This window comes from Seriola dumerili, unplaced genomic scaffold (genome assembly GCF_002260705.1).
Source record: "Seriola dumerili isolate Sdu_G_001 unplaced genomic scaffold, Sdu_1.0 BDQW01000169.1, whole genome shotgun sequence".
NCBI lineage: Eukaryota > Metazoa > Chordata > Actinopteri > Carangiformes > Carangidae > Seriola > Seriola dumerili.
This window is the reverse complement of record NW_019174424.1, coordinates 4,899,719-5,029,739: the sequence shown is the minus strand read 5'-3', so window position 1 is coordinate 5,029,739 and position 130,021 is coordinate 4,899,719. Positions and strand designations below refer to the sequence as shown.

General features: G+C 40.7%; 13 protein-coding genes across 23 annotated transcripts; 5 read left to right on the top strand and 8 right to left on the bottom strand.

Annotated features, from left to right (window-relative positions):
- Nucleotides 1–34,215: 34,215 nt before the first annotated feature.
- Nucleotides 34,216–37,188, bottom strand: mrpl12 (mitochondrial ribosomal protein L12). The gene is made up of 5 exons (XM_022752563.1): nucleotides 37,009–37,188; nucleotides 35,858–36,056; nucleotides 35,657–35,731; nucleotides 35,312–35,449; nucleotides 34,216–34,817 (listed from the first exon to the last, which is right to left on the bottom strand). The coding sequence occupies exons 1-5, from the start codon at nucleotides 37,065–37,067 to the stop codon at nucleotides 34,701–34,703; spliced, it is 588 nt and encodes a 195-aa protein (XP_022608284.1). The 5' UTR covers nucleotides 37,068–37,188; the 3' UTR covers nucleotides 34,216–34,700.
- Nucleotides 37,189–38,127: 939 nt separating this feature from the next.
- Nucleotides 38,128–40,929, top strand: LOC111227183 (methyltransferase-like 26 B). The gene is made up of 7 exons (XM_022752608.1): nucleotides 38,128–38,166; nucleotides 38,258–38,460; nucleotides 38,687–38,849; nucleotides 39,003–39,062; nucleotides 39,178–39,245; nucleotides 39,356–39,434; nucleotides 39,517–40,929. Exons 2-7 carry the CDS (start codon nucleotides 38,261–38,263, stop codon nucleotides 39,562–39,564), a joined length of 618 nt encoding a protein of 205 aa, XP_022608329.1. The 5' UTR covers nucleotides 38,128–38,166; nucleotides 38,258–38,260; the 3' UTR covers nucleotides 39,565–40,929.
- hgs (hepatocyte growth factor-regulated tyrosine kinase substrate) lies at nucleotides 40,926–50,010 on the bottom strand. Of its 5 annotated transcripts, none has more exons than XM_022752599.1 (20): nucleotides 49,882–49,918; nucleotides 48,192–48,276; nucleotides 47,930–48,005; nucleotides 47,656–47,748; nucleotides 46,579–46,702; nucleotides 45,849–45,901; nucleotides 45,544–45,612; nucleotides 45,276–45,400; nucleotides 44,201–44,312; nucleotides 43,920–44,018; nucleotides 43,738–43,833; nucleotides 43,584–43,622; nucleotides 43,318–43,482; nucleotides 42,985–43,198; nucleotides 42,714–42,886; nucleotides 42,487–42,627; nucleotides 41,898–42,081; nucleotides 41,590–41,726; nucleotides 41,306–41,488; nucleotides 40,926–41,136 (listed from the first exon to the last, which is right to left on the bottom strand). In XM_022752599.1, exons 1-20 carry the CDS (start codon nucleotides 49,916–49,918, stop codon nucleotides 41,035–41,037), a joined length of 2,307 nt encoding a protein of 768 aa, XP_022608320.1. In that variant the 3' UTR covers nucleotides 40,926–41,034. The 5 variants fall into 5 exon arrangements, with proteins under 5 accessions (XP_022608320.1, XP_022608321.1, XP_022608323.1 ...); XM_022752600.1 differs by having other exon boundaries at nucleotides 41,035–41,136; nucleotides 42,985–43,195; nucleotides 49,882–50,010; XM_022752602.1 differs by having other exon boundaries at nucleotides 41,035–41,136; nucleotides 44,201–44,285; nucleotides 49,882–50,010.
- Nucleotides 50,011–52,089: 2,079 nt separating this feature from the next.
- LOC111227182 (claudin-4-like) lies at nucleotides 52,090–54,827 on the bottom strand. Its single transcript, XM_022752607.1, has 2 exons — nucleotides 54,175–54,827; nucleotides 52,090–53,140 (listed from the first exon to the last, which is right to left on the bottom strand). Exon 2 carries the CDS (start codon nucleotides 52,945–52,947, stop codon nucleotides 52,300–52,302), a length of 648 nt encoding a protein of 215 aa, XP_022608328.1. The 5' UTR covers nucleotides 52,948–53,140; nucleotides 54,175–54,827; the 3' UTR covers nucleotides 52,090–52,299.
- Nucleotides 54,828–54,879: 52 nt separating this feature from the next.
- Nucleotides 54,880–58,462, bottom strand: LOC111227181 (E3 ubiquitin-protein ligase TRIM39-like). Its single transcript, XM_022752606.1, has 7 exons — nucleotides 58,397–58,462; nucleotides 56,709–56,981; nucleotides 56,530–56,607; nucleotides 56,195–56,443; nucleotides 55,964–56,111; nucleotides 55,827–55,853; nucleotides 54,880–55,470 (listed from the first exon to the last, which is right to left on the bottom strand). The coding sequence occupies exons 2-7, from the start codon at nucleotides 56,976–56,978 to the stop codon at nucleotides 54,926–54,928; spliced, it is 1,317 nt and encodes a 438-aa protein (XP_022608327.1). The 5' UTR covers nucleotides 56,979–56,981; nucleotides 58,397–58,462; the 3' UTR covers nucleotides 54,880–54,925.
- rsad1 (radical S-adenosyl methionine domain containing 1) lies at nucleotides 56,363–67,105 on the top strand. Its single transcript, XM_022752605.1, has 10 exons — nucleotides 56,363–56,434; nucleotides 62,544–62,785; nucleotides 62,983–63,116; nucleotides 63,230–63,434; nucleotides 63,523–63,888; nucleotides 64,940–65,003; nucleotides 65,092–65,239; nucleotides 65,571–65,625; nucleotides 65,791–65,894; nucleotides 66,298–67,105. Exons 2-10 carry the CDS (start codon nucleotides 62,645–62,647, stop codon nucleotides 66,440–66,442), a joined length of 1,362 nt encoding a protein of 453 aa, XP_022608326.1. The 5' UTR covers nucleotides 56,363–56,434; nucleotides 62,544–62,644; the 3' UTR covers nucleotides 66,443–67,105.
- LOC111227283 (GTPase IMAP family member 1-like) lies at nucleotides 59,053–60,784 on the bottom strand. Its single transcript, XM_022752713.1, has 2 exons — nucleotides 60,766–60,784; nucleotides 59,053–60,077 (listed from the first exon to the last, which is right to left on the bottom strand). The coding sequence occupies exons 1-2, from the start codon at nucleotides 60,782–60,784 to the stop codon at nucleotides 59,053–59,055; spliced, it is 1,044 nt and encodes a 347-aa protein (XP_022608434.1).
- Nucleotides 67,106–68,546: 1,441 nt separating the features above from the next.
- On the bottom strand, nucleotides 68,547–69,756 carry LOC111227248 (GTP-binding protein Rhes-like). Its single transcript, XM_022752683.1, has 2 exons — nucleotides 69,216–69,756; nucleotides 68,547–69,067 (listed from the first exon to the last, which is right to left on the bottom strand). The coding sequence occupies exons 1-2, from the start codon at nucleotides 69,754–69,756 to the stop codon at nucleotides 68,547–68,549; spliced, it is 1,062 nt and encodes a 353-aa protein (XP_022608404.1).
- Nucleotides 69,757–73,978: 4,222 nt separating this feature from the next.
- Nucleotides 73,979–83,871, top strand: LOC111227053 (epsin-3-like). Of its 3 annotated transcripts, none has more exons than XM_022752428.1 (11): nucleotides 73,979–74,237; nucleotides 76,378–77,124; nucleotides 79,203–79,321; nucleotides 80,009–80,086; nucleotides 80,577–80,666; nucleotides 81,277–81,360; nucleotides 81,678–81,807; nucleotides 81,989–82,156; nucleotides 82,266–82,364; nucleotides 82,480–82,716; nucleotides 83,562–83,871. In XM_022752428.1, exons 2-11 carry the CDS (start codon nucleotides 76,539–76,541, stop codon nucleotides 83,855–83,857), a joined length of 1,887 nt encoding a protein of 628 aa, XP_022608149.1. In that variant the 5' UTR covers nucleotides 73,979–74,237; nucleotides 76,378–76,538; the 3' UTR covers nucleotides 83,858–83,871. The 3 variants fall into 3 exon arrangements, with proteins under 3 accessions (XP_022608149.1, XP_022608148.1, XP_022608151.1); XM_022752427.1 differs by having other exon boundaries at nucleotides 76,375–77,124; XM_022752430.1 differs by lacking the exon at nucleotides 80,009–80,086 and having other exon boundaries at nucleotides 76,375–77,124.
- A 1,416-nt stretch (nucleotides 83,872–85,287) lies between these two features.
- Nucleotides 85,288–86,933, bottom strand: arl16 (ADP ribosylation factor like GTPase 16). Of its 2 annotated transcripts, none has more exons than XM_022752431.1 (5): nucleotides 86,784–86,933; nucleotides 86,054–86,109; nucleotides 85,833–85,949; nucleotides 85,620–85,735; nucleotides 85,288–85,472 (listed from the first exon to the last, which is right to left on the bottom strand). In XM_022752431.1, exons 1-5 carry the CDS (start codon nucleotides 86,899–86,901, stop codon nucleotides 85,307–85,309), a joined length of 573 nt encoding a protein of 190 aa, XP_022608152.1. In that variant the 5' UTR covers nucleotides 86,902–86,933; the 3' UTR covers nucleotides 85,288–85,306. The 2 variants fall into 2 exon arrangements, with proteins under 2 accessions (XP_022608152.1, XP_022608153.1); XM_022752432.1 differs by having other exon boundaries at nucleotides 86,054–86,107; nucleotides 86,730–86,798.
- A 129-nt stretch (nucleotides 86,934–87,062) lies between these two features.
- LOC111227052 (ketosamine-3-kinase-like) lies at nucleotides 87,063–89,957 on the top strand. The gene is made up of 6 exons (XM_022752426.1): nucleotides 87,063–87,350; nucleotides 87,609–87,760; nucleotides 87,917–88,008; nucleotides 88,184–88,266; nucleotides 88,421–88,543; nucleotides 88,651–89,957. The coding sequence occupies exons 1-6, from the start codon at nucleotides 87,210–87,212 to the stop codon at nucleotides 88,987–88,989; spliced, it is 930 nt and encodes a 309-aa protein (XP_022608147.1). The 5' UTR covers nucleotides 87,063–87,209; the 3' UTR covers nucleotides 88,990–89,957.
- Nucleotides 89,958–90,395: 438 nt separating this feature from the next.
- Nucleotides 90,396–116,297, top strand: tbcd (tubulin folding cofactor D). Of its 3 annotated transcripts, none has more exons than XM_022752479.1 (39): nucleotides 90,396–90,851; nucleotides 90,971–91,021; nucleotides 91,128–91,225; nucleotides 91,415–91,516; nucleotides 91,654–91,800; nucleotides 92,070–92,125; nucleotides 93,490–93,622; nucleotides 94,340–94,385; nucleotides 95,168–95,300; nucleotides 95,569–95,711; nucleotides 95,797–95,857; nucleotides 95,992–96,066; nucleotides 96,234–96,328; nucleotides 101,389–101,545; nucleotides 104,780–104,837; nucleotides 104,928–104,957; nucleotides 105,301–105,386; nucleotides 106,270–106,350; nucleotides 106,471–106,544; nucleotides 106,673–106,790; nucleotides 107,527–107,587; nucleotides 107,676–107,698; nucleotides 107,795–107,826; nucleotides 107,942–108,004; nucleotides 108,098–108,174; nucleotides 108,329–108,410; nucleotides 108,506–108,624; nucleotides 108,751–108,842; nucleotides 109,672–109,812; nucleotides 110,568–110,651; nucleotides 111,192–111,350; nucleotides 111,794–111,932; nucleotides 114,269–114,390; nucleotides 114,780–114,857; nucleotides 114,941–115,027; nucleotides 115,125–115,212; nucleotides 115,679–115,788; nucleotides 115,894–115,978; nucleotides 116,100–116,297. In XM_022752479.1, the coding sequence occupies exons 1-39, from the start codon at nucleotides 90,668–90,670 to the stop codon at nucleotides 116,118–116,120; spliced, it is 3,591 nt and encodes a 1,196-aa protein (XP_022608200.1). In that variant the 5' UTR covers nucleotides 90,396–90,667; the 3' UTR covers nucleotides 116,121–116,297. The 3 variants fall into 3 exon arrangements, with proteins under 3 accessions (XP_022608200.1, XP_022608199.1, XP_022608201.1); XM_022752478.1 differs by having other exon boundaries at nucleotides 116,097–116,297; XM_022752480.1 differs by lacking the exon at nucleotides 110,568–110,651 and having other exon boundaries at nucleotides 116,097–116,297.
- On the bottom strand, nucleotides 96,392–100,440 carry znf750 (zinc finger protein 750). Of its 2 annotated transcripts, XM_022752482.1 has the most exons (3): nucleotides 100,286–100,440; nucleotides 97,488–98,779; nucleotides 96,392–97,337 (listed from the first exon to the last, which is right to left on the bottom strand). In XM_022752482.1, the coding sequence occupies exons 2-3, from the start codon at nucleotides 98,756–98,758 to the stop codon at nucleotides 96,785–96,787; spliced, it is 1,824 nt and encodes a 607-aa protein (XP_022608203.1). In that variant the 5' UTR covers nucleotides 98,759–98,779; nucleotides 100,286–100,440; the 3' UTR covers nucleotides 96,392–96,784. The 2 variants fall into 2 exon arrangements, with proteins under 2 accessions (XP_022608203.1, XP_022608202.1); XM_022752481.1 differs by lacking the exon at nucleotides 100,286–100,440 and having other exon boundaries at nucleotides 97,488–98,960.
- Nucleotides 116,298–130,021: the final 13,724 nt, after the last annotated feature.

The window sequence follows — 130,021 nt, the reverse complement described above, 5'->3', positions numbered from 1 at the left end:
GTTGGATTGTTTTTTTGTTGGCTGTGTACACAGGGTAACTAATCAACGGAGCCCGGAAGTGTGGGCAACTGAAGCATTTGATTTGTTCTGACATTGTGGTAGTTGCAGGGACAAATATTTCTAAAACCCAGTAGCCCACTTATGCATCACCTTTTAACTGCAGTGTCTGTGCATTGTGGTTTTGGCTTTGAAATATTTGCATTTGCATCACAGATCATTGGCAGCCAGATTATCATTTTCAGAAAGCTATGACAAAAAGAAAATGTCATTCACTTGTACTGTAACAGCTTAGCCAGACTTATACTCTCTGTAAAGGAGTCCCCTTGACTGCTTCTTCAGCAATGTGCAATTAATGTAAGAAACACAGATGTCAAACTCAACAAATTTTTCTGCACATCCATGCCAAAATAAGAGTGTTGTGTGGAGCAAAGAGAGAAACATCCAATGACAGTGGACATTTTCAATACTACCCAATTTCTAATGTAACAGTGTTGGGCAGAGCTTGTATATTTATTTGCAATTAGTGACATATTGTTTGCTTTAGCAACTAATGGCCTATTTTATCAGGAAACAATTTTATGTCCCTTGGGTATAAGAAGATGGGAAGTGGTGGAAAAAGCATGCTCTCTGTGCTCCATAATGCTCGAGGAGTAAATATGGGGGGGGGCAATAGATGTGATGTTTATGTTTTCCCCCTCAGGCCTGTGAACTGGGTTTGTCTCCTGATGTGAACAAAGAGCTTGTGTGTGACCTGGCCGTAAAGCCAGTGAGTTGTTCTCCACCCTCAGCTGGCTGACAGGCTTTCAGGGCGGCTTCGTGGCTCTCGTGCTATCATCACCTCCCAGGATCCTCAGCATGGCACAGCTGGTGAGGCACAGTGCACAGACGGCATGCATTTGTGAATGAATATTTAACATCCAGCTACTGAAATTCTATATGTCTATATGAGCAGTACAGGCAAATATTACTTAATTAGTTAACACTGCGAGTGAACTGTTACATGTGCTCCAGACTATATGAAATTATTACATGACAAGGGATAACATCAGTGTTTAAAAAATAATTCTAAGGACATAAGCTATCAAGCTATATTAATGTATGTAACATCAGTGCTGCCATAAAGTTCTTAATGGATTGTAAGAGGTAATTTTCTTCATCTGAAGAGGAAATTGTGTCAAGTTTGTTCAAAGCAGCAAAGTCACTGAATATACTGAATTGTAATAGCCAAGCTTTTCAAAACAAGCCTCATTTCTGCACTTATGACATTGAAAAGAGCACAAACGTAAGAAAATAGATATTGCATCTGCTATCATGAACATGAAGTCTGCTTTTACAAAGTGTGTATTGCTACTGGCTATTCTTGTCCTATTCCTCTCTCTTGGTCGTCCTTGTCTCTCTTTTTCTGTATCTATTTGTCCAAGAGTGAAAAAAGTTATGTAGAATGACAAAGAAAGTAAAACAATGTTTCCTTACTTTTGCAGTTTGGAAACAGTCACTGAAGACTATTAAGTACATTAGCTTATCTAAACTGCTCTTTGCTAACTTGGTTTTGCTATTGATCACTGTAAATTCTACAGAGTCATCAATTACCAGCCTATTTTATTTTCGTATAAATCCCCTGACCAGGCAGCTCCCATTTATCACATCACTCCACCCACACTAAGTGAGTGAGTGAGCATGGGCACTGCTGATTTCTGGAGCAGTTCTTACAAATAAAAATAAGCAATAATCTGAAAAACTGGACTTTTTTGCGTTGACAGCATTTATGTTACCCTAAGATTATTTTAAGTCGCATTAAAAACTGATGGAACACCACTGACTTTAAACCAAAAAGATATGCTTGTCATATCATTTTTGTGTCAGCCTGTGAAAGCATGACAAATACAAAAATGTAGCTGGTCTACACAAAAACGTTTCCCTCATGTTTCAAGCGTGGCACGCTGCTCAGCTAAATTAACATTGTTTACTCAGAGAGCAAAGAGAGGCAGGATTCATGGGTTTGGTTAATGCATGAGCTTCATCATCAGTCAGGTTGTTAGAGCTCATTAGCTGTGTTTGAGAAGTCGTGTTATCGCCTCCCTCAAGCAGAGCAGAGTCCCCTGGGTACACACACTCTGGGTCGAAGCAACCCAATCTACCAAAGCTACTACATCCCCATGTAATATGAAGAAGACTCCCTCACTCACTCTCACACACACACACAGCGTCATCTGAGAGACTCCAACCCCAACCCATCCCCTCACCACAGCCTATTAGTCTGTCAACACCTCTGCACAGTCTGGTCACAAGCATGCCAAATTAAATCAACTGAATGTGCAATCAGATTATAGCCATCAAACACAGAATAAGTTGAATAAATCCAGTATCTCGGACCGTGTGGTGGTTGAAGCGGAAGCACTGAGGCAGATTGACTGATATGGTTCAAGGTAAATTCACTGGCCTGGATGTGAGTCTGATAACCAAAAGCTTCTCTTAGAAGAGGATTAAAAGAAGGGCTCTCAGTACACATTACCATTCTGTGCTCAGCAGTGTGGTTCAAAATAGCCAAGGGAATAAAAGGCCATTGCTGATATCCCACAGTAGCAATTCCAGCTCCAATTTTATTTTAAAGGAATAGTTCAACCTTTTGGGAAACTTCCTTTGAGTCTGCAAAGTGGGAATCAATCAGCTGCACACTGGCCCCCATCTCAAAACTTCCATTCTTAATTCAAGCTGTCATGTCAATTTAACAGTGAGAGACATTTTTTTTCTCATCCTCTGTTTGCTTGTCATTTCAAGAGGAGATTAGAAAGACAGCACTCACCATAATCTACTCAAATTAGGATGTAACTGCTGTAGTAATAGCCTCAAAAAAGCGCTGACAATGATAGAAAGGCAATTTTACACATGCTATAAATGGTTCCTTCAATTGCTTTCATCCTGCTATTATTTAAAAGACACTAATTCGCTTCTATTGTGTTAGAAGTACATGCACAGTTTGAACAGTCTGTTCAATCAGTCCCATAGCTGATAAATGACTTGATAACTTTGCATAACAGTTTGTGATTGTCAAACGCAATGGAGTGCATTTGAGAGCAGATGACACATGAGTAATTGGTGTGTGTTTTTTTTTTTTTTTGTTTTTTTGTTTTTTTGTTTACACTCGCTGATTCATTCACTCCAATGGACAAGATACATTAATAACAATGGTCATAAGACTGTGAGGGAAAACAATTAGACACTGACCAAACATTGCCCAATGTGGATTATGATGCAGAATGTATTCAGTATTACATTCCTCATTGCTTACTGTCATTGAGAAGCACTGTTTGGTAATGTGATGCTGTAATTGTACATTGTAGTTGATATTTTGAATGTGTCTGACAGTACCATAAGTGCATATATGTTTTAGCTATGGTGGAGCTTAGATTCTATCTGGATCAGCCTGAGGAACTCCATGTAAAACAAGGACAGTGTTGTTTTAACTTGCTGCTGAAAATTGTGTCCATGACTCAAAAGTGACAATAAAGATGATACAGTGAGGACACCACTGACTGCATGCGGTTTACTCTAACTCTGCCCCAAATGAACTTTGTCCTTGTTTCTTTGTCAGCAAACCACTTCACATCTGCCGTGTCTCATCTGGGTCAAAAAAGCAACTCAAGCAGCAACAAGGTGACAGATTTGTCCCTCCGCTGAGGGAGGATGCAAGGTGAGGTCAGAAAGAAACTTTGCCTCAGGATCAGAAAAGAGGAATGTTTTTGCCATTTCCAATTTACACATATCCACACTCAAGCAATTCTGTGGCATCTTGTCAAATGTAATGGAACAATTAAGGATGAACATATTATGTTATATTTACTCATTAGTTTTTGCCACCCAGCTATTAAGTCTGGTTGGACAATCGCGAACAAGCCACAAACCTGATGAGATTTAAAATCAGTTCACAATTTATTTCATTCAACTGAATGCATGTGGATTTCCTGCATTTTATTTGGGCAAAACACTCCATAAAGAAAAACAAATATGCCCCCAAGCTTTCATCACATTTCAATATGACAGATTTCTGGGTAGTTACTATTACGTGCTTCAGTCTGATTTACAAAACCTTACGACAAGGAAGTTAGCAATTATGGCCAATGGCAACCCTCCCAAAGAGTTTGGGGAGCCAAACTCATGATGCTGTTTTTCATGGTTTATCTGGGAACTGACAGTAACCATAATCAAATGGGCAACTGGACAGAGTTTCCTAGAGAGGCTCGCACCACCACCTAACCTCAGGCAGCAACAAATTAACTGCTGTATCTTCGAAGACTGTTGAGCTTTTTCAGAGATTTTGTTAAGCTCCCTTCGAGCTCTTCGTGTCAGCTTTTACAATTCTCACTGTAAATCTACCCTGATCACTTCTACTCATGGCATCTCCTCTGCTTTATTTTTTCCATCTATAGGTCTTTCTAGATGAATCGATACCCTGCAAAAATGCTGATTTCTGGCAAAGCTAAGTATTGGCCCACAATATCTGCAGGTGAGCTCCAGTATGGCTGGAGGCAAATAGACCAGTAATTTTCTTCCATTCACCAGCAAGGATAGTGAATCAGAGCCTGGTTGTGTGCTCAATGCCTATATTATTCCCAAGAGGGTGATAAAGGTCAGATGATCCGAGTGTGGACAGCACGAGGTGTTGGGGGTGAAAATGTTTATCTTGGTTTACAGGAGGACAAATATTCCTCTTAACTCCCAAAGGCTACTGATTTAGTTTTATGGTTTACTGTCATGTGTACTGAGAAAAAAAATCACATTATATAAGACCTAGGTCACTAGAATACAAAGAAGTTGTTACTCCTGCCCTGTCACATTAGCCTACATGTGCGAATGCAATATATGATATTTATGTGGTACTAAATGTATGTACCGGAAAAGAATGGATTTAACTGATTTTAACATAAGGCTGCAACATAAACAAAATCTGAAAAAGTGATTGTCATTGCACTGTATATCTAATTGATCTGTCAAATAGACATCTCTAAGTATTCTTTTCTAACGGGTGCTTCCTGCAAGCCCATATAATTTCTTCAAACACTGTTGTTGTTGTTGTTGTTGTTGTTGTTGTTGTTATTGTTACAGTTGTTTTCCATGTTTTCAGAATTTATCAGATATGACAAGACTTCCAGCAGCTTCACCCTGAGGCAGCAGGAAAACTTGAAAACTGGGCTGCTATTGGTGACAGAATCCTTTCGTATGCCCAGCCAGAGGGAAACTGCCCCAAGTGCTAAATGACATGACGCTAGGTAAGATATTTTTAATAGTAAAATTTCATAATCTATAAGAAAATAACAATTGAAAGTTTAGATGCATTTTTTTTCAATTAGACTGTATTTCAGACTTTACTAACATGGTATCGGTTGGTAAATATAACTTTGCTGTTTGCTCTATTACTGGATTCACAATGTCCAGTCTTTACTCCAGTACCCTCGCCTCCATCTCTGTTGCAGTTCCAAACTTACAGTATGTCCCTCAAACAGCCTATGTAAAATCAACAAAAAAAATTCAGTCCTCATGAATTACTAAATAACACAAAAATAACACACACACTGGGTCAAGGCAACCTATTTTCTTCTCACCCAATTGTGTCTGTGTGAGACATTTGTCAGCGCCAGCCTTACAGTGATTCCTGTAATAGTAGTATTAGTAGTTGGTAATAGCGATAGTAGTAGTTAGTAGTTAGGGACTCTTAAATTCAGCCTGTAAATTAGCAGCAACACACTCCTGCTTTAAAACTATACTAAAGTGATGTCATTATTATTGTTGGGTATTAAATTTAAGCTGTATCATATTTCATTACAGTTAAACTGCTTGGCTCTTTATTATCTAGATTACATCATTAAAAGTTATATATTGGATGTAGAAGTGCACATCATTATAAGATAAAACACCAAAATTGAGGGACAACGCCCTGACTGGAATGGATTTTCCTGCCTACCAAAATCAATAAGCCTCGTGACCAGAAGCGGACACCTTGACATCTGTGCGACCTTCTTAATGGGAGTCTCTGACCAGACTATGACCTTCTTATTACAGTGTCACATTCGTCGATCCACCCTTCGCCTGAAGGACCAAATGTAACTTCCTGCTTGAGGTTTCATGACCACCTTGATGGTCTTACAAAAGACTTAACGAGAACATGATATGTCATTTCCGTCTGGCCTTAAGTACAAACTGTTGAACGTTGAGCAAGAGGGTACACTAACGTCACGATGTTGTTGCTACCTGCTGCAGTTTCACAGTGAGGGAACAGGTTCGGTGAAGAGAGGCTGCCAGGAGATTAAAGCTGTCTCCCCGGCTTTCAGCAGCTCGATATGTGAATACTGATGCACAATGTAACACCGAACCCCCCTGGCAGGAGATGTTGACAAACAAGCTAATAAATTAATCTTACCTGTTGGATTTGGACTGTCCGCTCATCTACAAAGCAGGTTGTTTCAGCAGTAAGTCAGAAACCTGCATGCTTTGAATTCATGTCTGCTCATTAATCCTCACCATGTACCAGGGCCCACACTAGTGCTAAATCCCCGGCGCCAGCCCCAGTGGACTGTTGCAGACAGTGATAGCCTGACTGAGATGCTCCAAAGACTGGTCATCCACTGATGTTGTGTTTCAGTCAGAAACTTCTTTAGTGTCTGGTCAAACCGGATTTATCTTCTGCTCTCCTGAGTGGCACTCACAGATGAGGTGAGAAAAAGTTCAACTTAATACAAGACTCCTAAATCTCAACAAATAGTAAAAGATTTCAGGTTTGCACTCAGAAGGAATCTGCTTGTTTAGCCTTTACAAGTAGTATTTCTCTTCTCAAAATTTCATCCTTCATGATACAGTTTAAAATGCTTGTTCTATTGAATTGGGGAAAAAAAAGCTTGTCATCTCAAGACCCTGATTACACAACAACCTATTGCCCCTTCACCATAAAGCCACATCCTCTGACCACAGACTCCTCTCTCAGTGAACAGCCTCTCTGTGACTGATCTGTCTGCCTGTATAATCTGAGCAATAAGATGTATTAGTCCACTCATCTGAGACACTCACACTTTTATCCCTAGTCCCACCTCTAGTATCAGCCGGATAAACAAGCGCTTCACTCTCTATCAGCCGTTTGTTATCCCATAGTATCAGTGGGACTTGTGTGCTTAAGGTCTGCTCCTTAACAGTGATGTATGTCATTACTGTGACAATAACATGTCCGTGTGTCTGGCCAGTTGGAAACAATAAACAAGTGAATGTACATCTACACAGTTTCTGAACATTATCAACTTTGAGAGGGATGGATGGACTAGAACCAGGCCGGTCATGAGCCAATCTAATGGTTTTGGTTTTTGCAGTTTGTTTGTGTAATAGATGAGGGTGACGGCAATTAGCTTAGAGGCAAAACATAGGCGGTATTTGTTTTGCCTTGTTATATTCGATGAGCAGTGTACAGTATATCTTTCTTTATATCTTACAACTGAGGCATTTTGCTTACGTAGCAACAACACATTTTTAAACAAGGGTAAGAGTGTACATCCTGGGGCATGAATGTCACATCAATCCATCCAATAGTTGTTTAGACACTTCACTCAAAACCACAAATGTCAACATCATGGTGGTGCTAGAGGAAGTGTTGGGGATCAGCAAAGTCATTAGAATGTATCCCCAGGGGATCAATATCTGATCTGCACAAACTTTCACACCAATCCATACAATAGTTGTTGAGATATTGCATGCTGGATGAAACTGGTGGGCTGACAGACCCAGGCTCTATGGATGGCATTGCTGTGACACTAACATGGCTGAAAATGTGATACTCTGAATAACTTGGAAGCAACTCCTGTAGATAATAAACTAACCGATGCAGCTCTTATAACTCTAAGTAGAATAATGGATCCCAGAGTACACATAATACATAAAGGGTACTCAGAGGAAGCTAAAAATTGCCCTGTATTACTAGTCTTTAATGCTAAGAGCACTGACTGAGGATGTAACCACACTTGTAAAAGAAGTTGTCAGCATTATTTGTGTACCTTAAACAGCTCTGAACCTCCAGTCACACATCTCTTACTACATATCCCAAGCACTGCATCTCTTGTAATTGACATGCATCCATGCTAAATTAATGTCTGCCTCATCTCTGCATGTGTCCAAGTGAGAGAAGAAAAACAAGCAGGATCCTGGAGCAAAGCAAAGCCAGCATTCCTGTAGCCAGACTGCAAATAGCAGAAAGCATGTCAGATGGAAAAAAAAAAAAAATAGTTGAGCACCGTCTGTTGTTGAAGGCATGTAGTGGTTTTTGCCCCAAGAGTAAAATGGACATCAAGTCTTCTCTTATGTAAGGACCTTGTTGATTACAACATCCATTCTACCCACACATCCATTTATTTAGTTGGTGCAGCTCTCACAGTGCCGGTGGACTTTCAGAGGAGTTGTTGTGATGGCTTTAGGAGGAGTTCATCAATCGTCAACAGGCAGCAGTTAGGCACCTTGGCAATGAATGTGCAAAGCACACTACATCTCTGGTGACAGCTTCTCATTTGTTACTTCACACCATTCCATTAGACCATCATACATCAGTTAAACAGTATTTACTGGATCATGCAGCACAATAGCAAGCCCCAGTTTTTGTCATGAACATTTATGAATAGACATCATATCTCCTCATTTCAACAATGTATCAAGGTTTTCTTTCTGGACTCACCAATAAACCCAATACAGGGATAATCAATTTACTAGGATGACAAACGTCTACATGTTGCGCTCCACGTGGAGACTATATTACTTTCAAGGTCCAGTTTGACCTGCTTAAGACCAAGAAGGGGACTATTTCTTTTAATGGAAGAGTCCACTCTACAGAATATGTACTCTTATATGATGTCAGTCTTACCCTTTTGGTGTACTCACTGATCCAAACCTGCTTTAATGATTTTTTTTTGGGCCACTTGGGGGCAGAGCAATAAGCGTTGTGCGTAACATAGACATATTATCACCTTAGAAAGGTGATATGCATGTATGCTAGCAAACAATGGCTCATTTACACATTAAGCATACAAGGAGGAGTGTTTGCATTTCTCTGGAGTTCATGATAATTGTAAGTAGAGTTAAAACAATAAGTTGCTTAATCGACTAGTTGATCAACAGAAAAACAGACTGTTCTGGTAATCGATTAATCGATTTTTAAGATGATTTTAAAGACAAAGAAGTGAAGATTTGCTGCTTTTCTTTGTCATATAAAACATCTTTGGCTCTGGGAAGTTGATAGACTAGGCAATTAATTGATCAATCAAAAAAAGAAAAAAAAATGAATAATTAAAATGATCACTGGTTGTAACCCTAAGATTACGTTAGAGATGATTGACTAATAGTGACCGCGTGGCACTGCCTCGCGCACCTATGGCACATACCTGCATCTGGAGACAGTGTGTGCGCTCTCATGTCAAGAGCCTCTGTCGCTGTGTGCTCTGAGATTTACTGGATTGTTATCTTTTGTTGTTGTTTATTATCAACAGCCAGAATTTTTTTTATAATTGCTCCACCTGGAGCTGATGTAGCCTACAGACCAGTGTGGCATGTGTACTCGACTAGACGGCAGCCGGCAGCACAGTTGAGATTTATTGGGCTGAATTATAATCCTTTATTTATTATAAAAGAGGGTGATTTTAGATGTTGCTTACTATTTATATCAAAGTGACAAAGCCTACTGAACTTCGTATATTCTTCTTGTTTTTCCTCTTTCCATTTCTTTCCGTTTCTTTTCAGTTTTTGCTGGTTGGCTAAATCTGGTGTGTGGCGACTTGTCTCTCGCTCGCTTTTTCTATCTCTCTCTCTCTCTCTCTCTCTCTCTCTCACTCACTCTCTTTGGCTCTCTCTCCAGATCCTCATAAAAAAGTAGGCCTAATGTTAAATGAAAACAAACAGTGGAAAAAAATAGATGCGCGAAAACCGCAAAATGGAAACATTGTTATAATTCTTATGGCCACAGCGGTCTATATAACGGCTATGGTGGTCAGAGGAATAAATGCTCAGAAATCTTGTTTTTTATTTTAATATCGTCTAGGCTTCAGAAAACATCAAAAATATACATTGAGGAAAAGTCATGGACTGAGAGACCTGTAGTTTTTATTTTAACAAAGTTATTTACATTATAAAAACTCAAATGGTCTCAGACCGTCTTTGCAGTTCTAGTGTTAACTGATAATGTAAAGATACAGGTTATAGTAGCAACTTTTCCCACAATGCCTTTCCACCAATCCCAGAGAACAGGTATGAATATGTCGAGCTGGGTTGTATTTATTATCTAACTTATTGTACCTATTTAACAAATAAATAATGTGCAGGTCAAACCACATTAAAAGCCAGAAATAGATATAAATCTCAGCAGGTTGCATAGCTGTGTAGTGTAGAGTTTGATTGAATGTTCACTGACTACAATTTCTGTCAGCTCTAAAGAGGTCCCTGCTGTGACAGAGACGTTCATCACTCAGCAGTCTACATGGCCATGGGAACCAGGAACACTATAATGGAAAAGCTCAGATATGATGCAGTCAGGCCACTTGATTGTAGACGGAATCAGGCCACTATTTATGACTTCCCTCACTTGGTTATTGAAGGGTAACTCCAGCCCTGTATGGATGTATGGCATTAATGCTCTGCCCTGAGGTTAAGTGTTTCCAATCTGCACTGTTCAGAAGTGATGGAGCATCCCAAGAGATTCACAGACACAATAGTTGGCTCCTCTCTCTTGCTCTCTCTCTCTTATGTACAAAGCTGCACACATTATCACTTTGAGTATCAGCTAGTTGCCTCAGGAGAATGAAAACTAGTTTGCCTTGCAGATTAAATTGAAACATAATAGATGGACCTTCACATCCCAGATGCACAGCTCCTTAAACCCACTAACATAAAAAAAATATTAAAAAACAGCCATTTGCTCTGCTCACAACTTTTACTTAAATATCCTTAACATTAAATAGTTAGTAAATACAAACACTAGTGTCTGATGAAAATTGTATAAACCTTTTTATGACGACGAAGTTAAGTGCCTGGAAGGAGAGCCTTACCAGATAATGTCTGGATCACTCTCATTTCTGCTCACTCTCTGCAGTCCTTTAAGACAGAGCATCATAAAAATGGACAATTCACTAAACCCCTCTCCAAACAGTGAGTCATAGCTCAGCAACCATGTCATGCAGACGTGTCTGACATGGCTCATCAACTGGTGAGGAGGATGTTTTTAACTGTGACCTGCAGCTTTAGCCTCAGTCTTTTAACACATGATCATATGTAGCCAACAAATGTATATTTAAGACCTTTTTATCTCATCGTCAATCCTGTTTCCTAAAAATTATGTTCACAGATTAGAATGGGCAATGTTTTCCTTCAGATAATGAAACGCTACATTTATGTCCCACACCAGAGTCATAAGTAGGCGTTTTGGGTAGATGATAGATGTGTGAAGCGCATAACTTTGACACCAGAGACCAGGGGTTTGCTACTGTCTGTGGTTAGGTTTAGGCAACAAAAGCACTTTAATTAAGGCTGGAGAAAGATCCCGGTTTCAGTTAAATGTTAAACACTTTGTGTCTTGTGCGTCATTGTGAACTTTTTCTTGTATAAGAACAAAACGTACCAAGCGCTGTGAGTGCCTGAATATTATATTGCAAAATCAAATAATTTGCCCGAAAACAAATGAAATGTTTTGTTACGTACATTTTTACAATTTGGCGAATATATTAACATAATTTCAATGTAATTTCTAGGAGGCTTTTTAACAATTTCTGCTGACAGCTGTTTGAGCAGCTGAGAACTTAAAGTGGGAGCAGAGACACTGTATCATCTCGGTTATCTTAACTGATGAGGGCCATTCAGAGAAGAGTAAATGCAGTGTATCTGAGACAGAGTTCAGCTGTATTAAAGTTTGACAGAGTGACGCTAATTATTCTTTAAATGGCTTGAGGAAGTTGCTGTTGAATATGCTCAATGATCCCAAATGTACCATTAACACAGTCTAGAGTAATTAGAGTTATAGCTTATCAGTGGGTAGATACCATCATCAGTGAAAGCACATATTAATGATAAACCATTTGCAATTCTCATTTTCTAAAAAAATCATTATTGCATTTTAATATAGCAGGAAAGACTAAAGCATTAGGAACCTTAATTGCAATACAAGGAAATGATTTAATTATAAGTGAATGAGTGCTTAGAAACAGTGAGGGGGCGGATGTGTGTTTGTTTGAGTGTGTGGGTGTGGTGTCAGGCTGGATTGCATGGGGAGGAAATTTCCTTAATATTTGTGTGTGTGTGTGTGTGTGTGTGTGTGTGTGTGTGTGTGTGTGTGTGTGTGTGTGAAGAATATAGAAGATTCTCAGTTTGAACATTTTCCCTACTGAATCATCATTGTCATAAACATTTTGTTTTTTCCCTCAAGGATAAAACGATCTTGCATGTGGTAAACGTTATAATATAAGATGACAGTTGTTTGTACTGTACTAAATATGGCCTCCTCCACCTACTTGCTTAGCCCATGAGGTCTGACTTCCTGCTTTATTGGGTTATAAAAAAATTACAAAATATATCCATCAAGTGCAGCAAACAGATGGCAAATTATTCCAATTGCTATAAAGAGTGGTGCAGCTAAATATGTTTTAAATAGAGTCTGTTCCGAAATTGCTCTTTATGACGTTCAAATGTCGGAGGAACCTAGCGGCGTGTGAATAGAGTAGCATTTTCTGCACAGGACAGATAGGAGAGATTCACAGTATTACCCTAAATGTCGTTTTACTCCTCTGCAGTTGTGTTGTACTGAGATTAATCCTCAGCTTTGCAACATCAGCCCTCCCTGTTGTTCTCTCTCTGAATCTTCACTTTCAGTCACAGTGGGGTTTAGAGTGCCAGCCTCCAGTTCTGCTACAATGCTTTTTTTTTTTTTTTTTTTTTTTAAAAACCCCAAAATTCACTGTGTGTCTGCCCTGATCAGCAAAATAACTGGAGCAGAGACACAAAGATTGTACAGATGGCATTGTCTCAAGAGTCTCATTTATCAAGGAGACAGAAAATTTTAGAGTAAAAGCATAAAGTAAAAGTTTAGTTGAGTTTATTTGTTTGCAGAGGTAACAAAACACGGAAACAAAACTTTAACGAAACATACAAACAAAACTTTAACGAAACAAAAAAACAAAACTTTCAGGATTTTGCTGTGGAGGTTTTAAAAACTGGGCTTATTGAGTAAAGCCACATCACTAAAAAAAATAATAAAGAAAATTATTAATATAATTATCAAATTCATTGGAGGAGTTCAATGTAATTACTTCACTTAATAAGATTGGAATAAGAGGCAGTATATGTGAGGTTAAAGATATTTGTGACGAACCAAATTGCTCATTTTACTGATGAGACCAAATGGTTTTTGTTTATCTTACTGCAAAATGAATGAGTATAGCTATTCTTTTTTCATCAAATAAGTATATACCATGAAATTACATTTATTCATATTTAAATAAAGTTTGTTCAATTTTAGCCATAAAAACACCAAAGTATTTTTATTCTATGGTGTTGTATGAGATATAACTGTATATGTATGGTGGCATAGAAAGAATATCACATTACATAAATGGAAAACCTATTTATGAGATTGTCCAGCTTTCTACTTCTGACCAAGTCTCTGCATTTTTTCTCACTGTCACTGCTGGTCCTAATCTGTTTGACAGTGTCAGTTCCCAAGAACCTTCATCCTGACAAAACAGCCATTTCCTCAGACTCTGTGGTTTCTATATTCCACTGAACATGAAACTGACGTCAACATACTTCACAGTCGTGACAGTTTGACTCTCCAGCTTGGAGTTTGTGAGACACGTGGGAGGACTGTGGTGATGGGAAGGGATAGAAAGAAGTCAGGGAGTTATCTTTGGAAGGCAGGTTGTAATAATTCAGCGCTGGCACAGGAAACGGTGTGGTGCACACCTCACTGCCGTTTGAGTGGAATCAGGTGAGCAGTCCAAGAAGTGTGGAGTGGAAAAGGGAGAGCGGGATAATGTCCAGCAGCTGATTAAACACGTCCAGTGAGAAGAGAAGAGCACAGAGTGCAAACAGCTCCTGTACCGGTGAGGTCTGACTCTGCCAATCCGTTGCTTCAACATCTGTTGTCGACTGGCCCTCTGAGTCATCCGGACCACAAATAACATAAATAACAACTGTTACTGTGCGTTCATGTGCGTTTCTGCATGTGTAAGTACATGTATTCACATGTTCGGAATAGGTTCTTGCACTACAAGCATCAGAGACATCTATCTGTCTACACATAACTAGAGATATGGATCTCTTTTTTTCTGTGATTAATATTACAAATGATAATGGGCTCCATATCATTGCTCTCATTATCACTGTGATCATAAGTGAAGTTAGTGAAATATCATACTTTTGGTTAAGCCAGGCAGTCACTGCAGGAATATTTCTTCCAGATCAGTTGTTGTTTGATGTGCCGACGCCTGATTAATCACCTGAACAATGAACAATCTGGCTGTCGGACCATCAGTTCGGTTTCTGGTATGTTGTCTTGCAGTTTGAGCAGTTGCTCGATCTAATCCCCCACATGGCTGCTGCCAAAAGATATGTTATGAACTCCCATTGTTAGCTTGTTTTGTTGGTTTGTTGTTGTGGTATTTTTCATGCCGTGGCATCATTGTGCGGTGATATAAAACTCAACTTCACTGAAGAACAGCATCTACGGCTCTATATTTTCATTCGTGGCAGAACAGCACAACGTTCTGCTGCCTTTCTCTCTTTTTGACAGCCTTGTTGAGAATATTGTCTTCTTCTTTGAACAAAGTTTATTGGAATTGTCAGCTGTGCTGTGCTTTACATTCAGTGTGAGCACATGCGTCGTGACCGGTCAATTGATCCGCACAGTGTGAGCATTAAAGTTGCGGGTTCTGGTTGTGCAGATTTAAATTTTTGTATGACTTCCCTCAATACAAGATAAATAAAAATGCACAATGTCTTTCAAGCTTTAATTGTCAATGCAGTGCCATATAGTAATTGACACTATTTCATCATTGTGTTGATAAATAACATCATCAGGGTGGTGTAATGTTCCTCCAAAACTTATTTGAAACAAATTAGCTTTGTATAAACACAATTTCCAGGTGATGGTGTTACTTGATGTGGATAGCTAGACTAACACATAATATAAACACACGCGTAACGTGCAGAACCATGGAGCTAAACCCACAGAGTGGATGTCTCTTATGTTCAGGTCTAACATGTTAACCTTAAAGTCATGACCCCCCGTAGTCGGCTCTGAGTCAGTTTAAATTAGGCACAGTTGTAACAGAGCTCTTCCTAATTTATGTTACATCATCAGTGGGGGCAGAGACGCCCCAAGCCACAGGGCCGCCCTTCTTCACAGAGCCACACAGCCTGATCAGGACAGAAATAAGTGTTGAACAATCATAAAAGAGGTATTATTTCAGAAGATTATAGCTTGAATGTTATTCTTCCTGTGGCCTTGTTGAAGCCGTAATTTAAAAACGTAACAGAAGGTTTGTGCCTGAGCCAAGATGCAATAGATGAAAAACTCATTTGATTATAGAAATTTAAACACAGACAAAAAATACATAAATATGCATAGTAGCTATAGCATGTATTTTGAATAACCTGTAAACCAATAAACAGTGATTTTTTTAATTTAATTTAATTTTTTTCTGAAACAAGTTTGTTTGCCAACAAATGTAGCCACAGGATTGCAAGTTAACTTTGATTTTGAAGTATTTCAGTAGGAGATGAAGGACTTCTCCTGAATTATTTACATTTATAAAATGAAGTGATGAGATGATGAGTGTGCTTGTTGTTGATGGTCATGACCTCTTAGGGTAGTTACTTAGTTTCCAAGAAAAAAAAAATCCAGATCCAGATACACCCACATTGCAAAATAGGGAGAATAGAAATAAGCCTATCATTTACTGATTTTGCGTCAGACAGTTGAAAGTGGTCTTATAAATTCTATATATTTATGATATCAAACTAAATTGTAGAGCAACTGGAAATAAATTTATACTTAATCAGTTACATGTAGAAATGAGAAAATACATCATCAAACAACACAGAAATGAAAAAAATCATATTGAAAAACATTTTTCTTAATAAGTGGTAGTATTTGAAGCACAAAATGGCTGGCTTCCAGTGTCTTTCATGATTCTCTATTAAAATAATTTGTCACATGCACACTTTCACTGTTCAAATATGCTCTTTTTGTACAAAGTACATAATTAGACTGAGGCATTTACCTCAGAAATATTAAGTTGCGAACTTCAGAATAACACTGTCAAGTGACCTTTTAGTTTTTCCACCAATATCTGTAGAATAGTTCAGGCTTCCTCATCTGCATTTCATTATGCAAAGGTCAACTAGCGTATACTTTATGCAACCCTTATCCCACCCTCACTTCAGACCCTCAAAAACCCCTTCCTACTTTATGACTTAAAAGGATACTCCAGCACTATTTTCTCTGGGCTGTTTTACCCTCCATGCTCCAGTGTTAACAGCACCGGTCGTGCCGTGGCTCAGGCATTACTCCTGACGAGATGATTGCTCTGTCAGCTGAAGGCTCTGTTTGATTATGCATGTTTTCATTTTGTTTTCGTTCAACACTATGCATGTAAACTGGTTCCCTGGGAATGTGGCAGTGAGAAAGGTGTTGCTAAGATGTAATTAATCTTTTTTGCCTTTGCTGTGGTCGACAGCATGAGGTGCTCTGCCCAGTGCCCATTACTAACAACATTGCCACAGAAGAGGCACTGATGAAAACAGCAGAAGGGCAGTGAGGGTGGTAGAATGATTAATAGAGAGTTGATGGCCTTTTCCTGTTCATCCAAATGCAAGGAGCGTGGTTGAAAAGTGGCTTTCACTTAAGTGTTTTGTGAATGGGTTATTTCTCTGAGGATCATCATATGGAAGTGCACTCTTAAACACATTTAATAGCATGTGATGAAAAAAGAAAAGTTGGTTTTACTCTGCAGACTTTTGTGCAGAGTGTGAAATTGCATAATTTACATGCTTCAGTTAATCCAAGGTAAAGATATTTAGTGTAAACTGATGTAAATTAAATATCTGAAATTAATTGCAAATGCTTAGAGTGAATGATCACTCTGTATTAGTAGCTAAATGAATAATTTGACATACATTTATTCACTCTCTTACAAAGAGCAGATCAATGCCATTCAAATCTGTGTGGTGAATATGAAGCTGCTGGTTAGCGTAGCATAAAGAGTGAAAACAGGGGAAACAAAATGCGGCTGCCAGCAACTTCAGTTTAGTAATTGTAATTCTGATTAAAATTTTTCACATTCATTCCAACATGTGATCAATCAAAAACAATTCTGAAAGGAAATGACTGATTACAAAAAGGATATGAAGCGATCCTGAGCAGCACAGTTTATGTTGTCTTTGTATGATCCATTGGTGTGTTTTGCGGATGTGTGAGGGAACTGATTTCCACAGCCGTCATTCTCATACTTGCCATAATGTACATGCAGTGAAAGGTGAGAGTTCATTCCTGTGCCTCTGCTTACTATAACCGCACAAACTGTTTTGTGGTGCCTGCTGGGGATCAGCATCGAGTGCTGGCAGCTGTAAAAAAAAAGGTTGCCAAGTGTTAACAGCCTCTCATACACAATTACATACACACACAAACAAGCTCTTGTTCGTGTTTTTGACATTTTCACTCATCACTGTTTGAATGTCTTTTGTTAGAGTGAATCTCAGTGGGGATAATTAATCAATTAGAGATTTAAGAGGCTTGTTGTCCTCTGCTGAGTGGGATTAATGGGCCCATTTATGTGATGACGAGGCAGTGATTTCACTGGGGGCTATGAAGCTGTGGTAGATGCTGTAAGCAGACAGAACCATGGAGAGACCATGTCCGGGTCGCAGTGTTCATATCTCCACTTTGTTAGTCTACGATTCGGTACTAATCATGTTCTACCGGCTGTACCTGATAAACACCGGCAGTGTTCCCATTCATTCATTCATTTGTGTGGATCATTTACCCGTTTCATTGTTTCCCCCTGAGACTTTTTCATCCGAGAAACGCTGGACATAAAATGTAAATAACCCCAGTGATGAGAGTAGCTGATGTTCAGCAGCAAAGGCAATCATATCCTCCATACCAGCCGCTCCTGTATCTGAATAACTGCCATCAAGAGCCCATGGTGGGAAACATGCACACACAGAGTACGCCACATTCCATCACCTTTTTTGGCCTCATCTGGGTGCAACGTAACACAAAGTGCACCTCATTACTTAAACCATCAAAGTCAGATGTGACGCACCGTTGCTGAATAGCAAACCAAACACAGTGATAAATCAGTCCAATTATAGCATTCAAATGCATAAGACACATCTGAAGTTTATTTTACTTAAAGTTAAACACATAAGTGATGGTAGTTTACATTAGTTTAAAAGAGGATAACACAACTTGAGTGAGTGCATCAGAGGGGAATAGAGGATAAAACTGTAAAAATACTCAATTACAAGTAAAAGTTCTGCATTAAAGAATAAAAATGCAGAACTATAATCAGCATAAAGTATTCAAATAAAAGTAGGTGTTCTGCAGAGATGTGACCCCAGTGACTGATATATTCTCATATAAGACACAGTTAAATAATTGATACTGATACATCGTTGTGTAAGCAGCCTTTTATTGTTGTAGCTGCTTGAGGTGGAGATACTTTTACCTACTGTATGTACAATCAGTTAAGTTCAGTAGCTTCAAACTTAGGGATTGAGATTTGACAGTTGTTTTTTAATGATATATTTAACCTTAAACATAGACGTTTATTGGTGAATTATTGTGTATTAAGTGATTTCTTGGCATGTAAGCAAATTTTATTTAATTTTGAGCTATTTGTAAATATTCTACTTTATACTCCACTACATTTATTTGTTAAAGAACTTTTTAGTTTAAGAGTTTTACACTAGACCTAATATTAGCTTATAAGATATTATATTAGATAAAAATAGCTCTACTTTGATAATAATAATAAAAAAAAAACTTATTAACTTATTTTTGCATAAGATACATTTTGAAGTACTTTAAGAACTTGTATACCTTTACTTAAAAAATTTTGAATGCAGGAGTTTTACGTAAAATAATTGAATACATGGGAACTGCAGACAATTCATAGAGAAGGTGACCAGGTGCCCCCAGGCAATGCTTTTTTCTGTAAAGGGTCATAAGCCAAAAATATTGGGGAAAAAAAGTCTATAATCTTTAAATATATATTGTATTTAATCATCTTATTGTTTTTAATGTAAAACTTTAATCTGAAAAAGTAGCAGATCAGATAACTATATAGTGATGTTAAGAGTACAACATTCCCTTCTAAAAGCAGAGTAGAAGAGTAAATTAGCACAAAATAATCCAGTAAAGTAAAACATTGAATTTTGCTGCTGTACGAAAACAAGGTAAACTCTGTGATGGATGCAGAATAATGCTGCACTAAACTTAGCCGTCCCCTGTACATGGCCTGCTGCATCACAGTGTGTCACCCCGAATACAGAGTGCTGAGACCTATTGACCCGTCACATTTTAACCAGAACATGTGCAGTCCCCTGTCGGTGGCACACAGCCCTGCTAATGACTAACATCCGTCTCCCTCAGGATTGTTTCTTTATCAGAGGCCAAGGTGTGAGCAAAACAATATCCAACTAACTCTGTCCTTCCGCTGTTTAATAGAAGAAGCATATTAGGTTTGTAATGACAAGCTTAAAGACATCACCAACACACTGCTCCAGCTTGCTTTCAAAAGAACGTTTTATCTATAATGTCAGGTGCTATTTCCATCATCTGAAATATGCATTTAAAAGTGAATCTACTGTTTATTTTAAATCAAGCCAATTTGGCCACAGGGGCAGAACATACAGGCAAGGAAATGAAAGCAATTGTTTTATAATGTGGCCACAAAACAATATTTGACTGTTCTTGTGTGTTGATGGATAAAGAACTGTCCCCAGGCACATTCATGCAAAACATAAAGCTGAGTTAGAGGCAGGCAGAGGCTAGAAAATGTGACTTTATTTTAGAGATCTATTTGGACTAAATGTCAGGCCAGTTTACAACAAATAAGGTTTAAGTGAAGGGGAACACTGCTGTGTTTGTTTTCATTTAACTCATTGCTTGTCTCACAAAGATGCATTAGCCTCTTTAAAGAGCCAGAGACATGTTACCATGAACATAAAAGCCGTTCAAATTTAATGCTTTCTGTATTGTCTCTGTCTGAAATGTTACAGAAATATGTTTTTGTCATCTGCGGTTTCATGCTCCATTAAAACTGGCATAATGTTTCTGCAAATAAAGAGGAAAACACAGGAACGATCTCATCCATCTTGGATTCCTTAAAATGTCTTATGTCCTGTTAACACAGACAGATGAATAAACAGAAACAGTGAACTTGAGTAGAGAAGATCTGGGGCTCCTAATGAATAAATCTGTTTATAAGAAATCAATTTAATGACATGAATATACAAGTAGCCAATGTGAAATAAGTGGAAAAAAATTTCATATAGTAAATTGTAATTGCCAGTGAAATATTTTTATTTTTCTCATTTGCCCAAAGTGACCTTTGCAAAACTTTCAATTAACATTTTTGATATATATTTAATTGAATTGTATTTTGGCTTTACAATCCAACAACTGTATGCGGTGCATGTGTGACCCTGGAACAACTTTGTGCACATATAATAATGTTTGGACCCTTTTTTTTATCTTGTAAAGTTGCATGTTATATTGAATATTTGTTTGGAGGTTAACAAATTATGTTGATGATGAGCTGATAAGTAGATCTAAGTCCTACACACAAGCATTAAACCACGTGTTAGTTCTTTTACTGCAAATGATATTTTCCCAAGCACACTGTTGGTGTTAGATTGAGACAATTCAAGCCAGTGCTCCTCATGGGTAATCCATCATTTATTTATTTGTCTTTTTATTTGCTAGTCTCTATTATTGTTGTAGCTGAAATGCTGACTAAAGGGGAACTAATTTGAACAGAGTCTTTCAAGCAGAGCATTCAGATCTATTGAAAAGCTCAGACTTGTGTAGGGATTTGGTTTTCATCCATGAGCTAAACTGCCAGAAAATAAAACCCTTAACACATGCATAAGGGAATTAACACATGCATAACGGAATTTAACATTGTGGAAAATAATGTACATTTTGTCATCTTTTGCACTGTTGCTGTTCTCAAGGATACTGATGCCAGCGGTTTTCACCATTACTGGATTCACCAAGCCTGACGACTTCCCCCGACAATGTAAGTGTTTACTTCCATTGGTCTATGCAACTTTATTTTCCCGCTGGCATTGAGTGGAACACCTGCTGTCTTAAGGGGAGGAGAAACACATTCATACATCTAAAAAACTATTGCATGCGCTGGAAAATAATATAATATATAATACTAATATATAAAAACATATGCAATCAAATGGTCAGTCCTTATCACTGACATACTTAAACTGTCCAAAATGTACACTTTCTCTGGTAAAAAAAACAACATTGAGCTATGTTTGAAGAAGGAGTGCTGCAGCTTGCTATTGTAATGTACTGAATATTTGCCTATAGGAACATAATTAAGGATCCGGTAGCCACAGTTAATGTAGATGACTTTTACAGTCTTAACTTGCACTGTTAATATTTGTTAGGATAAGTTGACGTGCCAGAGAAGTGCATGCTATCCCACTTATCTTCTTTGTCATATTCAGAGAAGTGTAATGCCAACGTTTCCTGCGTCACAACACTAACATCATTTCCTGGCCAGAAGTGTTGATTGATCACACTGATTTGAGGACTTACTCATATGGGAAAATGATCTAGCATTTGGGTAGGTGGTGAAAACAATGCATCCGCTCCGACCGAGAGTGTGCCAGAGTACACAGTGATCAGAGCTGATACCTCTGTGCTCTCCAACATAACCAGCCGCTGGAAACAACTTGACAGCCTCCAACCTCAACACTTTGAGTAATGAGACCATGCCCCATCGATGATCAAAATAGCTCACAGTCAACAGTAAATTGTTTTTTAACATGCTGTGATTAAGTAGCCAAGATGAAAAGTCACTGGTCAAGTGCCCAGTATTTCCTCTTTCAGCAGCTGTCTCCATAATATTGCTATGACAATAAAAGCTGGATGCCAGTGTCACTCGTGTGTAAGAACATACATACATGTTAATTTGTGAGGGTCATTAATGAGTTCACTTTAATTATGTTTAACATTTTAATTGTGCAGTAAAAAAGCAGCTGTTTTATTCATCTTCACTGTATTCCACAGAATAAATCCAACCAAACCATAACATGATCATTTGTCTCTACATCCACATAAGAATACAGCAATGCAAACATACACTCAACAGCCAATTTATTAGGTACACCTGTTCAACTGCTCATTCACGCAAATATCTAATAGGCCAATCAAATGGCAGCAACTCAATGCATTTAGGCATGTAGATAAGGTCAAGACGATCTGCTGAAGTTCAAACCGAGCTTTGAACGTGGCTTGGTTGCTGGTGCCAGACGGGCTGGTCTGAGTATTTCAGAAACTGCTGATCTACTGGGATTTTCATGCACAGCCACCTCTAGGGTTTACAAAAGATTGGTCTGAGAAAGAGAAGATATCCAGTGAGCGGCAGTTCTCTGGGCGAAAATGCCTTGTTGATGCCAGACGTCAGAGGAGAATGGCTTGTTCGAGCTAATAGAAAGGCAACAGTAATTCAAATAACCACTCATTACAAACCGAGTAATGCAGAAGAGCATCTCTGAACGCACAACAGCAGATAGGCTACAGCAGCAGGAGGCCACACCGGGTGCCACTCCTGTCAGCTAACAACAGGAAACTGAGGCTACAATTCACCCCGTCTCACCAAAATTGGACAATAGAAGATTGGAAAAACGTTGCCTGGTCTGATGAGTCTCGATTTCTGCTGCGACATTGGTAGGGTCGGAGGGTGGGGTCAGAATTTGGTGTAAACAACATGAAAGCATGGATCCATCCTGCCTTGTATCAACGGTTCAGGTTGGTGGTGGTGGTGTAATGGTGTGGAGGATATTTTCTTGGCACACTTTGGGCCCCTTAGTACCAATTGAGCATCATTTAAATGCCACAGCCTGAGTATTGTTGCTGACATCCCTTTATGACCCCAGTGTACCCATCTTTCGATGGCTTCTTCCAGCTTGATAACGCGCCATGTCACAAAGCTCAAATCATCTCAAACTGGTTTCTTGAACGTGACAATGAGTTCATTGTTCTGAAATGGCGTCCACAGTCACCAGATCTCAATCCAACAGAGCACCTTTGGGATGTGTTGGAACGGGAGATTTCCAGCATGGATGTGCAGCCGATAAATCTGCAGCAACTGCGTGATGCTATCATGTGAATATGGACCAAAACTTCTGAGTAATTAAGGCAGTTCTGAAGGCAAAATGGGGTCCAACCCGGTACTTGCAAGGTGTACCTAATAAAGTGGCTGGTGAGTTTAGTGTATTGTGATTTTCAGGTCATTATCATGCATACTGCCTTTTCAAGACAGCTGAGGAAATTTATGTGATTTGTTGGAGCTTTAATGTGAATCTTTACATAATGGCATCCCCCGAGGAAAAAATGAGAGAATAAAAAAGTACAAGATAAACCTCCAGCAGTGACCTCCTTCAGAGGAGCTGCAGATCTGCATGAGTGAACTCAGTTGCAGATTTTCCACAAACTTCAGTGCAACCTCAAGTGAAATTTAGAGCAAAACAAGTGAATTACAACATTAGATTTGATTCTCCACCCAGCTCTTTTCACTCCCTATTGTCGCATTCGTGCCTCTATTATGGGAAAGCCAAAGGTAACAGGGTTCAGTAGTAGTGACTCAGTGTCTGGCTATATCAGGGTGATAAGCATTACGATTACCTTGGACCACTAATAGTTTCTGTATGTCCACTGATGTTATTACACATTGTGACAAATGCAAACCCACACAGTCCAGCCATTATTTTTGTTTTGTAACTTCACTTCCTGCTGCTCAGGCCAAAATGGACTGAAATTAAAGCAAAAACTAAATTGCCCTGACAGGGAAAGTGGACCTTGAACATTTGGATATGACACAACATGTCTCCATCACTGCGGCTGTTGTTATTTTGGATGTCGGAGTCATGTCTGACCTTTCTAAGGAGGCTGGATGACAGAACCACGGTGGGCTAATATCCTTTCTTAGCATATACAAAACTATTTTTCATTCCTAATGTCCCAGACTAATGGTCCAAGTGTTCCTCTCCTATGATTTGTTTAATTCAGAGTTTTCACTGAGAGCAAAACCTGCTGCATCTTGCTTTTTTTTTTTTTTTTTTTTTTTAAATCTTAATCATTATCATTAGCAGCTGTAGCAACAAGCAGCAGCCTCTTGTTTTGCTCTCTATTCAGCTGGCCACTGTCTCCACTATAATTTTGCTGTCAGTTTGAAAGAGCTTGTTACCTCTGCTCATAATTAGAGAAATTGTTATTCAAATAGACAACACAGAGATAAATGCAAAGTTTGGACCAAATCCTAAAGAATAGTATTTAAATTTACATATACAATAACTGCATAAAAAAAAAAAAAACAGCTGATGCTAAGGTCTGCCAGTCACAAGACTCACTATCATCCTTATATAATGTCTTTGTGACATCCTCCCCCTTGGCTTTAGCTCTTGTTTGTGTGAAGATCACTGTTCTAGCTGCCTGCAAAGGGCTAGAGGCCGGAGCACAGAGGGGATGAGGCATGTAGGCTTAGATCCACCGTCAAACCTCGAGGGAAAAGCCTGGCTCCCACTCTCCATCCCACAAACTTTTCCATAATGTGAAACCATCGCTCATTCCCTCAGCTATGTCTTTGGTCCAGACCAAGGAGATTGGCCCTGTTGCCACCCAGTGAGAAACAGGCAACAAAATACCTCAAGAGAGAGGAAGAGAGGCATATTGATATTGTCAAGTGAAAAACCTGGGAACTGCAAATTTGGTTATTTTCCTGTTTAAATATAATTTCATGGATTTGGCTCCTCTGTTGCACACATTTGGTCTTACAAAGCCCATTTAAAACACTTTGGGTAAATGGTATGGCAGCGCCCGCTCTGTAAAACCCTGAGAGCCTTCGGTTTTCAGCACAACCTGTCAAGATCAAGTCTGCACAAACTGGCAGAGGAGCACCTGCAGAGATGGAGATTAAAAAGGCAAACAAAGATCATCTCTAGCCACAAAGAGAGTTGATACACTTGGGTAATAAGGGAGATGGTTATGATGGGACGCTGGCCCAGTTCTTGCCTCTAGAAGTGACAATGGGAGTGCACCTCAATTGACCTTTGTTACTGTTGCTCCCCCTGACAAGCTTTGACGATTGGTTTTGTTGGCTGGTAAAACAACTGTTGCTACCAAGTTTTATCAGCTTTAACTAGCTAGCTATTAAGCTAACATTAGCCGCATGAGCTTTTTGGAAACACTGTCTCTGACAAACTGCTTCCAGCTGACTCGTCTTAAAAGGGATCTTAGCCACCTACATGACATCGTGCTAAAGGCTGAGGCTATGAAGTTTTCCGCAGTAAATTTTTTCATCAGAGGGTCGACACGAGGCTCTGTGAGGATGTCAGTGTACCCTCCACTTTGTTCTGACCATAGGTTGTGAAGGTCCAACTAAGCACACGTCCTCTAAGCAGAGTAGAAAGTAGTATAAGAATTTCAAGGGAGTATAATTGAGGCTTAATGCTAAATGCCCAAGACAAAAGGTCAGCAAGTCAAATTAGTAAGTGCAAGAGTTATAAGTCTGATAGGGAAAATATAACATCGGATGCTGTGTAAACTGACATACTTGACCAAGCAAGAGAGAGGTTAGAAATATGCTTTATTGGTTGTGGTTGCAAGTATGTTTCAATTTTAACGCTACAAGTGAAAGGGCTTTTATTTTGAGGACCACACAGTGTTTTTGGTAAATGCTATTTAGTTTTGACTGGAGTTACTGGAATGACAAAGTGCCCATATTTGAGCAGGACAGAGCCACTGACATTAACCTACACTACGCCTCTGTAACTAGCATCTGCTTTCACACATGGGGAAATGCACCATAGATGTTGTGGTTGCTTTTTACCTTAACCTGTAGTATGAAATACTGTTGGCCTTCAAAGTAACTCTATAGGTAGCCAGACATGGTATTTGCAGCTTATGTTAGAGCAGACAAACACAGAGTTTAATCAATTCCTGACATTGTTGCTTGTGTCTTTCTGGTTTTAGAGTAAAAAAAGAAACCACCATCTAAACCCTTTATATGGAGTATTGCCCTGACTACAGCCCCATAAAAGCCCCTTCAAAATGCATAGAAATCCAGTTCCTAAGCTATAATTGGACAATTGCTGTTCAGGTGGAGGGTTAAGTGAATGGTCAGATGTACGTTTTACAAGTCCATGAATTTAGAAGCATCTAAATGCAGAGAGGGAGATCGAAGCACTATCGCCTGTCCTGTGAATAAGAGGCTGCATCTTAGGTCCTAAAGGAAAACTGAAGAGGTTTCATGGTTAAGCCAGGTGCTCCAGAGATGATCAGTGAAGTGACAGCAGTGCAGATGAAAGAATAAGAGAAGAGATTTCCTTAGCTGGCTGCAGGAAGTGGCAGGTAGACGTTGCTCATGATTGCCCCACAATAAAATGATGCAGCAGAGACGCCAGCCGCAATGTTCAACCATCTTTACACCAACCTGCCTGGAAATAGCATCATTTTGTGTAGCTGAAAATGTAGTCAGGTACATTACTCCATGCAAATGTCCACTTCAGTAAATCAAATTATAGCAACATGAATCACTGGGATGTTTGTCATCCCACTGGCTCTTATCACAAACATGAGAATGTGGAAATGTATTGCAATTAAATTAATCTTTATTGCATTAAATTGTTAACAGCTGTATGCCCATGGTGTGGGATAGGGGATTTATTATGACCCAGAAGGTTTTAAACATGAGGATTAGTCTCGATATGATATTTAACAAACGTTTACAGAGGGGTGGGGAGGACAGGGTCACTGTCACAAGTAAACATTGGTTTCTCAATGTTGGAGAATGGCCATCTATATATTCCTTATATATGATACAGTATGTTCATTCACCCTGGGCTGCACACTTCTATCAAAAGCTGCTTAAGGATGCGGATTACATTACCTTACCTAAGCCTGATTCAAGGAAGAAAATGAACATCTTCAATATTTTAGCTTTGTTTCTAATTCAGTTCAGCCAGCCAAGTAACAGTAAAACCATAAAAGCCATAACAACTCGGCTCAGTTTAATGGATTAATTCTGTCACATACAATAATCAGAAGTTATTTTCGTGTTAACTTTCCATTAAGAGGCAAGTATGTTATCAGTGTTTACTATTGTAATGGTGGAACAGAAACCTTGTTAATGCTGCCGTCTCCACACCATGAAATTGAATGCTTGTCCTTTGCATGTTTTTCATCAAACAGTTATCAACACTCTCTCGTCTTGTATTTGCACAGACCATGTTTCTCTGTGAGAGGGAAATGTGCTCCACTTGATAAGACCTTCACAGAGACTGAAACGCTTTCAGATGACTTCAAGGGGATGACTGGGTTGACATAAAAAGAACCGCGAAGCCTGCTCATATACACAGTGAGCATCCCATCAGGTAAAAATCAAACATATAAATTATTTTTTCTATTTCTTAAGCTATGAAACCACAACATCTGGTGTAAGAATTATTCCTTTTTTGACATCTCAAATTCTGTTTCTGTTGTCAGGACCGTTCCAAGATATTCAGTCTGTCAGTTCTCAGCTTCAAACCAAAGTTTGAGGTTTCTTGCTCCTCTTTCCCACAAAGATAGACACAGGAATAAGAGAAAGACGGGATGTTTTTATGCCTCTGTGTGTGCGTGCGTGCGTGCATGCGAGTGCGTGTGTTCGTGCATCATTAACATCATTAACTATATCCCCAATGGATGTTTTCCAGCATAGTGGTCAGTCTGTGTTCTACCAGTGATAGAGTGCCTGATGGAGTGGAAACTACAAACACAAACCTCTGTACTTCACTACAGAGTAAAACAGGACATACACTGAAAAAGAAGGAGGCGGACGCAGAGGTATGGTTCTTATATGGTACATTATCTGTCATTACCCACCTGTGTCATCATGCTGCTCTCTCGATGAGCTCCATGACAACCGCTGGTGATAACAGGCTCGCCATTAGATGACTTTTTGCGCACGTTTAACAGGGTTATATAACCTGTCCATCAACGAAAGGCAACGTGAGAGTCCCGCGCTGTAGCCAACAAAGTCATATTATCTATCAAAACAGCTGATTTACATATATTCTTGCCCACACACATTAATCTCTAGTTGATATCTGTCATTCAACACGCTGGACTACAGTAAGAAAGTTGATCTGTCTGTTTTTCTTTACTTTTACATCACAGACAGAGCATCCAAACCCTGAAGGCAGCTCTCATCACTCAAAAGCTGACATCGATATAGACAGTAGGTAAACCGTTGGACATGGAAAAATATCAGGTGTCTTTTGAGGCTGAGAATGATGGATTGTGCATCACTGTAAAAAAAAAAAAAAAAAGTAAAATGAGGAATAAAAAAATTAAGAAAATACTTTTCCACAACAAATTCCACACTATAAAACTATATAATATTATTTTGATATCAAAAACTGTCTGGTCTGGCACAAATATGTTCAAATTCTGTATCATTACAAACAAATACACAGTACTTATAAATATACTGAACCATTTTTCAGTGTAACACTGTCCCCCAGAGGGCAAAGAAGGCCTAGTATTAAAAATCTTAATTACCTGATGCAAGACTAGCCAATTTAATTTTAAAGACAGTTTCTATTTTCACAGAACACTGGTTACAAGTTTATTAAGCTTATTTTTGGTGATATCCTGTAGGTCATATACATCGTGGCATAGCTCATGACAGGTATTGTGCCACAATGATGAATAATTAAAGTCATTTGTGTTTATAATACTGTGGGAGATGCAGAAAATACTTATATATATATATATATATATATATATATATATATCTTGGTTGCTGGTATTAGTGGTATCTAGTGGACTCTTTTTAAGTACAGCGTTGATAATGAAGCTTTCCAACATGCAGGACAACTGAAACTATCAGGACACACCTTGTCTACATCAAAAACTCACTTCCTATCACACTCAGGTTTTGGCCACTGCTCCAAAATGCTGCCTCGGCTGTTAGAGGAATATGAAGGTGGAAACTGTGTGTGTGATGAGCCTGTTAGCTGCATGGACAAGACCCTGGACAGGAGTTTAAAGATACAGCAACATTTACACAAGAAAAGTATAATGACTCAAGGATTTGACTGGAAGGAGCCGTGTGAAGCATCATGTCTTCATATTTTAACAGTGAATGTGACATCCAACAGCTTTGCTGTTTCTGTTGGACAGTGAAACACACACTGTAACAAGGAGACAAAAATAAAAACTAAAGACATGTCAAGCAGTGTAATTCTCCCCACAGTCCATGAATAAACCATACATGTCAGAGTGATGAGAAGTGAGATTCCCCAAGTTACTCCAACCTTGCTGCCCAGCAAAAGGTAGATGCAGAGTGTGCAGAGGAATTACATGACACTATGTAGTGTACATAAAAGTGGCTGGCATAGGATTGTGGCACCGGCTCATAGAAGAAAAAATGTCTTATTTTGGAAAAGTGACAGAGGTGAGTCACTTACTGCAAACACGCTGGCCAGGAGGTGAGTGAGGACATTGTCAGTCAGATAACCAGTACGCAGAACCAACTGTTTGGACTGGTCACAACAAGAAAGCTGCAGGGACAAAATGCACACAGACTACAAAACAGTACAGGAGCATTTTGTCACGTAACAAGAGGTCTTCACCTGTCCGACAGACCAATGCAACTCTAGTAGAAGCCATTGTAGCACCAGAGAACAGTTTACTCATTCACTCTACAAAACAAACAGCAGAGTAGAGAATATGTCAAGGAAGACATGGGCAAAGGTTTGTGCTGTTGAATTTAGGGTCGTCAGGTAGTAAAAGTTGTCTGCACACTGACAGAAAAACGTGTTCACTTTTCACACTTTCTCACTTTTTGTATTTGTAATAAATTGATCAAATTTTAAACCTGAAGTGCATTTTAAAGATTTTCATCATTGTGGGTGAATTTCCTATGTAATCGAATGTATGAAAGAAACCAACCTAAGCTTTAATGTGAAGCAGTCATTTATGAATCTTACCGTCCGTTTCAAGCACGTAGCAGTCCGTCTAGGACATGAGCATAAGTGGAAGGAAAAACATGTCAGTGTGGCGAGAGGATGTGTTCCCATTTTTTCAGATATACTTACTTCCTCCTAAGCTCTTGGCGTGATGAGAGATAAAAGATTGTCAGGATGAGTAATCCCCATGATGATTATCTTGCATTTGAATTCACTGAAAATTGGTCCATCAAACTTGAATGGTGTGCATAAAAATGTATATGCCTGCCGTCTTTGGCTCGTGGAGTGAAATCTAAATCTGTGACTCAATCATAAATTTTACATTGTACTATAACTTTCCAGCACGATGTGGTCTGCCAAAGAAATTAAAAAGAGAGGGAACTACTTTTTCAGCAGGGTTACAACAGTCTTATTTATTTATGATTTCAGTACCAAAAAAGCAGATTTTACATCCGTTTTTTTTTGGTAAACAAGTACAACCCTTTAGAATTCTACATTAATAATGTGAGGTACAAAAGAGTCAAGTATCATGTAAACCATTTTAATTCACCAGGTTAAAACCCTGATTTAAAAAGGACGAGCCTCTAGAAGAAAGAGATGAGTCCTTTGTTCCTCATGTTCATCTTGTTCCTGATAGTCTCATGAATGGCAAATTGTGTGTGTGTGTGTGTGTGTGTGTGTGTGTGTGTGTGTGTGTGTGTGTGTGTATACGTGTGTACGTGTGTACGTGTGTGTGTGTACGTGTGTACGTACCACGTAGTAATGTCAGCAGCCTATTTTAAACATCACCACAAACACACAGTCAGAGAGCTGAAATAAAGGAAATCAATTCAGTAGCTGGGTTATATCAGTAGGGAATACAAAATTGAACCAGTGGACCTGTGCAAAATATGGCTCTGTCATTTTATGAACTTTAAAGCATCCAAACAAGCCTATTGATTGTGCTAATGAAATGAAATTCAGGGACATCACTGCCAGGATGACTAGTCACCTTATTGAAATTTTAAGAGATAAATAATTGCCGTAAGACAGCAAGCTGTTCCGAAAGCCAGTATCATCAGGAAAAGAGAGGATGATAAAACTTCAAAGAAAATAATTTTATTAATTTTTGTCTCAATGTAATCCAGAGGCATATGCCAAAAGCACGGATCAATGGGGCCTAAGTGGATCATTTTCCTAATTTCCTAAAAGAAAAATTGTGCTCCAGTGATGGTTAAATTAAAAAATAAGTCAATAAATTAGCTTTATCTTTTACCATAATTAAATCCAGAGGGGGTGTTAAACAAGCAGCTGCACCAACAAGAAATGCACATTGTTGGTGAAACAAAGTCAGCGTGAAAAGGCAAAGTGTCGGCTCCTCAAGGGTCTCTGGGACTACTTTGTCCGCGGCTGCTCTCTTCATCCTTTTCCCTCGGTGCTGCTGGTGATGGGTGGCCACTATTCCTCTTAAATGCACAAATTGTCAAATGTGAATCTGCCTCTTTGTTTCTCATAATCAGCTGGACAGTTTGGGAGACCATATGGCCGAGCTACTCCACTCATGTAACTACAGACCCTTCATACATACTCCATGTTTCTGTGCCAAGAAAGGGGGTGCAGCTGGTTTGTGGGAGGAAGCAACCAATGGAAAAATAGTACGTCAGCTTGATGGCTGCTATAGTTGTGTGAATGTGGTATGCCAGCATCCCATTATTCAACCAACACAGATCAGAGGTCACAAAGTTCAACCAAATATTTGTCAGTAAGAACAGATGCAGTTGTCCCAATATAACTTTCAGTCTCATGGTCACAAGGTCAAAAATGTCTTCACAGTCTATACTGGTGTTTATAAGTAAATTTTTTAATGTTTTTCTTCTAGTAGCACAAGTGTCTGTTTTGGTTCCTAGTTGAGACATGATTTTAAATGAGTGGTATGAGTGGGCAGCCTGTCACTGCACCACGTGTGCTGACAGCAGCTGGACACCTGCTCCAAGTCAGAGCAGAGACATGAGCAAACTCTCTGTGCTGCAAGATGTGACACATAACAGACATGTTAACAATTTTTTTTTCCATGTCTTATACAGTTTTTTTAATATCAGAATTTGTTGCTCCTTGTAGGTAACCTTTTGACAAAGCACCTCGACGGGCTCCTCAGTGTGGTTTCCAGTGCCTCACTTAGAATTGATCTGAAACTTCTCCTGGGTTCAGCTGCCACGGTCTCTTGAGGGAGTTGACTGACTGATGTACGTACCACACATTAATTCAGCATGAGAGTTTTGCTGGGAGTCATCTCCTCCTCACTCCCATCCATCCATCATCCTACACTTTTCTCAGGCGCCTTGTGGTTTAGGCAAAACCTCCAATGTAGCCTCAGAAAGGGAACGGCAGTGTGTAGGATGCTGAGAGTGATGCTCTGCTTTTTAAAAATCTTTTAGTGATCTTCTGACATTTGCAGGCACAGAACCTCTAACAAACATTTTTGTTGCTTTAGTAAAATCCTAACCGACATCTATTCAAAGCAAAATAAATACAGCAGCCTAATGCTTACAATAGACACTGGACTTAATATGTTTCCAACCAGTCCCAATTATCTCATTGGATGGTGCTTTGCACCTTGAGCTGACCTTCTAAAGAGTACTACAGGGACCATTATGTGTCACTACAAATAAGCTGATTGCATCATTGTCACTAAACAGGTGTAATCTATGTGGGTGAATGAATGCATACGTTTTTTTTAATGCATGTAAAATGAGCCCTGGGGTTATTCTAGATCTATTCTCATATAGCCACCCATGAAATGCAACCCATAAGGTGTCTATTTAGACTTAAGTATTTAATCCTATTAGCCTACTTAATAAAATAGGAAACACAACCCCCTACTCATGCCACAGCAAACGCAAAGAGTGAAAGCATGCAGGACTTTATAAATGTCTCTCACCCCAATGAATACACCATAGGCCACAGATTTCCCCTGTGACCTCCTGAACTACTGAAACAGCATTTGAAAAAATACAAGTAATGAATTGCTTGATATGACCGGATCAGGATGAGATCCTGGTCATGACAGTGCGATTATTTTGAGGAGATGATGACTGAACACTAAGATTTTATCTGAACATTTCAATCACGCTTTTGTCTTTTTCAAGGCAAATTTAAAGCAAGTGTCGAAAAACAGCTTTAAATACAGACTACAGACACCACCTGGTGGCAGGCCACAATCAGTGGCAGCTTCAAGTCAAAAGGCAGAGTTCAAATTAAAATAAATCCGGATCTTTTATCCTGTTGACGTCAGTGACTTAAGATTTCCACCAGGCGGCGTTAACATATACACACACATATATATATAATATATATATATATATATATATATATAGTTTTAGTTAGAATAAAAACTGGAGCTTCCTGTGCAGCCACCCTGCCTTCGAAATATTAACTGACTATAATTGTATAATGTAATGGGCTTGAGATAAACAGGGATCACTTCAAATTTGTATTTCTTTACTGTATACTTCTAAAACTATTGGTTTTACATTTTAGTCTACTTATAAATGGCATGCACAAACAATAATATATATATATATATATATATATTATGCCAATTAAGATAATTGGCATAATTATCTTAAGATTTTTGATAGATGATTAAGGTATTTAAAAAAAAAAAAAAAATTATAACCTTCAAGTTTAAACAGTAAAAAAATGTGTAAACAGCCACTCTCCTTCTGTCTGAGGTGAATAAAAGATCTTGTGAACTTTAGTACTCAGCAGCAGTAGAGGATGTGATCTACTGTGGATAAGAATATTCACTTCTTCCTTAAACAGTTACAACATGCACAGTGTCTTTTAAAGCAACACAACACACACTACATGAATCTTTCAGTTTCATTCTTATCAGTTTCAAAGTTTGCATATCCATCATTTTGCATAAAATCAACCACAAGATCAATATAAGAACACATAAGAGAAGGAAAATATGGAGATCTCAACTTTAATCACATTATTAACAATGCTATGAGCAATGTAAGGACTTAGCCCTGCCATCCCCTCAACTAGATACAGTATCTGGTGTTCATCAACATAGGGAATGGTGACCATGTCCCTACAGCATAATCTTTCCTTCTGTGAAAAGTTAAACACACGCACACAGAATGATCAACTGAGTTACTTGGCACACAGGCCAGTATTTCTGTAGCTTGTTTGCTACGCAAGTATCAGACAGACACATGGACAAGCAAACAGCTGGGCGGCCGTTTGTGGAGGCTGTGTGCCTGGAAAGTTCAGTCAGAGTTGTACCGCCCACCTGACGCTGTTAAGAGACAGTATTAATGTCAGAAGGCATTTCTTTCCTTTTCTCCCAGTATCCTCTCTTCTTTATCATGTAAAAAAAATGAAATAACAGAATGAAGGACGAAGTGCATGAGCAGCAAAATGGTGGAGAACAGGTGTGCAGGAGAGATCTACTCTAACACCACGGTGCCGCCTGCTGCCTCCAGAGCCGCTTTCAGTTTCTCTGCCTCCTCTTTGGATACATTAGCCCGGATTTCCTGGGGAAGCGACTCCACTAGTTTCTTAGCCTAGAAGTACAGAGAAAAAAAACTTCATTTAGTTCCATTACAGGAGCTGGTGTACTGCCCTGAGTCAGTCTGCAACACTGCTACTGAAACAGATCAGAGACATTTTCAAAGGCACTAATATAAGTTATAGTAAGTCTGCTCATAGTTGAACCTTTTATTGTAAACCACGATGCTCCGCATACAGAATGTCAGCTGTCATTAACACCATATTACACTTGTTAGAAAACAGTGGAAACTGTTCGGAATACGCAGCGTAGTGTCTTAATTATGAAGCAGCAACAACAAATGAACTGCAACAGCATGTTTCAGTGAATATTCAAACCAGAGCATTGAGTGTATCCTAAGCTGATTCTTCAATTATTTAAAACCTGCATTCTTCACATCCATGTTTGCAAAAAAACATTGCTCATTAGCAATACTTGTTATCAAAACCACTACAGGGCACCTTTGAAATAAAACTCAGATCAGGACTGAACACTAATGATGAGACTTACCTGCACCAGATTCAAGCCTTGGATGCAGTTCTTCACTTCCTTTATAAGTTTGACTTTTTCTGCTGCCTTCAATTCTGTTAGTTTTACTGTGAAGTGAGTCTTCTCTTTCTTGACTGGTACATCCTCCTCTTCTGTGGCCTAGTTTCACATGGGGGGAAAAAATTAGCTACTATGCATTAAGTAGGCTTTGACACCTTGACATGAAAATGATGATTATCAAGCACTGATTTAACTTTAGTCTTTTTCTTTTATAAATTTGTAACTTATGGTAGTTTTGTAGAAGATGAAGTTTTATTTGTAACCTGTTCCCGCTATATTGTCCATCCTCTGTGGAATAATTCTCACCTGAGCTGCAGGTACAGCTGATGCAGCCATTGCCCCCATTGGCATCATTCCAACATCCTGAATGTTCAGAGTTTTCTATGACCAAAAAAAATAATAAAAATAAAAACTATAGTCACTCAACATGACAAAACAGGTTGATCACAAAAATCTATGACAAGGCATACTGTGGTTGAAACTCAGTGTTTCAAGTTTTGCACAAACCTTGAGGAGCTCATTCAGGTCTGACACCTCTAACAAAGTGAGGCTGGCTATGTCATTGACCAGCTGCTGGATTTTGGGGGAATACTGTTTGGGTACTCCATCTAATGGAGGGGTGGCAATGGCATCTGACTGGATGGCTGGACTGGTCTTCAGAAGTCTGAGGGCACACAGGGCTGGTGTCTGCCGCTGAAGCTGTTGCCTGAAAATGGGAAAATTGATTAGCCAAAGAACTAACTGTGTCCGGTCCTTAAAGGGCCAGGATACAGGACAATGTGCATCGAGATATATCCAGAGTGTGAGAACATCTGCAATTTATATCTGGCACATCAGAATACATCCTAACTGATCAGGATTTTCTGAGATTGTGACACAGAGTTCTCAGCCTTACAGTTAGATTAGAGGTTTTTGCTTTGGGTGCAGACTTCCAATCCTTGTCTGGCATTCAAATATTTGGGAGGTGTCTCTCATGCACTACAAAACTTACTTAAGGGGTGCATATACATTCATGATGTACGTCTGATAACCTCAACTAACTGGATCATATTGCATTCACACCTTTATCTAGTGCAGTCCAAATGTAATCGCAATCTGTTTTCTTATTAGTGGCAACAACTTTGCTTAGTGTACAGCGATACACGAACAAAGCAGGAGATGCAGCTCGCGGTTATTTGATCAGTGAAAACATGAATTTCCAGTGATTCGAATGTGACCTTGACTGTCAGAAGCAGAGCTGCTTAATAAGAGGGGAGGGAGGGGGTATCTTACAGCTACTGCCATTTATATCTTTCTTATAAAAAGGCTAAGAACGAGGACAAGATGTTCCACAAGACAGCGATCACTGGGTCATGGTGTTGAACTTTAAACCTGAGAAGGAGCATTAACCACCGGGTGCAGTTACCGAGCTAACGCTAGCTAACCCCAGAACACACAACCGTAAAACGCGAAGGTTATTTTTAACTGCATTCAAAAAATACACCTTCTGTATTCACACAAGCTACCCAGCCAAACGCAGGGTTAACAACCAAAACCACCCGTAGCAGTCAGCAGCTGTCTGCCCTTGAAGAAGCAGACAGTCGGAACACTGATGTACCGTTACCGCTTCCCCCGGTGTTACATGACTGACTGCTGCACGCTCAGAGGACGTTACGTACCGGTGTGTGGTCGCCGCAACCCGCAGCGCGGTCCGGAGGCAGCGTCTGGTGCAGTACATGCTCAACGTAAACTGGAGCCGTTTGTCCCGGTGTCTCTTTAAAAACGAGCTAAGTTTGTCGCAACCAGGTCTCCTTCCAGCCCCTCTGCCTCAAAAGCACATGGCGCCTGACCTACCCACAATGCCCTGCGTGAACTGTTAGAGAAGCTATGGGCGCCCGTAAGGGACATACAAAATAAACAAATAAATGAAAATGAGATAATCCTGATAGTTACAGATGTACGCATAAAACCAAATTACACACGATATTTAGTGAAAATAATTAGCAGCAAACGCATTAAATATGAGCATTTCCTCAAAGCGTTTATATTTACTTAATTTTCTTAAAACATAGGAAAAAGGTCTCAATGCACAGAGAACAAATAAAACACAAATATTCAAAGGATGAAGTGTGGTCAGTCATGTCTTAATATTGACGTGAATAGAAATGTTATTACGGATTATACTATTATTCCTTAAATATAAACTTTTTAGTAAAGGTTTTTGGGCTAAATATAGAGAAGTATACTTTATTTATCAGACATACATTATTTTTATGGTACAGTTTTTTACCATTGGGAATTTGATTAACTCTGGTCATGCATAGCATCCAGTGTCCTGGATATTTGATATGTATGACAACAAATTATCTTCGTGTTCAATTAAAAACCCTAGAAGTGAATACAATTCTTTTCCCATTTACAAAATCACTGATTCATCATCATCACTTTTCTCCACCTGTTCATTCTCCATACCAACTTTGGCATTATTACATTACTACTCACAGTCACAGAGGGCCTAGACATAAATTATATGATACAAACTCATGCAACATAACACTACACATTATGGTGATGATTATCGTGTTGATTTGTATTGGTATTAATTGGAGTAGATAAAATATTCAGACAAACCTTTTATTGTCTGGATTGAACTGATCTCTGTCTCTTTGTCTGTGTCCTACCTGTACCCTACCAGTGCTGGACACGAGGGAGAAGCACAGACGGAATCCTCTTAACCAGGTAATCTCTGCAACCATCTGCTGTTACAGTCATCCACCACATCCAGCCTCCACCAATATGCCATTTCCCAGCTAGTTTGTCAAGCAGCACAAGTGAAGGTAAGAGGGATCCTCTGAGAGAGAAAATCAATGCATAGGCATGTCAGCACAACATAACAGAGTGACATGTCCTTCTGCTTCTTTCCCTCAGACCATGCTGCTGTCTCCTCAGGCAGAGAGGAACTGGCAGGATCTGTGTTCAGTGCTTGAAGATGTGTTGGAGGACCAGTCCCACAGGCAGTTGTTTGCCTTAGAGCTGGGCTCTGGAACTGGGCAGCATGTAATACGCTTTGCCCAGAAGATGCCCTTTGTCACCTGGCAACCATCGGACATCAAAGAGGAGTCTCGGGACAGGTTTGTGTCTTGTAGAGAAAAGCTTACAGTAGTTATATGCATCAGACACATTCAACAATCTGTTAATGATCCAAATGACTGGCTAGAGTAGTGACACTGTCAACTGTGTTACAGTAAGCTTCACTGGCAACACTTCACACAGTAATATATGGATTTGAAAGACTTTAATGAGAATTTGAGAAAAAAAAAAAAGAAGTAACATTAAGTCTGCATGACCTGTTTACAGTATCAAGGCATACATTGCTGCAACCCATGCAAAGACAATACTGCAACCTGTCCACCTGGATGCCAGTGAAACGTGGGAGAAATGGGCAGGCCTTCCTCGCAACTCGTGTGATGTTATTATTGCTATTAACTTACTGCAGTACAGCTCCTTCAAAACAGCACAGGTGGGCCTAGTCAACTAAAAACAATGTTGAGCTAATAAGCTCAGAAAAATAATGATGTTGTGCTGCATTGGTTCATTTATGAAACAGAATCTCAAAATTCTTCCAATGAGCTGATATCTGGTTCTCTTTTTTTTGTGTTGCTAATTTTCTAAGGGTGTTTTCAATGGAGCGGGTCAGATGCTCCGACAAAATGGTCTTTTGATAACATATGGGGTATGTGACAACAGTAGTTTTGAGTTTATTAGCATCATGTCATTGTGAAGACGTAACAAATGGCAACACTGGCTTTAAAAACAGCCTGTTAAGATTTCTCTTAAATATGTTTCAGGTGTATGCTATCAATGGCACCATTACACCAAGTTGTAATGAACAACTGGACGCAGAGCTTCGAAACTTGTGAGTGAGTTTCTATTTTTACTATAGTAACATACTACTACATGACATAAGTTTGTTGGTGGCTTTGCTGGTATGATGTAAAGAGACTGACTTGTCCATGTCTTACACAGGAATCCTGAGTGGGGTCTCCCAGACATGGATGTACTGAGGCAGCTGGCCTATGGGAACGGGATGCGTATGGAGAGGATAGTGAGTCACATACTGTAGTTTGGGGTAACTACTTGGTAATAACCATATTATAGCTTTGACACCTGTAATGTTTCATTTCCAGGTTGAGATGGAAGAATACTACAAATGCCTCATCTTCAGAAAACTTTAAAAATGCCAAACTGCGCAACAGAGTTTTAAAAATGTTCTTATTTGTACTGTAAAGCCCAATTTAAATGAAACACTAAATTTCCATAAAAGTTGTCAAACGATATACTGTATGTCTTTCTTTTCAAATTCTAATGAAGGAAAAAAAGAAAAACAAAGGCAAGTGGACAATAAGAACCAGATATTTATTAAATATAATTTTAAAATTACTTTTAAGTCAGACAGATCAGTATGATGGAATAAAGAAGTTCACACATGGCAACTGAAAGGTTACAGAAATCACTTGGGTGTGTGATACATACATGCGGGACATCATGTTCACCCTGCAAGCATTTCCACATCTCTGGAGAGCCAAGTACACTTGAGAAAAGATTGCCCACCTTACTTGTACTTATTATGTAGCTATCCTCATCTGTGACAGTTACAACCAAGTCATTTTAATAAAAAAAAAAAAAAGGGGAAGGGAAAAAAAGGGATGCAGGATACTTTTAGAGTAACTGGACTGTTTTAGTACGCATATCTTATGGTCTGTAGTTGTGTGATTCAATGATTTCATCTATGCAAGTATGTTTAGTGATGATTAAACAACCAATCTGCAAATTTTCTAGTTATCCTCCCACAATGTATAACAATGTAATGTAACTCCTGCCACATGTTTTATCCTCTCAGAAACTACATTAATGAAAGTTCAAGCAGTGCACAACAAATAAAATGCCAAAACAAGACTGTTGACCCTAGTTGTGTGTGCATCTGTTTACATTAGAACGGATGGAACCGAAAACTACAACTGGAATGTCAAGATGTGAACCTGATGGAGATGTGAGTTAGTGCCATTTATTTCAGGCCGTTGACTGTGCCCTCATTCTTTATCCACACACCCATAACCTCTCATAACAGCACATACAGATGTCCCTCAATCACTCCCCAAACTGTTACGATAGGGTGTAATAATTAACTTCCATTCCAGAAAAGAATTCAAATTTTAACATGCATTTGCTTTAGAAAAATATGAGGCAAAGGATGGTTATGTCTGTTTTTTCTCCTCAATTATTATCATATTTTCTTATTCATTTTAACTTTATTACCACTGACTATTTCTGAGCTTCAGTTATTCATTTAATAAGGAAATACTACATACTTATCAGCTGGAAAGAGGGAGAAAGAGGGTGTAGGGGTCTGGGTTATGGTGCCCTCCCTTGCAGCTTCACCTCACTTTCCCATACTTCAGTGGGGGAGAGGCAAGGAGAGCAACAGCTCTGCAACATTATCACAATATTTCACGTTGCCACAACATCACAGCTAGGTGGAAGGTAGGAGGTGTGTGTGTGTGTGTGTGTGTGTGTGTGTGTGTGTGTGTGTGTGTGTGTGTGTGTGTGTGTGTGTTTCCAGAGGGCATCCTCAGAGTCCAGAGGGAGGGGAGAGACCAAAGGAGGAGAGAGGGTGTAGTGTGTGAGACCTTGCAGCGTATGGGCTTTTAGTCAAAGGAGATGAGCTGCGCCTCTGCACTGCCCGGCAAAGCCTGAGGGTTCTGCTGCTGTGCCTGCTGCTGCTGCTGTGGGCCACCAGGGGGAGCCACCTAGAAGGAACGGAATGATCAAGTAATAACAGAAAAATTAGTGAAGACTGAAATAACCTGGATGCACTGAAGAGTAAAAATAAAGATACCAATCAATGATTAACATAGTTTAGCTAATTTAGCACAGTTTGTTGGAAGGTAATGAAGAAAGAAATAATAAACCACTGACCTGCTGGTACATGGGCTGCTGGCCTGGCATGTACGGCTGCTGGGGTGGCATATTGGGGTCTTGTCCCGGCAAGGCTGAAATCATGTTCTGCATGGTGTATGGCTGGTAGCCCATGTAACCCATACCATTAGTGGGGGCAGCCTGGGACATGGGAGGCATACTCTGGGCCTGAGAGGCCACATTCTGCACAAAACCAGGACAACGTTTAGTGGAATATTTCTTCAGCATTAAATATTCAGACAGTGTAGTGTGTGTAGTTATCAGAAACTGAATGTCAAGCAGACCTGGTAGCCCTGTGTAGGTGTAGGCTGATAGTTGGAGTAGGGTGGACTAGTAGTGGGTGGAGCCTGACTGGGAGGAGGAGCAGGCTGCCCATTGGTGCCTGCAGCTTGGTACATGTACGCATTAACCATATTGGGATCTGGAGGGAGCACACACAGGAGGATACTTGAATTAACATATTTATGTATCATATCAAATGCTTCATGGCTGAATGTAATGCAGATTTTTTTTATTTCTCAAGCTATCAAGAGTATTTGAAAGCTTTCTATCCAAGTTTCCAGTTTATCTTTCTTCTTATTGACTTCCTCACCTGTGGCAGCGCCGGGCATGGCCTGGTACTGTGCTGGTGCAGTCTGCCCAGGCTGGTTCATATAGATGTTATGCATAGGTGAACCCTCCACAGAACCAGCAGGGCTGAAGGTGCCCGGGTAGCTGGGTGGAGCACCAGGCTGGTACACCACCCCTCCTGCCACGTTGGGGGGCAAAGACTGCATCTGTGTAACCACACATACAGGCATTATCAGAGATTTATTCCGAAAGATTTATGAACAGTTAAATGTGGTGTCTAAATTCCCACATCATTTTAATTACAATACCTGGCATTAAAAACAAAACTTAACTGTTAATACTGCAGCCCAAGTGTCTACGGCTTTTCATTCTCATGTGATGTGCCTACCATCTCATTCAATCTGCTAACAGGTAACATTAGATAAGATAGCAACTGTTTGGGTTGAAATCCGACATCAGGTATCAAAAGTGCATGACTGGGACCAGTGCTGTAAGAGAGGGCTGATTAACTTCTGGACTAGGACATGGTAGTCTGACAGTTCATGATGAAATACGCTGTAGAACCGCAGCTAGTGAGATCAGTGTGGCATAGGTCAGTGCACAGTGTGTACCTGGGCGTAGGGCAGAGAGAAAGCAGGCATCTGGGCTCTCATCTGGATTGTGTGCTTCTGCTGCTCCAGGCGCATCTGCCTCTCCTTCTCCTGCTCCTGGAGGCGCTGAATGGCCAGTTGTCTTTGCATCTCCAGGTACTCCTGAGGTTCCAAAACAAAACACTTGTGAGTATGGTAATGAATAACGTATCAACGTGCATTCTAACTGGAGAGCCTCGTTTCATCACCTGTTTTTTCTGCCTCATGATCTCCAGTTTTTGTGCCAGCTGGATCTGCCTCTGCCTCTCTGCTTCCTCTGCGGCACGGCGCAGCTTCTCTCTGTGTTCGTCACGAAGGGCATTGAGAGCTGCCCGAGCATCACGCACCTGGGCCAACTTGTCCTGCAGCCCCTCGTAGTACACTGCCAATGACATACACAATGCGATGACTGAGAGCTTAGACACAAAGGGAGACAGAGATGCATAGAAGCTCGCACACGCATGAGCAGCAAACACTCACATCGTTTCTCATCTAGCTGGTTGAGGATGTCGAGCAGCTGTGGATGCATGTTGTTGATGGATTGGAAGAGGGAGAGCACAGCACTGTCATTGGTGATGCTGCGCCCACGCATGTGGTTGCTCTTCATGCGGTTAAGGAAGGTGGTGACGGCGTTCTGCAGAGCCTTCAGAAACTGCTCATGGTTCTCCTCTGACTCGCCGTTCTGGTACTGCTGCTAAAGGTGGAGGCGACAGGGAAGCAAAGTGCAGAGAGTCATTTGTGGTTTTCCTTCTCCAGTTCCGCTAGACATAAAACTGCTGCTTGTTACATCTACTCAACAATATTTCAATATACCTCCACTATGCTGACTGGCTGGACAGGGACGTGGCTTTCTACAGGCTGACTGATTGCAGGAAGTGGCTCAGCCAATGGCACAGGGGCAGGGGCTGAGGGGGTGGGACTTTTGCGAGCCTCTTCCTGTTTCTTCTCCCAGTATGTTCTGTTCAGGTAACGGGCCAGCTGGAATATTGTGACACAGACATATCAGTATTGTAAGTACGATGTAGTGTATCCATTAGTCTATAATAAGGTACTGTAGTAGAGAAGGACAACATACGTACCTCAGGGTCTACATCTTCAGCTGATGGAGCAGAAGAGTTCTAGAGAGAGTGCATAGTTCATAGTGGTCAGTAAAAAAAGATAATTCAATCATTTTGAATGATTAAAAAATGGTCGGTAGTGTAGATAATTCATTTTGCCAGGGAGAAGTCTTACCACAGGGGAAGTGTAGAGGGGGTTGACTGGTGGTGCTGAGGAAGTCACCGGGGTGGGATCAGCTTTGGGATACATTGTGTATGAGTTCTTTTGCCTCTGTAAGTGCACATACGGTTTTGGTCAGTTTTTCTCTTTAAACAGGCTGTAAAAACAAAAAGTAAAATTTCAGCTGTGCAACCCACCATGCGCTCCTTCTCCTCAGCCTCACTTTGGGAAAGGGCAATGGCCAGCTGCAGCTCCTCCTCCTCCTGCAGTGCTGCCTCATCTCTCTTGGGTGGCATCTGGTGAGAGAGACGAGCAATGGTGAGACCAAGGGAGTGAAAAGCAGGGAAAAGGGAAAAAAGACCAGAAGAATAAAATACAGCAAAAGGATAATTAAAATACATTGATGCATATGTGTTTTCCCATGTAGAGTCCCTAATACAGATGTCAACTAAGCCATCTTATTTTTCTATACAATTACCTGTGACTGTTGGGACAGCGGGCTGGTCAGGTATTCGGGAGGCAGTTCAGCAGAGCCTGTGGGTGGTGCTTTCCCTTCAGCTTTCCTAAGTGGAGGAGAGAGGGAGGGGTGGCTGGTGAGGAAAAGGGATCAGGGAGGACAAACAACCTTGTAAATCAGAGGAGAGAATTCCGTTTGAAACAGCAAGCACTCTCCAAAAACAGAACAATACCATAAAACAATCAGGGAATGCACAACTCTGTATATGCTGCAAAATTCTTTTAATTTGCTATTGTAATAATAGGACATGTTTACAAATTGTTAATCTGCATTCAGACTTGGATCTGCTTTTAATCACACATTGTAACGGAAAATCAAGTTTTGGAGAATTTGTGTAAAGCTTGAAGTCAGTCAGACTCATTACCACTGAGATATGGCATAATTTTGCAACACTGTTCAGAGTATATGCAAGCCGGAATCATTTAAATTACACAGTGTGTTCTTAAATCAGGGTCATTTATATCATAAAAACCATAGGATATGCATAAACAATTAACTTTTTTCAGGGTCATCCATATATACTGTGTACCAAATTTGGTAAGGGCTGGATGAAATATATTGTGACGAAAACAAAATATTTAAGAAAAATACATTAAAAATGGCCACATGCTTGCAGTATTCTCTGCTGGCCTCACGTTCCACTAAATTTCAAAATCCTTTTTGATGTAACCCCACTGAATAACTGGAAAACATGACCTCTTTGACAGAGGTAACACAATAAACATATCAAGACAAATTGAGGTTCAAATCACGGATAAAGGTGAGCAAAGATAATTAGATGGAGGACCATACACTTAGACAAGGCAGTGCATTAGTCACTTAACCCTAAAGCTAATGGTGATACAGAACAGATGTAAACAATCTAACCTTGTGTATCTAGGCTCCACAAAAAAAATAACACAACATGAGCAGGAGAATAATTTACAATACCAGAAATATCATGCTGCAACTAATGAGGTATTTCTCTACATTGCTGGAGACAGATATAGTGGTATTATTAAGGGCCACCATAATTCAAACTTTTCACTGGACTCACTTGTTAAGCAGCTCAAAGCAGGGCTCACAGACACGCACTTCCTTCTCGATCCCAAACTTTGGAATGGTGGAGTACTTAGACGAACACTTGCCACAGAAAATCTGGCCACAGGCTCGACAGTGGTGCTGGAAAAGCACAGAACAGAAATCGAGGTCAACTTCCGCACATGCGCTACACACACACACACACACACACACACAACGCTGTAACTGAATGAAGAAAACCATATAATCTACAAGTGGCCTAGTTAAAAGGAAGCAAGGCCTACCTTTCTTGTCATAACTCCAAACTGAACTCTGCACCGGTGGCACTCCTCAGCATCAACCCAGTCAGGGGCCTAGACAACAAACAGACAATCAAATATTACTAAAGATATGATGATGCAATAAAAGAAAAAAGAAGCAAATCACTGGAGCTCGGAGTACATACAGCATATCCTCTCTTCTAAATAGTTCACCAGCATTTAATTTTATGGTGTGCATTTAACATATAATTCATGCTGCTTCTACAGAAAACAATCACTTAATAAAGCAAACTCTACTACAGTGAAACAACAAAAACTAAATGTCTCACTCTCTCTGCTGCAAACATCGCATCACTCTCCTTGAATTCGGGGAACACATGACCTGTTGAGAAAAGAAATACAGACTTGTTGAGTCTACAGTATGCTCCTGGTTTCTGCAGTGTTGACCAAATAAGATGGAAGACTTTTTAAGACCTTTTTAATACCATCTGTTACACCAAAAAACAGTAGGAACAACAAGGTCTACAATTATTTATGAAGTATATCCATTATATGTCATATTTTGTCTGTAGTTTCCAGCTGTATATAACTAATTCCTAGTAATATATATGTAATCAATTAATATGACCTGGACCCAGATAATCCCGTCACACCAGTCTCACTTATAGTTTATAAATATGCAGTGTCTTTCAACAGCCCACAACCACATAGATTCTTTCTAAAGCCTTTTTTGAGTAGATGGAGTTAAATGTTTTTTCAATGAAAATTCAAAAAGGACTTTTCAAAACCTTCAGATATCCTCAAATAATGAACAATATGCAAACAATATGTAATAATTGCTGTTTAATACAGGACATCAGTTTAAAATATTGTAAATGTAACTGTTTGAATAAATAACTTTAATGTAAACATTTAAATGTGTCTTTCTTGAATTTAGCTGTAGATAAGACAAGCTTGGAAATATTTATCTGGGTCATTATACTTTTGGAGATCCTTAGGTTTCTTTTCAAGTGAGTGTGACAATAAAAAAATACAGTATATGCGCATGTGTCCACTTACCTTCCACTTTCATAATCTGATATGTGTCTTGAACCACCTTGTATTTGGGTTCGTTGCGGAAGGCGTGAGCCCAGGCCTGGATCAGGTACAGAATCTTGTTTCTGACATTTGGTTCTGTCTGTTTCTGGTGGTAAAAGAACCACACAGAGTCAAGCAAATGTGTCTTTACACCTTCAAGTCCTTCTTGTTTTGATATTCTACATTTCTGTTGTCACTCAACAATGGTATGACTGAGCAAAATGAATCAAACAACACTGCCTCCAATAACAAGAAGTCAGGTGGGAAGTCCCTTGCTTTGGGCTGAAATACCCTCCTGTCACAAGGCAGTGACATCATCAGGAAGTCAAAACCAGCATGGGCCGCAGGAGCCTGGGTCACATGGTACAGCTAGGACCCAATCAAATATTGCTAGCTCATGCTGTAATGCAGACTGCTGCCTGAAAGCAGTGAGCAGATATTCAAGTCATGAGAGCGGTGGGAAAGGTAATAAAGCTTCCAGCCAAAATATGGTCAGACAACTCATGCTGTCTGTGTTTAAGAGGTTGAAAGCACTATATCCAAACTTTCCACAACTTGTTACTCTGATGGAGAAAGGTACAGGACTAAAAATATAGTTGCACAGACATTAACCTTATGAAAAATTTGTTGTTAAATCAATTAACTGAGATTTTCTGCTTTTCTCTGTTTTTTATTGTTGTAAAGTGAATACCTTTGTGGTCGAACACCACAAGACATTTGAGGATGTCAACCTGGACTGTAATAAACAGTGGTGAGTATTTTTGACTACTTTTCGTTAACTAAACACTCAATCAGTTATTCGAAAAATGTTCATTGGGTTAAATAATGATTTTTAAAAAATGAATGATAAATCTGATTCTAAAAAGGCTGAAACTGTTCTCCAGTCCTTTGTCAGCAAATTTAACTTCACAGTACTGAGCACAACTTAAGTCAAAACTTGTGCTGTGAAAGAACTAGATTGTTGCAACGGATAAAACAGAGAGTGGGAACAGTATATTTGAGATTGAACAGCATTGTGACAACAGTGTGATGCCTAAGAAGAAAAATAAAATCAATGACCTTGAGTAGGTCCTTCAGTTCCTCCATGGTCTGTTTACTCGCCACCTCATCATGGACTGTCTGGCCACAGTTCTTCACTACTGACTCAAGGACCTGAAGGGAGAGGTCACATTATTATTCACTGACAAAATAGCACATTAAGACAATTAACATATACAGCAGAACTGTAGGTTTCCAGTTAATTAAGTTTAATTTTTTACATGTTATAATGTTTTTTTTTTGCCATCTGAAAAATAATTTAGCAACAACATTTTCAACTTTACACAGGTCTTACCTCCAGTGCATACAGGGCCACGTGTGGATTTTTGTCATTCAGCTTCTTCTTAATAGCTCCAATAGCATATTTAGCTCTGCACAGACAAAACAAATACTGCTCAATTGAAAGTCCAGGTGATAAAGTTTTTGTTTGTTTTTTTTTGCAAAACACACTTGTTCGGTTTTCTTATTTTTTTGTTAAAGAAAGATAAACCTAATAGTCAAATGAAATATTTGAATATGTATGCAGACAGAAGTTGGCAATTCGCAGAATCACTCACTGTGTGTCTCCTTGTCGAATTAGATCACAGATCTGCAGAATCGATTCCCAGTCAGTCTCCAGCAGCAGCTGACTGGTGGCTTTATCTGCAATTAATACAGATGGTTGAAGATGTAATATTGGTATATTGTCTGGTTAATATCTGTCACACAGTATCTGTCACACCAAACCAACATGTCATTAAAAATAACAAGCTTCCTCCATTCCTAAGGAAAGGATTATTAGGAACACCTGACCTAAACTAATGCAGTCTAGCCCTGAACTAAATCACACTTTCATGAAGGTTACAATGTTCAGTTTTGGTTGAAACTGTTTCAGAGAAGTGTTACTTTACGGTCATTTTAAAGGCTGAAGTTGGTGGTGCAGTTGAATTCTCTTTCTCTATACCAAATCATGTTTCTAATATTTTAATCTAACCTCACTGATATGAATAAAATAAAGAGGTAGCTGAGTGCATTTATATGCACTGTATCTTGTGGATTTCTCCTCAACTACTAAAGTGTTCTCTTGATGTGCTCTCTTTTCTCTTTGATAACTATTATATAGTAATTACAGAGTCATTAGATAAGCTACAATAATTCTAATGGCATAAATACCTACACAAATATGGTCTTATTCCTGATTCTATCTTAAGAGTTGAGACATCTGATTTTGTCGAAGCGGGAAACTGCATCAAACTTAAAAGATAAAAGTTTGTGGTAATTTGACTGACTGTATCTTTGGCAATATCGAAATATGCACAGCTGTGAAAGTGTCAACTCAGGATGTTGTAGTTCTGCTTTGTACCCAATCATGAGAACCTGTGTCAACATCTAACTAGTTTAAGAAGTTTATTATGTAAACCAGTGGTTTATCATCATCTGAGGGTTTATGGAGCACTGCACCTTATTCTTACCCCAGGGGCCCCTGGCAGGTTAATCTGGCCATCTGTGCCAACTGCAATTTAGATGTTAATGATGATCTTCCTGTTACGAAATTGATTTTTTCTATAATCTGATGTCCATTGACTGTCCATTTTCAACACCATTCATGAAACCACCTACAATGCACCTGCACGGTATGACACAGTTGTATTTTTCTTGGGATAGTGCCATGATAAACTACTTATAACCATCTGACGTTAATTTTACCAAGTGTATTTTAATGGTAAGACCTCTAATTCAGTGTAACGTTGATCTCTACAGGGAAGCGATAAGCAGCTTGCTAATCAACCTGTTGTGGACTTTAAAAACTTAAGACAACACTACAGGTTATAAATGATATGTTGTGCTTGGCTGTATGCCTGCCCTGAGCAGCCGAGTCATGTCAGGAGTTATCCGGTAACATTGTTACTGTTACGTTTACATATTATGATATTTGCTCATCTGAAGAGGGTCGACAGGCTGTTTTCTTCCTGACTAACAGCTCAAACATAACATAATAAGATACTGGTTTAGGTCGATTCTGAGTAAAAAAAAAAAAGGGGAGGGGGGGGGCAAATAAGACTGTACTTGCTACTTAGCCGGGTTGCTAAATTTTGTGAGCCTAACTGGGCCTCCAAACAATAGCAGCGAATTTGTTAGCAGGCTAAAATTAGCTAGCCTGAGAGCCACAGCCCCAGCGTCTGTCAAAACAATACGCTGGAAAACATCGCACTTTGACTCACAGTTGGCTAATAAACCATCAACTTGACAAATGTGTGGATAACTTACCGAGAAGCCTCTCAAATGTGCCTCCACCCTTCCCCATATTAGATTCAAGGTGTCAAAGTCTCGGTCAAGGAGTCTTGTTTGGTCAACGGGTCCTGATATTTCCACCGCTGAGGTTAGCCTGTTAGCTGCTCTGTTAGCCACGGAGCACAGCTGTGTAGCTCTTCCTACTTCCCGCTTCCGGTAGAGAAACAGCAACGCGGAGGATTTTTCTCCCTCTAACGACCGTTAAATGAAACGGTAAGTACATTCTGGAGAAACTAAAGTACTTGCACTGTATTAAAGTACAGTTTGAGAGTCCCTGCAGCACTTGAGTATTTGACCTACATTTTCCTCTTCTTTATACGTAAACTGCAGCACATTTCAGAGAGAAATATTGCAGGTTTTGTTCGACTACATTTATATGCAAGGTTGGACTCCGTCAAAAGCTAGTTTTAAAACCTTAACTGTTTTAATTTATATAAAGCTCTATCAAGAAAATAAACCTCAAGTGAGTTGGCAGCAGGGTGATGTAAAAAAAAAAAAAACCTTACTGAAGTGTCTTGCTTAGATTAATTCGTTTTGGGGTTTTTTTTTTTTAACAAATAAGAAAGGCTGGATTAGCCAGGGTTTTTGGCCATGATGGCTCAGATGACCCAAAAGACCATGGGCCCGAAAATACTACTATTACTCCATATGGTTTTGGTCTATAGAGTTTGATTAATTACAAATTTGTTTGAAATATGTACCACTTACATTATCAACTGTGTCGTCTCCTCCACCCCCCCTGTCTTATAATACGACTCTGTGTCAAAAGCTAGTTTTAAAACCTTAACTGTTTTAGTTTATATGAAGCTTTATCAAGGAAGTAGACCTTACTGAAGTGTCTTGAGTATTGATTGTTGAATCCTCACCAGCTCCACCTCTAGTGTTCTGTAGTTGATCCTGTGGACGGTTTACAGTGAAGTATATTAGCAATGATTCATTAATGTCCTTGTGTTCAGTATTGTTATTAGAATTGTGCTGGTACCATACCTTAAAGCTATTTTAAGACACTCTGCTGGTTATTTACAATGTAAATGGTGCACTTGTTTCACTTTGTCTTGCCCATTACAACCTTACAGTAAAATAGCACATATTGTTTTACTGTATTCACAACATTACTCCACCAACATTAGTATAGGCCTACTTAGGTCATGAATGAGTCACTACCTGGCACTTGGGACACTGGTACCCATTGTTATTGTGGTGCTGTAGTGCTCAATAAAGTGGCATTGTATTGCTCTGTCCACTGCTGTTACTGACAAAGAAAAAAACTGATGGGGCAACGTATGCCCTCGCAGCTATGATCAAATTTACTCTTTACAGCAGACAGAAAGCAATTACTGGGGCATGTTTTCTATGCAATTAATGCAATTTAAGAAATTTAGCCTGGAAAAAATATTGGCATTCTGAAGCAATATCATGTCAATATCATGTGGTTTTTATTTCACTGAAATTGTTTTTGAAATTCTCTGCGGATGATCATTTACTTCAAAGTAAATGAGCACAGAATCTGAAGGATGACTGCAATGCTTGTGAATAAAGATGTTTTCCACTTTGGCCTGTAAATCCCACATTACATGTTCACACATGCAGACATCAACGGTACATACAGTGAAGGACTCAAACATTATGAGGGTTGATGTGTTTTAATAATGTCATCTATAATTCAGCCTTTGAATTCTTGTCCATTTAAATTCTGACAAAGAGGAGGAGGTGTTTTGAGCTGCACTATCTATAAGACTGTTCTGGTTTACTGTACTTATACAGTACGATAGAAGGAGTACCAGGATTTTTTTTGTTATGAAATAAAGATAAAGAAAAGTTTTTCTTTGTCCCTGGTACAGAGTAGCTGAGACAGGGAAGAAGAGATGGAAGATAGGAGATGGACAACCATACACACACACACACACACACACAAACATACACACTTCTCAACAATATGGCACCACAAGCAAATCTACACACATCCCCATTGTTCTATTGTTCTTTTCAGCAGAACACATAGTAGCATTTACACAAACGAGCCAAACAAAGATTTTTCTTTTAAAACTACTATGCTACTTATTTCAAACACATATGGTTGTAAGATTTTTTTAAGTGCTTTTATATCTGTAATTGTACAAATGTGGACAACACAGGTTTGGACAACCAAAGGTTTTATTGTATTTTACACTGACAAACAGAAAAAATGTTATTTGAAGATATCAGGTATGAAATAATAAAATGAGTTCAATTTTCCCTAAACAGCCTCCTGCGGCTTTTCAAAGAAAAAAGCAAACTGGAATAACATTAAATATAAAATAATTACAAGGAGCAAAATCAAGAAAAGAAAAAACAGGTTTGTCATCGTTTGGGGTGGATTTGTGAGACTTGAAGGCATTCAGACATTTTGGGAACTTAGACATAACCTTTGACTTGTGTAGCAGGTGCCCTGCGAGGACTACTTTCTCCACTGCTGAAGGTGGGAGAGCCTGGGATGCCAGGTGGACTTGACCCAGCATAGAGCAGAGATCCTCCAATAAGGAGCAAAGCTGAAGCCGCCCAGCCAATGTATAGGGCAGGGCCAAGCTCACGCTTGTGTGGAGCCGCCACATGTGGGTCATAGAAATCCCTGATGATGGAGTGGGCAGTCCAGCAGACGGGCACAAGGTAGAGGAACCCTGCAATGGCAAAAAGGGCTCCAGAGATGCGAGCAATACGGGCCTTGAGGCTGTTTACACCGATGCACTTAGTGCACTTGACTCCTAGGACCCCCAGAGCCAGAGCCAGGCCACAGAGCAGGATGGAGAACACTGTGAGGCCCCGGGCCGCCTGCATGTCACTGGGCAGAGCCAGTAAGCTGTCATACACCTTACACTGGATCTGACCTGTGTTCTGGACAATGCAATTCATCCAAAGGCCTTCCCAAATGATCTGAGCTGTCACTATGTTGTTACCGATGAAGGCAGTGACCCTCCATAGGGGGATGGCACAGACTACCGCCCCACCCACCCAGCCTACAATGGACATTATTAGGCCCAGCAACTGCATACCTGTGGTTGCCATGGTGAAAGATGTTGTTTGAATCAGATGGATTTGTCTTGGTTTTATATCAGTCTCTGTCTGTTGTAAAGGGCCCACGTATAGTCCCACAAAGAAATGTGACAGTCTATGGAAATGTCTTGCTCCACCACTGGATCCTCAGTCTGTGGGGGATGATGTTGATGGGTTCAACTTGGATTAGACGAGGTTGGGTATCCTGAAATTCAGAAAAAACAATTAGAATAAATTTCAATTCATTTTTATTTAGCATACAAATACCTTGCAAAATTTTACAAATACAAAAATATCTATAACTTGTTACTTTTTACAACAATTTACAGCATTACAGCAGCGTATGTATGAAAAGACTAATGGAGCATATATTTATCATAAATATTTGGAAACAGGCTGGGAGGCCCATGTTTAGTGGATTCCAGTAAGAACCACAGAGAATAGCCCTCTTTGACACAGCTGTGGGTGTCGAGCTACGCCTTGCCGGGTGAGTGGATTATCTCAGAAAAACATGAGGAGACTCTGAACACAAGCAGCTTTCATGCAGGCTTGTGGAGTGGGCCAGGAGGACCTGTATCATCTATTTATCCACATTTTACCACTTCTGTGAATCAAACCCTCCCTGCACAAGATCAGTTCAACAACTGATTCTGATAGACGAATAAATGTCAAGGGGATAAGTTTTACTCATTATCAGATAAGCACTTATCCATCTGGGGGGATTATTACTAGATCTGATAAGGAAAATTACAGCCTGTCTTGTGAGTAGGCAGATAATAATATATCGTATGAATCCAAGAAACCAGAATAACCATTCAGACTGGACTACATTCTCCCACTGTTACAAAACATTGTGCATAAACTCATGGAAATGAAGTCAAAGTCCCTCAGTGGCCTCCGAAGGCCCCCAGACCTTATCCTTGGTATAACTAATGGCTCTGCCTATTAGGAGTAGGATACTTTTCAGGGAACTACTGCAGTGACGCAAGAGCAATTAGTAACATCCCACACACCTCCAACACTGAGACTATCACCACTTAAAAAGGGATATTAAATTGTGACACAGCTAAACATAATAGAACAATTACTGGGAACATCCATTATATTCCATCAAACTCATCACATAAATGTACAGCTTTTAATCACACAAAACTATCAGTTTTTCCATCAAGTTGTTTTTTCTGTGTTTTTGGAAATGTCACTAATGCACTGATAGAGGATTTGAGCAACGATATTTACCTCAAATGAAGTATGGTGCACTCTCTTTGCTCCCCTTGGTCCACAGCTTAGTGTTACTGGTCCTTTGCTTGTGTAGATCAGCTGTGGATGTCCGCAGTTGTGAATGACAGCCCTGAGAGGTCAGTTTAGTCCACAGGAAGGCTGGAGAGCAGGGGAGGCTCTAACTGAGAGGTCAGGTGAACTGCAGCAAAGGGGGTCGATCAGCTTCGACATCTAGGACTGGACTGGAAAATGGGGCTGCCCTCCGAGATGCCAGCACAAGTCTGTGTGGCAGTGGGCAGAAGCATGCGCTTGTGTGCACGACCGTGTTATTGTGTGAATGCGTGAATGTGTTTGAGTGTGTCTCCCAGTGCCTGGTGTACGAGCACAATGCCCTGCTGTTTTGCCGTGCCCTCCCTCCCTGCTCTTCGTCAACCTCTGTCCCAACCCTGCATCCCCTTATATCCATACAGCAACCCATTTTCTCCTCTTTTTCGACTTTGACTCACTTGTTTATTTATGAGTGCCTTCTACCCTTTTCAATCTGTTTATGGGTTTCATTGAAATTTTCAAGTGTAGGCAGTCAGTCCTTATGCAACCTCTTGGTCCCTCTTCTGATGGAGAAATGTGGTTCATTGTGGGTTTTCATATAGATTTTTAAATTAATAAATATATTTATCATACTGCATAGATAATAAAAAGATAATTTAATACCAGGAATAGCAACTGTGTTTATACTGGAGTTTTATAAATCCTGTATTGGGATTAATGTTCAGATGCTACAAAAGCTAGAACAGATGATTAGGGGAGCAGCATTTTTTCCACCATGCATGCGACCAGGACTGAAGAATGGATGAAGCCTGTCAGTGAAGGTATCGGTGAAGGTGTAAATGTGGACTCCGGATTCTGCGCAGTAGAAGGACACGCGGCCCTCTGTGTAGTCCAGAAACACACCCACCTTCCTGGGCCTCTGCTCTAGAGCCACCAGGGTGACGGGAGAGGTGTTGGCAATGTACTGGCCTCCAGCCTTCAGGGCTAAAGTCCAGAAACCATTTGCAGGGCAGACAGTGAACTTGCCCTTCCTGTTTATTGATTGCCTGACGACACCCAGGTTCCACTCAATCTTCTCCCCGACCTCCACCTCCCAGTAGCACCTCCCACTGCCAAAGCTTTCCTTGGCCAGCACGTTTGCCACGCGGTCGAACCGCTTTGGGTGATCTGGTACCTCCTGAAGCTTGTCTGTGTGTCTCACCTGTTTTCTGTCGTCTGAGACGAAGAGGAAGGGGTGGGCTGTCTTTACACTCAGATTAACATCCACTAGAAAAGAGGGAGAACGGGTCAAACGATGTGGACATCCTTAATACTACCACCTGTACCCCAGTAATGGAGTTCAATCTTGTATTTAAGTTTGCAACACCTTCACAAGCATTATCAGAACTTTATTTTGACAATAGCCTTGGCATTAAAAAAAACAGCCTCCTCCTCATACTTAAAAATACAGCTTTGAGTTGATACAACTGATTCCACCATTAATAACTAAAAAAGGTTAAGGAACGTTTTTCTTTGCATGTGGTTTTCTAATTAACCATGCAAGCTGAAATATAAATGTGTTAAAAATTAAAGACCCCAAAAAAATCGGAATTACCCTCCCCTTAGCAAAAAGAAAGCCTTACCTGTATATTTCTCAGTTCTTTTAAGTTCTGTAAAGTAAGGATCAAAGGAAAACAAAATGTTACTGACACTGAAATTTAGTCCCAAATTTATCTGGTTCAATACATGAGATATCTTTTTAAAAAAATGTGTTGCTCACCAGATTTGGAGAGCCTGTTGACTTCTACTTTCATCATATCTATCATATCTGACAGTGCTCGTCTGGTGACCCCAACACAAGGGTCAGTTTCTATGGTAACCTTAGACCAGTCCTTCAGGTCAGAGAGGGAAATAGTGGAAATGATGTTCTGCATGACATAAAAAAAAAAAGACGTAAACATTTCACTGATGGTAGCTGGGATCAGTGCTTCACCATCACCATCTTGCTTACCAAGGTAACTTGCTTTGCATCATCAGTTTGATCACCATTTTCAGGAATCTGAGGATCAGATTCAGCCATTTCCTTCCTCAGCTCCTGGATCTCCTGCTCCAGCTCTTTCATCAGCATTTCTACTCTCTTCTCCTCATCCCTCTCTCTCTCCTCTATTGCAGCAACAACCGCTTTGTGACTCTTCTCCATGGCATTCACCAGGGCAGAGAAGACCTTCTGACTCTCGCGTACCTCTCTGAGGTAAGAGCTCTGATTGGACATCATCATCATCATTCAACTATACACGTTTAAGAATAAATAAAGATTTTAAAGTTTTATAGAGAGTTTCAACAAACCTTTTGAACCTCAAGAGAATATTTCAACCTTTCTATCTTCTGAAGCCGTTCCTGAATCATTTGCTCAACATCTATAACCTGTACACACGCAACAGTGACACAAGCATACACAAATATACTAGATTTATTAATTATCACATTATACCACCTATAGTGACAAACGCAAGCAAAGCAAGTACCACTTCCTCATCGGGTGGTTTCTGCGGTCGAGTCTTCCTGTAGTTGTCAGCGATGTCAGCCAGAATGCGGTTGACACTGAGGTCAGGCTTGTCAGTAAACACTCTCTTACAGTGGGGGCAGTATTTGGACTGGTGTCGTGCCCAGTAGTGGCAGAGACAGGACAAGCAGAAGCTGTGTCCACACGGTATGGTAACTGGTCTGGTGAAGATGTCTCTACACAGAGTGCACAAAAAGTGCTTCTCAGGGAGGAGGCTGATGGTAGAGGCCATTCTCTGAAAATGACAATGACATGAAAGCAATGTCAACAAAGTATGAAGAAAAGATTTTTTATCTTCTTGTTTTTCATTTAAAGGCCTCAGTGGTAACAAAGACAAATTATTTGATAGACAAAAGTAAACAGGGCATCTTTGTATTCTAAACATCTATCATGAATACCTGTGTTTTAGGAAATAATAACGTTATAGTATAGGACAGAGGTTGACACTAATTGCAAATCTAGTATATATTCATTATTTATTATCAAGTACCTATACATATATGAACAATGGTGAAGTTCATAAAGTATGTCTGACATTATGAGATTGTTGTTACTGATGTATCAATGTGGAAGCAGCGTTTTATAGCTGGAGCTAATTGAAAAACTACTTAAAATACAGTTTTGTAGTTTAGTCCAGTGGTTTTCAAGGGTCACAAGATAAACCTGAGGGGTTGCAAGATAATCAATGGGACAGGAAAGAAGAGAAAAACAAAGACATCTTAAAAGTTGCAAGGGAGCCGACTACATACTGTCACATGCCAAAAAGGTTGGAAACCACAATATATCTGTAATTTGTAAGCTTATCATGTGTCTTATGTTTTTAAATGTAAAATCTTGTTTTGTAAAGTAATTAGTAATTACTGCATATCTATCCTATAACATGGGGTAAAAAGTTCAATATTTCCCTCCGAACCGTAGTACATTAGAAATATAAAGCAGCAGAAAATGGAAACAGTCAAGTAAAATACATATTGTACATATTGTTACAATTGTTCTTTACTGAAAATGTAACAAAAAGTTGTAATTTTAGATATTTTTTGTTTATGAACAAACAAGCAAAAATGCATTTTCCGCTGGGTTATGCAGCACTCAGACAGACAGGATCAGTCAACGTCATGTTGTTGGACACAACAGCATTCCTCTCATATTATGTAATGATACACAAAGAAATGGTTATGTGTTTTTAGTTTTTTTTTTTTTTACTGATTTAACATTCATTTCATGCTAAAGTTCCCCATAGTGAATCCTAGCCCTCTGGTTATTTTCAGTCACAATGTCTTATTTTTGTCATTGCCACAGACATTCGAATTGAAAAGAATTTCTTTGTGATAGACTAACAGAGAAGGGAAGCAGCTATGTAAAAGATGTGATGTCAAGTATGTAGTCAAACAGGTAGCAGCCAAATTGTTTGTTACGTCATCAGGGTGCTACGACTCTTCTACTGAATGTTTAAGATTGTTTCTCATGAGATATATAGTCCCTGAGTTTTGACTCCATTGTACTCTGACATTCATTCAGGAATCAGTCTCAGATTACGCAACATGTTCATGAATGAGTCACATCTGATTTTTGTCTAAAAGTCAGAAAATCGGACAAAAGTAAAAACAGGAAACAATATCGAAAAGTTCAAGGAGCAAAGTGTGGTCTTACCTATCCCAGTTGATCTTATCCAGATAGCACTGTGGTCAGCCTGCACTGCTTCTGTTCAGAGTTCCACGGCAATAATACATAAAGACTGTAATGGTTGACACTCAGCAGGTGTACTAAGGTGTGTGTATGTGTGTGTGTGTGTGTGTGTGTGTGTGTGTGTGTATGTGTGTGTGTGTGTGTTGTCCAGGAAAGGGGCGGTGCTTTAGACAATGGCACTCTCAGTTGAGACTCCACCTTGAATGTTATCTGAGCTACCCTTTAACCAGCCCACAGCAAGACTCCAGGAAATGTTGGGAGGCTAAAAACAAAACCAAAAATGCTGTCAGTAATCACAACATTTATTTAAAATATATTCATTTACAGTTTAAATCAGCCGTGAGATTTATTGTTTTTGACCATTAGTAATTCCCTTAAACTATGTGTGCACCAAAACAGTAGCTTAGTATAGTAGTACAGTATAGTATAGTATGTAGGTGATATAACTTGTGGGGAGTCAAGTTTGTGTTTTAACCTAAAGGGAGTTTTACATTTCCTTATCTTATTTTCTGTCAGGTCAGCTTGAAAGCTACATAACCAACAGTTACACACCAGGAGCACATGATATAAATCTTTTCTCTTGCTTCCTGAAAAACAGGTAGGAATTCAATGCCACGCCGTCATGGTCGAGGAGCTGCAAAGAAGCGATTGATAAAAATTGAGTTAAAGTTGAGTCTAGCAGTTGGAACCACTCTGTCCTCTATATGCTTTATAGCGACCTGGGCTGTTCCTCCACCTGATCCTCCAACCGCACCACCAATGATCCCATAAAGAACCATCCCTCCTGGCCCCTCTATGGACCCAACCAGTGCTCCCATGATAGCTCCCACAACCACACCTGTCCCCAGCCCTCTGGCCAGGGAAGTCCTGAGCCATCCATTGTCCATCTCCGCCTTGGCTCTGATCTCAACGCCAACATTGGTGGTGTAGGCATCCCTCTGGTGATACAACTCGTCCGCTACGTACCGTTTCTCCATGTCAGTCCAGGCCCTCTCTATCTCTGCTGTTCTCTTCTTCCTGAGCCTCTTTTCCTCCTTCTTCACATAGTCCTCTGCCTTCTGGAAAGTTCTGCTAGAGAAGTAGCCACCCCCTAATGAGGCCACCATCAACTCTAACTTCTGCAGCAGCTCTCTGTCCCGGCTGCGATCTCTACAGTTCTTGCTGAAAATGTGAAAGCGTCCACCATACTTCTCGATAAGTTCTCTCAGGTGCCAGTCAGTCTTCTGCACTTTGTTTTCCAAGGCAGCTTCCTCCAGATTTCCTTCATAGGCCAGGAGGACCATGCAGTGCTTCAGACAGTGCCTTCCAAAGCGTTTCTTCATCAGTCTGTGTGTATTTATGTCATTCGGGGATATTTTCTCCATGTCAAAGGCAACAAGAAAGGCATGGGGACCAGGGATACATAAGCACTTAGACCTTCTTAGCTCCATCCTCGTCTTGGCTCGAGACATATCCTTGTCATAGATGTTTGGTCCATTGACCACAGCCACTCGTCGACCAGCCAGCTCTCCAGTATTCTTCCTGCTGCCAGAAATGCAGGAGATATCCTTAGAAAACTCCTCTCTCCCAAGTATGGTGTTGGTTAGTAGGAACTGAGAAGGTCCACTGCTACCAACCACCATAAGCCTCAGTTCCGTAGAAGAGCCTGTGAAAAGAGAAGTTCAGTTGAATTTCAGAAAGAAGAAAACTGCAAAAAAAATGCTCTCACTTATCATTGTTATTCTATATCCAGCTATGAAGCGCATAAAATTCATATCTAATAACTTGTACAAGAGGCTGACAAAATAATGCTTTCTCAAATAATCTTGTGGTTTTACCAGGGCACTGTAAGATGATTTCCTCTTTTAGTTTTCTCATGTAGACCATGAGTCTGTGAGTATGTTATTTGAGCTAAATGATTACTATGATGTTGACATGATATAATGCTACATCTTAGTTAGCATGTTAGCACATGCTGACTTTTGCTACTTAGCACAAAACACATAGTGATTTCATAAAACTCACAGTATTATTATTAGTTCTGTAGGTATTTGTTCCTAAACCAAAGTAATGGACAAATTGAAATTTTGATTCTGAAATTCTGATGGTGGAGCTATTGAAAAGTCAGCAGATCATCAGAGAGATTACAACTCATCCTTAGGAGAACATGACCAACAAGCTGCCAAATCTGTATCCAGGTCTCTTTTAGCTGCTAAATGGCATAGAAACTGACTTGACCTATGATACGCCCACCTTATTAGTTCTGCTGCTTGAGTTAAAGTAAAGCAGAGAAGCCTAATTGTTTCCATGTCACATTTGTTTACCTTCTGTACATTTTAAATCAGTGAGCTTACCTTTCTTCCTCTTATCCATTTGGTAGATTTACAGTCCACTCACTCTTTTAATTTAGATTCTCTCAAAGTTTTCCAGCTTCTCACTGGACTGAGCTCATCACCATAGCTGTTGCATGTATTCTATGAAAACACATCCCTATTCCCTCTCCTAATCCCTCTCTCTCTCTCTCTCTCTATCTATCTGCTGATGAGGTAATTGGGCACCAGATTTAATATTAAGTGGAAAATGTCCTCAGGGTCGGAAGCTGGCAGTGAGCACATTCACATTTATTGACATCTTTAATGAAATACTTAGATTAATTGCTCAATGAATTTGTCTATATTGTAACATGTTAGGAATAATGTAGCAAAGGACAGTTAGTTTTCTTTGTTGTTGATGTTGACTGGCCCATTTCTTCACTTAGATACGGGCACACATCATATAACTGATTTGTGTGATCATCACAACAAGTCCTGCAAAATTAATCAGTGCCGAGCAGAGGCAATTATTTGAAGGTGACAAGCATCTAGGGATTGTAGAGTTGTTTGTCCACTCACAGAGCTGTGTTGGCTCTTACCTAGAAATGATGAAGAGATTTAATTAGCAGTAACCCTGATGAGTGAATGCTTTTAGTAACATTCAAACAGTGTTGATTGTTAGAATTAATATCCTAATTCTAAAGGTGATCCAACAAGGTTATTTCACTGTCAGCCCACTAGACAAAGTTTTTTTCCCTGGGTTCAGGGAAATCAATAGCTCATTAAATTAGTTTGATCCTGTGTGAGTAGAGCACAAATAATATTCCAAATATAGACCCGTGTCTTTTTGTGTTGTCACTGCAAAAACAAATACCACTGTTTACAAAGACCTGCTGATATTTAATTCAGTCTCATGCTAAATGAATGTAGTGTTTAGATGCCCATGTACAACACGAGCAACAAACTATAATAAAAATAGTGTAGGACTATTTGCATTTAATACAAGTCAACACTGAAGCAAGGGGAATGAGCCATTTGTCATTCATTATCAGAAAAAGTCACCAACATCTCTATTAAAATCAATGTCTTGAAATGTTGAGAAATAAATTTTAGCCATTTTGGAGAGGTTTTGGATAAGTTCAACACACAAGAAGGATGCACTGCTTACTAACTGCCTTCCACAACCTTAACAACTCCACACATCAAACTGAAATTTGGTACTCTTGTTGACGAGAAGTGTGGGAACCAGACAATGTAAAAATTGAAGCTTTGCATTGTTCGTGTGTTAGAAGATTCTGTTTATTGTTTTTGCTTTTCTTTTTAAAAAGTAATTACACTATCTTGTATTTTCATTAAGATTAAAAATGTACATAGCTATACAGTAGATATACTTTTAATAGTCTCTTTCTCAATTTAATCCACTAACCATTGTTCTGTGATGTTTACATGAGATGTTATTAAGCATTAAATAAAGTTATGTAATCAGGTGGACATAGGCCTCAAACTGCAGAAATGGGTTAATTCACCTGAGCCATTTACTCACCTGCACACTTTCACTGTCGCACAATTACACCTGTCCATAGTGCAGTTTGTAATCGATGGGTGATTCTTATACAGTCTATGTTCTTACACTAGTAAAAAAACAGCGCCTCTGTGTGGACAAAGTTTGTAACACACAAAGAGGAAATCACATTCACGTGTTTCCTGTTTGGAGCGATGTGACAGCTACTGAACAGACAAAATGACCCCACACTACTTTGTAGGTATTTTGGTGATGTTGGTGTCACAGTAAGTTTGACACAGTTTTTTTTTTTTAACAGTTACAATGGAGCCAGACGCGTGCAGTTGCTGCTGTAAGGAGCCATGTGTTCAAGTGAAGGACAGACTAATTAAATCCGCCGTCAGATAGCCGAGATACAGAATGATCAAACACACATTTCTCCGGGCCAGACGTGCCCTCTCTCCCGGTCTGCGCTTCTTCTCTGGCGGGGAAATAATTGGAGATGTGTCTGAATGGGCAGGCTCTCCACATCTCACAAAGCAGGCGTCTCTCTACGTACACGTGAGCTGGCTTTTGGTCAATTTAACTAACTGTAAATGAAATATTTCTATGCAGAGATACACACACATCTGCAAATGCATATCCATGAAGTGAATTAGATCTGTTTTTATTACAGGGCTTTTTTTTTTTAATGCAAAAGAAATGTCATGTCAGGAAAGTTTGCCCAAATGATGTCAACGTCCTCTTCCAATTTACAGTGGCCTTACTGTCTCAGGAGGTGTTCCTACTGCAACTTTAACAAGTATATACCCAGAGAGAACAATGACCACATCATGACTGACTGCCTTCAGCGGGAGACTGACACATTGCTGCAGCTCAGTCAGGTATCCTGGTATGTTGATTTTTATGTATTTATTTATTTTGACATACCACATGATATCATCCAATCATCCCTGCAGCTCTCGACACATGCCTTCGCTTATCCTTCTTTGTTTTAATTTGCAGCATCACCTCTGTATTTTTCGGCGGTGGTACTCCGAGCCTTGCACGCCCGTCCACCATTGCTACAATCCTTGAAACTGTCTCCAGGCAGGTGAATCTACCAGATGAGGCCGAGGTCACGCTCGAGGTCAACCCTACACCTGTGGGAATGTCAAAGTTAGAGGATTACTGCAGTGCTGGGGTGAACCGTTTCTCCATTGGGGTCCAGGTGAATATAATTTGGAGAGGACTGATCACAGAAGAATAGATTATATGTTGTGTAGTTACACTCTCCATATCACATTTCCATCCTTCAGTCTTTGCAGGATAATGACTTGAAAATTCTGGGAAGAGACCACAGTTCTCATCAGGCTTTGAAAACCATTGAAGAGGCTCAACGGCTGTGCCCAGGGAGGGTGTCTGTGGATGTCATGTTCGGACGCCCAAGGCAGAGCATTGAATCCTGGGAGAATGAGTTGTCCGAGCTGCTGAGGGCGTGTGATGACCATGTGTCTCTGTATCAGCTGACCCTGGAGCGAGGCACCCAGCTGTTTAAACAGGTGCAACAAGGGGAAGTGACTGTGCCAGCTGATGATGTGACGGCAGAGATGTACCGGTGTGCCAGGAGGACTCTCCACCACAGAGGCTTTCTGCAGTATGAAGTGTCAAACTTTGCAAGAAATGTAAGTCCTCAGCAGAATGACTTTTCATCCATTGACCTTAAAAAAAGTTGTCCTCCTCCCTTGATTTGCTTGATTCCAATATAAGGATTATAGGAAAGGCTAATCTAGTTTAGTGGGATGGGTTTTGAATCATAGTTACTTTTTGAGGCATACAAATACATTACAACACTTAAAAGAGACTAACAAGGACAATAGATAAAAAAATAGAAAAACTATTGAAATAAAGACACAAAAGAACAGAGGACAAAGTTTCAGTGTTACAGTGTAGAAAATAGTTGATATTTTAATAATATCTCCTTGATTTATTTCTTGAGTAAAATTTAAACAAAAACAACTAGTATTAAAGAGCCCTAAAAATGAATAGTTGCAAACAGAAAGGTAATTAGGTTTAAAAAGAGTTTAGAGCTGGAGCTGACCTTAGAGCCCCTTGGTGTTTGTCCCAGATCTTTAATGTATTTACATTTAGCAGTATCCTTCTTTATAGAGTCGTTTTCATTGTTAGTGGCAGAATCTGCTGCCAGCCAGGCAAACTTTCGTGTTACCTTCACCTGCACATGGGGATTAACAGGGAACAATGATTGACAACAGCCTCAATGTTTACTGTTCACCCGCAGTTCACACTGCGTCAGTGGTGTGTTAAGTTACTGCTGATGCAGACAGAACATCCTGCTGCTCCTTAACGTTAAAAGTGCTCAGCTGGTGACACAATCTTTTTAAGGTGTTAGAAAGTAGAGCATTAAATCGTTCTGTGCCGCAGATGTAGTCCTGTGCCATGGAGCAGTGAAAATCTAATGAGATTTAGCAACACTTTAACTACTGAAGAACATTTGACCAATGTTAAAAAATGTATGAGGTAAAAAAAATTAAACAATGTCTGCTGCTGCTTATGATTTACTCTGTGGTGTTATTCAGCTTTTCTGTTTTGTTTTTGATGAACTCTGCTTCATCAACAAGGCAGATGTCTGCTTTGTTTTACACCACACTGACTCATGAACATGTCTGAGAGGAACAATCACGACAACACGGTAACACTTTTCATTGTGTAATACAGAATGCGGTGGGTCATCACAATATGAGCTACTGGAAGGGAAGACAATACATCGGCGTTGGCCCAGGTGATCTATTATCTAGATTGAAAGCAGTGGTTGATGAACGTTGCACGTGTAGAAAAGTTAGTTTTAACATTTTTTTTGTGTCTAACAGGAGCACATGGCCGGTTTGTCCCTTTGGGGGAGGGAGGTGTCGTTCGGGAGGCGCGGACCCAGACTCTCGAGCCTGACGTGTGGATCCGTGAAGTCCAGCAGAGGGGACATGGGACACGGAGGAGGATTCAGCTCGGCCATCTTGAACTGTGAGCTGTTGCACTGACAGGCAGTAGTGTTGCGTCTTCTAATGAGTATATTTGGTTATTACACAAGAGGGCAGCTGCACCTTTCAGTCCAGAAAATTCTCTGTTAATATGAAATGTAACAGTTGTGTATCAGCCAATCCGCTGAGCATAATACAGTACAGTGTGAGGAAACATAGTGTTAGAGGTTGTTATACACGTGCATGTTCTTTCAGACATTCTGTCCTTGTGAAACACAATCATCAGACTCGTCCATTCAGTCCGTTTACTCACTCTGTCCCGTCCTTGTGAGTATCTGTGAAGTTGTATTTTCAAAGTGTTGTTTGTTTGGCAGATTGGAGGAGGTGTTGGTGATGGGGATGAGAATGACAGAGGGCATTAATCACAAGGTAAAGCACACACAATACACCCTCTATACCCACATGATTTGCCCTAATGGAAAACGTTCTATTCAGTTTCTATGTAATCTTCTCTTTTCATACCTCATTTAAGATGATCTTCATGAATTTTGTGAAATGTAATAATGTTTATGGTCATTCTCTGGTATTTAACAGCATTGGGAGTTGTTTAGCCCTCAGCTCTGCCTCCATGAAGTCTTTGGTACATCCACAGATGTCCGAGAGTTGCTGCAGAACGGACAGCTGATTCTTGATGACAGGTGACTTACAATTATTATTTTACGCTACTTAGATGCAAAATTTTACCTTTTCATTGGAGAAAAAAGATATTCTCTATTTGTGTATGGCTACAAATAATTTTCATTCATCATAATTAATCGTTCTGTTTATAAAATGTCAGAAAATTCCTGTTATACTTTCCAGCTATATAACCCAAGGTAACTAAGATAGCTAGTTTTACTTGGTCTAAACCCAAAAGTAAATCAAAAGCTGGAACCAGGAATGTTTGGAGTTTTTGCTTGAAAATGACTAAAATGATTAATCAATTATCAAAATGTTGCAGATTTCTTTTCCTTTTTTCTGTCAATCAACTATTTGAGTAAATGTTGGCAGCTCTACACTTATGTCTGAATCTCGTCTGTTTTTTCCCCCTCTTCTTATCAGAGGTCTGCGCTGCTCCTGGGATGGGCTGGCTTTACTGGACAGCATACTGCCAGCTCTACTGGTGGAACTGGAAACCAAAATCCTCCAGAAGCCACAAAGGGACCAGAGTGGTAATGGACAAACACAGAAGACATCTAACTCATAATGACAGTAATGTTAAATAGAGCAGAGACTTTGGAGAAAGCTTGTTCATGGGTAAGGCTGACAGGACTTTAAAAAAAAAACCCAAAAATGATTTCCTTTTAATGTTATAATATTTAAATTCCTTATTTAAGGCTGTGCCATTTTTCACATTGAATTTATTGTTTCCTTCTCTTTGTTACTTTGATGTGTAGCAGTCATGACGACTCGAACCACAACAACCTGACCAGTGTAATTACGGCTGGCACTGAAACATTTCTAATTAAGTCATTTTACTGTCATCTAAACATAATTATTAATGACATGGTGCATACTCAGACATTGTTTTGAGTTGATACGAATGCCTGTGCGTTCTTCTGTGTATACCTGTATTAAAGTGCTGCATTTATAATACACCTCCTGAATAGATGAATCCAACTCCATGCCAGTCCATATTTGAGCCACACACCTTGTTCAGCACAGTGACAGACACTCAGATGAGAATTTGCCAAGAAAAGCTGTGCAGGCAGAGAATTTGCTAAAATCATATGCAATAGTTATTACGTATAATACTGTAGATAGCACACCATCTGAATTAATATATATGTTCTGGCCAGCTCTGACTGTAGCCTCAACACATTCTCAGAAAAAGACTCTCTCTTTTGGAACTTTCATTTTATTCATTAATCCTTATAAAAATGTAAACGGGAAAAATCTTTGGCAGTAACTTCATTTTCTAATAATTTCCTTGGAAAGATCTGTGTATTAATTAAAGAGAAAATAGACTTCATTGGAGCCTTTTAGTGTCCAGGCGCATACAATTCAACATACACACAGGTGACAAATTCAAGGAAAAACTAACATAAAGTGCCTTAGTAAAGTGTTGGGCCACTATGTTGTCTTGATTCTACTGGAGGCTGAACATCATTCTTCCTAAGAATATTCCCTCATTTGGTGTTTTGATGATGGGGGTGGAGAGCGCTGTCTGACTCGTTGGTATAAAAAATCGCCCATAGGTGTTCAATTGGCCTCAGATCTTAGATCTTACCTCGAAGGCCAAAGCATATGATTCACATCATTTTCATACTGTCAAACCAGTCAGTGACGCCTTGAGCCCAATGAGCACTGTCATCCTGTTTCTCCACTCATTTTCCAGGTTTCTCCTTTAATGTGTTACCTTCCTTTATATGAAAACTGAAGTTTACAATAATGATTGAATAATGGATGAATATATCTTTTTGGGTTTTAATGGAGCAGATTTTTGACAGAGATTTCTCTGGAAATCAGCCAACTCAGCAAACTAAACCAACGAAGGTTAAATAATAGTGCTGAACTTTTTGTTTGGCCTTGAGTAAAGGGAAAGATGATAGATGGAAAGGAGCCTGAAAAGCAGTGTTACAAAATTTTCTCTGCCTTCATTGTCAATAAGTGACTCTTTAATGAATCTGTTTCAGTGATATGACATAAATTGAACTTGCCCAGCAGCAGAGCTGCAGTCAGAGCTGAGTTTAATAACCGGTCAGGCTCTCTCCATGGTGCTGATTTCATACAGTTCTCGCCCACCTCCCCCCTCTTTAATAAAGGATGCCCCAACTCTTTGTTTCCTTGAAGTACCACGGTGATGCATGAGTGCGTGTGTGTGTGTGTGGACTCCTGGTGCTGATTAACAGGCACTGACACACCTCGGTCCTTGGTGCCGTGGGCGCACTGAAATGTGAACAGTCTCTCTGATAGCGGATATTAGGAGACGTTTAAGGCCGGTGCTTGAGTCACCTCCCTCCCACACATGTATGGCCAGGTTTTGCATCATCACTTGAAAACAATTGGTTCATGACGTTCATGACGTTCATGACGTCCATAATCTAACGGTATCTGTCTCCATCACCTGTTTTCATCAATGAGCTACAAGTGTGAAATCAAATCGATGACTTTGATTGGTTGAACAGATGACGACAGTGCACATATGACAAAAACGGTTTTATTGTAGGATTTCATAATACAGTAACATAGCCTATATTATAATAAAATATGAACGCACTGGTCCAGCCAGGTGCTACAGAGTATAACTCCATACATAATAAGACATTGCAGCATACTACTACAATTGGTTTATCGAGAAGGCTCACAATTCATTGAATCTGACACTTCTCTGGTTTGTTGTGTTTGGTGCTTGATCCAAGCACAAGCTGCAAGTCGCTGTTGAAGCTCGGGCGGCGAGCCAGAGGGTCCACGGCGGCACAGGGCGCACCGATCAGTCCCCGCGTCCGGCTCCCTCTGCTGCCTTGCTGGCCGATGCACAGCGACTGGTAGGTGGGGATGGATACGATCTGATGCCGTGACGGACTGGTCTCGTCAGGCAGTCCGCCCAGGGAGGCAAGAGCTCCGAACATACTCTCCAGTCCGGAACCGTCTTTAGCCGAGGTTTCGAAGAATGAGACCCCCTCACCTAGGACTTCTGTCACTTCTGACCGACTGACGACTCTCCGCGTTTCCAAGTCCGCTTTATTCCCGCATATCACGGCCGGCACTCTCGCGGGATTTTTTAATTTTAGTAACTTTGCCTTGGCAGTTTTGATCTCGTTCAGCAGCTCGCAGACTTCACTGAAAGAGTCTTTGTCATCCAAACTGAAGACGAGCAGAAATATGTCACCTGGAAGGAAAGAAAAAGAGAGAGAGCAGGTGTTTAAGGACACAATAATCCCCATAATCTTACAAAGTCTTATATACAAATATTATATTATATTATATTATATATTATATTATTATATATAAATATTATGATAAGAATACTGGCTCACCTGTCAATACAGATAACCTCCGTTTTGCAGGGAAGTCCCTCTCACTTGATGCGTCTAGAAGATCAACCTGGTACGCCTCCCCTCCGATGTGGAACAGCTTTCTGTGGAAGTCCTCAGTTGTGGGTTGATAGTGCTCCTCAAATTCTTTACCCAAAAACCGCTGGAGGATGTTGGTTTTGCCTACTCTGGGTGCGCCAAGCACAACTACTCTGTGGCAGTTCCTGGGCTTGGTCAGACCCAACTCCTGCAGATCCACGGACCTCTTTGGGGCTCGATCTGTTGATACTTGCCGATTGCCAGAACTTGAGGATCTAATCGCAGCCGCCCTCTTATCCTGTTCTCTCCATCGCCCTTTAACCGATTTGATGATGCCCATACCTGTCTTCGATATGTTTGAGACTTTGGGGTGCTGGAGTGCCGGGGTAAGGCCTGTGCTCTGCAGGACTAGGTGCGTAATGTGTGATTGGTGATAGCTGGTGAGAGAGTTGAACATTTCGAAGATGCCATCAACGGGAAGGTAAAACTTCTCAGTTGTGTTCATCTCTATGTTCTGTCTAGCGTCTCCGGGCACTGAGAGGAGAGGCTGTCAAAATCTCACCAGCCCGGCTGCTTGTCCATGTGTGCTCGAAATGGAGCCGAGCGTCCACTCTTATACACCCACACCAAGCGCAGTCTCTGCGTCACAGGACCTCATCCAGAACACATTCCTTTTATAGAAGCATCAAGAAGCCCTCAAACAAACAAAAAAATAAAAGCAGACAAGATCTATCTCCACTTTAAACTCTTGTAATTTTCCCTTGAAGAAACGAGTTCTAGACTCTTCATTTGGTATGCTGCAGCTTTCCAAATGTGCTCAAACTGATGATTAAATTATGCTTTTGATCACTTTGTTCTGAGGCAAATCCTTGAAAAAAAAAGCACTCAGATCTGCTCAAACCTAATTACAAGGTACTTGTCTATGTTTAGCGCCTTCACGTGCAGGTGTTTCTTGTCTCATTAAGGATAAATGGATGAATGAACTGCTGGACAAATTGTTTAGATAATTACCCAAATCCCTGTAATCATGGACACTGTGGGCGTGAAGTGTGAGCTTCAATTAATTTTGTTCATTCTCTGAGAACACTTCCATGTTGATGGTAGTTCTTTGGTGTTCTCACTTTGTATGTGTTTATATGTTTCTATAACCTACACACAGTGTTTTCGTAACAGAAGTCACTATACCTGCATCACCTGCCATAACTGTGCATTTGGGGTTGTGTTATTCATGAGCCTGGCGTGAGGAGTACTTGCATAAAATCCCCGTTGTTTTCAGCAGTGATCACGACTTGCTGGGAGTGTTGGGATGGCACTCTCTCTCTCTGCTCTATGATTCATGAAGCTTGATGATGAGTCCTCTGCAGCAGCACCAGCTTCAACAGCTGTAATCTGATGTTATTTTCCACTGTATGGCAACACATTCATGACTTAGTAGGGACTTCACTACAGGGGCATAATTCATAAGCTTTCTTTCATCTAGAGGAACATTTGCAATCAGCAGATATACACTTATTTTAGAGGGAAGGTTTGGCAAGGGAACACAGTGACAGCTCAAGGCCTAATCACACCTTGCCTGACTTGAACTGAACTTGGCACTAACACAAATACTTTTCTCAGTTCATTACAGAAGCCAGAGCATACTAAAGAACTGCAGCTTTTTTCTCTCCATCCTTTTCACAAACCAAGGCCGCTCTAAATAGACAGCCCACATAACAGTTTCTTCTTGGAAACCTGAAGAATGGGTTGGATGTGCAGTCGTAGAGAGGACAGACTGATTGCCATGGAGAGAGCAATCTCATTTCCGTGCTGCAGCCGAAAACCACATTGTGATGGAAAAATGTAACAGTGGCGCATATTCTTTGCTTTAAAATGTATAATGATTTATTGATGGAAGACAAAGCAATGTTATTTACAGTACTCAAACTTAATCAGGCATTTAAATACCTTCTAAAATGACATATATCTATATAGTATAAAAAAACAGTGAGTCATAAATTGTGCCTTTATCCTCAATGTCAATTATCTTGTCAGCAGTAAACATCAATAGGATTTTAAGACATCGTCAGTAATTGGGTCTTATGCCATTGTCTCTATTATATATTTTTACTATATGGATCCTTAGTTTGGAGATTAATACACCATATAAAACAAATACTAATACCTTCTACTTAACACTAATGTGCTTGGGGTCCTGAAGACCCTGGGCCAAATTTAACAGCACAAAAAAAACACAATAAACATTGTTTTGTTGCTTTGATACTTAAATATTTAATATTGTGAGAATGGCTTATAAACATGATTTTTGAACTGGCGATGTGTTTCAGAAGTAAAATGTCAGAGCCCTCAGCTGTAAAACATGGTTCAATACAATGGATTTTCATACACTCAGTGGAATATCAGCACTTCTTACACAGCACAAAACCTTTCAGATACTAGATATGTCTATTTGGATTGCTCTTATACAACATTTCCACCAGAGAGGGAGTCATAGAGCTCTCTGTATACATTTGATGTATATCAAATGTATAGTTCATACAGCATATAAAAGTAAAACTCAATGTCAACAAACTGCAAAGCCCATACCTGTATTGCTGTTTACTGGCAAACTACCTGTAATCATACTGGCTGTCAATTGTGTATGGATGAATATAGAGACTGCTTTCATAAGATACAGCTAGGTTTATATTTGTGGAGATGATTGGACCACATCATGAGCCTATGAAATAGTCACGTACTGCAGCATCATCTTAGATGTTGCATGATTCACTGAAACCACCTAAATACAGTATGAGACATAACCAAGTCATCTCTTTGATTCCAGAGGCGTAGTCACCCCTCACTTCACCACTTCCCTGTAGAATTGTGTTTGTTTTGTTAAGTACCTATAAAACATCACTTCATTATGAACTGAGGACATCTATGCCAGGAAACAAACACATTGATTACAGACTTAACATCACAGTGTCAGCAGCCAGAGGAGAGTACGACGCAACCGACCCGAGAACAAACAAAATACCACTAGATGGCAGCAAAGAGGAGCAGATTCCATTACAGGAAAGTTAAAGTTTTTGGAGATGAGTTCCTTGAGTGCACAGAAACTGATCAGTGATAACACACATTCATGTTGTATTTTTGTAGCAACAACCATTAACTTCAAATATGATAGAAAAAAATCTCTATGTCTATGTCTCTTTGTCTTTCCTTCTTTCTCTTGCTCACACAGAGACACCCACCCACACCCACACCCACACACATTCCCACACTTAAGAAGTCAGATTTCCTCTCCTGTGTGACGTCACTGTTGTGCAGTAGTAGGCTGGTGTTATTTATCAGCTCCTTTCACCTCCCCCTCTGTTTTCCCAGACCTTGCCCGCATGTCCCCCCAGCGCTGACCTCATCAGGCCTTTGTTGGGAAACAAAGGCTGTTCAGGCATCTGTTTTCAGGAGAAATAAAGACATAGGGTGGCAAGACAGAGAGGAGGAGGGCCGGAGGAGGTACATGAAGTTGAGCTGGACCGTTCTGATCAGCGAGAGTCACATAAAAGTGAAAACAGGGAATGTACAGCCAGGAGAACACCCTGACAAAATGTATTCAAACAGTTTATCAGAGCAAGAGAAATTCCCCAGAAGTCCTCTTTAAAGAGTTAGTTTCACTTTGCTTGATGAACTTTTGCTTTCTTTACACTTCGCCCTTTTGTCGTCTCCAAGAGTTGTGCCTTTGTTGTTTCAAGGTGGAGCTGGTATTTCCTGTATATCCTGCTCAGTCAACCAGCCACAAGGGCCACTGTTCTGTCCCGCTGCTTCTCCCCTCAGTTAGATAATCATTATTCACTCAACGCTGAGATATGAATGACCCTTCTGTACTTTCAAACACAACTTGTAGGTGGCTGGAGGTTACTTACTTTTGGGCCGAGTGCTACTGAATGCGAGCCAGTTTAAATACATAGAGGATTTATAAGGATGTGACTTCAGACAACATCCCATTAGTGGTGATAAATAAGTAAAGAGCAGAGATGCAATGATGAAGCTGCTGAAAAGGAAATGTGGTTCTTTGTGGTATCCCTCTGGGATAACGTGCACGTTCACTCACTCTGCAGGACATTGTTACAGCATAGCCTTTCTACTATAGCTCTATGGGAAATTACAGAGTTTGGGTTGACTTTAAACCCATGTTATCATATTTTATGCTATTTATTTAGTGCAAAACTGTGATGTCACTAGATTTGTCTGCCTGTGGGGTGTGTGTAGTTCCTCTAATGTTTAGCTATTATATTACTTGCACGGGGGTGACTGTTGCACAGTGGTCTCATGAAATGTAATATAGGATCACTGTTGTTCTTTAGGATATGAAATAGTGTATTAGCAGATTTGTTTGAACCATAGCACGCTGTGCTGCTATGCCTGTGTCTCTGCCTACACCACATACTGCATAATTATTTTGTTTTGTTCCTATACAGTATAATCCTGTGTGTGTGTGTGTGTGTGTGTGTGTGTGTGTGTGTGTGTGTGTGTGTGTGTGTGTGTGCTCTGATCACCTGCTCCCAGTCAGCACACACAGATGCTTTTCTATCAGGCAGTGAAAGGGTTAAGTCTGACTCTGCATGCACTGAGCAGGCCTCCCTCCCTCCCTCCCTCCCTCTCTCTCTCTCTCTCCCCCTCTCTCNCCCTTCCCCATCCATTTTTTTGGTTGTGTGTTTTTTTTTTTTCAGTGGAGAGGGGGGGGTGGCTCTGCCATCTGCAAACCCAGCGGTTGGATCTGTGATATGCACACACAACTTAGTTTGATAACAAATCGGCACCGCCTCGTTTTACTTCTGGATTCATTCTAAGAACACACGGTGCTCCGCGGTGTTTTCAATCTCTTCCTACACCAGTTCTTTTCCCCTGTCCGAAAGCTCCGGGACATGCCGAGTCGCGGAGGCGTTTCTCCTTCCACCCGAAGCCTCCCCTAACTTGGGATCCCACGGAAGGCGCTATGTCATGAAGGTAAGAGCGAAAGTGGAAGCAGCGAACCGGGTCGTTGGGATTTAGCGTTTACTCTCTCGGGATTTATTTCTGTCGAGCTTTTTAACTTTTAAACTCGGGAACTGCTAGCTGAGTCACGGTCACATACTTCACCTACCGGATCGTCCCATTTGACGCAACATGCACGATAATGATGGGCCGAGTCGTCCCGGTTTAGGACAAAAAATAAAAGAGGACATGTTAGAGAAATAAGTTGAATCTAGACCCCCTGCTTTCTTTCATTCAGCGGCTGACCGTTCTCTACACACATCTGTAGGGGACACAGTTAAACATACCTGGGCGAATAATGGAGGCCTGATCTGGGTGCAGTTCTCACTTTGCTTCCTATATGCAGAGATAGTGTTAGGAAATGATCTTGCACAGATATCAGAGCAAGAATATATGTTTAACAGATGAATTGAATCCTCCATAGTATATTTCAGAGTGCTCTAAGAATCTAGAGAAATGTGCCACCAAGTCAAGGTCACAATTCATTCTGTGTGAGGGATTTCTATTTCCTCAGGAAAGAGAGTGAGGGAGTGTGTTTGATAGAGAGAGTATTCATGTGTGTTAGGGTGCTGCCTCTCCCAACACAGTACTGTAAGTCTGATTTATGTGATAGTAATGTGTTACTCTTTCATCAAGGTGCCGGATGTGTCACAAAATGAGTTTTATCTTCACTACGGGTGTTAGTAGCACAGTAATGGGGGCATTTCAGGATTGGATCAGAAATCTTGCCACAGGGAGAATTTAATTTCCACCCAAACTCTTTGATCTTCCTGTTACAGCGCTGCTCTCTCTCTGTCATTAGCTGCGTTCAAGCCTCTTCCTCTGCCCTGCTGACTTTTCATTTACGGAATAGTTCCAGGAAAGTGTCCCGTAACTGACTTTTTAGTTATTCCCCACACACAGTCTGCATCTGAGTAATCCCAGGAATCAGGAAGCAGCGGGAGATAATGGGACTAACTGGCCCACCACTGGTCGCCACTTGAGATTTAACCTGTGGTCAGCTGGGCCACAAACATTTTGACTCTCAGACTACCACTTAATAGTCTATTTGCAGCCCTCTTACAGCACAGGAAGCTTTCTCACAGTGTATCAGATATTTCAGGCAAACCTACTGCAGTCTTTCTATGCACAGTGCGAGCACTCAGCCTGTTGAGATGTTTAAAGAGTGTTTAACCTAAAAAATATTTTTAGTTGGTTTCATTACAGTATCACCGCTATACATTAGCAATCTTTCATCTGTCGTAAAGCAGTTTTATTGTATTCAATATTTCACTGCCTCAAGGGATCAATAAACCATTTTACAGCACATCTCTCCTCTCACGCCCCTTTTTGATATTTTGGAAATGCTTACTCATGATGGAGCATTTGACTCTTAAGTGAAGGAGAGCTTAGTTATTGGCTCACTTCCCTGACAACATAGGACAAAACAGTTCAATGTCCAACATCTTGTCTAATGCTTTATATCTTTAATTATTAAAGCAAAATAAAAAAAAAAACTAAACAGGAAACTATTGGTCAATTCTGGTGGAGCACTGTGTGCGTATTTGTGTAGGAGTTCAGCTGTTTTCTTACAGTTTTGTGAGTCTTCAAATGCTTTGAAGCCCGTGTTGCTGCTGTTGTGGTGATGTAATCAGGTCAGAAAAATAGGAGAGATGGAGCCCCTCCCGTCTCTGATAACACCGATTTCTACATGGGCAGGGTGGGTTGTAGTTCCTGGGTCTGAAACCAATATGTGCTTTTCAGGGAAGAAGAAATTATTCTTTTTGCGAAATTGAAAGTATGACAAAGCGGACGAGCTGTTCATTGCTTACTTAGGAGCAATGCACTGTATGCTCTCACTCAGATCTCTTCAAGTTGTTAAACAGAGCCCAGTTGTTGTGTTTCAAATCAGAGGAGGTGCTGAGTTGTTCCTCTTTCATTCCAAAAACAGTTACTGATTGAACAAAAACATGTGAGAGTGCAGGTGTAGTCACTAGTAATGGCAAAGAGTGGAAGTAACAACATTGAGGATGTTGTGTGTTTGTTATATGAGAGAACGTTCTGTCCATTAATGTTTTACTCAAGAATAATAAAACCTTTCTGTACATCTGATTTGTGCGTCCCTCTACAGCAGGAACACACTTGTGGACATCACTGAAATCGCTGAGAGGAGGACGACTTCACTCCGTTGAACTGATCTCTAACGGGCCACCTTGCCTAAGACGACACAGCGGGCTGGCCTGCTGCTGTTAGACTTCTGTTATCTTTTGCCACCTGTAAAACACCACCGCCATCATGCAGACCTCATCGCTGCGCCGCCAGATGAAAAACATGGTCAACAACTACACAGAGGCTGAGATCAAGGTCCGAGAGGCCACCTCCAACGACCACTGGGGGCCTCCCAGCTCGCTCATGTCTGAGATCGCAGACCTTACCTTCAATGTTGTGGCTTTCGCTGAGGTTATGGGTATGATCTGGAAGCGGCTCAATGACCATGGTAAAAACTGGCGCCATGTTTATAAGGCACTGACCCTGCTGGACTACCTGATCAAAACGGGCTCCGAGCGCGTGGCCCAGGAGTGCCGGGAGAACATACACACCATCCAGACACTGAGAGACTTCCAGTACATAGATCGGGATGGACGTGACCAGGGTATCAATGTCCGAGAGAAGGCCAAGCAGCTGGTGGCTCTGCTGAGGGATGAGGAAAAGCTGAAGCGGGAGAGGAGCCAGGCACTGAAGACCAAGACGCGTATGGCTGGGGTCACCAGCAGCTTAAGCTCTGGATCCTTGCCTCCTCCTTACCCAGGTCAACGCACAAGTTCGGCAGGGGTCTATGGGGAGGATATGAGGAGGTGCAGAAGCTCACCATCCTCTCACTGTGAGTAGCATCGCAGGACAGCTAACTGATGTGCACTTGATACACCAGTTATGAAACACAAGCACTGCCGTCTCCAAATTTATCTTGCGTTCCTCAAAGTACACAATGATCTGAAAGATACCTGAATATTTCCTGCGGCATGTGACGTGTCATTTGTAAGGGACACTCACATGACAGGTCATGAGTTTACTTGGTCACGTGTTTATCAGATATATTCAAATGAGGTCTTATGGATGATGACAGCAACAGAATAACAGGGTTGACTTCTCAGTTCATCAGTCACCTCCAGATTTTCATCAAGATTTTCCATTTGATGACAGAAAAAGGGAACATTTATGGAGACACTGTCAGTTATATATTTCTACTCTCTGTCCAGTTTTTAAGATGTGAACATCAATCCGACATAAGTGCTATTTTAAAACCAACATTCAAGCCTTGATAAGTATTAATTGCTTGTTCTTTGTGCTTTAATAGAACGTGTTTTGACCTCTACTGTCAGTTGAATATCTGCATTCCGCTCATTCTCCCGTTTACAGTCATGTCAGCTAAACTGGATTTACAAAAGAGAGGAGGCCCCTGTTTGGGCATGTTTCAGTCTAATGTGAAACCACAACTGGATACCATGTTTACTTGTGGTCACACTGTCTATTCTACTACTCCAATGATCAGGTGGTTAGGTGCTGAGATAATAGAGGAGCTAAGTGATCCCTGTGTGAGTGTGTAGGCGATTATCACATCTGAAAACCTATTGTGGAAAAGCATCAAGTTAGCTGCGTGTAGCGTTTGTAAATGTGGTGTGAGGGGTGTGTGTAGCATATATTTTGGCACTTTGGTGGTCTGTGTGGTGTTTATTATAAAAGGTGTTAGTCAGTAGCAGAGCGGTGGCCTCATGAAGGCCCCGGTTATTCTCTTATACTTTCATGTCTGTGGTTTCTTTGATAGTGTAAACAGAGTTATGCCCACAGGCTGTATCTGACTGTTTTATTACCACGAATTCCCTTTTTCACCAATACATTTTCCACTTCACAGATGTTTCTTGCATACTTTTCTGGGCTGGAATGTGCGCCAGCGGAAACATGTGGCCATTTACAACCTCCAAGTTCTTGATCTGGGGTTCAGTGATGCTACAATACAAGCACGCCTTGTAATACACAGAAAAAAAACATGAATACAGCTGATAACTGGATTTCATGCTGGAAAACCACAACAGTTTCACACTCTTATGATCATAGCAAGTCATTAAAATCACTTGATATTTATCTCAATAGGAACGGTTTACTGTATGACAAAGAATGAGTAATCTGCAGGTGTGCTGCAGGTGTTAAAATACTTGAAAGGTGAGTTATTGTGTAAGCGTGTGAACAACACCACAGCTTCTTGTTCTGCTCTGGGTGATTTTAAAAGGGGAAAAAAAAGAAAAGGAGAATAGTGGTGGTCTACTGGAGATTCCTGGACACCAGCGCATGGTTGAAGAGTTGGTGCTGATGGATGGCATGGGTGTCGGCCAGGATGGTTGGCAGCAGCTAATTGGCAGCAAGCATTCCAGCTGAGACAGGGGATATTGAGGAGCAGCATAGTGGAAACGATTGGTTTCTGAGACCTGACTTCGCCAACGTGTGGCCTCCTGCACTATTTTAGCCCCATGACCCACAGCCTGGCACCCAGACTGGTATACTGCCAAGCCCCACCACCCCCACCCCAAACCATGGACCTGAATCCTACCCGGAGGATTTGGGGTAATAAGGTGGGCCCCACTCCAACCCATCCATTCCTCTCCCCCTCCACCACCCTAACTCTCCACACAGGCGCACCATTGTTCTCAGTGCAGGCAGAGTTAGGCAGACCGTGGCAAGCAATGCCAGCAAAGGCCCTAAACAACAGGCAATGGAAAAAAATTAACATGCAACAACAGTGCCAGCTCTTTCTCGACGTTAAAAATCAGTCTTAAAGTGTTTCTTTCTTTGCTTCCCATCTCCTTCAGCCTCTGTTTCCATCTGTTAACGTTTCTGTCTACATCCTTCTGCTCCCCCTTCCTCAGTAAACACCCAATTCCCTCCGCTCTTCCTCTGTCTCTGTAGCCTCCTCTTCCTCTCCTCGCCTTGCTCCTGACATGGAGCAAGCTCGGCCCGCAACCAGCGGAGAGGAGGAGCTGCAGCTGCAGCTGGCCCTGGCTATGAGCCGAGAAGAAAGTGAAAAGGTACCTCTAACTGGGATCTCACACACACACACACACACACACACAGAACAAACCTCTTGTCCTTATAGCACATGCGCCTGACAGAAAGAGGCTCCTTAGCTGCCCTGCTGCTGACATGTTATGTTGTAATTCTGCAGTAAGTCATTAAAGGCCTCTCACACACATGCTTGGACACTGTCAGTCATGGTGGTGAAGGGCTCCTGCTGCCTCTACCACGCCACCGTTTCCCAGAACCTTTCACAGAAAGTGATACCATCAACTCTGTCTCTGATGTGCTCAATAATGGCACTTTGACCAATCAGTGCGAGCGGTGCTCTAGAGTGAGGACACTGTGAGTGAAATAGTGAGAAGCCAGACAGGATGTGTGCATTGATCCACTCCTGAGCACACACAGCCTGCCCTAGTCTCCATGGCAAGGGCAGCCGTTGCCCTCTGTCACTTCTGCTCAGTTATTATGGAAACACATTATCATGCGTAGCAGTTTCCACCTCTGTAATCAAAGAAATCAGCTTTGATTTTGATGATCAAATTGAGATCTATAGTATATATTAAATTCTACTCTCCTCTTTTGAATCAGTGCAAATCATTGTATTCTTTCAATAATTTCTCAATGAATCACTTCAACAAGCGTGATTTTACCTTTCCCTTTGATTAGTCTTCCCCCTAATCCTTCCTGCTTGACCTTAGCCACCTCCCCCTGTGGACATTGATGAACAGACCCAGCTGCAGATCGCTATGAGCCTCAGCAAGGAGGAGGCACAAAAGGTACAAGTACACTGGGACAAGGGATGATCCTTCCTCTGCATCCTTTACCCTGTAGCACATCTCCTGTCGGTCTCTGCACTAAAACCAATGTCACGGCCCAGTTTTTGTCCTTCTGGGAAACAACATGCATGAACTACTCACTGTCTCTCCTCTCTAGATTTGATCCATGCCCCCCACCCATACACACACACACTTTTAAACAGCAAAAGGACGTGCGACTTTTTCCAGAGCCTAATCACTTCATCCTTCTGTTTCACTAACCACTAGATCTCTCCTCTTAGTCCAGTGGTAGGAGATACCCCTCTCAGCCACTGTGACCTCTTCTGGTGTGGTGTCATGAAAGGGCAAAGGGTTTGACGGACCCCATTACTCTGCTTGGGACACCTGTAGAATTGCATGCAATGGACTGCGATGATGTCCAAGAGATATTTCCACTTTTATTGACCAAATATTGATTCTGCAATTCTCTCCCCGGTTAACACCCGCGCAGCCAGTCCAGCGTGCACCTGCCACACTGGATATGGATGAGGAAACTCAGCTCCAGTTAGCCCTGAGCCTGAGCAAGGAAGAGCACCAACAGGTAGGGTTGCTTGGGGTCACCAAAACTGGGGTCACTGACTTCTCACCATGGCCACATCAAGTTATAGTTTGCATGGATGTAGTGTGTTCCCACCTTACCCTTATTGGCCTTTTCATGTAGTAGGGACTCATCTTCTATGTTCCCTCATATTTACTTTTTCTTGATGATTACTTCCCACTATAAAATGTTTAACTTATTTCCACACTTGCTCCCTTTTTTTTTTTTTTAAAGTTGTATATACAGTATATCACTGTTGTATTATATCAGACAACCATTGTACCCCACCTTTCTCTCGTTCTCTTCCTGTCTCACTCTGTCTCTTTGTCTTTTCCCTCCCTTTTTTTCTCTCGCACTGTGTCAGTAAACCGTAGCACAATAGAACCGCTCTGTTAGAGAGCACGGTGATGCTCTCATCTCTTTGACTGGAGAATATTCTGGTCTGAGCATATTGCACACATCTATCTGTGGGTCATATGTTGCCCCGGAAAAAAAAATACACGCTAGCACTTGTGCCCGTGTGAGTCATAAATGTATTATGATGTGACAATATGTGAATTTTGCCGGAAGCTGTCAGACCCAAAGGCAACCATGTGACTGTATCTGTCGACAGGAACAACTCAGTCGCCAAGGAGACGAGTCGATGCTCCAGAAAGCTTTGGAGGAAAGCAAACGTCAGATGGAGTCTAAAGGCGGGGTATGAAATATTGGGGTATGGAATATCTCAATGGGGGGGTGATGAGGTATAAACATACATTTGAGAATATGCATTTATCGCCCAAGAATCACAACCAAACCAGCTGTAATGCTTTATGATGATGATGAGAGTTATTGGGTCTGATCAGGTTTCATAGCTCAACCCTCAGTTATGCTGTAAAGATTTCAAGCCTGTTTGTTTCTAAAAGTCATAAATAAGTCAAGTTAGCTATTATGTTGTCATCAAGGATAAGAGTCAGCAAGTGCTGAAGCAATGTAATGAACTGTCGCTGCTTTCTTTCTTGTTGATGTGGACAGACCGCCTTCATGGACCTGGTAGATGTTTTTGCAGTGTCCTCAGATCTGCCTTCTGGTGATAGTCGATGGAATAATGCTGCACAACAGGCAGCAGCTCAACTGGGGGGAACAGACCCCTGGGACTCCCTGGGTGAGCCTTGAGTTATTTTACTGTGACCAAAGCAGGAGTGTTTAAGCACCAAGTGTGAATAATATGTAGTAAACTGTTCATTCTTTGTGGACAGAGGCAGACTGCTCAATGATACAATTTGTTCTGCTCACATGCAATGGTAAGCATCCTCTCTCTATACATCTGCTCTCTGTAAATAAAGAAGGCAGCACTAACACCTCAAGAGGAGATGCTTCGTGGATGGTCCCACCACCATCCAACAGTCCTCCCCCGCCATGGGAGCCCCCCGCTGAACCCTGGGACGGCCAGCCGAACAATGTCTCTAACCTCAATGCCACTGGCCGTGTGTGGGCTTTCCCTGCAAATACAGGTGAGTCTGTGATGTGCATGCACTAATACAGCTCAGCCGAAGACAAACAGGAGATACTTGAAATTAAATATGTCACATTAATTAAATTATATTGATTTTTATTTTGTAGCCTCCTCAAGAGTCGATCCATTCTCAGCCCCCCTATCAGAGAGAACAACAGCCGATGGAGCTGTCAGGGAACCTTTTCCCCGAACTGGAAGCCCCTCTGGTAAACAAAACATCCTCTTACTTTTTCTCTCTCTTGCTCTTTTCTCATTCTCTGACAGTGGCTCTGTGTATCCCACATACATTTAATCTCAGAAATCTTTTTTTTCTACTGTCAGATGGAGATCTGTTTGATGAGGCCATGGATGGAGGTCAGATGAACGTCAACGGACGAGGGGAGGGCAGTCCTGAGCTCTTTGACCTGTCACATCTTGGGGAAAGCCTGGCTGCCCCCAGCCCTCGTACATGCCGGACGCCTGAGTCCTTCCTGGGCCCCACAGCAGCGTCCTTGGTAAACCTGGACAGCTTGATCCCAGTGAATCCCCCAGCCAAGACCAAGAACCCCTTTTTATCAGGTATTAATTGTATTACTGTCCACCATGTACTGATGTATGTCACACTTGTACTCCATAAATTAATTCCTAGCTTCCATATAGCCACTCTATTTCTGTATGGAATAAAAATCTACTTGCAGAGAAATGAATGGTAATACAGTTGCAACTAGAATGGCACTCAGTAGAGCGCATCCCTCTGCCAAGTTCAAACATTCTTACATGTCTGTCTCGCTCTTAGAAAAATAAAAGGAAAAAGGAAGACGCCTGAGACGTCAGCATTATACAATTCATACAGCTCGTCTCATTGCTATGTCGCAACCATTATTGTTAGTGTGTAATTATATTAGTTGCATGTTGAATGAAAATCTGATGTAAGCATTCCTAAATGCTGCTGGTGCCAAATGCACTGTTGCTTACTATAAATAAGTACAGCTCTGTGTGTAATGCAGATTCAGTATTTTCTTCAACCAGGTCCAGATTACTATCTGGATCTCCACTAAATTGTTCAAACTCATAGATATCAACTACATAAATATGTCAATTTTTGTAAAATCAAGATCCATACATTATTTCCTGAGAAACTGACAAAAACCTTGATAAATCTCACAATGTTAAGGAATGTGATTACAAAATTGCTGGATATGCACCAAAATTGAATTGCTTGAATTGAATCCATTACAAAAATCACATGATCTTCTCTCCTTGCCACTGTAGTGCCATGTTAGATTCACATAAAAAAAAAAAAACATCAAGCGAGCTAAATGTTAACAGTGTTTGATTCATCAGGTTCTAAACCCAGTCTCAGGAAAGATAAATCTAATTTGAATAACTTAATACTCTTCTGTTTTATGTTTGTTTCTTTCCAGGCCTGAGTGCTCCTTCAGCCACCAATCCATTCCAAACTGACCAGCCCAAACTAACTCTGAATCAAATGGGCTCCGGCTCCACCTCTTTGGCTCCTCACAGCACTACTCTTCCATACAGTGCCTCCTTGCCTCTGCCCATGAGCCACCAGCCTGCCAGCCTCCCTTCGTCACTTACTCACCCCACCCAGCCTGGCCTGGACCTGCCGGGGAACCTCCCTGAGCCCTTGTTGCCCTTCTCTTCAGCCAGTACTCAGGGATCACAGGCTGCACAGAGCAGTCAGAACCCTTTCTTATGAGGACCAACTAAACTGGAGAGAAATATCTTAGTAAAAGGGGAATGCTATTAGGTTATGCTCTTGAAATATCTCTAACCGCAGACCGAACTGTAGCCCCAAGGACTTGTATGAAAACCTTATTCTTAGTTGTTTTTATATTGTGGTATAATACAATAACCCTTAGATTGATGCAAGCTGATTCTGTTCTTCACTATAACATTCTGTCCTGCTCCTCCGGTCATAAAAGCTGTAACAGGGTATAAAAGAGATAACACCTTTATATCATGACATTTGTGTCATGTAAAACTTCTTACAGCCATAACCTATTGCTAATGTAATTCAGATACAAACCTACATAAAAGCACAGTTTGATAATATTTTGTTGTCTCTATACAGCCATAATAACCAGGCAAATGTGTTACAGCTTTGCAGTTAGTCAACAAGTCTGCTCACTCAACTGTTTGTATGATTGGCTTTGCTGGCTCGTGCTTCTGTCATATACTCTGCCTCCTGAAAAAAAAGAGGTTTCTTATAACTGGCAACTTTCTTAAAGACATGTCCAGCTCTTGAAATGTAACTGCATCAAACAATATCAATAACTTTGTGGCCGTTTCTGTGCACCCAGAATTGATGAGAGAATTTCGTGTATAAACAATTTTACTATGGTGATATGAATTACTGGGGTTAAGTGACCGAAATTCTAGTTTGGGAGGACTGTATGTGCTTCAAAATTCACTATAAGCAAGGCAACATTAGAAAACGTATGAATCATGAGTTTTATTCATTGCTTGTGAAGCACTGACTCTCATCAAATATAAGGGTATTATTACAACACTGCTTCATTCCTCAGTTGATTTTATTGCTTTGCATTTTCTCATTTCCCTTTATATCAATATATTTGATATGAAATCATAACAAAACAGGCACACGCCCAGGAGCAATTTCAATATTTGTTGTGCACCTTATGCCCCCTGCTGGAAGTAATTTATTACTACAATGCTGCATGCCTTTACAGCAACCGATGTTACAACATTTGTTCTTGACACTTTACTAGTTGTTAAAACTAGTCATGAATTCCTGCAATTCACTGTTTGTCTATTTGGAATTTATTTAGTAAAAGTGACCAGTAGATGCAGATAAGACCTACAGTAGTGTTGATTTAATAAATGTTAAAATGACCTACCTCACAAACATCCCATCCTGCCATGATATCACTAATACATCACCTCCCCTATTTTTCCTAATGAGGAGTCACCATATTTTATATGGTACTCAAGATACAACAGTTTCTCTTGTCATGTCTTGCCATTTTTTCAGTGAGTCCAACACTAAGCACATAATTACATCCTCTTACAACTGGTGTGTAAACCGTCTTTGCACACTCAGGATACTGACATCTTTTGCCAAAAGGCTTGAAACCATTTTTCAAACAGAGCAGTGTCACTTTTTCAGGAACAAGCATATGATGGATCACTTGACTGTGATGGACTCTAGCCAACTGAGCACCTCCTGAAGTCCCTGTCCAGATCGGGCACTGAGTTCCAGTGTTGTGATTGGCTGAGTAGCAGATGCAATGATGTCATCCATTCTGAACAGTGACTTTATCTCTATAAGACTCATAGTGCAGGGCACGTCCCTGGAAAAGGGTGGAATAAAAACAAAAATAAGAAAATACATAATGGCAAGAACGACAGAATTATGAGATTGGATACATGCTGTGTTGAACCTGCTGACTCACATCTTGCATGTATGGCAAGTGAATGTAGGGATTGGTGAGTGTTACCTCTTGTTGAAGAGAATAAGCACAGAGGCACTGCGCAGAGGCTCAGCAGAGAGTACTGACAGCAGCTGGATACAGGAGGAGGATACCTGAGCGATGTTGGCTGAGTCCACCATAAACTATAAAAAAGAAAAAGCATTCAGTCAAATAATTCCAACAGCCAATCTATTCCCTTCCATCTAATGTTGCAGATGCAGTATGTATACAAAAACATACAATGACAGAGGAGCAGTCTTTGAAGTAACTGGGCCATATAGGGCCCATGCAGCCTCCCAGCTCTCTCACTGTCACCTTCTTCTTCTTCAGTGTCAGGTCTGTCAGGTTGGTTCCTACCTGTGCAGATTTAAAGAGGTAAGATGCATTACATGGATGGACCGTCACATCAAAACAGAGCCTTCAAATACTCTGTAGTAAAACTATCTTTCATTATCACTTACTGTAGGCAGAGTAGAAGGAGGTGACCCTAGTTCACCTAATCCATGTAAACTGATCTGTAAACAAAATCAGTTAGGAAAAAAAATCTATGGGAGCCATTGCTGTGAGTTAAACTTGCTAAGCTGAACTTAAAATGAGCTCAATACACTATTTATAGTTATACATTATACAGTATAAAGGGACATTTTATTGTAATCCGTTTTTCTGAGAGTATGTAATTTAGAACACCATGTGAAATAATATTTTAATCAGCTTTATTTTACTTTAGTGTCATATCACTTATATACTTCATGTGACTGTCCACAAGGGTTGCCTTGCAAATGCAAATGTACTCAAATTGGTGCAAAATTATGAGGGTGTCAACCGATATTGGTGGTGGTTGTTTCAACAGCACCAAAAACTGCAGCTCCCAAAATGATTATACTGTTGAATGAACACCACTTTAGTTTTAGCACAAACATTATAGCCTAAATTTATTGCTGAACTATTGTATTAGCCTGCTTTAGTTTTAGCTAGGCGTTTGTGATAAACTGACAACTGAGTGAATAATATATATTGTACTTAGCAACCTGGTATTTATTGCTTATATAAGTATTAACGTTGTTTACACCTACTACAACAGCTCACCAAGCTAAATTAGCTAAATTTAAGATACAAAACACTTTCAGTTCACAATACTTTTATACTTTTTCTAGCTCTAGTTCAAAACATTCAGCTGAGAACAAAGGATATTTTGTAGACGTTTCAGCAACAACGTTTTCCCAACGCCAGTTGCTCCAAGAAGCAAACACGTTTCATTTCTGGTCATTTTGGTTTCCCAGAAGCAGAATAGCAAAGCCCGTGATTGCATGTAGCCGAGGTAGCCGCCAGACTTGGCACCATGGCGACGCTCGAACGACGGTGGTACGTCGCAGTGATAGGACGAAGTAGACATCAATCATTCCACTCTTGTTTCTGATTGGTTATCGACACACCCACGTGAACACAGCGGAAGAAAAACAAGATCAACGCCATAAAAAGGGTAATCACTGGTCCATACGAGTCGACAGAAAACATCGAAAACGCCCTCCGCAAACCTCTGACTTCGCAGTTACATCGCGTTGTCGGAATTAGCTGACACCGCTGTATCTCTACAAGAATTGATTTGGGGAAATAACCATGGAAGCAAAGTTAAAGAAAGAGTTGGGAACAACCATGCTGAAGTCAACTGGTTACTCAGGAGGTGGATGTATCAGCGAGGGCCAGAGTTATGATACTGACTCTGGGAGAGTGTTTGTGAAGATAAACCACAAAAGCGAGGTATTTTACAGTTATTATGTTTTGCATTAATCATTTAAGTTATTACAATGACATATATGTTGGTTGATGTCTGGATCACTATATGTGCTATTAGTCTCAATGGAAAAGCACAACAGTGAATTGGATTTGCTACACCCTCAGAAGGCAACTGAACTTTGTGCACACATTGTGAGATGGAGAAGAGTCTAATTATTATTTATTTCGTGAACATGCAAACTACATGCTCACGACACCAAATCCCATTTTTGTTTTTTTCAGGCCAAATTGATGTTTGATGGGGAGATGGCCAGTTTAGATGCCATTTTAAAGACAGAAACTGTTAAAGTCCCCAAGCCTGTGAAGGTGATTGAGCTTGACACAGGCGGATGTTTATTTGTGATGGAGCATCTGGACATGAGAGGTCTTAGCAAGTAAGAGCTCTCATACAATTTGTTTAGTACTGTATCAATATCATTAGCATGGTACACAAGTTAGACTGGAGGGCAATTTGAAAATATAGCAGACTATAGTCTAGGTCTATTTGTTTTTTTTTCATGAAATCCTTTATTTCTAAATCCAATGTGTAGGCACTCAAAGCGCCTAGGAGAGCAGCTGGCTGATCTGCATCTTCACAACAAGAGACAGTTGGAAAAATTCAATAAAGAGCAGCAGATAGTGGGTAATTCACCTTCATTACACTTCAGTACATGCAAATATAGACAAATGTACACAAAAATCCTCTATCCTTTTGCCATTGCATGATTGAATACCAATAAACTCTCAAATTTTATTGGGGAGTATAAATTGCTGGTCATTCAGATTAAGCATTGTATAACATTTTCTGTGGTACACAGGAAAAGGAGCTGGCCAGTCGGAGGTGGCTGTTGTTGAAAAATTTGGCTTCGGTGTAACAACATGCTGTGGATATCTACCACAGGTAAAAATAAATACTATTGTATCTGTATACTAGGTGAGACTGGACTGTATTGTAGTCTCTAATATGTAGTACATATGAAGTGCATATATATGGTCTCAAGTCTCTTACATTCATCCTTAACAGTATCACTGCAGACTTCCTTTTTTCTCCCCAGAAAAATGAGTGGCAGGATGACTGGGTGACATTTTACTCCCAGCAGAGGCTGCAGCATCAGCTTAACATGGTGGAGAAATCTAATGGAGACAGGGAGGCCAGAGAACTATGGGCTAAGCTACAGGTGCACCCTGCCTTTGCCCCCCATCAGAAACAAAACTTTACACACGTCTTTATGATTGTATAAATAACCTGACAGTGCAACTTACATATTTTGTCTCTCATTTACAGCTGAAGATCCCACAGTTTTTCACAGATGTGGAAATTGTCCCTGCTCTCCTCCATGGAGATTTATGGGGAGGCAACGTGGCAGAGTGTGCAGATGGGCCAGTCATCTTTGACCCTGCTTCCTTCTATGGCCATTCAGAGTTTGAGCTGGGTATTGCAGGGATGTTTGGTGGCTTCAACAGCTCTTTTTACTCTGCTTACCATGAAAAGATTCCTAAAGCTCCAGGCTTTGAAAAGAGAAACCAGCTTTACCAACTTTTCCACTATCTGAATCACTGGAACCACTTTGGTGGTGGCTACAGAGGCTCCTCAATAAGCATTATGAAGAACCTACTGAAATAACTGCACTCCCAGTCACTTGTAGAAAGCTTCACAAGTCTTAAACGCAAATCAAGTATTTGATGGATGCTAATCTGACCAAAACTAGTGTGGCTAATTGTTGAATAACACTTTAACATTGAAATGTCTGCTATACTGTGTATTAAATACAGAATCCACATCCAAAATTAATTCTGCCATGACTGCTACACCTACACCAACTCGCTTTCAAAATTATAGAAAAGCAGAATCTATACCTTTTGGTCATCTACAATCAAACATAAACCACAACATGCATTCCTATATACAAGAGGAAGGACTTACCACACACCAAACAATTTTTTTTCATTTTCTGCAAGTGTGAGGGGCAATATAATTTTCTTTATCATTCTCACTTGTCAGTTGGAAGAACAAATACCAAGAAGTTTTAAGTTGCTATTCTGTGTTATGCTGCAAAACCTTCTGATTCTTATGCATTACCTGTTTGACCAGCACCTAATTGAATTATAGTACTGTGCAAATAACATTAGATTTTTTCAGTGAATGCAATACTATATTCTTTATCTACGTTGTAGTAGCCTTACTGTTGATATCATACAGACTAACACACTACATACAAAAACAAAATGTTTCTGTATTGTAATGGATCATTGCAATATTTGCTATCCACTGTTTAACCAACAATAAATCCTGAGATGATCCAAAGTGTTTTCCTGACCTGCTGTAATTGGTATCTATCCAGTTTGAAAACGGTAGTGAATCAAACTATTTGTTAAAATATACTCTGAACTAATATACTCTAGGCTAGGCCTGGTCTTGCTCACCTGCCTATCACCTTTTATTTCTTGCACAACTGACTTGATGCAGTATTTATGTTGAACCAACTGTTTATTATTGTCAATGTAATTTAATGTCTTTGACGTGTTCATGATGCCTGCTGCAAACCAAATTTCCTTCGGGATAATAATAATAAAGTTGAAGTTGAAGTTGAACTTGCTGTCAGGTTTTGATGCAACCATTGACTCTAGAGATGTTTTGTATTTGTTTTGATGCTTAATTTCATCTGTATTTTTTCCAAACATTTTTTAACTTAACTTGAATTAACAGAGAGTGGCACAGGCCATGCTATGAGGCCAACGATTTACAAAGCAAGACAAGTTTATTCATGTACTGCACCTTTCAAACAGAGGCAATTCCAAGTGCTTGGTAAAAAAATCCCAAGAATAAAAATTGATAAAAAAATAAAGCACAAATAGACAAAAACAGTCCACCAGAAAATACAGATTTCTCATGCATGGTATTTGGTTAATGGTTTATAAACATTATGATAGTATTTACGACCTTAACTAGCAATGAATTTTGCTTATTCACAGCAACGACCCACTACTGGCACTTCTCGCTTACCGTACCGTACCGGGGCGGGGCGCGAACGCAATAACGACGTACTTTTGCAGGAGCACAACAGGAGCATCATAACAGACCAGGGAAAGTGTCACGGTTTTGTTTAGTGACATTACTTGCAGTTAGAGTACAGTCATTTTCACGTTAATACTTTATGGACTAATTACGTATCGTAGCTTTATGTGTAATAAATTCCATCGTCCCATGCTAATTTCCACACCCGTTCCTTTTGCTAATACTAGCTAGCTAACTGGTCCATTGCCTCTACACAGAGACTCTTTGCAGGTAAAGATTTTTCAAAATGGCCTTATCTGAAACAGAGAATGGGTGTTCCGGTGGGGAAGGGGGAGAGTCCGACGCTATTGTTACAGCTTGTGTCTTGAGCGGCTTCAGTGAGAGCGGCGAGACCCGGGCTCTCATCTCCAGCCTGCCGGAGGTCCACGGGGACACGGTGACAAGCGAGTCTGCGACACAGAGGTTCCTGGGTGAGGCAGTCCTCCGCAGAGTTGACGAATCTTCACATAAACAAATTTCAATCAGTGCTTTGAATGGGTGGTTTGAGCATGTTTGCTATGTATCACATTGTGCCCATTTCATCCCACAGTGATAATGAACAGATATCAAGAGCAGCCTCACCTGCTGGACCCACATCTAGGTACATTATGATAAGTATGACTCTGAAATCAATTTGTGTTAGTATTGTAGATTCATTTGAAGAATGTATATATAATTAAATTCCCCCACTCGTCAATTTTTATTAGAATGGATGTTGAACATGATACTGGATTTTGTAAGGAGTGAAAAGTCTCCCCCTTCACTGGTACATTTGGGTTTCAAGTTTCTCTACATCATCTGTAAGGTCAGTAAAAACAGTGTTCATACTGACAGTAGCTTGCCAAGTCAATTAAAATCCTCGACACCACACTGCACAGAGTAAAACCTGCAACACTCATTTTACTTACATAGCAAAGCTGTCCAGCCAATTCAGTAATTCTGCTTGATGACACAGGCCCAGGGTGTTTTTATTTATTTATATTTTTCTGGCTAGGTAAGAGGCTATAAAATCTTCATGCAGCTTTTTCCTCATGAGGTGGCTGATGTCCAGCCAGTTCTGGACCTGCTGTCCAGACAGGATCCCAAAGACTCTGAGGTGAGACTCTAATAAAAATAATAATCCTGTCCTACACAGCAATCACACCTCTGTGCATTTTCCTCCTACCAATTTTGCATGTGTTATCTTTGGTGTTGGATTTACTAGCTGCATGTTTTACCATGTACACATTTCAGACTTGGGAAACCCGCTACATGTTGTTGTTGTGGCTGTCCATGACCTGCCTCATACCCTTTGACCTTTCTCGCCTGGATGGTCATCTGGAGTCAGATGGAGGCATGGCCAGAGAGCCCACTATGGACCGTATTCTCTCTATTGCAAAGGCAAGTTAAGCAGATGAAATACTTTGAATTTGTTAACGTGTTTTATGTTGGAGAGATCGGTCCGTATGTCTAGGTCTTGCTCCCCAAAATGGCTTGTCTTTTGTTATCAGGATTCGTGGCTCCTTAGTGGTGTAATATGTGTACTGAATTTTATTTAGCCCTGGAGTATTTGTTTATTTGTAGCATTTGTAGCATTACTCCAATGTCATCATCATGATAACAGTCATGTATCATACAGTATGAATGACAGTGTTTTTGCTTCTTTGCAGTCTTATCTACTTGTCAGTGATAGTCCCAGGGATGCCGCATCTGTACTGGTATCAAAGTAAGTGCACAAACCAAACATGTACGTTTCACAGTTTGTAACAGTGGAACAATAATACCCTTTGATAAAACGTGAAAAAAACACGAGTGGCCACAAAATATCCCTGCAGGATGTTGATAGACAGGTATGAACAGGTATGAACTGATTCAATTTCCATCAAATCAATACCTTCCGAAACTCACTAATTTCCTACATACTGTGTGATAACGAACATAGGATCTGCCTTATAGCTGGAAATGAAGAAAACAATGAAAGGAATGAATGTGTGCTTACATCCACTACGACCTCTACTACACTTGCCTGTGTGCCTGATAGGACACACTATAGAAGAGGCCTGTGGATCCAGTTACTGCCAACGTTTGCTATATTGTACGTCAGTGAACTGTGTTGTATCATAAAGAGTGGAGAGTGTCAAGTAAAGCCGCAGTGTGTGTGTCACAAATGGTGTACCATTTACAAACGAGTTATCAGCATTAACTGGTGTAAACCTATATGTTGTTAGATGTCACACATCTATTGTTTGAATTATTAAATTAATAAGGATAGGTATTCTTTAAAAGGGAAACTGAAAGCAGAGAAATAATGTTACTAATCCTCCACCTTCATGTTTTGTCGTACTGAATGTATGCAGTGACCATGAAATGTGCATAAACAGTTTCCTTTAGAGGAAAACCAAACAAACCAACATTATCATCTGTGTATTTGGGCTATTAGGCTTCCTGCACACATTAAGGCTAAATGTCTACTGTATGTATTTTATGTAAATATTGTGTCAATCATGGACTTAAAAAAATGTTATTTACTAGAATGGCACTCAGTAGAGTCTATACCTCTGCCAAGGACAAACATTGTCTTCCACCAGATCCAGATTATCATCTGGATCGGCACCAAATTGTGCCCTATCTTCCAAAGTTTAGGAAAGACAAATTTCCATTTTATGCAAATCTAATGGACAGTTAAGTTTTATCTTATCTTATGTAATCTCAAGAAAGTGATAAAACATTCCTGGCTCTGCCCCTTTAACCAGATCTGCACCAATATTTAATGGGTTCTTCCCTGGCAAACGCCCTATCCCTCCACCAAGTTAGTTCAGTACTTTTTGTGTAATCCTGTTGACAAACGAACCAACAAACCAACAAACCAGCAGCCACAGATGAAAACATAACCTCCTTGGCGGAGCTAATAAAAACATAGCAACCTACTGCAAACACAAAATACAAACCATGTGAAGTTATAAACTGTAATTCGTTTTCTAACCAATAGAGGGCACGGTTGTTCGTGGAATGTCTCTTCTGGTGTCTACATTTGTTTATCTAGATGAAACCAATTATTTCTTTCTTGCTTTATTGTACATGACCCTACAGGTTCATGACACGCCCCGATGTGAAACAGAAGCGCCTCGGAGACTTTTTGGACTGGAGCCTCACCACTATATCCCAGACCAGTGACCAATCAATGAGAGACATTATAGTGCTGGATGGTGCTCTGCAGTCTCTGGTAAAAAAAACACACTCACTGATCATACTCCGTTGGTTTTGCGCACACACCGTTCTCTATTGTTTGTTTGAAGCCAGTGTCATTTGTGTGCACAGTGTATTAAAACCTGCAGATGATAGTTTACAAGAGCTGACATGACTGGTATGTTTCACCCAATACCGAATGTGGTTTTGGCAGGTGTGTAATGCACCTGCTACGTGTGTGGGAGCTACTGCTTCAAGTGTTTAATCCACAGCGTTAAGATAAAAGGTTCCTCTGCAAATGAGAACAGGGTTGAAGGTATTTTTGTTCCAATGGAAATCACTTTTCCAGCCTCTCACATTACATCTGTTTTCAATACAAATCGTTATCAGTAATAGAGGGTATTTTCTAATCATTTCCTGCCAGGTAAGATAATGTTTTGCAGCCCTCAAGCAAGTACATTACATTCATATTATTGGCACATAAACTTGAATAACTTGTAGAAAGCGCCCCTTTTTACTTAATGTCTATGAAGTCACTGTGGCCCCAGGCTGTGTGGTGCTTAGGGTGTTTCAAAGACAAAAACATAACTAGATGTGGCTTAATATGAATCTTGGTTTCTGAGACTAATGTGCAATGTTTCTTAGTGAAATACTTACTATTTGAAAATGTGTGATGCCTTCCCAAATGTTACTGCTATCATATGTCCTCTGTAGTATGTTAGATTGATTTGGTAATCTGATTTGTGTCCCCTAGGCAAAACTTTTCAAACATGGAAAACGAGATGACCTCCTACAGTATGGTAGGTTACAGTTTGTTCTGTGTTATATCTCTATGCAGTAAAGTAATGAATGAAGATCAAATTAATAATTAAGCAGTTCTGCTGGCCCCAGCCTGAACAGGTTTTTGTTTTTCACACTGAAAACTCAAAGACCCTGCGACCTTGTTATGTCAGTATCATATTCATTGTATGTGGGATTCAGCTCTGTGGGCTCTTCAAAATCTGGACTTCATAGCCTATAATGATATAATTTGATTCAATTGATTAAAGATCATGGCAGCAGGGTGGCATAATTAGGATGGCAGGAGTTATTGGAGCATGTTATTGTTACATTCATAGCCCTCAGTTCAGTTGCTCTTGCCAGTGGTAACAGAATGATTTGTGTTCACAAATCTTTTATCCAAATGTCATATGCCATGGGGGAGATATTTGAATGCATCATGTGATATGTCCCTAAAATAATACCAGAGCCCTGCTGTGAATGAAAATGTGAGTTCTTTGATAATTTATCCAGTGCATATTTTTAGCTACATGAAGCAGTTTCTGTAGAGACATTGTAGTTGTAGCTGGCAAGTGAACCTCATCCATGGCAGTTAGAATTATTTGTTTTTTGTGTACCTGTGATCTGCAAATGTCCTACATGTAAATAAAGGCATTGGCATTTCTTGGCCTCTAACCAGAGATCTCCCAAATCGCAAATATGCCTGTATGCTATGTATGTTCTGTATGTATTCATTCATTTATTTATTTCTGTAATGAAATTATAGTATTACATGTAATAATTATGACTCTGTGTTTCCCAGCTCCTACAATTCTGCAGTGTCTGGAACAGAAACATCTGTCAGAGAGCAGCCAGGCCATGCTGCGGAAGCTTGGTGTCAAACTAATCCAGAGGCTTGGTCTCACCTTCCTGAAACCACGTTTGGCTGCTTGGCGGTTAGACATAATAAATAAATTCATTGTGTGTTTACATGAAAAATTCATGTACATGTCATATCTAAAAGCATGGGTATTTTTCATGTAAAGAATCTTGTCAATTACCAATACTTTGCCAATTGTGGCTCCGCATTCCATTGGGAATTGCTTTATATCACTTCTCTTCCGAGCTAGTTTTTCATAGTGAGTAATGTCAAATGTGTCACAACACATTTTATTGTCATTGGTGAGATGTGTTTTGGAGCACTGAGCTTAGTGTCATTTTCAGGTACCAGAGAGGCAGCCGCTCTCTCGCAGCAAACCTTTCCATGTCCCAATCTGCTACAACTTCTGAAGCTGTGACTCCAGATATGGACACACAAGAACAGGAGGAGGACTATGACATACCTGAAGAAGTAGAGACAGTTATTGGTGAGTTTCGGACTCCACTTAGTTTAAACTGTTGTTGTAATATGTCTGCTCCTGAAATCAAATTAGCTAATTTGGTATTTTACAGAGCATCTGCTGGTGGGACTGAAAGATAAGGAAACAATTGTGCGCTGGTCTGCAGCAAAGGGGTAACAATCTGTCCTCACATAACAAATTTCTAACAGTTGATAACAAGTCATCCTTGTAGATACTTGTCTTCTGTATTGTTCATGTCAAAGACAGCATCTCCAAAAGAGTTAATGTTGTTTATTTAACCTTTCAGCATTGGGAGGGTGACTGGGAGGCTTCCCAAGGAGCTGGCGGATGAGGTGGTTGGATCATTGCTGGACTGCTTCAGGTAGGTTCATGCTGGGTGCATATTGGCTCTTGGCAACAGTCAGGCTCTGCTATTTATCATTTCTCATACTGTGTCCAGAATACCTGTCACACAGGGACAATTTTTCAAGCAGCCCCATATTCCAAAAACCTGTTCTATGTTTTGACCTGTGTGTGCTGTTTTTAAAGCTTCCAGGAAACAGACAATGCTTGGCATGGAGGCTGCCTGGCATTGGCAGAACTTGGTAGGAGAGGACTGCTCCTGCCTTCCAGATTAACAGATGGTATGTGCCCACAAATTCATATTGAAATATTTATTATATGACATGTGGACTATTATAAGAAAGTCAGTTTTTGTTTCTTCTTTATTCAAATTTTTTACATTTACAGAGTCAATCCATTGTCAACTTTCTATATTACAAAATATGTCCAGATTTAAATATTAAGAATACTTATTGCTTTTCACCTTTTCCAATCAAGTGTGAGAAAAAGTAAAATAATATTTACATACTTGTGTGAAGTCTTTGCATTTTTTTTTTTTAACAATTGACCTCGTGGCAGATTTTTACATGTTACATTTGCTCCTGCAAGCATTATCAAATCTTTCAGTGCTTAATTAACATTTTAACATTATTTTTCAATAAGTTGATCCTTTCCCATTGAGGCTTGCAGTCGTAAATGTTGGAGATGTTATGTCCTTATTACTAAATATTATAACAGTCAGAGTGTATTTGTTAGCATCAACGAGGCCTCCGTCTCAGAACCCGTCCTGGTGCTTTTCCTCTCTTGTGTGGTTTATGGCAGTTGTTTTCAGCCTGGCCACTGTTTGCTCTTTTCATGCCAGTTGCCTTAGTTTTGGGTGTGTGCTTGGTCTTCCCTGGAAAGTTAGGACTTGTAGCATCTGTGGAATCCTTTGAGGGCCCGTCTGCAGTGCTGAAGTCACATGCGGAGGCAGCAGAGCTTGCAGTGGCAAGTTGACAGAGTGCCAGTGCTGCAGTCTGCCTCTGGTCACATGGTTCTTCATGTAGCTCAGCATCGGGCCTCTGCTGGAGATCCTCAGGGCTGCTGTGAGAAGCTCGAAGGCTGAGGTTCAGAGGCAACTCATCCCCTTTTAATGTCTCATTGTCTAAGCACCTCAGTCCGTGGTCAGATGGGCTTTTTTCTTTATCCCGCTTTCTTGTTGAGAGGTTTAGGGGAGCCAGATCTTCTCTGCTGTCCTCATCCTCTTCTTCTGACATTTCAGGACATGGCTCAGAGACAGACATGGAGGAATATCTGCTGCTCTCAGCTGACCTGAAAGGGACAGACCAAAACTAAAATTTAACGGACTGACTACCATCACTGCAAATCAGGTTTCTGCAGTCAGTTAAGCCAAGAAAAAAAGATTTTTTTTTCTTGAAAAATTGAAAAAAACAGCAACTAGATTTGGTAAATTTTGCTTACCCTCCATCCACATGCAGAGTTCTTAACTGCAGCAAGCTTTCAGCACACTTTTCTTGTCTTGAGTCATGTTTGATGGGTTGCACGGCGCTATCTGCGTGTCCTTGTTCGGGAGTTGTTTGTGATTCATTTGTGCTGGTGTAGTGCAGGACCTCGGTGTCTCTCTGTATGGTGTGTGCATGGCTGGGTCTGTCAGGGGACCCCAAGGCTGAACAACCCGCTTTAGGGCTTAGCCTGGTTGCTTTATCTCCACTCTGCCCATGGTTGCTCTGCTCTTGTGTAGATGTGTTGAGGCTGTTGGGTCTGAGGCGTGAATATGTGTATAAGTCATAATCCTTTGGCCCAAGGGTCTGGCCGTACAAATCCAAAGGAATATATCTGGGTCCTGGAATTGGCATGGAGAGCTCATGTGGCCTGTACAGGGCATAATGCAAAGGGTGGGGCGGGTGAAGAGGGTGGCAGTATCTGTATGTGTATGGAGGAAAGAGGGAAGTGTGAGGTGCTGCAATGGGTTGCGGCACCACAGGCCTCTGGGGATCCAGAAACTCTGGCCGGAAAGAAGGAGAGTTTGGCTCATTCGCATGGGGATTTCCTGGGAGGTAGTATGATGGATAGAGGGGCCGGTCAGGCAGGAGATAAGTAGAGTATTCAGGAACCATGGCAGGGGGTAATGGTTTTAAGGGAATGGAAGATGACATTGTGCCCCATGGGAAGCCTGGTTGGTTGAAAGTAGGAGCAGGAGTTTGTGAGTCCTCCGACTGCTGCACAGATGACTTGAAGGCATCTGCTCCGTCACGGTTGGGTGTGACAGGGGAGAAGGCAGATGGGCGCGGCAGAGACTTGGCCTCATTGCTCTCCTTGTTCTCTGTCTCTGTAACTGTATTTGGTTCTGTCACATTCTGGCTGTCCTTGTTGACTGGACTCTCACACCCAACATCTACATGTTCTGTGTCTTCTCTGCTCTCATCTTTGTTCTCTTCAACTCCCTGTTTCTCAGGACTGCTGTTCTGAGCTGCTTGCTGGGGGCTTGGACAGTCCTTAGATTTGACAGGGACTCCCTTTGCTACAGCCTTGACCTGTCGAGCTGTTTGCCCGGTTTTCTGTGACATCAGGGAGATTGAGTTTTTACACAAGTTGTATTTCATGTGGTTGAAGAGGTGGGACTTCTCATTGCAGGTGAAAGGACACTGGAAACACTGGTACTTGAAGGGCTTGCCTGGCGGACGGGGAATGTAGTGGGGTCTTTTTGGCTTACGTTCCTGAGCAGTCTGCATCTTGATTCTTAGGCACGTTTCCTGAAAGAAAAATACAGCACATTGCAGTTGAAGAATTGGTGGTTTAGATTTAAATTTTTTAACTTCCTCTGTCTGTGTATATACTGAAGCTATTGGGGAATGTGACACTAAAGCATATAAGAGCAACTTATGAATCATTGCAGTTTTTGTGCCAGATTCTCACTGAGTAATGAGGCTGATAAAGTTGTTTGACTGGTTCAGGTGGAGAGTGGTTCTCATTGGCAGTTTTTTCTCTCAGTGTTTCTTTAGCTGCTCGGCCAGAAAAATCTCTCATTGCACAAAACACTGCACCCTCAGGCTAATGTATTTCTGCAACTGTTACTTCACAGTGGGTTGGACACCAAATACAGATATGGGTAAATATGTAAACCTATCTCCTGTATGCAAAAATGTACCTGCATGTTTGCATAGGTGCACTTGTGTCTTTGTAGTTTTGGTTGATTGGCAGCACCCTTCAGAGGCCTCAACTTGGCCTGTGCATTCACCTGCCTATCATTCTGATATTGCTCCACTCATCTGTCCTGTAAAGTTAGAAAACTACCTAGGCAATAAGTAGGCAGGAGATGGGCAGACTAGGCATTTACTAACATAGACCTGGAGGGCATGCAGAGACTTGCTTTCTCCCTCAACCTTACTAAACTCTTAGGCTGTCGGCGTGGGAACCACCAGCCACCTGCTTCCCATGACTACACCTGCGGGATGCACTCAGTTTCCCGTTCATCATTTGATGAGCTCACCAGCTCTGGAGACGCAAGTGTTTGAGAAGTAATTCTTTTAATAATATTTCATGTAACGTAGCAGCTAAAGTAGGCACAGCAGGTGGCATCTGAAGCGCTTCAGGCTCACCTTTGAAATGAAACATCACCTAAAGCGGCGAGTTAAGTGTTACTGGGTGTCGAGGAACCTGCTTGTCATGTGCTGTCGCAAGAAGTTGTCACTCAAGTTTCTGTCCAACTGTTGCAGCATGCAAAGCCACTCCCTTTTTAAGGAGTGAAATTCATTAGAAAATTATTTTTTAACATAAATCCTCTTCACTATGAATACAACCCAGTAAAAACCTTTCTGTTTTGTTTTTTTCTTCATAAAGAATATATGTTTGGATCCTAAGGTGTGGTCTTTCTATTTACATACCAGTCTGTATTTGTTATAAAGAAAAAAGACTGTTATTTAGCTAAGTTTAGTTAAGTATCTTAAACTTTTTCAGAAGGTCCTCGGCAGAGGCCAGGTACTTTAAGCAATACATGCATCAGTCAGGTCATCAGTCTTGGCAGTACGAGCAGGGGCTAATTAAAATGCACAGGTAACAGGTGCATGCAAAGCTTACACCTACCTTAAATACACCCTGCAAACTAGTAAACAGTACCATTACGAAACACTGACTACCAAAACTACAGAAAGGGTTTGACAGAGTGCTGTGAATAAATTAAAATGTTAATAAAGTTAAAGTAACCCAATGTTTCTTGCTTTTTAATGAAGAAAAGATTAAAAAAAGAAGAAAAAAATTACCTCCTCTGGTTGTAGCAACCGTGTCTTCTCCTGAGTATTAGGCCTGCAGAGAGCCACTCCACAATCCACAGCCAGTGTTGATCAGGACGCTTGCTCCAATATGTGCTAAGAGTTCAGAGTGTATGTGTGAGTGTGTGTGATGGTGCATGTGTGTGCTGTATTTGGTGATGTTAGTTGTGTGGTGAGTTCCTCTCTCTGAGGTGTTGTCTCACCGGTGGGTGGGGCTTCAGCCCAAACAGCAGTTCCCTCGGGCAACATTGATGCACCTGATATTAGTCAAGCCTCAAGCGATGATTTACATGATGGGGTTGAGTGGGGGGCTCCCACACCTTCTTCCTCTTCACTGCTCCCTCTCTTTTGTGGAAACAACCACACAGGTCTCATTCTGCTGTTACTGAAAATAACATGCTCATTTACATAAATGCATCAAGTCTCAAGTCAAGTTCACGAGCAAGCTGGCAAGATCGGCATGACATTTGCATACTTGCAGGTAAAATTGCTGCTGCTTTTATTTAGATTTACCTCACTTTTTATGTGAGCAGTGTACAAAGAAAATAATACAGACTTTCTCTGCTAATCATGTTGTGCTTCCTTTCCCTGATATAACACAGAGGTGCCACCATATTTGTTGTTGCCTGGCCTTGTACAACCTTATTTTTTTTGCTTCTTTCTGTCAATTCTAAATAATTTTCAAGGAAGACCACCACAAAACAGTTCTCGGTTTATTTCTTAATGTGCTGCAAAGGGATTGCTTTAAATGCATGTAACCATAAAATGAATAAAACCAGAAAAGATTACAACTGTATGGAGGCCTAATATATGGGAAAAAAATGTTAATTTGAAATAATAAAAATAAAAATAGTGTAAAATAAATAGGGAAACAGCACTCATAATCATGTAATAATTCAGTTACTTGCTACTGGTTTTAGTCCAGGGATTTTGGCTGTCAGGTGTGAAGCTAAAATAGTGATTTGAACTCTCCCTACTACCAAGGTTGCATACAGGAAATGTAATGTATGCTTTGGACATAGTTTTCCTTCTCTTGTCTTAGCTTTTTGTTTTTGAGGTAAAACTACTCATCCATTTCTGTTGTCTGCTTGCAGTTGTGCCACTCATCATCAAGTCCTTGACCTACGAGGAAAAGAGGGGGGCATGCAGTGTTGGTTCCAACGTACGTGATGCTGCCTGTTATGTGTGCTGGTCTTTCGCTAGGGCTTACGAACCCAAAGAACTCGAGCCTTATGTCACTCAGATTGCCAGGTAATCCTCTTCTTCTTTCCCTTCCCATAAAACATGTCAAAGTCAAGTCAGAGTTTATTATAGCCCGATATCAATAGTATGTCTCAAAGGGCTTTACATAAAATAAAACATAATGAACAATAAAAATGTAAAAGGTGAGAAAAATAACATATAAAACATTATAAACAAAACATTTAGGATATTTAAGTATATCAAAAGTGAGGTACAATACAACAATATAAAATACACCAGTCTCCTGTATATTCATAGCTGGATCCAGATGAGAAAACACATGTACAAGAATGTGTAACATATAGTACATTTACAAAACCTTGTGCATGTGAAAGTGAATGTAAGCTGGATAACCATAACTGGGGGTCCTGGAGGCTCACCTGGTAGAGTGCGTACCATTTAGACTTAGTCCTTACTGCAGCAGCCTGTGTACGAGTCTGGCCTGTGGCCCTGTGCTGCATGTCATCCCTCCTCTCTCTGCCTAACTTTCCTGTGTTTCTTTCATTGTCACTTATAAAGGAAGAAAGCTTGAAAAAATAACTTAAAAAAAGCTGGATAACCATAATTTAGTACTTCGGGCAGTCTAAATGAGGTTGAAGGCAGATGCTAATAGATGAATCGTTCAAGACGATTCCAGAGAAGAGGGGCTTGGTAAAAGCCACCCACTGATGTTTCTTTTATTTTTGGAGACCAGCATTTTGTGCTCAGGCGTAGGTTGCTACAAAACCACACTAAGATCCCTTATATCTCATATCTGTCATGTGGACTGTTTCAGTGATGTAAAAGTGAATCTTATTCATTTCACTAATAATAAGCTTGTTATACAACTTCACTCTTCTCCACAGGAAAATGAAAAAGCTAGGGTCATCTACAAAATAACAATGGTACTTGTTTGCAGTTTTCCATTTTAAATAGCTCTTGCTACTATTTGTCCTCACTGTGTATGTCATGGACATTTTTACATAGTTATTTACATCAGAATAACATCACCGGTATGCCATAATTGCCACCCTCACAACAGGATCTTTTCTCTCCCCTGACAAAGGAGGAAAGTACAGCTCCAACGTGAATAGAGCTGAATAGAAACAGAAGTTGTAGGTGTAATAAACTGGCATCTGGGTGTATGTTTCTTAGCTGTATAAAAAATGGATCCGCTACAATCAAGAGTTTGAAGTATAATACACAATTTAAGTAATCTGTAAGATTTTTAGGTGGCTGCTCATTGTGAATTGCATTATAATTGTAATTTGCATAGAAACTGCAGGATTTACCTCTGAGCAGTTATTTACTGCCTCAAACCAGTTTTTCTGTGTCACAGCAATCTTGCATGTCCCCACATAACTGGAACACATACTTGTGTGTTGCTTTTGTGCCTCTGTTCTGTAGAAGATTGCAGTATGCTCTTAACCTTAATTACATAGACTGATATAAAGATCACTGCTGTTGGGAAAATCGGTTGTGGGATCATAACCACCAGAAGTGTATTTTTCATTTTTTTCACATTTTGTTAAATTGCAGCCCTGTGCTGAAATACAAAAAAAACATTTTTCCCTCATCTACCATCACTTAATACCTCATAATGTCAAGTGAAAACAGACTTTTGAAATTTATCTCAGGTTCCTCTCATTTCTCTTGATCATACACCTTTAATGGAGTCCACCTGTGGGGTCTATTTAAGGTCTCACAGCTGACTGCATATCAGAGCAAAAAACAAGCCATGAACAGGAAGCCCTGCCTACAGAGCTCAGAGACAGGGTTTTGTCGAGGCACAGATCTGGGAGAGGCTATAAAGGAATTTCTGCTGCATTGAAGGTTCAAGAGCACAGTGACCTCCATCATTCTTAAATGGAGGAATTTCAGAACAACCTAGAGGGACTCTACCTAGAGCTGACTGCCCAGCCAAATAGATGAACAGTTTTACTGAAACTGAAGGGACTGGATGACAATTGTTTTTTTTGATGTAAATGCTAGAATGAGAAATGGCTTATAGGGATTTCTTCAAGGATCAGAAACAGGAGCTTGCATTAAAAGCAATGAGTAACATCTTGATACTTGCACATCTGCTACCAGTGCAGAGAAACTAAGGTGCAATATCATCCAGTGACGTGCATTCAGTCTTTGTCACTGGTAACGGTTTGCCTCCGCCTTGATCTCTTTTCTCTCGGCATGCATGTATGGACCTGTGGCCTCTGACTGTGCAGACCAGCTCTGCAGAGTCAGTTTGAACCCCTGCGACTACCATTATCATCAGCAGTCGCGACAACACCCTCCCTCTCCCTAGACTACAGGATTGCCAGGTTTCGCCTGTTGCTGTAGGTTTCGGTCGCCGTTTGGCAGTAACCCTCAGACAAGCTGATTCCTGCTCTATTCATCACAGCTTGATGACATTTACAGAAAACTCACTTTTGTAAGTGACTTGGGGGCACATGCATATATACAGATGTACAGTTACTCAGATACACAGTGTACCTATTAATTGTAGCAGCCACAAACATATTTCAGAATCAGGACACTTTTTTGTTTCTAAGCCTTTAGGGTAAGGGCAGTTAGTTAAACCGAACCGGGGCAGTTAATAGAGCTCCAGGCCTGAATCTTGCTGTTTGGAGGCAGGGAACATGGGAAGAGAGCAAACAAAGCCAACAGCAGTTAATGTCCGGCTGTCATTGTGATGTATTAATGTTGGCCCCTCTTCAACAACCAACATTCACACATCCACCCCTCCTGAAACTCGTACAGGCAGTGTGGAGTGGATGGATGCTGAGGTCAAAATGTAACCACACACAACTTCCCATATTGCAGGGGAGTGGTGGTTGGTTAATCATCCTGTGGCTGCGTCTACCTGCTGTGCTGGGAACTTATGCATCACAACAAAAGATCTGTCTCATAGCGATGGTGCAACCTAGACTTTGACATCATTTTAAAATCTGAGTCAGAGATTCTAAACAAATTATTGAGGTGTTGATATGTTGTTGGTGTAACAGTGCAGTGTTACTGAAGTGCTGCCAATATGTGTGTAAATAGGTGCCAATTTTTCCAAGCTGCAAAAAGATTTGTAAAAAGGGATCATATCCAATGGACTAAAGTGTTAATTGCAGAATTGTAACTAGTAAATGATTATTGCATTTTTAAGCATTCTGTGACTGTGAAGTAACCTTTTGCATTGCATGCAATGGATAATTCTTGGTGCAGGTCTTGCATCAGATGATTTTTCTTCAACAAGTGCTTTGTTGTTTCTCTCTGCAGTGCTCTGCTGATCACAGCTGTGTTTGATCGAAATGTGAACTGCCGCAGAGCCGCCTCTGTAAGTTCTCTGGTCAACATCCTAAGATCTATGACTAAAGATTTACACTTAAATGACACATGTTCATTTTTATGTCTCATTTTGTCCCAGGCTGCCTTCCAGGAGAATGTCGGCAGACAGGTTTGTGACCGCGGTATTATTGAGGACTTTTGCTTTGTGACTACTACTGTGATTTGAAGTTTATTTGCTGCCAAATATCCAGGTCTTGCTCAAACTTGTCTTGTTATTGAAAGCTTTTGAAGCTGAGAAATAGCCTCCTATTAATACTCCAAGGCACCAACAAACTCTTAATTTTCAAACAAAACTCTGTTGAAATCTGAAGTCATTACTTGAATTTGGAGCCGAATCAGTTATTTCCCATCTCACAGTCATTTGCTCAGTATTGAACAATACAGCCATCTTTAAACATTTTACTGAAAATGTATCAGCTTTTTTTTTTTTTTGCTTGTTTGTGTCTCAATAGGGCACTTTTCCTCATGGTATTGACATTTTAACTACAGCAGATTACTATGCGGTTGGGAATCTCAACAACTGCTATCTGAACATCAGGTAAGAAACAATGTATTTGCATTGGCAGATCTTTAGTGCTGGTCCTTTACTGACATTTTTTTTTTATCATAAAATACTCAAGAGAAGCTACACTTGGTGTGCTGTCCAAATACGTAGGACAGCACACTTGTTCCAGCAGACTAAATAATAAAGTGGGTTAGCAACGGGTACTGCACCATCCTTCCTTATTGACATAGCACAGATTTTAGTTCTACTGTCACATGTAGTCATCTGGAAGGAAACCGGAAAGTACCAAACAGAAATGAGTCCAGCTTCATAGCTGAACTTTTGGCCATAAAATTTTCTTCCCCTGTTCCTGTCCCATCAGCCAATAAGAAAAATGCATTCAAGTCAAAGGAATGTACACTTTTTATTTATTTATTTATTTTTTTTTACAAATACAACTAAGTATTGGAAATTGTTTAATTTAACTAATGTAATGTGGCACTAAAGCAAAGCTATCAAAATCTAGTGTTATTACACACAGAACACAGACAATTGCTCATGTTACTTTATAAGCACAGTTTAGTTGGTTAGTTTATAAAGAATCTGTGTTTATGAACAGCAGCGCCTTTCTTTGACTATCTGACATGTATGGAGTGATCTATGTCCATTCAAACCAACATAGAAAAACTTTCAACCCTTTCAAGAATTTTCACCTCTGGCAGAAATACAGCAGAGCAAACATTCAAGCAGTGAAAAGGGATAAAGATGCTAGCCTCAGGGTATGACTGCAGAACTGTACATAACAAGGAAAATTAAATAAAGAAAATGTAGAAAATGATGAGAGCTGACTGAAATTGATTTTTCTCCACTCTTTTGAATGGTTCCAGAGACGTATTAAACACAGGTATTCATTCTTAGTTTTTTTCTGTTCTCGCAGTGTTTACATAGCTAGTTTCCCAGAGTACACCAATGCTATGATAGACCATTTGATAGCCATGAAGATCAATCACTGGGATGGGTAAGTACTTGAATTTTCCTTCCCACATAATGTCAGCAAATATGTCAAATGTCAAGAAATAGATATTATAGTTCTGTTTTTATCTCTTAAACAAAACACCTTATTCTTTATGTTTTGCAGTGTGATCCGCGAGCTTGCCACAAAAGCGCTCCACAACCTGACGCCTCAAGCGCCTGATTATATGGCAACAACAGGTAAACAATGTCACCTTACCTGTTCCCCTGGCAATGTAGAGCTTTCATTGAAAGGAGCTTGCTTGGAAATTGACTGGAACCTGTAATTATTGGTCAATGGTCAATGCTTTCTTCCTTGTTGGTTTTAGTTTTGCCACAGCTGTTGCCAGTGGCGGTGGGTCTTGACCTCCACAGTCGCCATGGAGCTATCCTGGCATGTGCAGAGATCACACACGCTCTGTACAAACTGGGCCTTCAGACCAACAGGTAGACGCTTAAGTAAACACTCAAAAGAACATTGAGCTAGGTGTGGATGTCATATCATAGTCTAAGCTCCATTTTGGGAATCTGATATACTAGCTTTAGCTTTACATTTGAGGCACAATGATAATCCTCCGTTATTCTGCATGATAAATACCCTGCGATGTTTGAAACCCAGAAGCTTGTTTAACAACACCTACCCTTAACCTAGAGGTATTTCCAGAATCCTAAAAGGCTCTTCTAACCATCTGGATAAAAAAAAAAAAAAAAAACATTCTGTAACATTTTTATTTTGCAGGGGAAGGAAACAGTTTTCATCCAGAACAGTCTGAAGAGTCTTCAAATACCTTCATTCTAGGTTTTTCAAACATCACTAGGTATTTAAATTGTAGAGAAATGGATGCTTACCAGTGTGACTTGAATGTAACAGTAAAGCTAATACATGAAAGGTACAAACTGGTTTATCCTAGTCCATATTCTTGAATTTTTTTTTTTTTTAAACTTCTATCTGAATAGTGGTAATATTCTGTGAAGACGAGCTTCTCACAAGCATGGTGTGAAATTTTATGTTAGTTAGAAAGGGCAGCTTTGGGAGCTGTGTGTCTGTCGCTCAAAATCTACTGATGATCGAGCTTCTAAACAAAAAAAGATACATTGATAATAGCAAATACAATTCAGCAATAAGAAATGCACCTTCTCCTCTGTTCCATGAATGATGCTTCTCCCTGTATTTGTCGTTTAGGACTGTGCAGGACATGATTTCTTCAGAATGTGTGGATGCATTAAAAAACATTCACCAGATGGTAAGGGTACCTCAAGCAGAAAAAAAATTAGCTTCAAACTGTCAAAATGTCTTGTTTTGCTGATTTTCATTTGTGGACACACTTTCAGCTGCATGGCAGAAAACAGTACAGGTAGGCAGACTGAATTTAACTTTCTGTTAGCAGTATGGTAAAAAACAATCTAAATATTGTTTCGGCTTCATATTAAAATTATGCTCTCTTATGCAGGGGTTTTGGTGGAGAACTCATGAGACCAGCAAGTACGTCTAAAAGCAAACGTTGAAATGTATTTAATGGTTTTATTGGTTCAAATATTAAAGACAATGCTATTTTCTCATAATACAGCTGATATGATTGATGTTGTCTTTTCTCCAGTGTGCGGGCTCATAGAAAAGCTGTCCCTGTCCAAAATGCCTTTTAAGAATGACTCTGTAATCAGTAAGTTAATTATTTCACACAGGTGCTATCATGCTCTTCATTTCGTTCACTATAACACCTAAAAGTATCTAATGTTGTGACACTGTGTTTCAGCTGACTGGCAGTGGCTTATCGATGACACCATAAAATCTCTTCATCTCCATTCCAGTGGAGCGAAGGATGGCATTATGGTAAGCTCAGTATTTCTTTAGAAAGCTGAAGCGATGCCATGGATGAATGAAAATGCAAATTTTCCTTTTTACTAACTATTTTAAGAAATTCAAATTACATCATTCAGAAAGATTATTTATTGTTTACTCACTGATCTTCCTCCTGTGTCTGCAGGTTGCAGTGATATCAGCCTTGTCTGCCTTGTGTGAGGAATACTACCAGGCCCAGGCAGGCCAGGCTGACTCACAAATGCAAGGTAGGTTGAATATTGTTTTCTAATTCCACGAGTTATACTTTGTCTCAATTTGAAAATAATCTCTGCATGGTATGTGTCTACTTGCACATGTGTAGATGTCCTGGTGTCTCAGTACATCGAGGGGCTGAAGAATCCACAGACGCTCACTCGTTGTGGATCTGCCCTTGCCCTCGGCTGTCTGCCAAGATTTATGATCCATAGCAAACTGAAGCAGGTGGGTTTGAAGTTATGTGCACATTTTCAAGCCATTTGACATGTCACTGCCTTAGTATTTAGGTATAAAGTGTGTGTGTGTGTGTGTGTGTGTGTGTGTGTGTGTGTGTGTGTGTGTGTGAGATAGATCTTTGAAGGCCTCCAGCAGATGTGTACTGTCAGCCAGAAGGATGGGAGTTTTATAGAGGCGAGGAGAGATGCCGTCCGAGCAATTGCTCAGTGAGTACTCCTATACATTTTTATTGACTTCTCATTTTAGCACCTTCTGTCTCCAGTTTTGTTTTCTATATTTTTATGCCTCCATGCCGGCGACAGCCAGGCCCAGAGTCATTGTGAGTCACTTTTCTTGTGAATGCAATATCTCAGTAATGCCTTGAGGGAATTTCTTCAAATTTGCATTGAAGTCCATTTGGATTCAAGAATGAACTGATTAGATTTTGGTGGTGTCAAGGTCATGTGACTTCACAAAACATATTTTTGGCCTCTTGAATATGATATCTCAAGACCCTAACTCATGAATTCAAGTGCTAATTATGACACAATTTAAGACAAATGTTTAATAGGATAAAATTAAGTGATGAAATTTTATATCCAAATGGTCAAAGGTCAATTTCACTGTGACATCATAATGTTCTGCAAAAACACTTCAGGCCATTATTCAATGCTGTAACTTAGGAAGGGGAGATTGTGACTATATTTCCTGCAACTTGGCTGGTTGGCGGAGGAATACAACCATGAGCCAGTAATTCTAGTAGTTATTTGTTAAAGGTTCGGGCTTATGTCACTAAGGCCCCTCTGTGTTTCCGCTGTTCTTTGTCTTGCCTGTCTGCTAGCTAAACTGCGTGGTTGTGTAGGCTGTAATGCTAGAATAAACAGTTGGCTGACTATACCTGCAGGACCTGAATCACATGTCCATCCATTTGTTTTTTGAATACTTATTTTTGTTTTACATCTTTCCTCAAGCTTAAAATTTCATCTCATTACCCCTGTTCATGTGATAACTTCCTTGTTTCAGTACGTGAACGTTTTCTTTTTCACTCTGCCTCAGAGTGTGTGTGAAGGCCGGAGTTTGTGCCCACGGTTCCCCAGACTCCACTCTATGCTCAGAGAATATTGCCAAGGTGTATGGTACACTGCTCGAAAGCATGAACGACTACACAACAGACAGCAGAGGGGATGTAGGGGCCTGGTGAGTGAACTTCCACATCGACATACATATGTAAATATATACGCAAACGCTCACACTTGGCCCACAAAAGCACACATGCCCTTTTAATTTGCCTCAGGGATTAGGAATGTTCCTCTGCCTGAGGTGTCTGGTGTTCTTCTGTCCCTCCACCTCGGGACATGAAGACATGACATTTATGCCTGTCTCAGTAGTAGCCCCAGGCCATGCTTACCGACTCGCCAGGAATGCCACCAGGCTTGTCACTTGTCCTCAGAACATGGGAGGAGCTGCTTCTTTCTGGCTGTCTACATTGTTCCTCCTTTACGCACCCTTATTGCTCTTGTCAAATGTTTTCTTTTCTCACACCACAGTTTTCTTGTGTATTTCAAACCCACACCCACACAAGTACACATTTCTTTCTAATTTTCATTATATTTATTATTATAAATCTTTGCCTCACATTTGACAAAATAGCCATTAATCAGGGGTTCCACCAGTTGCGCTGCACCTGTTTCAGGGTGACTTTTTAAGTGATTAATGATTCACATAAACAAATTGTGCCCTGCAGCCATGAAGCTAATTTAGCTGTAAAACTGTCAAATCCAGTGACACTGAAATACAATCTTCAAATGGGGTTTTGCATCCTTATCCCAGCTTCTTTTAAATTCTTCTATAATAGATTGTTGACAGCATGATGACTCTGATTGGTGAGCGTAAAGTACATTCAAGCTGATGTCATTGCATGCATAAAATCTCCACTTTGTCACTGTGCTCAGGGTGAGAGAGGCAGCGATGACTAGTTTGATGGATGTGACTTCGCTGGTGGCCAGCAGTGCCCCAGAGATCCTTTCGCCATGCCTGTGAGTTGAAATCTGAAAGCTCTGAGTAACACCAGCTCTTTACTCCTTTTTGTTAACCTTGCTATACAGCTACAGAAACTCTTTACACTGTAACACATCTCCAGCAGTGAGTAAAGTTGTAATATCAATCGGTCTCAGACTTGTTGTTTGTTCATGGCCTGAGTAATCTTTTATTTGTGTCGCCTCAATATCTCAAGGTGTGGCTACAATACCTCAGCACTAAGTTAGATCATGTTGGTTTTGAATTATAATACAGGAGCAGGATCAAAAAATTACATAACATTTACTTTTACTGTTGATTGGATACTAGTTGATATTTAAAAAAAACAGTCATGTCATGGTAGTATTCACACCCAGTGTTGCCTTTGGGCTTATTCACAGTGTAAGATTAATTAATGCATAATAATGTCGCCTTTGATCTGTCACCAGAATTGTAGCTCACAGGAATAGAATTAGTGAATTAATCATACCTTAGTGAAGTTGTGACAGCTTGCTTTGATATCTCATACACTTTTCTATTTTCTACTATTCTGTGTGCAGTGTGAATCGTATGATGTGCTGCCTGGCCCAGCAGGCAGCAGAGAAGATTGACCGATACAGAGCCCATGCTGGCAACATCTTCCTGCACCTCCTACACAACGCAGACCCTGCAGTACCCCACATCCCCCACAGAGAGGAGCTGCTAAACATTTTCCCAGTGTGAGTTACTCTTGCGTAATTTACTGTGACAGTTGCGGTGATTTTAACCAGCCTTTTATTCCAGACTGTTTTGCTTGTTTGGTAAAGTCACTTAGCTTCATACAAGGTGCAGTAAACTGAAAAAACCTAAGGCACGGTTTTTCAAGGTTCTTGGCAAGTGGGTTGTTCCAAGCATCTGTCTCTTCATGTGATCCCAGACTGACTCCATGAGATTGAGATCAGCCTAGACCATCTGTCACAGGAGTTTTTGTACTTCTTGTTGCTGAAGATAGTTCTTTATGACTCTCTCGAATTTGGGACCAATCAGACGCCTCTCTGATGTTATTGTGTGATGGATGAGAATCTTTTAAGTGCCTAAAACCTTTGCACGGTACTGTACATAAAGTATACAATTGCATGTACAGTAACTTTTTATCTTTGACTCAACTTGCTATGTCTTTCAGTGAGACCACAACCAGTCTGAACTGGAATGCTCCCTCCCAAGCTTTCCAGTATATTACCCAGCTGCTTGGACTGCCTCAGTATCAGTACCACACCCTGCTGGGACTCACTGTGTCTGTGGGAGGGATCACCGAATCCACAGTAAGTCAACTGTGATGGGAGGAGTGGAGCATTGTCAAATCAGAGCAGTATGATTTAAAGATGAGGGACAAATTTAAGGGAAAAACTAAAAACAAATGCAGACACTTCCATACAGGACACAAGGGATCGCTGAATGCTCAATTAATGACTATAAATCAGAAAGTTTCAGTCAACCCCACTGAACACCAGTGGGAACTTTGGGACCTGCTTGTTAAACAGCTCTCTCCACCATCATCAACAAAACACCAAATGAGGGATTATGTTTTGAAACAATGGTAGAATGGTAGTGTTCAATACAGACTTGTACAATCTTGGATGAGGAGAACTGAAGCTCTCCTGGCAACTCATAGTGGCGTCACATCTTATTAGGATGCTTAATCTTGTTTTTCCTTTAATTTCTCACTAATCTGTATTTTATAAAACTTCATTTTCACCTACAATTGAATTGAAGCGCAAAAGGTTCACATAATGATGAAAATTTAAAAATAAATGACGCTGGAATGAGCATATATGGAGTTGAGTTAGAAATATAGTTGATTTTGGCATTTTATTGCTATTGAATGTTGTTCCAACTTTTTACTGCTGTAATGAAATGCAGAAAATATTACATTTAATAGAGACATTTAATGGTGTATCATCATCATCACTCATTAGTTATCTGGCATGGCTTTACATGCAGCACTGGTCCATTTCATTGTAGAAATTTAATTTTCATCACATATAATCATATAATAAGGCTTGCCTGTTCGTTGGGGGAGTGCATGCTGCTTTGTTTTTTCTTATTTTGGATGGTAGTAAATCCTGCTGCCAGTAATAAACTGGCAAAGTCAGCTCTTAGTTGTTATTATTTAGGAGGAAATTAGACCAGCAGGGGGAGCCATGTGTCTTATCTAGTCTACTCAGTCCTCTGCAGTCCTGCATCAGAATAATCTTTCTTTCTCTACGACAACTGACTTTCACTAACTTCTTAAAATCGAAGATCAGGCATTGTGTTTTGACTTATCTCCACCCTGTCCCAACTTGCAACTCTGCGCCAGCCACCTGGGCTTCAAGCATTGATGCACACTTATCTAGAACAAATTGATCTGACGGGTCCCTCGTGGTACTGGCAAGAGAGATTTTCCCATCAGTTCAATCTTTGCATCGCGGTGCTAAATAACAACTTTAAAGCTTGTCTACTGCTTTCCACTCCTGACCTTTTGCTCACCATCACTTGGGAGACTCAACTGGGGCCCCAAACTGGGGTTGATCAAGTTCTCCCTCCTCCTCTTCCTCCAGTATGACCTAACCTGTTAAAACCAATCATTCGAAAAGGTCCTGCCTGTAAAGATTTGTGATGGTTGGGTTATTTTTAACTTTTACTGTTTGTGGATATAATAAAGAAAAATAAGTTTAAAGCCTGTAATAGCAGCAGCAAGGTCAGTAAAATTGAACTCATCTGCCAATGGAGGCTGTAAACATATTCCCTTGGAGACGATCTGGCTCTCGTCTTGCATTTACCTCCTGCTCTCCCAGCCTTTCTTTGCCACAGATACATCCTCAGAGACGGGAAGGACTGATATGTTTGTACAGGGTTGCATGCAGGAGACTGAGCCAAGACTGCATCGATACATGGGCCAAGATTACCATTCTCACACCACAGGCGCATACTCACACAGGCCAGAGAGAGATGGAGCATCCACCAACTTTCCAGGAACTGCCTTGAAGGCCAGCCTAAATGTAGAGAGAGCATTCAGTACAGCCCTGGAAAAGCCAAATAGCAGAAACTGTCCCAAGTCCCAAGAATGAAAAAAAAAATTCTGCACCAACAAGTATTTTTTAGTGCACAGGTGTTTCACAGTATTTATGGGTATAATTTTTGGTTGGCTGATTATTGAAACATTCATTGAAACACACAAATAGAAAACACAGATTATTTTGTACTTGACTGTAGACAAAAAAAATCACACACAAATTTTCCATGTAACTTTGTTTATCTGTAGCACATTGTGTTGCTATGTTGCTATGTCAAGGTTTGACGCTTTCTTTCCGGTAGTCTGGTGATAACATCTATTTATCTTTTCAAGGCCCCTCAGGTTCACACTCATGTACTCATAAGCACACCATCCATTTTGAAAGTACAAAATGTTACAACATGGCAGTGATATTATACAGGAAATCAGAAAATGTTAAGCAAATCTCTTTCATTTCTTACAGACAGTGATAGTGTCATATAAACAGTCGTAGTTGCACCCACCCTCACCACGATGAGTGGAAGCCTGTCTATTTTAGTTCACTAATCTACGCATCAGGCTGCTGCTCCAAGTTAACTGCTGCTCTCCACGGCCTCTGTTCAGGTGCATTTTTCTTCCCAGTCATTGTTTGACTATCTGAGAGGGATCCAGGAAAATGATGTCACCCTGACACAGTTTGGAGATACTTTGCTGAGCATTTTCAGAGACAATCTCCGCAATGACAGGTACATGTGCACACACACTAACACACACCCTTTTTCTTTTCTTCTTCTTTTTAAAATCACATTAAAATTTTCTTTTTTATGTGCGGCAACATTAAACTATTGTTAATAATACTGTAAAAATATTAGCTCATGGAGCCAGCTAAAGTTAGCTTTCACGTCTCATTACCAGCCTTTGGTTTCACAGTGGAGCTCCTGTGATGTGGAAGAGCTTGTGGGGAAACTTACAATAACTTATCTAGCATCTAGCATCCCTCTCCCCATTCCCATGCTTTTGTGGACTGATCGGGAAGCTGTGAAGCAAAACAACATCCACCACCCCTGAGGAAAAAAATTTCATTTCAGTAAATCGTCTCTCCGATGTGACTGTTTTCTTTTCCTTTCTTTTTTAGGGTGACTATTCCTTTTCTTAAGATGCTCAATCAGATGCTCGCCAACAGCTGCTTTGAAATCTTCACCACAGAAGAGAAGTGAGTGCTGTGACATCTTTGTTTAAAAAAATGTGGATGACATCTACTAGGAACTAAGTTTTTCTGTATCTTTGTTTTCTAAGTCATCAGTTCTGTGTGGATCTTTTGGCTCTTTGTAAAGAGTTCAAGAAGTCCAAAGATATTTCCAAGCTGCGCGCCTGTATAGCTGTGTAAGTCTCCATCTCATTGACTATAGTGTAAACATTATATACATCACTGAAGCAAAATGAAGCATTCATGATGACTGTGCTGACTGGTGTTTCCCAGCTTCTGTGGGCTGATCCAGTTCCAGGGTGAGGTGAGAAAGAAGGTTTTGTCCCAGCTGCTGATGCTGCTCTGCCATTCCTTCCCTGTGGTAAGTTCACAAGACAAGATGTGTATACAATCTGAACAGATGCATAACACAACGGAAAAACTGCGTTTTAGAATTAAAGAAATGCAAAAGTAATGTTCATGGTACAAAATTCACACTTGCCAAATGCCACTTAAATTTGTCTTTAGCTTGCTAAAAAGCATAAGTATTGATGCTTTTAACTGTGCTAGTTACAAGGCCCTAGGAATGGAGATGGTCCATATATGCTAGTAAGCAAATGTTAGCATGCTAACACACCCAACTCGGATGATGAACATGGTAAACATATCTGTTTAACATCACCATGTTAGCATTGTCACTATGAGCATGTTAAGCTGCTCAAATCACTGTGCCAGTGTACAACTCACCGAGTTGCTAGCGTGGCTCTAGACTCGTTTGTGTTTTTACATTTCTTTGTGTAACAACAGCTAAGACAAACAAAATAACTGGTTCTTTCTTACAACTGTAGATAAGAAAGACCACAGCGGGCCACATGTATGAGATGCTGCTGACCTACGATGATGTCATCGATGCAGAAGTGTTGGATGATGTAATGACCATGCTAAGTGATACCAACTGGTTAGTGGTCACATTGGATGTTATGTTATTAAATATTCTTTAATTGTTAAATTCATTCAGTGCGTACAGTATGTGACATGTTATCGTGCTGGGTGTCCGTTCCAGGGAGAGCGACCTTGCTACAGTACGGCCTCATAGGAATCAGCTTTGTGACTGGTTGGGAATTCCCAGGCCACAGGTGGTTGCCAAGGTAACCATTTAACTGACATTAATTAGCTAAGTGCTTGATAGGCAGCAATTATGTGTGTTATTATGTGTCATCCCCCCCATTGCACTTGGAGTTAACCTTACCCCCTGTCTTTCATCAGCAGAGCCCTGTCCAGGTTTCCTGATCACCTGCCGCTGTGAAAACCAGCAGGAAATAATGTAGGTGGATAAAATCCCATAGAAAATTAGGAATGGACTGCTTTCATGAAGAAGCTGCTCTGTATCATTAGGTCTGTCCATCTGCCGAAAAACAACACATGGAATGAATCACAATCAAATTTTATGTGACAATAAATGGATGAAAACTATTTCCCAGTTTTGTTGTTATTACACCAGAGTTCTTGCACACCAGAAAGTTTTTCGATAGGCACACCAGATCAAACACTCTGACTGTGATAAACTATAAAATCCAGCACACTGTCGATCACTTGTACTCACTTTATTAACAGTGTTTCGGTTCTTGCCTGATGAAGGTATGAGGAACTTAACATTATTAAGGTAAAGTGAAAACTTGTTGCTTTTTCTCTACTTTGCAACCACACATCGGAAGTGGTCTTATAGAGTCCTTTACTTCTAACATGTACCTGGAAAAACACAGACAGGTGAAACTGAAACTATACTGTGCGTACACTCTAAGGAAATAGATGCATGTAGCTGTGTTTGGCACAAACCATGGAATGCCACTGGGGCCCTGTTTTCCCTTGGCTCCCATGCAGACCTACTTTTTCTGCATCAGTGGAGGTGCTGGGGACCAGAGGAGACCGTGGACTGATAGCGGAGCCTCTCTGGTCCAGGCTTTCTCATTAGAATCTGACAGTGACCACATTGTTTCAGCCAGATTCCCCGTCTCACACCAACAAAGATACAACTGTTGGAAATTTTTTTTTTTTTTTTGAGAAAATAAATGGTTTCAGATTGTTGATCATACATTGCAGAAATCCCCTAGCCTAGTAATCAGTATATTGCATTACATTTTTTTGCTGTAATCTGATTAATTTAACTAGGTTTATCCTGGAAACTGAAGTGTATTTGGACCCTCATGAAACTGATTAGAAAAAATGGCTGTTATTCTTCTCCCATATGTTTATAGCTTTTTGTATTTCAGCAGCTCTTCTAACCGTGTGCGTGCTGCCACATCATTTGTAACATTTGGCCATCAGGGCCACGCTGTTTTTTTTCTTTCTTTTCTAATGGTTACTCTTTTATTTCACTAGCGTTAAACTGGGTCTCCACTAACTTGTCGTTTTATCATAAGATTTCAAATTTCTGTTTTAAAATTGATAACTTTGATTAGTATCTGCAAATTTTTTTTTCCTGTGGTGACAACTTTGAGGTAATTCAATACGAAATCCAGACTTTGCCATGTTTTATCTTTTCTGTCGCTTTTACATGCCTTGTTCAGGGAATTTTAAATTTGGTTTAAAGATTACTGCATGCAGAGGTTACTCAAACATAACATCAACTAGTACGTGGATTAATGGTGGCCAAGAAAATGGATATGTCAATGGATCATATTGTTAATTGTCTCATCTCTGTCTTGTCTAATAACTGCTGAGTTAGTGTCTGTGACAAGTGGCTTCTCTGGCCACTTGCAATTCTCATTAACAAGGCCACATTCACTCATACCCTCCGTGGGTGTTGTTGAATTTGTCTGGGTAGCCCAATATTGCCGCAGCCCATAATTCGACTTTAATTAATTCCCAGCCAGATGGAAATTCCTGTAGTTGCTAATGAAAGAAATGGTGTGTTTCTCTCAAGGCGGATTGATGGTAAAGCGAGCAGCTTTGCTACAGTGCTCAGGGTAGAGAGGAATGCTAATAATTCTAAAAGGCTTACAGTTCGCCGGCAGTAGCCATGGCAATTCTTCACATACAATGGTGTCCTTTTAGTGGAGTGGAGAGGGGAGGGGGCTTCTCCCTCATTGACTCAGTTTGGTGTGATATTAGGAAAGACCTCCTTGCACTCTCCACTGTTCTGGTTATTATAAGATTAAGTGGTGCCCATAGCAGTGTGCCTGAGTTAACGATCATGGAGGGAAGGGGGTAATAATGTTTTGGGGCATATAGATTTCTACAGCAGTGGTAATAGTTAGACTGCATTAACATTATTCTATGACTACATTCAGTATTCCTTCTGAAATTAAATACACATAAATAATGCACACATTGACAGAGTTGTTATTGCAAACCGGTTACATTATCACTCTCAGATCATTGCAGTATTTCCGTAACATATTAACATTCGGAGCTCATGATTTTGTTCATGGTTCATCCTTGTTCTGTGCATCATATCCCTGGGCCTGTAGGAGGACAATGTGAGCGCTTATGCAGCTTTTACCGTGAATGAAGTCAGGCTCTGTTTGAACGCTCGTTGCTGTTTTTGCTTAGAGAAAACAGCGTGTTTCTAATTTTCCTCATGATCCACTGATTGATATCAACATCACAGAAGCCTATACTGTATAATCAAAATCACTTCCCCTTTCACAGTCAATGATTCAACTGTGTTGGACACAGGCAAATGTTGCACTAAATGCCCTGAGGATAACCTCTTTTATTCATTCATTCTCTCTATCTGGTATATACTTTTCTGGGGTAAAGGAAGCTAGGGACGATCGAGGTATACACATGCACACACACACACCTCAACATTTCTTGCAATAACCACATGCTTGTACAAAAATGTTGCATTTCTTTGCACAAAGGCTGGTGTGGCAGCTGAATAATCTGGGAATCCTTGGTAGTAGTTTTGGGATTTATGCAGCTGGAACAATCATATTGAAGAGATGCACAATGCTTTTTCATGCACTGAAGATTTTACCATGTTTTTAGTGTGACCCTGCCCCAGAGATGGAGCCATTGTCTGCTGAGAGAGTTTATTATTCCCAGGTGTTACTCCTGCTGGGACTTCCTGTGTATGGCCTCAACACCTGGTGTGTGAGTAAAAACCCTCCTCCAGCTTGTTTGTCAGGTTCATTAGTGGGGCTCAGGGCTTAATTGCCCTAAATTTATGGAGTGGAGGTCCTGTGGAGCAGCTGTTACAACCAAATTGGCTTTGGGTTAAAGACTCCTTGCAGCCTTCCAAATTTGTGTAAAATATATTATTGTAAATGGGTGATTCATCATCATTTTGAACCTTAGTGTTTTTTTTAATACTCCCATATCAAGCATGTGATATGAAAAGGGAAGCTATAGACAGGAAATCACCAACATTTATTTCCAATGGAAGCTGCTTGTAATGTTTGTTTTGAAGATGGCGGCGGACGTGTCTTTCTCCACACTCACAGGTTCGAAAGTGTGTGGGAGATTAGTCGAACGAATATTGAGAGAAGCACTCTAAGCAGAGCCTGTGCTGAAAATGAGGTGGAAAAGAAAAGCAGCGCGCACTGTACCAAGAGTTGTGTACGTCATGGATCTTCAACTATAAAGAAAACTATAAAGAAATTGCACAAACAAAGTTTAGGTAGAAATGACTGAATATGATAATTATATGACTGATAGAAATAGCAGAGATACGATAATTACATGATTGATAGAAATAGCAGAAATGCTATAATTATGAATATGACAGCTGATGCGGTCTCCCTCCAGGAAACCACAGTCTTTATAAGTTTCCAAAAGCCATAATCAGCAGCACACCAGGCATGCGCTCTCTGCCTTGGAAATTACCACGTTGTTTGGAATTATAGTCATTTGGAAATGGAGGCAGCTGGATAAGTTTGGGAATGTGGGTTAATTGCTCAGCCTGTGTCCTTTTATAGACCACAGGTTAATGGGCAGTGTGTTTTTATGTCAACAGCACACACACAAATACTTATAGATAATTTGGCTAATTGAATGGGAAGGTCATATTCTTGTGTTGACCTCTGTTATTTTGTTATTCCTTTTCACTCCCTGTGAGACAGAAGGTCACTTGTCTGTGTTGGAAAAGCTTAGGTAAGCCTGACAACATTTCAAGGCCTTGCTGTTTGCTTCCGTTTTTTTTTTTTTTTTTTACAATGGGCTCTTGGTGCATGCTCTCTCCATCTTATCGCAGCAGTCAGCTCTGCTAGAGAAAATTTAATTTAGCCCTATTAAACCGTTTCCTCAGTATATGCTTTTTGAGGACTGACTGGCCTTGTTAGAGAGCCGGCAGCCTCCAATTAGCCTCTTTATCGCTGATGTCCTGGAGGAGTCTGACAGCCGTTATCAGCTCCAGCACCTCCCGGATTCCTCACTCAGTATATAGTATTTTTATGTTCATATATACACATAGTGCTGGTGTGTAACTGTGCATGCTTATGTACAATATCTGTGTGACCTGTGAACAGTGAGGGGCGGATGCTTTTTTGTATTACTGTTACGTGAGGCAGCAGGAGAAGAGGTTGTCGGCCAGCTGGTCTGTTTGGGTTAAACTGATATCAAGAGGCCTGCTGAGAGCTCCTCATGGTCTTCTGGGAAATGTCTTCGCCTGTACTGTCTGATGAAAGAAGCTGAGGGCTGCTGCTTACTTAGCATCACTTAGAGTTTTCAAGGTCCTGTCAGATAAGATTTGTTATTTTTTCACAGTAACCTGGTTATGGAGATGATGAGACTAAATTTCGCCTTGAAGACTTGATGCTTCTTTCATGCCTCTTTGCAGTTTCTTTTAATCAGATGTTGTTTCAGTACATTTTGCTGTTGCCAATCCATCTCTTACACCGATGCTATCCTTTTAAGTCTTTGGACTTGGAGTGTGCAGTTTTAGTCTCAGTCCAGTTTAGATCTTCCTCCTCTTCCTGTCATCACTCTGGCCTTGGTTGAACTTCACCAAGTCTCAAGCCTTACAGTATGTTTGTGTGCAGAGACTGCGTTGCTGCTGCTGCTGCTGCTCTGCGCTGATCTGTGCTCGGAGAGTGACTTCATGGTGACAGCTCAGACGTCAGGGGTCTGGCTCGCCTCTTGTTTGGATGTTGGCCAGAATGAGCTCATCCATGACAGCAAGTCCAGCTGCTCAGTTGTAGGAGTGCTGTTCTTTCTCGACCTCTGCACCCGGCCCTGAACCCAGGAGCTGGCTGGTGTGACGATGGGGGGTTAGTGTGAGTGTGACACCATTCCCAGAAGCTCCGGCAGGGACTGACCACTGGCAGCCTGCCGCCCCCTTGGCGCCTGCTAAGCAGCACGGCCTCAGGCCTCCGCAGTTCCCTACGGAGAGGCCCAGTTTGTTCTGGACACACGCCAGCGCTGAGCAGTAGGGGGCATGGCCAGGTCAGCTCTCAGGGGTGGTCCTGTAGTCTGTGTGTGTGAATGTATTTGTACTTGTGATGTGTTTGGAGCCGCAATAATTAGGTTGTGTTTTGTTTTTGTGTGATTCTATTATTTTTGCTCTAGTGTTAAGCCTTCGGGCTGTAAGAACTCTCTGTCTTTGTCAAGTTCCCAATGCGTCCTGGGAATAGAGAGGAGGACAGCACATAAAAGATTATGGCTCTATCTCGTTCAACTATTTCTATGATGATAAATGCTGATGGGCTTCTGGTGCTGAGGGGAGGTTGTGTTAGTTAGAGGACAGAGAAAGTGACTAGCAACGTCAAACAGCCACCCATGCTACATTACCATTCTGAGTGGAGAGGTGCCGCACTATCAGTAGTATCTGCATGAGATCTCTGGAGAACATAAGGTATCAACAGCTCAGTGAGATAGCCCCTGGGGGTATGATCGCTCCACCAAGCTAGTGTGCGATTCTGTTAGTGAGATTATTCTGTCACTCAGTCATCTCCTGAGCTAACACAGTCAATCTGGTTTTAATCTGTGGAAAAACAGACATTCGCGGGGGCAGCCAAAGGTCAGAACCTGAGAAGGAATCGTATCTCTTTTGCTCCTCCTCCTCCTCCTCTTCCTCATAATCTTGTGCTCCCTCTGTGGCCACCTCCTTCAACCCTGCACCCGCACCTACCCGAGCTCACCATTTGGAATCCATTATCCAAGCCGGTCTGAGTTTTTCTGATAATTAAAAGGAGACGTTCTCCAACGTTCCCTCTTAGATTAACGGCTGTTCCTTGGGATCAGTCAGTGGAAGGGTAAACACAGCAGGGAGGTGGGTGCTCTGGAGACTCTGGATACTGGGAGGAAAGGGCCAGGGCGTGGAGATAGGTACTCTATATAGAGGTGAGCCAAGTCCATGAGTTGTCTTAAGTTGGCTGTTTGGAGCTGGGATTTGGGATTCATGGAGGGTCTTTCGGGGGATTTTGTGGGAGGAGAGGCTGGAGGAGAGGTGTTCCTCTGGGGTATAACTTGGAGTAGGCCGTGGCTGTGGTGGGCAAAAAAAAAAAAAGCTATCAAAAACATCTGTCACATAATGTAGGTCCTATTCCGGGCCTGTGGGTCAACTCTGGACCCAGCTGGATCTGCTTGCACTGCTTGGGGGGGGGGGGGGGGGGGGGGGGACTTGGCTGCTTAACACGGAGGTCAGAAACACTCTGTGATTGCAACTCATTGCTACAATATCATCAAACCATCCCACTAGAAGTGCACTTGGTCAAACTGAGGTCATCCCACATCTCTGAAATTGTGTTTGACAGTGTTGACTTTTTTATTATTAGGTCCTGGCTTCAACAGGCATTTGCATTCCGCTTCTCTTTTCCCAGTTGATGAAATGTTACCTGTTATTCCAATGTCCGCGTTACAGCCTGTTAGAGTAAAAATCAACATCTCTGATGGCAGCCAGAATTAACATGATGCCTCTGTCCAAATACATTTATTCAGTTCACAGAATTCAAAAATAATCTCAAATGAAGTAGAAAAGTTGTGCAAGGGAGGAATTGGTCTGGTGCAGCACAAAAGGTATGTAAATCCATGCAGTGCTGAAATATTGACGATGATGATTCTTTTTCAAATAGGTGGAAAAACAGTTGAGTCATATCAGATAGCATCAATTTACAGGAACTGCATCACTTGCAAGTTTCGGACGATATGAGTCATTTTCCACTCATTCATCTTCCATATCTGCGTGCACATCTGCTGTACTCCGCCTCGTGGTTTCCAATGACTACTGTCAGTGCATGGAGCAATGAGGAGTTTACACTAATTTTTCCTGGTAAATTTTTAATGTTACCAATTAGCAGTGTGAACTGGGTCACAGGCAGCCACTAGTTTGCGGTCGGAGCATGTGATAAGGCTGCAGCACTGATGACAGTACAGCCAAAGTTGGTCTCTTCAGGGCAGTGTAATAACCATGGCTGCAGTCGTGAACTTGTGACGTGCACACAGACTGACACTTCACAACTGCAGGGCCAAAGGATCATCACAGGACTCTCAAATCAAATGATATGGTGGCTGTTAAAGTCTTTTTGTCTTGTGTTGACAGCTTCTTCACAGTCATATTCTCCTGTCATGTGATGCAAGATGCTGCCACCATATTTCTGTGGGGCTGTTATTTTTCAATAAGCACTTTATGCAACTCACCGCTGCATCCTGTGATCTTTTTCTATAAGTGAGATGTTATGCGGTGATGTATTTGTTTTCAGTGCTTTTGGAGCCAAGGCTCTTTCAAAATCAGTGAAATATTTTTGGCAAGGACACGATTACAAGGATTGATATAACTCAACTTTATGGACCTCAAGAACAGAGCCAAACCACTTCAAAAACAAATTGCTTTATGTGGTTAGGTTGCATCTGTTGCAGCACACATTCAGAGGTAGCATCAAAACTCCGATTTGACTCAACAGCTTGACCTGGAGTCCACATCTGTTGGTCATGATGAGATTTTTATTTTCAACACCTTCTCTCAGTTCAATTATCCTGTTTGTTTGTCTGTGTAACAAGAGTTTTAACATCCGAAATGTGGTTGTGGTCACTGTTTAGTCTTGTGTGGTTTACCTCACAGAGACATATCGATTTCTTGAGTTCAAAAGCTGCCTGTCTCTCACAGCCTCAGCTTTCAAAAACGCCCGTGCGTCAATTCTTTGCAGATTTTTTTTTGTGTTAACAACCATTTCTGATGTTATTGTAGCAATCGCCTTGTCTTTTAGCAGTGGCCCAAATTACAGAGCTGAAAGCTGTGACTTTCAGGTGGTTGGGGTATACATACACAGCGTAACCTCTGCTTCCTCTGAAATCTTTCGGTTGTTCATGCCTCATTTCCTACCAGCCTCCAATGAACACAAAGACCAAAGCAGTTATACTGTGCCAGACGTGTGTGGGTTATTAACATGATAAATATCGCACTAGTTACAGCGCTGCCACTCACTCGCAGTTGTGGATAGAGCGCTCAGACACATGTTTCATATAAATCCGCGCTGTAAAATCGATGTTTAGAAATACTGAACCAACCAAAACATGACTCTCTCAAAGCCGGTGCCTCTTCTGTTGTTGGAGTCTACTCATGATCTGGGTAATCTGAGTGAATGTACAAGCATACAATATGTGCGCGTGTTTACATTTGAATGTAAGGAATGTCTTTGAAATCAAAAACACACTAAAAAAAAATACTATACAAGACGCAACAAGATTTTTTGCACAGCGGAGGGGCCTCTGAGTGAGTGATGCCATGCCCCTCTCCCCCACATGGCAGGCCTGCTGCTGTGGTCACGGGTCGACATCAGCCTAATAACAAGTTGCTGCTCTGCTCCAATCAGAGGTATTCAGACATCCGCCCGGGCCAGCCGCCCTCCTCTCTATTTCTCTATTTTAAGAGCCAGACCGAGGGGGGTGGAATTACACTCCAATATACTTAATCATTTCCATCAGTGATGTGGGATACGGAGCAGGGACCGAACTCCTCTGACGCTGCGGGGCTGTTTTCCATGAGGCAAGTTCACCATCCACATTAATGTTCTTTAAACGGTTTAGCGGAGATCACCACACAAACTGGCATTTTGTAGAAAAAAGCCTTTGAAATTGTCAGTGATTTGCGTCACTCATGCTTTGACCCAGCAAGAGCCGTGTGGCGTGTGCAGACTAATTCAAGAGCCAAGGGAAGAGAGAGAAAGAGAGGAGATTTGGGATGAGTAGACAGAGGAAGAAAGGACAGTGGATGCGGTTGCAGCGGTCTACCAGCAACTGTCATCCAAAATGAGTGACTCAACTTTAGGATGTGGCTTTTGACACACAGTCTGGAGTAAAGGAAGTGTGCACACTGCACTGGACTGATTTAACTGTTTATCAACTTGTTCTTTTTATTCTTTACATTGAACTGCATGCGCCTGCTATCAGAGTAGCAGTATTGTTATTAATGTCTTGTTTCTTTTTTTCTTTTGTTTTTTTCACTCCATTAGTAATGTTATCTCATTTTTCTGAGGCAGAAAGACAAAAAGATAAAATTACAGGATGTGGGATCCCCTCCCCCCCCCCCCCCCATGCAGTGATCATCCTTCTTCCCTCTTGCCCTCTCATCTGTGTGGTTATGAGGAGGGGAGGTTGGGGGCCAGAGGAAGGAAAAGTCGAGCTTCCATGCTGTTGGGAAGATCAGAAAGACTTTGGCGGTAGGTTGGCAGTGATATGGCGGCCTGCTGACACACATGGCCACCATCCTCTGTCCCTGGGTGGCAACAGCGGAGTGCCGCTGCTCAGCGGAAAGCCCCGGCCTTCTGCTGCATGACACAAAAAGCACTTTAAAGGCTGCGGTGGAAGTGTCTCCTCTCCACCTCAGAGCTGCTGCTGCTGCTGCCCGGCAGGGCCCCTGACAGGAGTATGGTATGAGACGACAAACAACTGGTGGTGACGCAACACAGTCCCAGCCACTTGCGTTGTTAACTTCAGAGGATACAGTACAGTTTACTCTTATTGGTCTAAACCTTCCACGTAATTAATTTTGGTCTTGGCAATACTAGGAAATGCATGACATCAATCACAGGTTTATGTCATAGTATAACAGGTTGTCCTGTCACCACAAATTAAACTCTGTTTGGTTGTTCCTACAAGTTAATCAAAGTCATCACTGTCATACAGGTGCGGTCACACATTGTGGAATTCATCGAAGTGAATCAGTCTTTCATGTCTTATTACTGACTGTCAGCTCAACCCCTGCTACCAACGTTCATACTGACACACTCTGTGTTAGTGAAAAGGCAAGTTTCTGCATGTACATGGAACAATAGCAAGTGTTTGTCATGATGGCAAGAAATCCAGGAAGATAAACATAATACAGAAGCACCATAAACACTTTATTTATGGCTTGCTAAAAGTCTTTTCTTCTACTGTGTGGTCTTTTTCTTCTTTTTTTTTTTTACTTTCACTTTTTTCATGCACTCTGTCTGTTATTTATCACCTACAGTCTCTTGAGGAAACTGTCCAGGTACGCCAACTGACATCCTGGCAGCAGTTTGAGTTCACCATGGGTTCACTGAGCTCATGAATGTGGGTGCACCAAATGGCATTTAGACCACAAAATGCAAAGGCTACTGTTTCATCATTCAACTGGAAAACAACTGATTCTTAAAGTGACTAACTGTGCAAGTTGCACAACACGTAGGTGATATTAACAAGAAAGGAAGGAGAGAACTTTGGTCTATATCGAAAGTGATCTCAGCTTTAAGCAACATGTTTGTTGAAGCTCCCTCTACACACATTTGTGTTTTTGTGTATAACCGCAGAGTTAAATCTGCTAGTGTCAACGACAACTTTGTTAGGCTTGATTTACTTATTTCAAGGGTGTTGGAGTGTATTGTATTAGACACCTAATAAAGTTAGTGTTGAAAAAATAGCCACATTTTCAGTTCTATTATATTGCTTGGTGTGTGTTATTTATGATCTAGCCCAGTCATTCCAGGGGAGCTAGAATGCAGGGCGCATGTGGAAAAAGTGTAGAGTAAAATATATACATCCACGTATTTGTGTTAGGAAGGAAGATAAACAACCAAATTAGGATTATAAATTCGAGTGGCTAATATGACTGCACCAGACACTCCACATCCCTGAGTCAGTCATTACACCTGAACACTGCGTGTTGCCATTGAGTGTAAGTGAAACCCTCAGTAGTTAGCAAGTGAGCAGAGAAGTTGAAATAGTTACAGTTAAAGTAGAAAAGTTCTGGATAAAAAGATGAAAACTGTTGAAGCAGCAAAATGTGAAATGGCGTAGAGTAATGGATAAATGGTTGAAATGTCCTAATGCCACATTCTGGTAGAAGTATGAATACAAACTTGACCAAACCGACATAACTGTCTGGAAAAGTTTTGTAACAATATCCATTTTTATATAAGTTAGTTAATAGTGTTGAATAAATGACTTTAAATTAACACATTTGGAGCATGATGGATGGATGAGGGGTGGAGCTCATCTGATAGGCCTGGGGAGTGTGGGGTCTCAGTTTAGAGAAAATCTAATACAAGTTTTAGCTTTTGAGCCACTCCACTATTTAAACTGCTTACCCTTGAACCTTATGGCTGTAATATTTGAGCAGCACTTAATATAGTGAGTCATCTGTAGTCAGTCATTCCACAGGAACAATAGTGTTTAGATAGTCGGCAGCACTGCAGTTGAATGGGTGAGTCATTAACAAGGAGTTATGAGTAGAGTCCAGGTTTTGTATCCCCTGAAGAGCAGTAGTCATATTATGGCTGCTCAACTCTGCTGTTTACAGTCTGCGATGGCCTTTGACTCTCTCCCCTCCCCTCCCCCTCCTCATCCTTCTTCGCTGACTCCCTCCATCAAATCCTGTATTTATTAAACAGCCACACCACCTGTCTGTGCAACAGGAATGTGTGTGCTATGAGGGCCCAGGAACCACCATTACTACTACAACTGCTGCTGCTGCTGCTGCTGCCGCCAGTTTCTGCCTCCATTTTGGATTCAGGATTCAGGATACAGGAGAGGGAGAGGCAGCGAAAGGTTAACCGCTGGACTGCTGCGGTTACAGGCCTGCCTTACCGGGCCGCGCAGCCTGCTGGTTCTCTCATTAGCCTGCCTCTTTTTCCTTCCAAGATCTCTCTTTCCCCCCTCATTCCGTTGCGATGTGCCAGTGGGGTTTTTGCCTGGAATACTGAAATAGCCTGTGTCTTGTTTTATTTGTCAGACTTTCAGTGAGAATTCCCCCTCCAACCCACAGCTGGCTCAGGAATGTCCTGCGACTCCCCTCTCAAGTCTCCACTCACTTCATCACCTCCCTACCCTCCACTCGCTCTTTATTTTTCCTCCTCTCCCTTCACTTCTCTTTCTCCGTTCTCCTCCTCTCGCCACATCGCTTCACATTTTACCTCTTCCCCTTATCGGGTCCCTTTCTGTCCGTCTGCTCGTCCTTTCAGGGATGGCAGTTAGGAAGGGGGCTATAGCAGGGGGAGACGAGTCGGTGGGTGCCAAAGCTCACAAACTGCTCGCTGCAAACACAAAGAGTTGCTGTGGAGATAGGATCACATATGGCTAAATTGGATTTGCTCACTTTGTCTCCCCCACTCGCTTTTATTATTTCTCTCTCTGTCTCTGCCTCTTGTGCTTCTTAATGTCGCTTTTTCTACTGTGAATCTCATTCATTCTGCATATTAACCTCTGAGGTGTCCACAATTTAAAAAAAAAAAAAAAAAAAAAAAAAAAAAAAAAAAGATTAAGATGGGTTACAAACACCTGCCATGTGTCACAAAAGTGTAACACACATCTAGTGATTAAGTGTTGTATCTAGCAGAAACAAAAGTGACACTTAAATGCGGATTTGAAGGCAACAAAGAGTTTTTATGTGAAGGTGTAAAAATCTGACATCCCCCACTCATGCACTGTTTGCTGTGAATCCTCCTTATCTTATAGGTGTAATGACTGCCTGAAAAAAATGGATGAAAAGAATGAATTACTCCTTTAAACGTAATTACGAGAAACTGCGGGCAAAAGGAGAAGCACATGGAGAAAACTTGTGGAGCAAATTAAAACCATAGGGGGAAAAAAAGCTCTTCTAAAATATGAGATAATATTGAATTCTTTGAAGGAAGATGAGGCAATGGATGAAATTAATGTGTAAAAGCAAATAGACTATCTGTCTTTTCAGCTGCTAAATGCTCACCAGTAACTTGTGTATTTGTTGGTTCTGGGTGGGTACAGCTGGTTTCTAAAGCTTGTTCTTTGTTGCAGGAACAGGTGAAAACAACAGAATCAGAGGGGTGAGAGTGAATAAAAACAGTAAAGTTGTAGGCCAGAAAAGGGAAAACACTCAGCTGTCAATTTCTGTCGGGTCATAATTCTCTGTGGATTCACCACCAAGAACGCACACTTTCACTTACAAGTAATACTGTGGGGCATTGCTAATTCAAATACAAATATTAATTATAGCTGGACAGTTAAGTAGTAAAATTGATTAATGCAAATATGCATCTGAAGGCAACAGAAAAAATGTGATTTTTGAAAGTGTAAACATTCCCCCCAAAAAATGTGCCTCAAGCACAATTTGTCATCGGCAACTCATCCACTGGAATGTGTGAGGAGATGTGTGGCAGCACGGTTTGCTGTAAATCCTCCAAAGGGAACTATTTTGTGTGTCCAAATAAATACCTTTGACATGTCTCGGGAGCGAGCGCCTGCTGCCTGCCAAGCTACCTGCATTCGGCTCTGCAGAAAGCAGCAGCAGCTGCTCTGGAAGAGATTGCTCATGGGGCTGATACTCGGTAAGCTTAGTTGTAATAAACTACAACCAAAACCTGTGACCCCGTCTGTTTCAAATGATTTACAGCATTGGACCACGGTCTCCTTCGTTTTCCACTCCTCACATGGGGGGGGGGGCAACAACAAAGGGAGCGTTGTTCCGGACACAGAGACCGTAGTAGAAGCCGGTTTATATAGATGGGGTTAGGTCAGTGTTAAGGTGGTTCAGTGAATGTGTTCTTTTCTTCTGAACATACACAGCGTCTGGGTAAGGTTAGTCAGTAGTGAGTTCCAGACCCGTTTTTTGATGTTGAAAGATGATTATCCAACACATCATGGCCTCTGAAGGAAACTTTTTTTTTTTTCCATCTCATGGAACGCCACCATAAAAAAGTTTTTTTATCAAGCTACAGCATCTTCCAGAATCCACAGCTACACCCACTGTTTCCAGCCTTCTGCTCACTCCACCTCTGCTCTGCCTGCATACAACACATGACTCATTTTTCTATGTTAAG

Coding starts and splice junctions, on each gene's coding strand:
- rsad1 (XM_022752605.1), top strand. CDS start 62,645: ATGATCAAACACACATTTCTCCGGGCCAGACGTGCCCTCTCTCCCGGT. Junction 63,117..63,229: donor CAGCTCAGTCAGGTATCCTG/GTATGTTGATTT, acceptor TTTAATTTGCAG/CATCACCTCTGTATTTTTCG. Junction 65,895..66,297: donor CAGCTGATTCTTGATGACAG/GTGACTTACAAT, acceptor TCTTCTTATCAG/AGGTCTGCGCTGCTCCTGGG.
- LOC111227183 (XM_022752608.1), top strand. CDS start 38,261: ATGCTGCTGTCTCCTCAGGCAGAGAGGAACTGGCAGGATCTGTGTTCA. Junction 38,850..39,002: donor GCTCCTTCAAAACAGCACAG/GTGGGCCTAGTC, acceptor TAATTTTCTAAG/GGTGTTTTCAATGGAGCGGG. Junction 39,246..39,355: donor GACGCAGAGCTTCGAAACTT/GTGAGTGAGTTT, acceptor TGTCTTACACAG/GAATCCTGAGTGGGGTCTCC.
- znf750 (XM_022752481.1), bottom strand. CDS start 98,917: ATGATTCATAAGTTGCTCTTATATGCTTTAGTGTCACATTCCCCAATA. Junction 97,338..97,487: donor ACTCTGCATGTGGATGGAGG/GTAAGCAAAATT, acceptor TGTCCCTTTCAG/GTCAGCTGAGAGCAGCAGAT.
- LOC111227182 (XM_022752607.1), bottom strand. CDS start 52,947: ATGGCAACCACAGGTATGCAGTTGCTGGGCCTAATAATGTCCATTGTA.
- LOC111227248 (XM_022752683.1), bottom strand. CDS start 69,756: ATGAACACAACTGAGAAGTTTTACCTTCCCGTTGATGGCATCTTCGAA. Junction 69,068..69,215: donor GAGGTTATCTGTATTGACAG/GTGAGCCAGTAT, acceptor CTTTCCTTCCAG/GTGACATATTTCTGCTCGTC.
- LOC111227053 (XM_022752428.1), top strand. CDS start 76,539: ATGCAGACCTCATCGCTGCGCCGCCAGATGAAAAACATGGTCAACAAC. Junction 77,125..79,202: donor AAGCTCACCATCCTCTCACT/GTGAGTAGCATC, acceptor CTGTCTCTGTAG/CCTCCTCTTCCTCTCCTCGC. Junction 81,808..81,988: donor AGACCCCTGGGACTCCCTGG/GTGAGCCTTGAG, acceptor CTGTAAATAAAG/AAGGCAGCACTAACACCTCA.
- LOC111227181 (XM_022752606.1), bottom strand. CDS start 56,978: ATGGCCTCTACCATCAGCCTCCTCCCTGAGAAGCACTTTTTGTGCACT. Junction 55,854..55,963: donor CAACAGGCTCTCCAAATCTG/GTGAGCAACACA, acceptor CTTACTTTACAG/AACTTAAAAGAACTGAGAAA. Junction 55,471..55,826: donor AAGAACTGAGAAATATACAG/GTAAGGCTTTCT, acceptor CCTCTTTTCTAG/TGGATGTTAATCTGAGTGTA.
- LOC111227052 (XM_022752426.1), top strand. CDS start 87,210: ATGGAAGCAAAGTTAAAGAAAGAGTTGGGAACAACCATGCTGAAGTCA. Junction 88,009..88,183: donor TAAAGAGCAGCAGATAGTGG/GTAATTCACCTT, acceptor TGTGGTACACAG/GAAAAGGAGCTGGCCAGTCG. Junction 88,267..88,420: donor GCTGTGGATATCTACCACAG/GTAAAAATAAAT, acceptor TTTTCTCCCCAG/AAAAATGAGTGGCAGGATGA.
- tbcd (XM_022752478.1), top strand. CDS start 90,668: ATGGCCTTATCTGAAACAGAGAATGGGTGTTCCGGTGGGGAAGGGGGA. Junction 105,387..106,269: donor AACTGCTATCTGAACATCAG/GTAAGAAACAAT, acceptor CTGTTCTCGCAG/TGTTTACATAGCTAGTTTCC. Junction 114,391..114,779: donor GACAATCTCCGCAATGACAG/GTACATGTGCAC, acceptor TTTCTTTTTTAG/GGTGACTATTCCTTTTCTTA.
- hgs (XM_022752599.1), bottom strand. CDS start 49,918: ATGGGGAAGGGTGGAGGCACATTTGAGAGGCTTCTCG. Junction 48,006..48,191: donor ATTCGACAAGGAGACACACA/GTGAGTGATTCT, acceptor TTGTCTGTGCAG/AGCTAAATATGCTATTGGAG. Junction 43,199..43,317: donor AGCCAGTCAGCATAGTGGAG/GTATATTGAAAT, acceptor CTCCACCTTTAG/CAGCAGTACCAGAACGGCGA.
- arl16 (XM_022752431.1), bottom strand. CDS start 86,901: ATGCAATCACGGGCTTTGCTATTCTGCTTCTGGGAAACCAAAATGACC. Junction 85,736..85,832: donor AAGACTGCTCCTCTGTCATT/GTATGTTTTTGT, acceptor TCTTTTTTATAG/TTTATGGTGGACTCAGCCAA. Junction 85,473..85,619: donor CTTATTCTCTTCAACAAGAG/GTAACACTCACC, acceptor ACCCTTTTCCAG/GGACGTGCCCTGCACTATGA.
- mrpl12 (XM_022752563.1), bottom strand. CDS start 37,067: ATGTACTGCACCAGACGCTGCCTCCGGACCGCGCTGCGGGTTGCGGCG. Junction 36,057..37,008: donor GTTGCGGCGACCACACACCG/GTACGTAACGTC, acceptor TCCCATTTTCAG/GCAACAGCTTCAGCGGCAGA. Junction 35,450..35,656: donor CAGCTGTACCTGCAGCTCAG/GTGAGAATTATT, acceptor ATGTGAAACTAG/GCCACAGAAGAGGAGGATGT.